The following is a 144,179-nucleotide window of genomic DNA, read 5'->3' on the forward strand; positions in this document are numbered from 1 at the left end:
TCAGCCCAACAAAGCTTGCCAGTCCTATCCACTTGTTTCCTCCAAGAAAACATCAAGTCGAGTTTTGAAAGTCCCTAATGTCTTACTGTCTACCACACTACTTGGTAGCTTATTCCAAGTGTCTATCGTTCTTTGTGTAAAGAAAAACTTCCTAATGTTTGTGTGAAATTTACCCTTAACAAGTTTCCAACTGTGTCCCCGTGTTCTTGAAGAACTCATTTTAAAATAACAGTCTCGATCCACTGTACTTACTCCCTTCATAATTTTAAACACTTCAATCATGTCACCTCTTAATCTTCTTTTGCTGAACTGTAAAGGCTCAGCTCTTTTAATCTTTCCTCATAATTCAACCCCTGTAGCCCTGGAATCAGCCTAGTCGCTCTTCTCTGGACCTTTTCTAGCGCTGCTATGTCCTTTTTGTAGCCTGGAGACCAAAACTGCACACAGTACTCAAGATGAGGCCTCACCAGTGCATTATAAAGGTTGAGCATAACCTCCTTGGACTTGTACTCCACAGATTGTGCTATATAACCTAACATTCTGTTAGCTTTCTTAATGGCTTCTGAACACTGTCTAGAAGTTGATAGCTTAGACTCCACTATGACTCCTAAATCCTTCTCATTTTCTGACCACCAATTGTGCATTCAAACCTAACATTTTTACTTCCTATGTGTAATACTTTACATTTGCTGACATTAAATTTCATTTGCCACAAATCTGCTCAAGCCTGTATGCTATCCAAGTCCTTCTGTAATGATATAACATATTCCTAATTATCTGCTAATCCACCTGTCTTGGTATCATCTGCAAACTAAACCAGCTTGTTACTTATATTCCTATCTAAATCATTTATATATATTAAAAATAGCAGCAGCCCTAGCACTGACCCCTGTGGAACACCACTCTTAACATCGGCCAGGTGTGATGAGGTTCCTCGTACCATCACCCTCTGCTTCCTATGTCTGAGCCAATTCTGCACCCATCTAAAAACCTCACCCTGAACTCCCACTTCTTTTAATTTGATGCCCAACCTCTCATATGGCACCTGATCAAAAGCTTTCTGAAAGTCCAGATAAATAATATCACATGCTCCACTTTGATCATATCCTTTTGTTGCCTCCTCATAGAATAGCAAAACACGACCTCCCTCTTCTGAGCCCATGCTGACTCTTCAGAATAACTCCTGTCCTTGCCATGTGTTGCTCAATCTTATCCTTAATAATTCCTTCCATTAATTTTCCTGTGATGCATGTTGAGCTTACTGGCCTATAGTTGCTTGGATCTGCCCTGTCATCCTTTTTATATAATGGGATGATATTTGTCATTTTCCAGTCCTTCGGAATCTCTCCAGTGTGCAGTGACTTTCTAAAAATATGTGTCAAGGGTTTATATATGTACTCACTAGCCTCACTAGAACTCAAGGGTAAATATTATCTGGTCCTGGTGAATTGTTTGATTCAGCCTATTTAATCTGAGCAGTACTTCTCCCTCTACAATTTCCAAATTACTCAGTACCTCCTTAGTAGTCCCATTTACCTCTGGGAGGTTATCCACTTGCTCACTTGCAAACACCTCAGAAAAATGTAAGTTTAGAGCATCCGCTATTTCATTGTGTGTATCTTTTAAATTTCCCTTTACTATTCCTGATTCACTTGACCTCTTTGTTGACTGTTCTTTTACTACTGAAATACTGAAAGAATCTCTTGGGGTCTTCTTTCGCCTTATCTGCTATATTCCTCTCCATTTGTCTTTTAGCCTCCCTGATATCCTTCTTAATGGTTGCCCTCATGTTCTCATACGCTCTACTTTACAGTCATTAGTCTTTGTTGGGCTGAACGATTGTTCTAATGTTCTAATATTCTAATAATAATATTAAAAACACTTTATGGAGAAAGACACAGAGAAACACAAAAGATTTAGTCATCATTGTTATGTATTTCAGACTTTGGATAAGCATGTTAGAAAAAGGATGGATGGGTATTTGCTGCCTTTTAATTGAAGTGAGAGTAAAAATGTTAAAAGTGACACCTTGTTTAAACCAAAAATGTAACAGAAAAAAATATAAAAACAAAATGTATCAATATAATCAAATGTGCTGAGGACACATATAATTGCTTGTCTGAGCATGGAAAAGGTGCTGTATAAATAAAATGTGTTATTATTATTATTTGTTGGTGAAAATGTTCAAGGTAATCACATATTGACAGATCCGATCACTTGAGGCTATTATGAATGCATCTTGTGTTAACCAATCTTAGTTCCTAATTTAGTTCAAATGACCTTAGCATGGGTGTTAAACATTTGTGGCAGAAGGGGGCGCTAGTGCTCCCTTGAACCCTCAGGGTCAACTCCAGACACCAGGTAAAAGTCCAAGACTCTTTATATCTATCTATCTATCTATCTATCTATCTATCTATCTATCTATCTATCTATCTATCTATTGTTTTCCCCAGTGCACCAAGCACCCTCCACACTACTCATATAATAAACCAATTCTTCTACTAACAAACTCTCACAAAAACCACTCCTCCTCGCCCAGACACTTTGCTCCTCTACCTCCCAGCACAGCTCAGTGTCTGGACTGAGGCACCATCCTTTTATAGCCCCTGACCCGGAGGTGTTCCTGTCCCAGCAGTCCACAGTTCCTTATTCCTTCCGGGTCAGGGCAATCAGTCTTTTACTTCACCCCGGAGCATGCCATTCCTTCCCGTCACATGACCGTGACGTACTCCCGGGTCATAAGGCACAACAGAGCCCACAAATTCTCCCACAGCGACTCCTGATGGTCCCCAAGGTATCCAGCAGGGCTGTGTATAAACACTACAGAGTCCATAAGGCCCTGCTGGACCTCGGGGCACGATCCTGCTGTCGGGAGAGCTCCTCCTGTCGGCCTGGGGGTGCGGACCGGCCTGGGAAGCCGGCAGTTCTCCACACATTACATTTCTTGGATTGCCTGCATGTGTGAATACTCTCAATGTTACTGACTCACTAAACAGCCTCTTATAGTCCATGTAAAATCATTGTCCGGCCCTCATCCTCCATTTCTGTCAAACTCAAATATCCATTAAAAGTAACACATACATTTTATCCATTCTCCAGTTGGTAATTGTTTACTTATTCCTTATAAATCTAAGAAAAAGACAAAACTGGTCAATATGAACAGTAATCACTATACCCTCTGCTCTCCACCTCCTCTAAAAAAACTCCCGGCCTTCCACCTAGGTCCCCAAATTGAAGCTTAATATTTCAATTGTAGGGTCTTTAGTGGATTAATTACCCACAAAAAAACAAAATATTCTTATGTAATTCCAACACATGAACCTTACCTGCTCTTTACATACATTATAATTAAAAGTCACCTTTCAGTTACCTTTTGTAAATTTTAATTAATTATACAAAGGTTTAGGGTGCAATTTGCATTGCTTTCTCAACTTTTAATCAAACATGGATGCCACCACAGTCCTTAAAGCCTTGACACACCCTGTGCCCTGTGCCCAGCACTCAAACTGTCCCCTGCTTTACAATCCCATATGAAAAAAGGAAAGATGGCAACTTAAATTTAAACAATTTTAGCAAATCAAATCAGCATAAAAATGCTTTGCAACACAAATCCTATTTACTGTTATTCATTTACACCATTCTGACATTAAAGGGTAAACTACTGCATTAATGTGGCAAGGTTGATTAATTGCCCAATGCCCAATAAACTGACTTGAAAGCAAAATGAACACTGGTCTTTCATATGAAACCTTTCTGGTGGTAGTCAGAGGACGCCAAGGTGTCAGTAAGCCCTGCATTTCTCATGAATCCCCAATTGTGAATTCTCTTTATGCATCACAAGAAGGCATAAATGTGTAAGAAAAATGAAAAAAAAAAAACAACAAAGGACTGAAGGGGTTCTGCTGGTCATAGAAAAGATCAAATTGTTCATAGGTCAGTGTGGTTTACTGACAATTTTGTTATGACTGTGACTCTATTCATACTGTATTTTAATGTGCTTATTTAAACCATTTTGTTTGATCTTTAACTTGTTTTGGGGATTTCTGAAATCATAGATTTCATTTCTGATATGAATTTTCCACTCTATCTTTTCTTTCACAAGTTGTTAAATTGGTGTGTTTTGCCTGCCGTCTTGTATTTTAATGATTGCTGCTGTTTTGGACACCTGCTATTAAAACAGAACCTTGTGTTTCCTCCTCAGAGGTCACAACTTGTGGGTAATTGATGCTATGGGTTACAAAATCAAATAAAAGTCACTACCTCATCCACATTTTGGAGTCAAAACTCTTTCAACATCTTTTACTTAAAACTTTTATCCTTTTAATTTTTTTGTAGTTCTGATCTTTTTGCAAATTTTTTACTACAGTACAGTTTTGGTCTCATGTCTCACTCGATAACCATGTTTTTGAGCTCCTTGTTTTAGCATTTTTTCTGTCCCAAGCCTATCTCCTGGAGCCTCATGTATAAACAGTGCATACGCACAAAAATGTTGCATACGAACGTTTCCACGTTCAAATCGCGATGTGTAAAACCTAAACTTGGCATAAAGCCACGCACATTTTCACGGTAGCTCCAACTCTGGCGTACGCAAGTTCTCCACTCGGTTTTTCAAACTGCCGCCATCCAGCGTCAAAGCAGTGCTATTTTTCCAGTGTGGTTTCCCTTTCTTTTTGAGATCCACATCCCTGACGCAGCTTTATAAATATACTGAAATTAACTGCATATTGTTTATTAGTTTAATGCATCTGATTGTAATTAACCTGTAACAATATAATGGTCCACAGAATGGTCAAACTATTCTAAATACCATAGCTGCTTTAGCGTTGTTACTCTCACTGCACCTTCTTCTTTCAGCTGCTCCCGTTAGGGGTTGCCACAGCAGATCATCTTTTTCCATATTACTCTCACTGCACCACTCGGAGTATTTATATCACTGTATCTGAGTGAGAGATCACAGCTCTACAGCAGCTGACTGGAAAGAGAATTATCAGTATACAGCTTCAACACACGCTGCCTCAGCCATGCTGTCTATTGAACTGCTCTCATATGGCAAACGCTTCAGAGCATTTTCTCGCAGTTCAGAAACAGTTTCATCCCAAGAACTATAAACACACTCAATCAGTCCATCAAGTGCTCCTTGTAGAACATTTTATACTTATAAGTACAATCATCTCACTGTAAACTTGCACTACATTTATAATATTGAACAACCTGAGCCACTTTATAAATCGCGTATTTACATACTACGAGGTGTGGCAGAAAAATAATGAGACTGGCAATACTGCAAGCGATCTTGCAACACTGCGCTGTTGTCCTTGATAGAGCACGTGTATCAGTACCCTCCCATAGCTCAGTGCGAGTTTCAACTCCTTCCGTTAACTACGTGATTTTTGTGACTGCTATTAGCGAAGTTGTGTTTTTGGTTGTGCGTCACGCAAAATGGAACAGCGGAATTTGGAGCAACGTTGTGCCATTAAACGGCAAGTGTGACGTTTAAAAAGTTAAAACAGGCCTATGGGGAACATTCTTTATCCCGAGCTCAAGTTTTTCGCTGGCACAAATCATTTTTAGAAGGCAGAAAACACGTTGAAGATGAACACCGTTCAGGGAGGACTTCAACTTCGAAAACCAATGAAAACATCAAACGTGTGAACACTCTTGTGAGATCAGACCGTCATTTAACATTAAGAATGTTGAGTGAACAATTAAATTTGAACAGATTTACCGTTCCTCAAATTTTGACTGAACATTTGCACATGCGAAAGGTCTGTGCCAAAATGGTGCAGAAAAACTGCCCTCTCCATAACAGAATTTTTGACCTCAAAAGGCATTCCTGTGGTTCCCCAGCCCTCTTATTCACCTGACCTCAGTCCATGTGACTTTTTCCTTTTTCCTAAACTGAAAAACGTCCTCAAAGGACGTCATTTCGGGACTTTAGAAAACATCCAAAAGAGTGTAACGGACATGCTGAAGACCATACCGGTTGAAGACTTCCAGCGCTGCTACCAACAGTGGGAACAACGTCTCCATCGGTGTGTAGCTGCCCAAGGGAACTACTTTGAAGGGGATAACATTGATGTTTGAAAAAAATAAAAACTTTGGTAAATTCTCATTACTTTTCTGCCACACCTCGTATGATGACGATATTGTTTTTAAGATGAAATACAGCAAAATATGTTTATTATATAATACAGATAAAACTTTAACTTCATTTAAATAATCTATGTTGTTAATAATTAAACATGTGAGGACACGGTGCCGCAGCGCTAGTGAGGAGATGGCGCTCCGTTCATGGATTGTTCCTGCCTTGCGCTGTATTCTTGCTGGGGCTGGAGCGACAAGGGAAGGACAGATGGATGGAATAAATTAAAACATGTACTACAAAGATTTTTCAATGTCCCTTAAAATATTTGAAGAATTGGCATTCTAAGCTTACAGATGGCTTAACATCTACTACAGAGCTGATTGTGTGGCGATTGGTTACTTGGAGAAAGAAAAGGAAGGATGGGAATTGGAGGTTAGTACGTTTGAAAGAGAGAGTACTTCTGCAATAAATTATTTCATCGAAGGTCTCGCACAACGCAGCAAGCATCTTGCGTGAGGCATGAACAATTACTGCGCCACCGTGTTCCCATGTTTAATAACATGCTTTAACTCCTATCATCATTAAAATGATATCAAGTATACATCTCAGTATTTTAATTATTCAGAGAGCTGTAATATCACAAATGTAATGGATTCTGTGTCCTGTCGGAGGAAGAGAAAGCCCATTTAAGAAACATGTAGTGATTCACACACATAGAGCACATAGAAGAACATGCAAAATGAAGCATTTAACATGCTACTTTAGTTAAAATGGGATTTGAGAAACTAGTAAATTAAACGATTTAAAGATGAAGTTTATGATGTTCTACTTTAATGACAAAATAAACTATGTGATTAAAGTGGAAATTCGAGATTAAAGTTGACATTTCAAGCTTTTTTCCCCACTGTGTGCCTATTTTTTTTTCTTTTCTCTGTACCCTAATAAGCTTTCATATGTCATTCAGATGGTGAGCTATGACTCGCCTTTTCACGATGACTTTGATCTGACTCTGACGATGACTCTGACAACTTCTTTTTTATTTCGGGCACTGTGCGACTGTGAACTTGAGCTTTCAAGTTTCTCCGACACTCTATGTCACTCGAACAACTTCCTTTTGTTGTTTATACCACTGTTTAAACTAACAAATAGTACATTTTTCATTGCTTCCACTTGGTATTTGCTGAAATTCTTCTATTTCCCCCATGCTTTTGCCATTGTCTTTTCACAGAACGCTGAGCTTAAGGGCTATTTATGTTGATTTGCATATTCATAGAGGCACAATTCTGGGAAGAGTTGGGGAGTGGCAGCATGCGCCACTAGCGGAAGAACATGGAAGTTGTCGTTCGCACAGATTTATGCATCTGGATTTTTTTGTGCGTAAGCACATTTCCACTTTTGAACGTATGCCATGTTATAGTGTGAATTCTACGGACAGCGTTATGCATGAGGTCCCTGGTGATCACAAAAATGATTTATTAGTTTGCTGATATGACAACTTTAAACATGAGAGGGTGCAAAAATGTCACTCATCTAGGGGCCACTAGGGCTCAGCTAGAAGCCAGGAAGCAGTATTTTCACATGTCTGAACAAAAGAGTAATCTTGAGGATGGACCCAGAAATGTACTCATCTGAGGTTTTACAGCATGCACTTATATTCTGTATGCAAGCATTAATGTACGATTTCACATTAGTCTTCTTCTGAAAAGATTATTACTGATGTTAAGATGCTACTCTGAGACTTTTGATGACTAACCTTTTGAGCATCTGCTCTTTTTTTGTTTTTTTTTGAGCATGTCTTTCATTTATGATCATTTGCGTGGCATGCAGGATTTCACTGGAACTTGCTTTTTTTATTTTCTGGACGCTTTCTCATTATAGTCAAGACACTCCCCCTGTCAGCTAAGGATTAATAACTATCAATCACATAAAAACATGTAGAGAAAACTTTTTTTTACTCTTTTCTACCAAACAAGTTATTCTTGTTTGGTGACTGAGGCAATAGACTTTACACATTGACCACGTTACTGGCAAAAACATTACAAAATACAAGACCGAGTATGTTAATAACGACTTTTGCAGCCAGGATACCAGGTTACACGGGTGGCTGCCCCAAACCTTTATCTGTCTGTCTCATTTTTGTGACAATATATATACATACATACATACACAGACATATAAACATATATACATATACATATATCCATATCTAATTTCTATATCTATATCTATATCTATATATATATATATATATAGTCACACACGTGCGCATGGGAGGCAGCTAAAGGGCTTGAGTGAAGGCAGTTCGAGGCATGCCGGGTGTGGCAGAGTGCACTGACTCTTTTCTCCCTTGCCTGTAGACCATCCCCGGGATTTCACCTGGATCTCCTGACATCACTTCGGGACTGAGCCAATGGAAGTCGGCCACACCAGCTCCAGTCCCTCTGATGTCACCTCCGCTACTGAGCCAATGGTGGAAGACCACGTGCCAGATCCATACGACCTCACTTCCTGTCTCCCCCTTTAAAACCTGCCCCTTTTCCTTTGTTTCCTCAGTCTTGTTTTGGACTCGGTTGTATGCACTTCAGTGCTCTGTATTTCTAAAGAAAACGACTTTGCAGCCAGGATACCACAATATACGGGTGGCTGCCCCAACTCTTTATCTGTCCATGTCTCGTTCTTGTGACAGTGGCGTAGTCGGCAGGATGGAGAAGTCCCAGAGAGAAGGGGACAGGACCTGCAATATACCCAGGTGGGAGCGTGCGGGCCAGTCTTCAGGCGGGAGGGTGCCCGTGGTCGGCGTGACCGGTGCGGGCTCCGCTCCCGCACTCATAACTAGGCCATCTGGAGGCCAGGGGTGTGCGGGTGGGGCTCACAGAATTGGGCTGCCCTGGAGGGTGGAGGCAAAAGGGACTCAGTATGCTCTCTTGGGGGAGAGTGCCTGCCTCCCTGCGAAACCAAAGCCCCATTTACCACCTAGGGGTGCCCCAGACTGGCAGGTGAATAAAATAAAAATGGAGGTTGGACCCTGAGCGCCGACCAACAACAAGCCTGGTCCTTATGGGCAATGGTAGGGCATTGGCTACGCCATTTGAAAACACGCCCTACCAAATAATAGAGCAGGTAGCTTGCTATCTGCTCCTGGAAGCGCTTCCCGTGGCTTCACCCAGCCGGTTTGGGGCGAGCGTTTAAGAACATGTCTGAGCTCATAGAGCTTATGGAGACGCAGAGGGCGGCCTCACACTCTGGGGAGCAGAACCGTCCTCATGTCAAACCCAGCCGGTGCGTTCCAAGACCTAGCCCCTCCCTGTACAATCCGGAGCTCAGACAGGCGTCCGCGTGCCGCGGGCCGCAAAACCGCTTGGGGCAAGGAGGAATGCAGGTGGAGGGCGAGGAGGGTTGGTGTGCTCTGCTAATCCGCTGGCGGTCCCACATACTGGCGTGGTGATCGCCAACGGACACAAGACCACAGGTTTGTTCGACTCCGCAGCAACATTTCCATTGTTGCCCGCCGCTTTGTGCAACCGCAACAGTGGCTAAAATTTAAGACCGGTATAACCTGTGTCCACGGAGACATCCGCTGGTACAGGTCCGCCGCTGTGTCATCAGTTACGGAGGGTCAGTTCAGAACTCACCGTAGCGTCCTACCTGATCCTCCACACCCGGTGATACTAGGGCGGACTGGTCTAAAATCAAAAGCGGTGAGACACATACCACTCCGGGGTTAATTTGGGCCTCGTTATGGACGGAGATAACCCGTCTCAAGCTGCCTCCACGCCGTGTAATCAGCCGGCAGAGAGAGACGGCGTCGCCCTGACTGACGTGGCAACTCCCGGCGTCGCTGGCTAACACGCCATCCACCAACGACGCGGGCGGAGCGGAGGAAACCACGCCCATTGAGGTCGACGCTGACCCTCTCTCCGTGTTGCGGTTCCAATTTAAAGAAACGCCGGCTTCTTTTAGAAGGGAGCAATGGAATGATGACTCCCTGAAGTTTGTAAAAAATGCAGTGGTCCTTGTCAATGGCCAGCGCACTAATCAGTCGATGCCACAGGGCCCCTACTTTGTGCTAGATAATGACCTCCTTTACCGTGTAGCAATGCATGACGGGCAGGAGACGAGGCTGCTGCTAGTGCCGCGTACCTTCCGCGGCAGGTCTGCGAGCTAGCACACGCCCACCTCCTAGGTGGCCACCTGGGCACCGAAAAACTCTGGAGCGGATCAAGCTCCGCTTCTACTGGCCAGGAATTAATGAGGAGGTTCGCCGCTTTGGCGCTTCCTGCCCGGAGTGTCAACTGCGACAAATTCCTAGGAGGGACCGTGCTCCTCTCGTTCCTATTCCACTGATTGACGTTCCTTCCACAGAATCGGGGTCGACCTGGTGGGACCCCTGGAGCCCTCAGCCCGAGGACACAAGTACATTTTAGTCCTCGTGGATTACGCTACACGATACCCGAAGCTGTTCCGTTGCGCCAGCTACCTCTAAAGCCATCGCACGGGAATTACTAGGGTATTGCGCGTGGGGATCCCCAAAGAAGTCTTGACAGACCAGGGGACCCCTTCACCTCGGAACGTTCAAGGAGACTGCCAGATTACTGAAAATAAAGCATTTAAAGACCTCGTGTATCATCCTCAAACCGACGGATTAGTAGAGAGGTTTAATCAAACTCTCAAGCAAATGCTGCGTAAGGTGGTCAGCGAGGATGGAAGGAACTGGGATCAGCTCCTCCCCCTCGTCCTTTTGCCTATCGGAAGTCCCACAAGCCTCCACGGGTTCTCCCCTTTGAACTACTGTACGGGCGACAACCTCGGGCATATTAGATATTTTGAAAGAAGGCTGGGAAGAAGAGGCTCTTCCCTCCACAAACATACTGGAGTATATCGCAGTTACGCGATAGATTTGGAAAGATTCGCCTGTCCTTAAAAGTCACATGGAGGAGGCTCAAGCAGCACAGGCCGGTACTACAACCGCGCACGCCTCTTCGGGAGTTCCCCCGGAGATCGGGTCATGGTCCTAGTGCCTACCTCCCACTCTAAATTGCTTGCCCACTGGCAGGGCCCCTACGGTTAAGGAGAGGAAGGGACTGGTCGACTATTTGGTGAGTCAACCCAATCGCCGGCCAAAGGAGCGGGTTTATCATGTGAACCTGCTGAAACCGTGGAAGGACAGGGACCCCGATCCCTCCTCCGCCAGCCCGCCACTCTTCGCCACACACACGACCTTAACTTCGGCACGGACTTAAGTCCCAGACAGCGGCAGGAGCTGGAAACAGTTATCCGGACCGTTCGGGAGGTAGTCAGTGAGAACCCCGGAAGGACCTCTCTGATTGAGCACAACATCGTGACAGAGCCCGGGGTTGTTGTCCGAGAACGCCCGTATCGTCTTCCCGAGGCAAAAAAGGCTGAAGTGGAGCTTGAGATCAAGCGCATGCTGGAGCTAGGTGTGATTGAGGAAAGTTATAGTCCCTGGTCCAGCCCCATTGTGCTCGTCGGTAAGCCTGACGGAAGTTGGAGGTTCTGCAATGACTTCCGTCGGCTTAATCAAGTCTCCCAATTTGATGCTTATCCAATGCCACGCGTGGGCGACCTCCTCGAGAGGCTTGGACAGGCTCAATACCTGACCACACTTGACATGACGAAAGGGTACTGGCAGGTTCCTTTAACGGACTCGCAAGGTAAAACGCGCTTAGTACCCCTAGCGGACACTGGCAGTATCGTGTCCTTCCATTTGGGTTACACGGGCTCCAGCAACCTTTCAGCGTCTGGTGGACAAAGTGCTTCGGCCTCATAACTCATACAGTGCTGCCTACCTGGATGACGTGGTCATCTATTCCAGCACATGGAAGGAACACCTACAGCATGTCCAAGCGGTATTACGGACACTTGGTGAGGCGGGCTCGGATTAATCCCAGGAAATGCTTCTTGGATTAAGCGAGGCCAAATATTTAGGCTACCTGGTGGGTCGGGTACCGTAAGGCCACAGTGCTCCAAAATTGATGCCATTCTGAAATGGCCCGTCCATGAACCAAGCGGCAGGTCCAAGCCTTTCGGTTAGCGGGTACTACCGCCGGTTTGTACCTCGGTTTTCGGAGAGAGCGCCCTTGACTGATTTAACAAAGAAGAGGGCCCCAAACATTGTGGCATGGACTGAAAAAACAGGCGCTGCATTTGGTGACTTAAAGCAGGCCCTTACGCCCACACCTGTTTTGATGGCACCTAACTTTTCTTTGCCTTTCATCCTCCAGACGGACGCTTCGGACACAGGCCTGGGCGCCGTGCTGAGCCAAAGCGTCGATGGTGTGGAGCACCCCATCATGTTCCTGAGCCGGAAACTGTTGGACCGGGAGACCAGGTATGCTGCGGTGGAGAGGGAGGCTCTGGCGATTAAATGGGCGATTACTCAGCTGAGGTACTACCTGTTGGGCCGGGAATTCACCCTTGTCACGGACCATGCACCCTACAGTGGATGGCCCTCCACAAGGAGTCGAATCCGCGGGTCACCCGGTGGTTTCTTGACCTGCAGCCGTACAAGTTTTCGCCTGTTCATGGTCGGGGCGCTCTCCACGCCAACGCTGATGCTCTTTCTCGGGTTCACGACCTCTCGGTTAGGTCGCCCGACCCGCCGGGTCTGGGCTAAGGGGGCCTTGTCACACACGCGCATGGGAGGCAGCTAAAGGGCTTGAGTGAAGGCAGTTCGAGGCATGCCGGGTGTGGCAGAGTGCACTGACTCTTTTCTCCCTTGCCTGTAGACCATCCCGGGGATTTCACCTGGATCTCCTGACATCACTTCCGGGACTGAGCCAATGGAAGTCGGCCACACCAGCTCCAGTCCCTCTGATGTCACCTCCGGCTACGAGCCAATGGTGGAAGACCACGTGCCAGATCCATACGACCTCACTTCCTGTCTCCCCCTTTAAAACCTGCCCCCTTTTCCTTTGTTTCCTCAGTCTTGTTTTGGACTCGGTTGTATGCACTTCAGTGCTCTGTATTTCTATAAAGAAAACGACTTTGCAGCCAGGATACCACAATATACGGGTGGCTGCCCCAACTCTTTATCTGTCCATGTCTCGTTCTTGTGACAATATATATATATATATATATATATATATATATATATATATATATATATATATATATATATATATATAGCAAAATACCCGCAAAATTTAGCCATAAGCTCTATAAACCACAGCTTACGGCTTTTCAAAATTTTACTTGCACATTTTTAAAGTTCTAATGGGGCAACCCTTGCTCCACTCCGATTATTATGAACTAGCAAAATACCCGCGCTTCGCAGCGGAGAAGTAGTGTGTTAAAGAAGTTAAGAAAAAGAAAATGAAACATTTTAAAAATAACGTAACATGATTGTCAATGTAATTTTTTTGTCACTGTTATGAGTGTTGCTGTCATATATATATATATATATATATATATATATATATATATATATATATATATATATATATACGTGCACATGGGAGGCAGCTAAAGGGCTTGAGTGAAGGCAGTTTGGAGGCATGCCGGGATGTGGCAGAGTACACTGACTATTTTTTTCCCTTCCCTGTAGACCATTCCCGGGGGAGTCCACCTGGCTCTATTGACATCACTTCCGGGACCAAGCCAATGGAAGTCAACCTCACCAGCTCCGGCCCCTCTGATTTCACGTCCTGCTGTGATCCAATGGTTGAAGACCACGTGCTCGATCCTTATGACCTCACTTCCTGTCTTCCCCTTTAAAAACCTGCCCCTTTTCTCTTTTTCCTCAGTCTTGTTTTGGACTCCGTTGTATGCACTTCAGTGCTGGTTATTTTAATAAAAACGACTTTTGCAGCCAGGATACCAGATTACATATATACATATCTATCTATATCTATATCTATATCTATATATATATATATATATATATATATATATATATATATATATATATATATATATACCATAATATTTAGCCATAAGCTCTATAAACCACAGGTTACGGCTTCTCAAAATTGCAGGTTTTGTTCATTTGTTAGAGTTTTACTTGCACATTTTTAAAGTTCTAATGGGGCAACCCTTGCTCCACTCTGATTATTATGAACTAGCAAAATACCCGCGCTTCGCAGCGGAGAAGTAGTGTGTTAAAGAAGTAATGAAAAGAAAAGGAAACATTTTAATAATAACGTAACATGACTGACATTGTCATTGTCATGAGTGTTGCTGTCATATATATATATACACATATATATATACACACACATAAACATATATATACATATACACACATATATCTATACTAATAAAAGGCAAAGCCCTCACTCACTCACTCACTCACTGACTCACTCACTGACTCATCACTAATTCTTTAACTTCCCGTGTGGGTGGAAGGCTGAAATTTGGCAGGTTAATTCCTTACAGCTTCCTTACAAAAGTTGGGCAGGTTTTATATCGAAATTCTACGCGTAATGGTCATAACTGGAAGCAGTTTTTCTCCATTTACTGTAATGGAGATGAGCTTCAACGCCGTGGGGGAGTTTCGTGTGACATCATCACGCCTCCCGCGTAATCCGCAGTACATAGAAAACCAGGAAGACCTCAAAAGCGCTCAAGAAAACATGCATTATATAATTAAGAAGGCAGCGAAACAATAAGAAGCGAGCGAGTGACATATACAACCATATTGATAAGTTCTGCTACTTCGGAAACAAAGCACGATGTAAACCTACACTTTAAATTAAGTTCATAGACAGGCTGCCGCTGGCGTTTGTAATTTAGTGCCTGCCCATATAAGGCCGTCCGTCAGCGGCAATCAATAGCAAACTGCCACGGGTAAATATTCACGGGTTAAGGACTGTGCTTATGGAGAGGAAGATGAGATGGTCAGGGTGGTGTTTGACACAAACTCAGCGAAACTGTGAGAGAAAGTTTTAAGTGCCAGGACTAAGGTAACATTAAATACAGCTATAGACATAGCACGAGATGGCACCAGCACAGCTGGGAACCTTCGATGCAAGTACACCGAGTGGCTCACGTGAACTGACGCAGTGCACAGATAAAAGCAACAGTTCCAAAAGCTGAACAAAAACCGAATTACACAATTGAAAAGGCAGCAAAAAATATGAAGCGTCTGATAGGCATATTCATAAATGCAGCTACTGTGGAAACAAAGCACACGGTGGAAAAAGTCAATGTCCCGCTAAAGGAAGACAGTGTTAAAAAAAAACCCGTGCATGCAGTGTGTCAGGTCTAAGATAAAGAAGAAGACGAGCTGTTTATTGATGCAGTAAGAAACGAATCGATGAAAGAAACCTGTCATCTTTACAACGATTGACAAACACGGAATGTAACTTGAACACAACACATCCTACAAATACGAACCTGATTGAAAGAAATAATGATAATCAAATCCTTGATGACAGCAACACTCAGTAACACTCACAAAACAAATACTGTATATTGACAGTCATGTTACGTTATTTTTAAAATGTTCCCTTTTCTTTTTCATAGCTTCTTTAACACACTACGTCTCCGCTGCGATACGCGGGTATATATATATATATATATATCCCGATCTAAATACTCGAATAATGGATACTTTATTCGCCATCAATGATTGTTTTGGTAAAGCCATACTCAGTGTATTCATTAGATGAACGGTAAAAAGTAAGAGCGAGGGGAGGATGACTCATTCAGGCATGCAGGCTGTAGTGCTTGGCGTCAACTCTATCTGAATTGCGCGATCACATTTGAAAAAATATATCTTTTCAAGTTCTATTTAGTCCATATGTGTCAAACTCAAGGGCATGGCCACATCCGCCCAGCGTGTAATTATATCCGGCCCGAGATCATTTTATATACTGTATTATTGTTATTAAAGCCCGGGTATATGAAGCGCTGGTAACACAATAAACTACAGATCCCATAATGCAGTGCTTCAGCTGCCTTGCCGAACACTAACCGTGTTAATTAAGTCTACCATATGATGCTGCAAGTTATTGCGAAGCTAGAGTTATTGCGCAATGAGTTTGCACGGCGCTTTGGTGACTTTGAAGAACAAAAAGTCCGTCTACATGCGGCTCGAACCTTGTGCATGTTTGGTAGCACATATCTGTGTGAGAAGCTCTTCTCAGTGATAAAGACTAACAAAACAGCACACAGGAGTCGCCTCACTGATGAGCACCTGCAATCCATCCTGAGAATCTCCACAACACAGAACCTCACACCAAACAGAAACGAACTTGTGGCCAAAAAAAGATGCCAGGCGTCCAGCTCTAAAATGACATATGAGCAAAGACAACTGAATGATTTGATTTGTTATTGCACGTAAGAGCGGGAGTCAACCGTTTTAACAAACAGCGTATTGCACTGATACGAAATAGCTGTGTGTGTATATATGTAGATATGTATGTATATGTATATATATGTTTATATATGTGTGTGTGTATGTATGTATATATATATATATATGTATTTGTGTGTATATATGTGTGTGTATGTATGTATATGTGTGTGTATATATGTAGATATATATGTATGTATATATGTGTATATGTATACATATGTATATATATATATATATGTTTATGTGTGTTTGTGTAAATATATATATATATATGACAACAACACTCATCACTCACAACAGTGACAAAACAATTCAGGTTACGTTATTTTCAAAATGTTTCCTTTTCTTTTCATTGCTTCTTTAACACACTACTTCTCCGCTGCGAAGCGCGGGTATTTTGCTAGTACAGTATATATACATATACATCCACATATACTGTATATACATATATATATATGTGCACAAAACCACGCTTTTATCAAGGCTTCTGTCGGGTAGTCTTTTGAAATGAAATTTTCCTCCAGTCAGTCGTAGCAACGCACTTTCTTCCGACTGTTACATTTTTGTAGCTCTGATGTGTGCATCAATGTAATCGGTGTACCATGAAATCATGCATTGACAGAAGTTCCCCTTTGCTTGGAATGCAAAGTGTGATTAAATGCGTTATTTTTAACGCGTTATGGAGCACATGCATCGAAGCTTCTCAGCTGTGCTTGTGCTAAGAAAAGGAAACATTTTAAAAATAACGTAACATGACTGTCAATGTAACCTTTTGTAAGTAGTGCCTGGAGGATTCAGAGTGTGGAGAAACTCTAGAGACAGCGTGTGTATTAACTTGTGGATTTTTCTGTGAGTATTTGGTGGCAGCCTGACAAAGTTGGTTCCGCAAGACTGTGTTAGCTGCGGAGCTCAACTCAGAGCGAAATGAGGTGAATGGGAGGGGAGATGATGACATGACTCCCCCTCCCGCCTTAACTGTCAATCCCCCCCACAAAGACAGTCTCTCAGAATTTACATAAGCACAGCCCTTCACCATCAATGTGAACTTAGTTACAAAGTGATCAAAACTCTCATTTATATCCTGCGTCCTCTCATTAAACTTGTATCCCGCATTAGCCGTGGGCATGACAAACGCCAGCGGCAGCCTTTCTATGAACTTAATTTAAACTTTAGGTTTACACCGTGCTTTGTTTTCGAAGTAGCTGCACTCATGAATATGCATGTAAGTGTTTGACCGATGTTGACTTACTAATTTTGGTCCTGAAGCCAGTCATTTCATCAGGTTTGGGCTGCCGACACCTTTTGTTGGTACTCGAACCGCTACTGCTAGTGCTAACAGCATACACAGTTTCTGTGTTCGCTGTAACATGTTTTGCATTTAGATGGTACCGTAAGGTTGAAGTGCTTGGCTGGTATTGAAACTCCTTTTTGCACAGTTTGCACAAAACCATGCTTTTATCAAGGCTTCCGTCGGGTAGTCTTTTGAAACAAAAATTTTCCTCAAATCAGTCCTAGCAACGCGCTTTCTTCCGACTCGAACATTTTTGTAGCTCTGATGTGTACATCAATGTAATCGGTGTACCAGGAAATCATGCATTGACAGAAGTTCCCCTTTGCTTGGAATGCAAAGTGTGATTAAATGCGTTTTTTTTTTTAAAGTTATGGAGCACATGCATCGAAGCTTCTCAGCTGTGCTTATGCTAAGAAAAGGAAACATTTTAAAACTAACGTAACACGATTGTCAATGTAACCTTTTGTAAGTAGTGCCTGGAGGATTCAGAGTGTGGAGAAACTCTAGAGACAGTGTGTGTATTAACTTGTGGATTTTTCTGTGAGTATTTGGTGGCAGCGTCACAAAGTTGGTTCCGCAAGACTGCGTTAGCTGCGGAGCTCAGCTCAGAGCGAAATGAGGTGAATGGGAGAGGAGATGATGACGTGACTCCCCCACCAGCCTTAACTGTCAATCCCCCCACAAACACAGTCTCTCGGAATTTACACAGCCCTTCACCTGCAATTTTAACTTAGTTACAAAGTGATCAAAACTCTAGTTTATATCCTGCGTCCTCTCATTAAACTTGTATCCTGCATTAGCCGTGGACATGACAAACACCAGCGGCAGCCTGTCTATGAACTTAATTTAAACTTTAAGTTTACACCGTGCTTTGTTTCCGAAGTAGCTGCACTCATGAATATGGTTGTATATGTCACTCACTCGCTTCTTATTGTTTCGCTGCCTTCTCAATTATATAATGCATGTTTTCTTCAGTGCTTTTTGGAGCTCTTCCTTGTATTCTGCGTTGACAGTCAGTTCACGTGATTACGTGGGAGGCGTGATGATGTCACACGAAACTCCGCCCCCCACGGCCATCTTGCCCAACTCCATTACAGTATATGGAGAAAAATAGCTTCCAGTTATGACCATTATGCGTAGAATTTTGAAATGAAACCTGCCCAACTTTTGTAAGTAAGCTGTAAGGAATGAGCCTGCCAAATTTCAGCCTTCTACCTACACGGGAAGTTGGAGAATTAGTGATGAGTGAGTCAGTCAGTGAGTGAGTGAGTGAAGGCTTTGCCTTTTATTAGTATAGAAGATTATTATGCATCTTGGTGACAGTCTTCTCAGATTCAGTTGTTGTAAAGCCTTATTCTTTTCTCACAGCAGTCAAATAGGATCTCTACAATGCCCAATGGCTTAGAGTCACACTATATCTAAATCAGCCCTGGTGTAAATATATTGGATTGGTCTGGGCACACTAGGTGCCTATGGACACATCAGGTCCACATGGATCATCAATGATAGAAATACTTTGGGTAACTGCTTACTACTTGTGTAGGTTATATTGCACAAGAGCAGCCATAATCAGAATTCATCACTGCTTATTTAGGTCCTTCAGGATCCCAAATGGACTTTCTTCTCACACACTTCCATCTTTTCAAACAGTCATGGTTGAAAGGCCATCAAAGCATTGAATTGTATAATCTATCAATGTGAAAGCTGTAAATACACATGACAATGACCTAAAAATGTATTGACTGCACTATATTTTCTAGATTGTAATTGGAAAAAGAAGTACTGGTTTAATCAAACTCATTATATTTTCCTTGGTCATGTCATTACTTCTGTTCTGATGGACCAGCTTCTCCCCATGCTCAGTTCATTCTCAGGTCTCACCTTGGTAAAATTTATGCCATCTCAGTCCTGTAGAGCAGGGAACATACTTGCATATCTCAGTGCAGACCATCCATTCATATGGACTAATGCCTTGTATGAAGATTTTATGAACATTAAGAAATTGCCAATAAATAGCCAAGTCTTTACTTTATTTCAGCCTGGTCCCCCTATAATACTTTCATCATCAGATAACAGCAATGTTGACTATCTTGAATCAAACTCATCATGCCATCCATACTCCTTAGTTGAATGGCCTGAGTAAAGGTAGCTGATATGAAATAAGAAATACTTTTCTTTTGAGCTATTTGCCCAAGCTTTAACATTTATGTTCGGCCTTATGAAGTTGGTTATTGTGCAATAGACATCTTGATTCCTATATTTTAATTATATACCAAACCAGTAACGGTGCACTACATGATAACATGCAGTGAATACACTTGACTTGAGCATTCATAGTTCTCATCCTCTTTCACTGTACGTTTAGCATTCATTTGCTCTGAGGATGATGTGCTTGCTGCTTCCTGAACAGATCTCCTTTTCTCCACCCTAGCAGCATGCTTCTTCTCTTCTTTCGTCTGCATCTTTCGTGTTAAAACTGATTAAGTCAGTGTTTGTCTTGCAATTACTTAGTACATTTCCCTTAATTTTTCACTTAAGCTGGCACTTAAGTCTTCAATCTGCCTCAAGAATGATTTAAGATATGAAGAGGTAGGGGAAGTGACGGTGAAGGTGGTAGGGATGAGAACGGCACCTGTACGCATGCGCCACATAGCTGCCCAGCTGCCCACAGCCGAGAGTTGCTTCTAAAATAAAATAAAATAGAAATAAAAAGTCTATAATAGATATAGAAATAGAAAAATCTTGGAGGCCAATCATCACCCCGAAATCAGATAGCAGACATCATGTAGTATATGTGTACCAAATTTCAGGTCAATAGTTCAAACGGTTTGCAAGTTACAGGTAATTTAAAATCCTAGACAGACAAATGGACAGCCACAGTAGCATATTATATAAGAAGACTGTACAGATGAAGGCATTAAAATTTAACTGTCTGCTTTTCATAATAACATACTGTAACACCACAAACACCAAAGGAGATGTTTGTTTTGCACTTCTCTGTGTGTGATACATTCTTTATGGGGTAATTACTACAAAGTACACTGATCACAAGGGAACAGTTTCTTTTCTGGTTTTTAGAGAAAATCTATACATACAGTTAGTAATAACTCAAAAGTAAATTAAACAGTAAAATTTTGAAGAGTATTGACCTAAGTAGATACTCTCTGCACAATGGATGAACCTGGAATACGTGTCACTCTTGTTAAGCGTCTTGAGACAGCTCTTGACATGAACAAAAATGACAGAGAAAGGAGAGAGAGATTGCATTGAAAAAGGAAGCTATGAAATTAAATAACAATAGGGAGACCAGGATAAAAAAACTTACATTTTGTTGTGAGTATTTTGCACATATTTAGGATTTATGTAAGTAGTAGAACTCATTTATTTATTTTTATGATTTAGTTCCTCATTTGAAAAGGTTGAAATTATTTTACCATTTTTAAATTGTACAACAATTTTACAGTTGTACAATACAATGTTGCCAGATCTGGACAACTTGAGGTGTGCAGTGCATGTCACCATTGATGCAATGGTATAAAGTTACTGCACCGTGCACTTACTTGTTGTCCAAGACTGCAGATAGAAAACAAAATGTTGACCATTCATTTGGTTCTTGCAGTTTCCAAGCTGTGTCCTAGTGCTTTTCTGATAACTGACCAGTTTGGTTCTTCAATCTATTGATTTCTGGATATTAATTTTGGCCTGTTTATTGATGACATATCATCTTCTGCTCCATTATCCTTTACCCTGCCTCATTTCTCCTATCAACAGAATAATAGGTCATGTTATAGGAGTAGTGTAGACAGCACATTATGCACATGAAACAACACAAAAGGAAGCAACCACCTTGCAAACCGCTAACCACTAACTCTTTCAATTTAAAACTAGTCAGCGATGTCACTGAGTTTAGCTATGCCTTCATTTACAAATAGCTAAATTAAAATGTTATTTTTGAGCTGGAAGTACTGACATGATTGTTCTGTATCTGAGGAAATGTACTTCTCTTTTTGATTTATACTTTGTTGGCTTTAGGCATTTCATAACAATTAGTAAATAAAAAATTGCTAAGATATATATTACTACACTTTCTCGTTATAAGATCAGGTGCTCCTCTCCTATCCATCTACAGAGGACAGTAAGAAAACATTGTAATAGGAAGTAATGACTCATAAAAACTGATATATCCAAAAGGGTTCAATATTTAATTAAATGAGGGCTGCGCTAATAAATGCCAGATAGATTTCACAGATCATTACAATTTATTTCAATAAGGACTGAAGAGAGGGAACCCCCAAGACATGTGATCCAGTGAACAGGCAACATCTGTGAACAGTAGAATCTTTAATGCAAATACATTTTAGAGAGTTTCGAGCAGAGTCAGGTCTTGTTTTGCATATATTAAGGAAGAGTGTATTTTATCGACGGTTAACTGAAATTCACTACTTGGTAGTCTAATTGGAAATGCCTGGTGCCATCTCACAGTTACACTCTTTTTATAGTCTGCTGATACGACAGCTAGAATGTATGATTTCTGGAGCAGATAGTGATGGGTTATTAGGGCAGCTGGCCAGGTTTCTTTTAGCAAAATTTCTGAGTGGCATTTATTAAACTACCTTTTTGAAAAAAGGTTATACTTGAAGCACAGTTGTTCAATATATGTGTAAATATATTGCTATTTTTTTAAATCCTTAAACATTCCAATATCAACTATATTCCATATTTTTACTATTGTGTAATTTAGGGGAGGTACGAATATATCATTTTCCGGTTAGGGTGCAACTGATACTAACATCTCCACATTCAAGTGTGTTTTGCAAAGGTTCCATATTCTAAGTAACTGTTCAGCTGTATTCCTAAATACAGGTCAAATCCCGTTATAGTGAATACCGAAGTAACAAAATTTTCAAAATAACAAATACTTTATCTTGGCTCAGACAAATGTTCATACAACATCATGTTTAACCGATTTCATTTTAACAAAATGTAAATTTCAGTATACCAAAGTTTTTTTGACCAAAAATGGCCACTGAAGATGAGAATGCAATACAAAAAAATTTAATACCACACCTACACATTCACTGAGACTCGTGAACCCTACAACAGTCTGTCTCTTTTTTGTTAGACCAAAAGAAAGTGACAGTCTGTTGTGAAATTTCCAGTCTTAGACAGTTTTGGCAAGAGTGTAGGTGCAAAATCATAAGGTATAGCAGAATTCTGAGTCAGTGCTCCACCAAGGGCCAATGTGAGTAGTTGTGTCATGTGCGGGTAGCTTAATGTTCAAGTTTCATAACGGTTCTCAAAGTCTTCTTTAAGATGATCAAAAAAGTGAGAAACTGTGTTAGTTTACTGAAAGAAAAATTAACAAACCTAGAAAAAGCTGATTCCGGAATGAAGAAAAATTACATGGTGAAAGCATTCATAATCACACCTTCATTTTCATCTAATGTTTTGTTTTCATTCTGTATTTTTATACCTGCATTTTTAATAAAAAAAAACAAGTTACATCTAACATCTCATTTTCAAATAAATTATTTTTTTCAATTTAAGAAGCGCTTTTTTTTTTTTATTTTAATAATGGTATAATCAAGCTTGAGTCACAGAGTTGCATGAGAGACATGAAGGTGAGTCCAGGTGTCCAGGGAAATTCACGTACTTTATTACTGTGTTCAAAATGAGAGCTGTTAATTCAACACTCAAGCTCACAAAACAATCATCCTGCTTTATCTCCTCTCTTCAGATTAGAAGAACACCAGCAGCTCAACATCACTGCTGTAGTAGACCAAGAGAGTGTGAGGAAGAGCAGATGAAAGCCTGGTGTTAAATGTTCTAAACATCGTGCAACAAACATGTTACACAGTAACCGTGGTCCTACAGAGGACAATCGAATGCTTTGCCCTAGGTTTACTCTTTACCAGATGGAGATGGCAAATCACTTGCAACCCTGGTCACAATAGTATACGTATTTTCTGCATATTTGTTGTATCAAAATTTCTTTTATAACAAAATATACTTATGGTTCCATGAATTTCATTACAATGGGAATCCACCCGTATCTGGTGGTAAATAATGGTATCTGGGACACAGAACTTTGCATACAGTACAAGCGTTGCAAGCAACATGGAAATGCTCATCCAAAAGCTTCTGAGCTAAATGAAAAAACAGTAAAACGTAAAGTGAGGGTCAAGACCAGGAAGTCAATGCAAAAAAACTGTTTATCATATTACAATTTGTGAGGGAAAAAGGAAACGGAGTGGTTAATAATTGGGAAATAAAATTCCTGGTTACCTAATACCCATTATTTAAATAGCTAGAGTGGAAATATAGTTTTAAGGAGGTCTAACCCAAAACTGGGACACAAATTGCACTGAACTGCCATCAAAAATAATACTCATATAATGCAAGTGCAAACAATAGTATGATCAAAAACAAGTGACCAGCAAAGAGCATTAAAGCCATGAAATAAACCCTAAACCTGAAATTATATTATAAGCACAATTATATTTAGTAATAACAAGAAAAAAAATGTTTAAATATAATGAAAATAAAACAAAAACGATTCCTTGTGGTGTATAACTAAGATTCCTAACCACAGGGAGGATCTGGTAAAAAATTTCCTCTTCAGGATTAATCATGGGGTTAAAAGTTCACTTCTGAACAATTTTTTTCCCAGTCTCACAGCAGATTAATTTGCAACCCATTTATAAAACTGAATATTAAGAAGTGACACTTTCTACACTTTTTTTAGGTTCACAAATTATTCATTTTTACTCCAAACTAACAACAAACATAATTTTATTTATATAGCACTTTTTTGAACAAATATTTCACAAATGCTAATAATTTCATCAGGCTTAATGTGGGATAGTACCCACAAGGTTAGAGGGGCATCCTCATATTTGTCCATTGAGCAGCGGCACCTATTCCTGTGCTTATCCCGTTAAATTAGGTGACAACATTTCCCACCCATAGGGTGTCAACGATGCTCAAAAGCAGACAATACAAAGTAGAGCTGAGAATTCAGAAGTATGCATGGGGCTTTGACCCTTTAAATTGGTTGATAAGGTTTTTACATTGCCAAAGTAAAGCATTTTAGTCAGATGATCACAATGATCTTGCTGTGATCTGCATATTGCCCCTTACTCCAGAAGTAACCCCAAATTTGCTTTTATCAACACTTTTAACCTGTGCTCTTAAAGATCAGCATTGCAAGAAAGAGATCCTAATGACTACACTTTCTATGTGTATTTTTCATTTACACTTTTGAGGGTTTTTTTTTGTTCCTTTTAGTAGTCTATTCGTCATACTGCATCTTTGGCATACAGCTACTTCCAAAGCAACATCTAAGGTGGTTGCACTTGATTTGCCACACTGTGCAGAGACAGTGAAGAGCCTACATGGTCCGTTGACTGTTCAGCAACTCACTTTGAGTTAATGAAGATCAATAGTGCTGGGTACATATCAGACTAAAATCAACGATTGTCATGAAGAAAGCCTTAACATTAGCCAAGTGTAGGAAAAACACTGTTGTTTAACATTCTTAGAAAATGACAACGAAATACAACCTAATCAGTCTTAGTGCTTAAAGTCCTTAGCATTTGAATGAAACGTAATCTTTCCTAATGAAACAAAGTGTTGTGAACTGTGTTCTGGGATTTTTCAGGTACAGGAGAAAGACGTTTTAAGGTTAGACTAATCATGGTGCCAGTGAGAGGCAATGTGGTGCATGTTGATTAGCACATGCAAGTAACAATTTCACTGTACTAATTACACTTGATAATAATGACCCTATAAATACTGGTCTGCAGTACCCAGATGTCTATATGTGCTATGATGGAGTTCAAACAACAGGAAGTACAGAGAACACTTAAGAAATTAAACACTAGGGACTGGTTCCTCATTCCAGGTTAGCTCCTACTGTTTGCCAGGATAGTTTCCAGCACCATGCAATTATGAATTGGACTAGGCAGATTTGAGGACAAGTACCTGAATAATGTAAATTAAGGTTATAAATGTGTTCAGTCATTGTGGTGAAGTGATTTCCAGCATATAAGATGACAAATATTTTAAAAGTTTTTATTTGTAAGCTAGATTAAACAAGTGCAATACTAAGTAGTGTTTCAGGTGGCCTGTTTTACTTCATTGATGAGAACAGAGGTGTTTTGATATTTACCTAACCAACACTCCCAGTCTTTAGGACTAACTCACAGTGAGGAATTTATGGTGGGGGGCATGGAGCATTGGACCAGCTTGGCAAGGGTGTGACTGTTTGGATTTAGAGTCTGTAAGCCAACCACCGCTTAAAAGCCATAAACTGCTTAAACAAAGCAGCTAGGGGATTAGTTGTACCTGAGTGCTTTCATTGATAGATGGTCCAGGAAGGGACAGGTAAATTAATTCTATTGGTCTGAAGTATGACTGCTTATGATCAGTTTTGAGTTCTGTACTATGATGCCCCATTGTTTTTTTTTTGTAGTAAGAATAGTATAAAATAGGTGACATTGCCTTTACATCTCTCTGTCTCTCTCACCACCTGGCCATGGAATGGAGACCATAATTCTATCTTGACAGCCATACTGAGACTTGCATGTGGCTTGTTTCAATACTCTATTTAAAAGCTATGTGGGAGTAGACTGAATGTCATGAAGAATTGTGTTGGTTCGGATTAAATTACAACCACTGCACACATCCGGTCAGGGATGGATGAAGATGTCCAAATTCTATTTATTAATTTCTTCCAAACTTATACAATGTGAAGATATGGTCTAAATAAATAATAATAAACATAAATTAGCTATCTCACTTTCTTTCTTTTCAGTTTGTCAATGTTAACATTAGTCATTTAACAGGTACTTCATTTATCCAGTAGATGGCGTACTACACCCCAGATAACATCAATATCGGAAATTACTAGAACGTTAAACAATAAACATTTACTCAACTTAAAAAAATAATTATTCTTAATAGATATACATATTATATACGAGGAAACGATAATACCGCAATTCCATAACAATGTGAGAAACTCCATATAGCGTCTGTTCAACTATACTTTAACTTCTTCAAGCGCCAATATTTAGAAACAGTACTAAATATATATATTACAAATGTAAACATATAAACAATATACTTTAAGGATAAACGAATTCCACTTACTTTATAATCAATTACGCAAACTTTCACATTTAAACGAAGCTCCTACTCTACTGCTCAGACGCCACCAAACCAATCTGAATGTTCAAAGTGAAGCCCCGTGATTGGCCAAGTTCCAACTCCCCGTACGGGCCAACCACAACAACCAATAAAACAAGGCGGAAGACAACTAATTAAGGGGATACAACACATAAATAATATATTGCCTTTTCAACACTGAAGATAGGCCGAAGGACACCAATAGGCACAAAATGCATTGCTACTTAGGTTGCAAGGGTATAGTTTGCCAATAGATAGATAGATAGTGTGGACTATGGCCGGCTGGTGGAGCTCTCCCTGCAGCATGGAGGGGGCCCAAATACCAGCAGGGAATCCTGGACCATGGAGTTTTCCTCTACAGCCCTGCTGGATACCACAGGGGCCAACAGAGGATGCTGCAGGGAGGCCCAGAGAGTCATATGTGCCCTATAACCCGGAGGTACGTCATAGGCAAAGCGACAGGGGAAGGGACGTACTTCCAGGATGAAGAAGAGGACTTTCTATCTGACCCGGAAGTGATAGAAAGTCACATGGACTGAAGGATTGGAAACACTTTCAGGTCAGGGAATATAAAGGACTATGGGAAATCCCCAGACGGCGAGCTGAGCTGGGTGGAAGGGTGGCAACGCGTCTGGGAGTGGTGGAGGATTATTGATAATTGTATTGTGGAGTATTTAATGTGTATTGTGGAGAGGAGGGTGCTTTGTGCACTATTTATTAATAAAAAGTCAAATTATTGGACTTTTACCTGGTGTCTTGCATATAGTCTTACGGTTGAAGAGGACGATAGAACCCTCTATCTGTCACAACAGATAGGTAGATAGATAGATAGATAGATAGATAGATAGATAGATAGATAGATAGATAGATAGATAGATAGATAGATAGATAGATAGATAGATCTTTGGGACTCAGTGGTGCTCCCTACTGTTTACAAAGGTTTTTTTAACATAAACCCTCGATTTCATTATTGGGAAAATACAAAACAGTGCCTTGACATAAATGCATAAGATCTACTATATGTTGTAAACTATTATTAGAGACGAAATTTGCAAAATATTTTTGAAATTGTAAGATGACTTTGGGTAGCAATATTCAGCTGTGGTCAGGTAAAATTATTTGATCTTCACTTCTGAGAAGCATGATGAAATGTGTCTGCATGTTGTATGGGGAAACTGTTATTTTGAAAAAAATTGTGTGTACAATTATTACTTTACTGCGGTGGGCTGGCACCCTGCCCAGGGTTTGTTTCCTGCCTTGTGTTGTCTGAGATTGGCTCCAGCAGACCCCTGTGACCCTGTAGTTAGGATATAGCAGGCTGGATAATGGATGGATGGATTATTACTTTAAGACGCTCTGTGTGTGTGTCCGAATGTGTTATATAAAGATCTGCATGTGCTGGTTAACTTGGCAGTTTGCACTGGGTTGGTAATTTAATTAGGAATAAAAACTTCCTTTGCATCCCCTGTGGTTGGTTGTGGTATTGATCCTGGATACTGTAATAGTATCATTCTTTTATACATGTTATGGTACCAGAATATAACCATTTCTAAGAGTGAATTCATTTTACAGAGGACTCAGAAACGGGGAAGGCTGCAGATGTGAGATTTTAAAGATATGATGGCTAGTTAGATGACTCCATAAATTCCTACAATATAATATTGTCACAATCCAGCGTTTTTTGCTTTACATTTTTTGCTGTGTATCACTAATGTTGCTTTTAAGTGGAAGAGTGTCTAGGTATTAGACAAAAGCAGAAGCTCATACTTATTGGTAACTGAATTTACACAACAGTGCTGATTAATGCTTACATATCATACTCTAATTTTTTAAAAGACGTAAGGTGTTTAGCATAGAGCACAACCAGCTTAAATAAAACTCTTTCTCCATTATGTCCTTGTCCCTAAATATCTCTTCCTTCAGATATTACCCTTGAAATCTTCGTGTTTGTTACAACTGTTCTGTTTATTGTTTACTGGACATCTGCTAATCTCTTAATCATACGTTTGGTGTGTTACATCAACTTGCTCCTGCTACATTCCTGTCTTTATTGTTCATTTGACCTTAATCTGGTTTCCTGATGTGCCTGAGCAGGTTTCTGACATTTATGAACCCTTTAATACTTCTAAGATGGATGCTATATTTTAATATGGAGGCATATCAAAACACTTTATCCTAAATGACTATGTGACCCCTAAGTCTAATTTTGCTTCCACAGAAACCATCAAACCTGGCTAGTAACAAAAACAAAATAATTAAAAATAAAACATTTATTGTTCAAAAAATGCTCTAAACAAAACATAAGCTCCGTGGAGTACTAAAAGCAAAATGGAGTTGCCAGCAAAGGTAATCCAAGGCAAACAAACCACAATAAATCACAGAAGTACAGAACTAATCATAAAGAAACACCAACTCCCAATGGCGTTCAAATGAGGGACTGTCTGTTGCCCCTGACTTTATATTTCTTGTGGTGATGGGTAGGTAGCCCACCTCTTTGGGAACCACCTACAAAACACAAGGAATTTAACTGAGACAGACAAACATAGACAAAAATCAAACACTTAAGAATACTAAATAAAATCAAAAAGACATAACACAAGGATATGAACCCCAGTGAGCAGAGGAACCCTAGCAGAAATATGACAGACACATGGCTCCTCACACTGGGCCAGTTGCCAATTACATCATCACACATCTTTGGACCATGAACAGGAAATCTGACTGCAGACAAAGGGAGAATGGGCAAACTCACAGATGCTGAATTGAACCCAGTCTAAGACCACCAAATCTTAAAACCAAAAACAGAAATAGTTTTGTTACTTACAGTAATTTAAGACTTAGATTTTTGCACAAGATTTTTGCACATGTGTGGTGCATACCCTGTTGACAGTTTTCCTCTTATCTCTGCAAAACCTGAGCAATTTGCCTGTACCCAAATATCAAACAGGAAGTTACAGCCACAAACTTTGTAATAAATACAGTCTTTGATAAAAAAATGTACACTGATCACTGTTGTTTCTTAGGGGAACTGATTCAGAATTAATAATCTTTTATTAAATTTGTTGTGATGCCTCTAGAGTTCAAATATCTGTAATCGATAGTTCTAATACGATACAAGCCAGTGACAGGAGTTCACAACTTGAGGATCTCCATAAGCTGGGTGAAGCTGTTAATGAAAAAGAAACAAGGTGTCTGCTGCGCGCAGGCCATGCCCACAAACCACACTGGCTGGCAGGCTCTGGGCCCATAACTTCCTGATTATTGATGTATTCATTTAAGGTGGCTGACATTTTGGAGTGCTACCATGGCGAAACAGGACATAAACAGTATATGGGACAGAAGGGGCCCATATTCTATACCTAGGGGGATAAAGTGAATACACACTCATTCTGCTGGCAAACAAGTGAAGTGGCCCATTTTGAAAGGCATAGAATTGAGAGGTGAACTCACAAATGTAAAACTCTGTGACTGCAGTACAAAAGCAGCAAACAAGCAAAATACAGAAAACTTATCATGAAGGCTATAAATCAGGCGTTATTTTCAATCTGGGATGGCTTAATGCCACCTGGCTGTGAGGACTGGTCTTGGGCCCCTCTTTAGCACCTTCTTTCATATGCGGTGTTCCAGTAATTTAGTTGCAGTCACATGAGAGAAAGGCAAAGAAAATAAAAATGGAAGCCTGGAAAGCCTTTAGAATTGTATTTCTAGTGTTTGACATGCCTGTGTTTTGAACTTTGCTTTTGGCTAGTGAGTTCTGATTTCCTTTTGTGTTTTCACCTACTATCTGCATCGGACGAATTTTAAAAATTTTATCTTTACCAACTTGTCGTGGCTCCTCTCTGGCCTGCACACTCTGATTATCAGTTATTACAACATAGCATGTGCAACCTACTATATGTAATGGAGCAATAGTCTACTCTCTCTCATGGCTATTATGAAAACCAAGAGTGGCATTTGGGGGTGGCAAGTGGTGGCAACTATCCCAGGCCCCCCACCTAAGGGGCCCCCACTTTTCAGGTCCACGTGTCCCGTTCAAGCAGATTTATCAAGTTATATTCTCCAGTTATATTTTGATAAAGTCTACGTGTTATCTTGCAAAAATTTAGCTAAATACAGTAATGAGAAAATCCAGTGTATGTTAACATCCATCCATCCATTTTCTAACCCGCTGAATCCAAATACAGGGTCACAGGGGTCTGCTGGAGCCAATCCCAGCCAACACAGGGCACGAACCAATCCTGGGCAGGGTGCCAACCCACCGCAGGACACACACAAACACACCAGGGCCAATTTAGAATCGCCAATCCACCTAACCTGCATGTCTTTGGATTGTGGGAGGAAACCTACGCAGACACGGGGAGAACATGCAAACTCCACGCAGGGAGGACCCGGGAAGCGAACCCGGGTCTCCTAACTGCGAGGCAGCAGCGCTACCACTGCGCCACCGTGCCGCCCTATGTTAACATTATTTTTATTAAATTTGTGCACAAGTTAATACAGTCCACACATACCGGTAACAGCGTTTAACGTAACCGGCCCCACATGGGGTTTGTCAGGCCTAGGCCCCGCACAGCCCTAAGGCCGCCTCTGATGAAAACATTAGAATTATGCTTGATTAATTGTGGATCATTTTTTACGCTTAATTATTTGTTATTTCTGTATATAATTTTTAGATTGTTTCAATGATATAATCACAGTGACCTTTTGTTTTCTTTTTTTTTGTGAGTACTGCCATTCAGTGTGCTGCTAGTTGCAATCTTCGTTGTTATGCATGTGGTGTCACAGCCCGTGACAGTGGTACACTTAACCTGGCATCTCAACTTTAACAATTAAAGGAAAGACTCAAATCCACTCAAGATCTTGTAGTGAAGGCATTTCAGGGACTTGGCAATTTGTACTCCTTTAGATACTGAGTTTTAATTTAAGTTTTGGGTTTAGAATTATGGTTTATAAAGGTGTTTGCGTGCTGTTCTAAGGCAAGATGTGTTATGCCCACTTCAGATCATTAGTGATAATCACACCACAATATGTTATGTTGCTCGTCCTTGTTATTAGCATCCCCCCTTATGTAGATGGCAGTGTGGTCTGCCGTCTGCTCTCTGAAGTCTAGATAAATAGATAGATAGATAAATACTTTATTAATCCCAAGGGGAAATTCACATAATCCAGCAGCAGTATACTGATACAAAAAAAAATATTAAATTAAAGAGTAATAAAAATGCATGTAAAAGCAGATAATAACTTTGAGTAATGTTAGCATTTACTCCCCCGGGTGGAATTGAAGAGTCGCATAGAGTGGGGGAGGAACAGGACACTGTCAGGACAGTGACAAAAGTCTGTCACTGAAGCTACTCCTCTGCCTGGAAATGACACTGTTCAGTGGATGCAGTGGATTCTTCATGATTGACAGGAGTTTGCTTAATGGCCGTCGCTCTGCCACAGATGTTAAACTGTCCAACTTTACTCCTACAATACTCCTACTCCTCCTGCCTTCTTAACAAGTTTGTCCAGGCGTGAGGCGTCTTTCATCTTTATGCTGCCTCCCCTCTCTGACCAGCTCCTTGGGTTTGCTGACATTTTGGATCAGATTGTTGTCGTGACACCACTAAATCTGCAGAAGTACTTCTCAGTAAGTTGTTTTCACCATTATTGGCGGTGTCATCAGTAAATTTAATGATGCAGATGTTTATCCACACTGTCAGACGTGAACATGGAGTTAAAAAGGTGCTTTCATTGAGGGTTAGAGTCATCTTAACAGCATTATAGGTCCCTGGCAGATAACAGTGCACTGGGGCCCCTTCCTACACAAATACTCAGCAAGTCACAACATACATAGATTAGCATGGGGCTCCTATGCTCGAGCAGCCCCCGGCTAACTGCCCAGCATGCCCATGCAATAAGACAGCCTTGTTGAGGGTCAGCGTGAAGGATGTCAAACAGAACACCTGAGGTCTACTGGTTAGGAATAAATAAACTGTTAAGTTATCCATCATCAGTAAGATGGGTGTAGTATGTTATTTGAAACAGCAGATCCAACATTGCACGAAAGTATAAGATGCTTCTTGATGAATGAAAACAAGTTATGGTAAATACTAATCAAAACATGCAAGTAGCAAATGTGTCAGAAGTGAAACATTTGCTTTAAGAGTCTAACTTGTGGACCATTTAATCAGATTTACAGGTCTTTAGTTATACTGTGTATAAAGCTGTATGTGTCCTGCCTCAGGAGGTGAACTCTTTCAGAGAAGAACTGGAAGATATGTATAAAAGCAAAACAAAACAAATAAAAATAGTGACCAAACCCCAGATGAGAGGCAAGAATCAAAAACAAAAAAACAAGCATGAATTCAAACCCAAGAAAGATGTTAAGAAAAGAGTTTCAATTAGAGCTTTTTTTTAAGGTATACGCAGATACGATAAAGAAATGAGCTCCTAGCTGTCCTTTTATCCCATTATGCTGATGACCTGGAGGTTGTGACCTCGTAAGCTATGCCTGTAGAAACGCGGGACGCAAGCCTAGCAACGGACCCAAAATTTGGCTGCTATGGTAAGATATCCATCAATCATCCAACCCGCTATATCCTAACTACAGGTCGCAAGGCAGGAAACAACCACTGGGCAGGGCGCCAACCCACCACAGTATAGTAAGATATATCAGCTTTAAATAGAAGTGAACACAACTCCAAAAACTGAACGTGATCATGACAGTATGTTTCTGACTGGCTCACTGACTGACTGGCTGACTGACAAGAAATTTATGGCTATTTGTAGTCAGCCTAAGAAAAACTGTTTTTCACCAATGAATCAATCACAGTTCACTGAAAACCTAGACATATTCAACCTCACCGAGCAGTTAATTATATTGTGAAAAAACTGGAGAGAACCATGATGATGTTTCACATTTCATAATCAGAAATCATAATGCCAATCTGTGGTTGTTGCAGAATAGCACAGATAGTAACACGTCTGGATAAAAGGCAACTGCACCACATTTTGAGTCCTGCCAGTATTCTTTTCTATCTTGATTTTATTTATGTTTTGCATACAAAATACAGGCAGAAAAATAATTACAGAATTTCAACATAGAAAAAATATTGCATCACAAATGTTTCTTTAAAAATGTAGATATTCAGAGTTGGGAGTTGATTTGATTAGAACCTTTTTTTTGTAAAGCTTGAGTTATTTGTATGGAATGTTATTTGATTTTAATAAAATCAAAAAATAAAATGCAGATATTCACTCTGTTCTGCTTTCTTCAATTTCTTGTGTATTATGATATGCATTCATTTCATATTTTATTATCTGGAAACACAATATCATCTTTTGATTTCCTTTGAATTTTACAATGCCAATGTCTTCTGTGTTATGTAATTTAAATGGTTCATTATTATGGTCCCTTTAGAAATCAAAAGTATCACCATCATTGTTTAGCTGAGAGTTTAAAATGATCCCTCCAGTTCATATATATGTCTTTAATATTCAATCAATTTCTGTGTTCCCATATTTACAATCATGATAACTGTGTTATTCCTTACACAAGAAAAAAACAGTTTGCAGAATAGAATACAAGCCTTAATTACTACTAGTATATAATAAAGTAATAGATATATTTGGCCCCCAGCAGTTAGATGGTGTGTGTTTTTTCAGTTGCTTTAATAGTAGCAGTTTTGTGAAATGTCTGTCTGAAAATTTCTTTGAACCTGACAATCATATCCTGTTTTTTCAAACTTACATACCACAATATATTCAGACAGAACCTTGCAGTATTAAGAGGTCACTGTTCTGCAAATAACAAGAACGTTTTTGCTATAACAACTTGCTTTTTTTCTTATGCTATAATAATTAAACTACTTTGCACATTTTCATTATTTAAGAATTTGATTCTTTGTATTACCAAGACCAAAAAAATTGTGTGACAAGTCAAAGGGTTTGATCTGATTGAATAGGTGCTCATACATGAATTTTCTGTCTGTTCCTATAAGACAGAGCTCATTTTTTCTTTGCATTTACAAAGAGTGAAATCTAGACATGTAGTTTTAGGGGGCATTTCCAGGGCTCTTCTGAAGCTCCCATGGGCATTCCAGACTGAGAGGGACACAACTTGCTAACTCCTTCTCTCTTTTTGACTGTAAACCTGAAGAAGAGTGGCCAGAAGATGTCTGACATCAATTCCCGCTTCTTCTAACAGTGCCAGTACTTAAGGACACACAATCCCAGTACTGACAAACACAGAGCTGCTCTGAAGAAGTAACATTGACCAACATTGGCTGTTGATCTAATGGTTCTTGCTTGATATTGTTGATTTTTTTTCAATACTTTTTTCATTATTTAATGGGGTTTTGCTGTGGAGGCATCCCAAAATTTTAGCCTGTTGTGTTCCTTGTCTTACAAAGCTTACTGCTAATAGCATTAATAGTGCTGAAGGCTGCTCACATTTTGTTCATGCGTCAAATGCATGTTATCTATGTGCTAATGACAGAAATAGATCAGGATGGATTGGTGGTAAAGTGCTATAATGCTCCTCATTAGTTCACAATACTAGGCTTGAAATGTGACTCACTTACTCCCTACATGTATATTCAATATACATAAGGGGTTTTTCCTCAGCTATTCCAGATTTCCTCCCATTTTCCATAGATATGCAGATCACAAATAATTGGTCTAATTTGAGCAAGTATGGCTTGTGATGGACTAGCACCCCACTCTGAGTTCATTCCAACCTTGTGTTCAATTCCTGTGGAAAAGGCTTAAGACACTGAAACCCCTGCATTGAAGTGTGGATTCAGAAAAGTTATCGTCACACACAGTAGGATGGTGAGTCCTTTAAAGGGAGTTATTTAAGGGCACATTGGAGAAAGAGAAGAGATTTGGGACAGCTTCTCATGAAGTCCCCATTTCCAACCATAGAGTGGAAGGTAACAGTCTGTATACAAAAGACTGACATGATTACCATCTCCTCCTCTCTCAGTCAGGAAGAATGAAAGAGCCCCAGTACAGGAAGTGGGCAACATTTGACTAACAGCACACTTTCAGGAAGGACCGTCCCCCCGTGACTGTTGTCCTTAAACAAGTACAATTTCCAACACACCTTTTTTTTCACTTTTGCTTCTGAATTTAGCAATTAAATGAAGTCTTCCTTGGAAATCAAACAGAGCTACTACGGTGGATCCCCAACTCTTCTCACAACATGTCCATTTAATTTATATTATACATGATTTTTAAAATCATGTAAAATATTGCTTGTCCTTCCCTAAATAAGCATATGAATGAAATGTAGAATTTTATTTAATGTAGTTGGATAAAACTTAGCCATCTTTTAGTGTGGAAGACAGACTACAAAAGAAGAAGCAACAGTTTTAATGTCGGGCCTTTTAACAGCTTTTTCAAAGTTAAAAGTCTTTATCAGCTGTTTCCACTAGCTACTTTTTTTAAACTTAAAAATATATACAGAGGCTACATTTGGTTATTTCATGTGTTGTCTTATTGTACATTTTCATTATCCATCCATCCATTATCCAACCCGCTATATCCTAACTACAGGGTCACGGGGGTCTGCCAGAACCAATCGCATCCAACACAGGACGCAAGGCAGGAAACAATCCCTGGGCAGGACGCACAAACACACAAGTGACAATTTAGAATCGCCAATGCACCTAACCTGCATGTCTTTGCTCTGTGGGAGGAAACCCATGCAGACACAGGGAGAACATGCAAACTCCATGCAGGGAGGACCCGGGAAGCGAACCCGAGTCTCCTAACTGTAAGACAGCAGCACTACCCACTGCTCCACCGTGCTGCCATATCTTAATTATACGCTATATAATATGTTGCAATAATTTTGCAAAGTTAATCAGTTACTCTCAAGGAAACTGGTCTTATGTTTCAGCCAAAAAATGATTCTATAATGCAAATGGAAATGCTGGTATCATAATTTTCAGTGCTCGGTCAGGATGATATTTTTCTAGATTATATTGGGTCAAGCAGGTTTGAAAATGTTAGGTAATGTTAGATTACGTTATGTTAAGTTATATTATGTTCTGTTCAGTTATGCTGTAATCTCAGAACAATAAAACAAAATCTTGCCTACCCAACTGTAGTTCCTGCTCAGCTAATGGCAGTGAAGCCACTTAACTGACTTAACGTTAGAAATCCTTGAAGAAGGGCAGGAATGCTTAACTGAACAACTACATTTAACAGAACAAGGCACACAGGTTAAGAGTGCAAACCATAGGCAGTTTTACAAAGGTGAGTTAGCATCTACTGTAGTCCAAAAATGGTCATTATAGGACATGTTAAAGTTTCCAAAAACAGTACTGCTCAGTCTACCTAATGTGTTTACAATATTTGAAATTCTTAAGCACCTTGAGCATGGGAAAAGTACTATATAAATAAAATGTGTTATTATTTTTACTTGCATCATCATTTATTACCTTTGTTACCTTGTAGCTACATTAAAATTCACCACTTACAATCATGATATCCTTAAAATTAACATTCATGACTAAAGTGTGGGCAGCAGTGCCTCGCAATAAGGAGACCTGGGTTTGCTTCCCGGGTCCTCCCTGCGTGGAGTTTGCATGTTCTCCCTGTGTCTGCGTGGGGTTCCTCCGGGTGCTCCAGTTTCCTCCCACAGTCCAAAGACATGCAGGTTAGGTTCTTTGGCGATCCTAAATTGTCTCTACTGTGTGCTTGGTGTGTGTGTGAGTGTGTACCCTGTGGTGGGCTGGCGTCCTGTCTGGGGATTTGTTCTTGCCTTGCACCCTGTGTTGGCTGCGACTGGCTCCGGCAGACCAAGGTGACCTTGTGTTAGGATATAGCGGGTTGGAAAATGGCTGAATGACTGACTGACTAAAGTGTTGCTCCATCATCACAACTGGAACCACTGGAATTCAGTTCTGAACTCAAATAAGCAGGCAGGCAGTATAATAAAATAATAATAATAATAATAAGTTACATTTATTGAGCCCCTTTCACAAATCCAAGGTCGCTTTACATACAAAGTAAAAAAAAAAAAATTACACAGATGACAAAAGTTTGTAGAAGAAGAAAGTTTTCAGTTGAGACTTAAAACTGCAAAAAGAGGAGCAATCTCGGAGAGACTGAGGAAGAGAGTTCCAGAGTTGAGGGGCCATAAAACTGAAGGACCTGCCTCCCAGCGTGGACAGTCTGGTGCATGGGACAGCAAGGAGAGTACTGCTCGAGGACCTGAGAGTGACAAGGAGTGTAAGGAGCCAGTAACTGAGTGAGGTAGAGGGGAGCAAGGTTATGTAGGGCTTTGAAGGTGAGAAGCAGAATCTTAAATTTAATCCTTGATGGAACAGGTAACAACAACAACAACAACAACATTTTTTTATATAGCACATTTTCATACAAAAAGTAGCTCAAAGTGCTTTACATAATGAAGAATAGAAAAATAAGAGACACAGTAAGAAAATAAAATAAGTCAACATTAATTAACATAGAATAAGAGTAAGGTCCAATGGCCAGGGGACAGAAAAAAAAAAACTCCAGACAGCCGGAGAAAAAATATAAAATCTGCAGGGATTCCAGGCCATGAGACCGCCCAGTCCCCTCTGGGCAATCTACCTAACATAAATGAAACAGTCCTCTTTGTATTTATGGTTTTCACGGAAGGATTTGATGATGATGATGATGATGATGATGATGATGATGATCACGTGGACTTCTGGCTTTTAGTCCATCAATGCTGGGGCATCATGGTGCTTTGAGTAGGTTGGTGGTGGCGCAGGCCGCCACCACAGAGAAACCGAAAAAAGAAACAGAAGAGAGAGTAGGGGTCAGTACGGATTTTAGAGCCACCATGAATAGTTATTATGATGAATTGAACATATAGAGTATCAGGATTAAGATAAAGTGAAAGTGAAGTGAAGTAACCAGTGAAGCTGGGAGAGAACAGGGGAGATGTGAGCAAAACGCTTTGTGTGGATGAGGACTCTAGCTGCCGAGTTCTGAATATACTGTACTGTAGCTTCTGTATAGATTTTGCAGGGATGCCAATGAAGAGAAATTACAGTAATCGATACAAGACATTATGAAACAACGAACCAGAGTTTGAATATCATTAAAGGACAGAAATGGACGGAGGGGGGCAATGTTACGGAGATGAGAGAATGAAATTTTGGAAAGAGACTAAATGTGTAACTCAAAGTTAAGTAATGAACCAAACAAAACACCAAGATTTCTGACAACAGGAGCAGGTTTGACAAGTGTACCATCAATACAAATGGAGAAATTGGATGCCTTAGAAAGTTGTGATTTTGGACCTACCAGTAGAGCTTCAGTTTTATTAGCATTAAGTTTGAGAAAGTTATTTTCCATCCATAGCTTAAGATCAGTGATGTAGTCAGTGATTGTGCTGGGAGCTGAATCTGTAGGGGAGTCTGTACTAAGATATAACTGTATATCGTCTGCATAACAGTGGAAGTTAAGGCCATGTCTGTGAATAATCTGACCCAAAGGAAGGATATAAAGTAATGGCTCAAGGACTGAACCCTGTGGGACACTACACGACACAGGTGAGGTGGAGGATTTATATCGGCCAAGTGTGACAAACTGTTGCCTATTAGAAAGATATGATGTGAGCCATTAAAGGGCTAAGCCAGAGATGCCTACAGCAGAGAGATGTTCATTAACTACATGGAGAAGAGCTTTCTCAGTGCTGTGCTGTGTACAAAAGTCAGACTGAAAAGGCTTATAGAATGTATTGTCTAGAAGAAAAGCATGGAGTTGTGTAGCAACCACACGTTCCATCACCTTGGCCAAAAAAGGGAGATTAGAGATAGGCCTGTAACTGGAAAGAAAGGAAGGATCCAGGTCACGTTTTTTAAAGATTGGGGTAACAACAACAACAACAACATTTATTTATATAGCACATTTTCAAACATCAAAACTGGAGAGATGTGGTTGGATTTTCTTTTCCTAGTTAAGATTCTAGCAGCTGCATTCTGCACTAGTTGCAAACAATTTATATCTTTTTTGGGAAGTCCTAAGTCTAGTAATCTAGTTGACTGAAAACAAAAGTGTGAACTAATTTCTCAGCATCTTGCAATGTTATAAGAGGTCTAACATTTGATATATTTCTTAAATGAAAAAATGCTGTCCTAGTAATCTGGTATGTGATCTAAAATACAGGTCAAAGTCAATAGTTACTCTTACATTCTTTACCTCTGTCTTGACTTTTAATCCTAATGCATCAAGACTATTTCTAATAACCTCATTATATCCATTATTGCCAATCACTAAAATTTCCGTTTTGTCTTCATTTAGTTTGACAAAATTACTACTCATCCATTCAGAAACACAAGTAAGACATTGTGTCAGTGAATCAAGAGAGTCGAGGTCGTCAGACACTATTGATAAGTACAGTTATGTGTCATCAGCATAGCTATGGTAGCTCATGATATGCCCTGAATTAATCTGACCTAACGGTAGCATGTGAATCGAAAAGAGCAGCGGACCCAGGATAAAGCCTTGTGGGACACCATATAGAATATCATGTGTCTTTGAAGTATAATTACCACAACTAACAACGAATTCTCTACCTGCCAGGTAGGATTCAAACCAATTTAAGACATCTAAGAAGATGAGAACAGATAAACGGCCTTTGTCTGCATTTACCCGCAAGTCATTTACTACTTTAATGAGCACAGTTTCTGTACTGTGATTTTTTCTGAAACCTGACTCAAACTTATCATGAATAGCATGTTTATTGAGGTGGTCATTAAGCTGCATAAAGACTGCCTTCTCTAGAATTTTACTTAAGAAAGGCAGGTTAGAAATTTTCCTTTTTATTACAATTTTGATCATTTTAAAAGTATTTTTCATATTTCTGCATCATTTACTTGTACTTATTTATCATGCATTTTTTGGTGTCTGTAACGTTTAATGTTTTTGGTGATTTGTCGGTGGAAACTCGAAAGTCTAACAACAACCATTGCACTACTGCAAGGTTTTCTGTGAACATCTGTCAAATTCTTCTTCTGGATTGTGTTTAGAGACTGGTTTTCCTTGGATTGCCTTATGGGCAACTGTTTTTCTTACCACTTTGAGCATTTCTGCAAATTTTTTTCCTTTCCTGTGAATGAAGTCCTCTTTTATGAAGATTCTTATCTTAATTTGTTTATGCAAGCTAGAGTTTTTATGACTTCTCCTTCTGGTGAGCCATTTTTTATGTTTTTCACACTTTCCTTTCATTTTGACCTTTAAAAGTTTGCTCCCCCTTTTTGTGGTATGGTAAAGCCTGAAGCATCTTAGTTGCATAGGGTCACTATATTGGGGTAGGCCAGTGAGGTTTCTGGCCTGTTTGGTGTGGGTCTTTTCAAAGAACTCACCCGTTTTGATATTTTGTTGTACCAGAATCATAACATTAAGTATGCAAAAAGTCACTGACCTAACTGGTTAAAAAAATAAAATAAAATGATGAATTCAAGCAAAATTCAAGCTGGTATGAATTGCACTTGCTTGTGCATATGTGAGAAGCTGGTAGTTGTCCTTCCAAACTGTAATGGTTCACCTGCAGCTGACTGGGCACCAATAAGAGTAATTTGCAAATGAGAGGTCTTTGTCCTTTTTGTTTTGTCTGAAAATATGGTAACACAATTGCCTGGCTGATCAATAAAAGCACTGTACAGACTTCCCGTGATCAGCAATTTTTATCATTTCTTTTTATTATTTTTTTTATTAAATTTGCCTTCAACTGGAAGAGTGAATGAGTAAGACTGAAAAGACAACCAAGTACACATTAAAATTTTGACCTTATGTTTTTATCTTACTGCTTTGACCTTCTATTTACTGTGCCTGTTCTTGCTCAAACTTCAGCATATTTCCCTCACTTTCTTTTGCATCAGTATGCACGCTTACCTTTTTTGTTTATTCCAACCATGTCTCCTCAACAATCCACACCGATATCTTGAGTATAATTATGTCTTTGTCTTCATACACACGGCTGATTTCTGTGTGTTGATATACAGAAAGCTCATTTCAGACATTTGTTCACACAAACGTATGGTTTTAGCTGTAACACATAACCTTTTTATTTAAGTAAGGGTAGGGATGTGGATTGACAATAAATTGACGGCATCATTCAGTGGCTTAGCTCATACTTCATAACTACAGATCCAGCCACCAGTTTATCTTTTGGGTCTGTTTTGTCCAGTTTGGCACAAGGCAAGAACAAACCCTTAACAGTACACCACTCACTTGCAGGGCGCCCTCACACACCCATGCTGAGTTACCTAACAAACATACCTTTAAGTAGAAGTAACTTGAGGGGGAAAAGGCATTAACTGTAGTAAGATCTGAACCTAATGCACCATCAGGCAGTTCCATTTTAGACAAATTTAACATTTTTATAGCTCCTAGCCTTAAAAAGAAAAATATTGTAAAGTATTGAATAAAAGCGCACTTGTTTTGCTATACTTGTACCTTTTGTGAAAGTGTTTATTTGATATTTTGACTTCAGGCTTTACACTTTATACACTTCATGTCTACATTTTGTCAATTATTACTAAAACATGAAAAATGTTTCTGTTTTAACGATGTGTTTATATAGATTTTTGTAGACATGTAACACAAGTGAAATGCATGTATTCCAAATAATGATATATTATTTACCCTCTACAACTCCAGGCAACTCACACACAGGTAAACAGACTTGAGCTGAGAGAACTTTGTGCCCTTTCTGCATTGGTGGGAGGATGGGATAGCAGGCTGCATGCTGCATGTGCTGATCGACACATTTACAACACAAAAGACGCTGATGGAGAGGTATGAATGGATTTAAGGTGGGCCAGGATTACAAGTTTTTTTCATAGGCTTTGGTAATTCTAGTGTTAATGTTATTGGAATAATAACAGTGTTTGAACATTCTGAGACCATTAAACCTTAGATGTGAGAACAGTTTACATCATCTTAAAATTAGGTACAACTTGTTTGTTGAATGATGCCAATACTATAAACTAAAATGTAAATTGAGAGCATCTGATTATATTAACTGTATAAAAAAATTCCTTTTTTCTAAAGTAATTCATTAAATATAGAAAGGGCCATTCATTTTTATTCATATAAACAGATAATCTAATTTTCAATAATAATTTTTATTAACACTACAAACAAGGATTTCAGAAATAAGTTAGAAGTCTGAACATTTAGGTCTGGTACATCATTCTGAAGCATTAGTAATATGAAGATGAGAAAGGAAGGACCATAGTGGTTAATCCTTTGTAAGCAGAACAAGTCATGACTTCATAACTGGTGCATTTAATGATCAAACACAAAGTAAAGATGAATGCAGGCCACAAAGTAACTAAAACAGAAGCCGATTTCTACTCCCACTCTTGACCTCCCAGAACAAATCTTCCTATTGTGCTTGTCTTGAAGCATATCTGACTCCTTTATTTTAACATTATTAAACATGGAGTTAACTTTTCCACATTTCTGAATCATTCTTTTTACTTCTTCTTTAATAGGAATGTAGGTAATAATATTTATTCTGTTCATTTGCTCATTTTCTCAGGATTTTTCAAGATTTGATTCAGGTGTATGCATCTCTTTGTTAGCGTTTATTTTGAGACTGGCAGAGATACAAACACATTTAAAGAACATCAGACAAGTGAGTAGTAAAACTCAGAACAAACAAAACTCCAAAAGATACACCAGAAATTGTGATCAAAAAGCAAAATTCTTGATTTCAGTTCTTTTAACATACAAAAGATTCTTATTTGTGAGAGTCGTTCCTTTAAGATCCAAAGTTTAGTTGCTTAGCAAAGCGCTCCAACTTCTTCATCAGCCAAACACAATGACTTCATGCAACATATAATGCCTGAACCATATGTGACAGGCAAGAGGCATTACTGTCCAAAAAAGAATGGCAGTGCCCACAAAAATAACCCATAAAATTATGCTTTGTAACGGAGCAGGCATCAGAATGAGAAACCTGCTTCAGTCTCCAAAAGCTCCACAAACCATCCAGTTTGAACACCAGCACAATGGAGCTGGAGCAGAGGCTCATGCATTCTTTAGTGACTCCTAAGTTAAACTCTAAGTTGCATCAAAGAGACAAAAAGGATGCTTGTACACTATAAACCCCATCATGCAATGTGACATGGCTTCTATGGTATCAGACAACAGTGCTATGGCTTGGTGCAGCTGGTGCTTTGTAGTGGCAACTGCTAACCCTAAAATTGTGTCCTACTATTTATTAAAATCAAATGTGGAAAGAACCTGTAGCATTAAAGATGTTCTCTCTAGCTTTAGATTTTTTAAGCAGGTTCAAAAGAAAGGTCTGGTTTGCATTACCAGAAATCCTCCATAATGATAAGGACTTGAGTACCTCATACTTAGGATTGTTTGTAGCTAAAGGAGTAATTAATCTCATTTGAAAATTAATGAGTAAACCGACCCACTCTGTATTTTAAATCAAACTTTATTTGGACTTTACCTGCAGCTCTGTCACAGAGAGACCAAGGTTTTCTTAATTAGATCACAAAAAAACACTGACGCTCTTATCTGGACAATTTGCATTTTATTTATTTGCTTGGCAGCCGCTTTTATCTGAAGCAATTTACAACAAAGGTAAACGTAACTGAGTAACTTTAGGCTAGGACCTGTTTGTTCACCAAGTGTAATATGACAGGTAACAAAATTTGATTGCCACAAGTGAAAATAGGTAGTAACTAATAATCTAAAATCTGATTATAATTGATAAGGCAATTAAAATTAAACAAATTAAGCAAGAATATAATACATCCCTCTCCCTTTAGACAGATGTTCACAGAACAGATGGGTCTTCAAGTGCTTCTTAATACAATGATAGAGTCAGCAGTACAGATGGAGCTGGGTAGCCTGTTCCGCCAACTAGGAACTACACAGGAAAAGTGTCTGGATTGAGACAGTGAGGTAGAATCACCAGATGCTGTTCCCTGACAGACCTGAATGGGCAAGAAGGAGTATAGAAAATCACATGCGCCACCATATACTCAGGTGCTGTCCCATTGACTACTCTTGTAGGGAAAACATAAGATATTTGACCTTTATGTGTGCTTCCATAGGGATCCAATGTAGTCACCTGAAGAGAAACGTGATATGTGCCCTTCTCAGCTGGTTAAATACAGGACAGGCTGCTGCATTGTGCATCATCTGCAGCGGCTTGATAGCACATGCAGGTACTCCTGCCAGACGTGAGTTGCAGTAGTCCAGATGCGACAAAAAGTTACTTGGTATACTCTGTCAGATAGGGTCTGATCTTACGGATGTTGTACAGCTTGAAAATGCATGAATGAGAAACAGTACAAATGTGGTCAGAAAAAAACAGCTGCTCATTAATCACTAAACCAGGTTTATATTCAGACTTGGCAGGTGTTACCAACAGTCAGTCAAGCTGTACAGAGATGGGGAGTTGAACAGACTTGCTGGCTGCGATAACAAAAAGCTTGTTGGTTTTTCCAAATTGAGCTGTAGGTGGTGATCATTCATACAGGTTGAGATATCAGTAAGAAAGGCAGAGTCTCTAGCTGATACCATATTGTCCTCCAGAGGGAACGACAGGTACATATGAGTATCATCTGCATAGCACTGATAAGAGAACCCATGGGATTGTATGATGGAGTGAGGTGGTGTACAGAGAGAAAAGCAGAGAACCCAGCACTGAACCTTGGGGCAATCCTATGCATGTCTGGTGTGCCTTTGACAACTTTCCTTGCCAGGACACACTGTACCATCTGCCCGAGATGTGTGATTCAAACCATCTGAAGCACTTCCAGTGATGCTAATGTCAGATAGTGTGATCATAAAAAGTGATTATATGCTTCAAAGGCAGAGGAGAGATCTACAAGGATTTATGTTGGTACCTCTAGGAAGTTGTAGCTGGTCGACCATCGTTAGTAGAGCCATCTCAGTCAAGTGGTTCATCTTGAAGCCAGACTGGTTTGTATCAAGCAATCCATTTTGTACAAGGAAGGAAGAGATCTGTTTAGAAACCGCACGTTCAAGTGCTTTGGAAGGAAAGGAAAGGAGAGAGAAAAGCCTGTAATTAATAGAGTTGTTTTTTTGAGAAGTTCAGAGCATGTTTGAAAATGGTAGGAAATATGCATGAGCTGAGTGAGGTGCTGATGATGAGTGTAATTGCAGGAATGAGTGAGTAGCAGATGGCTTGAAGGAGATGTGAGGAGGGTCAAGTGGACAGGTAGGGGGTGATTGGAGAGGAGGTCAGAAACATCAGTGGCACAGAGCAGAGAGAATGTGGAGGATGTTGGAAGGAGGCATAATAGGTTACAGTGAAGTGAGAACTGACTGCTGATAGCAGCCACCCTATCCTGAAAAAAGGTGGCAAAGTCATTAGCAGATAAGGAGACTGGGGCAGGAGGTGGAGGAGGATTAAGAAGGGGAGTGATTTCAGAGAAAAGAAAGCATGTGTCAATGGTGCTGTTAATTCTAGTTTGATTGGACTTTACCCTAGCGTTGATGGTGGCAGAAAAAAAGGATGCAAAAAGAGATTAATATTTAGCCAGGTCTGTCTGAGTCTTTGACTTCCTCCATTTCCTGATGTCCTGATGTGGGTCTGTTGATAGTGAAGTGCTTCTGAAAGCCAGGGACAGGAAGGTGTTTCTGATGCAGGCCTAGAAGAGAGAGGACAAACATTGTCAAGACAGGAGGACAGAGTTGGGCATAGGGTGTCTGTGGCAGTGTTGGTGTCAAGAGAGGAGGGAGAGCAAAGGCGATTATGGAAGAAAAATGGTTGGGAGCAAGGGAGCAGAGGTGATGACAGAAAGATACAGTTGTGGGGGGGGCGACTGAGAAGAGGGAAACAGCAGAGAGAAATAAATGAAGAAGTGGTCAGACATGTTAAGAGGAGTGATAGTTGCATTTGTGGGAGTGCAGTTTCGTTAGTTAATGAGGGCAATCAGATTGCCAGCCATGTGAGTCAGTGGTGTGTGGAACTGTGTGATGGTGAATGAGGAAAGAAGAGTGAGAAAGTCAACAGCAGGAGGGCTATCCAGGTGGATGTTTAGGTCCCCGAGGATTAGAAGTGGGCTGGCATCTGGGAAGGAAAAGAGCAGTGCATTCAGCTCATTAATGAAGATTCTCAGCAAACCAGGAGGGAGATAAACAACAACAAAGGCATGTTAATTGGAAAGGAGACAGTAATAGCATGGGATTCAAAAGGAGTGATATTGCATATAATACCCAGCGGGATGAATTTAGAAGACAAGTTCCAGTAAAATGTAATAATAATAACAACAACAACAATAATACTATTAAAAATGATAATAATAGGTCAATTCTGCAATATAAATATAAAATTATAATGTAGGATAAAGATTAGTGCAAATGGGGCACTTTGTAACTTTAATACCCATGCAATTTGAGTGCATAATCAAACTTGCTGTGTAATCAGTGAAATAATTTAAAGTAGGAAGGTGAATCAACCCTTAGTGCCAGTAATGGCAATGACAGCTATCCAGAGAATTGTACAACTCAATCAGAGATGCTGTTTGAGGCAGCGCTTTTCAAGAAGCTGAGTTGCAAGTCTAAATGCCACTTTTTGGGCAAACATGAACCCTTTTGACCATCTCAGTAATCAAAAACTAATAGAAAAATACAGGCTGACCAGGGGTGAAATAATGACTCTCCTTGGTCTGGTGCAGGATGAATTGGAAAGAGCAACACTGTGCAGTCTTGGGCAGATCTTCGTCTCTACTGCACTAGTGGATTCCTGCAGATGGTCGGTTATGTGCATAACTTCAGCAGAACTGCTGTGTCCTAATCTGTTTGTGCAGTAACAGATTACTATTGCTGCATGTGAGGTTGTGAGTTTAAATCCCACTACTTACACAATGTGAAAATGAGCAAGTCACTTCACTTGCTATGTAACTAACTCATTCTCAAATGTTATAAGTCATCTTGGATAAAGACATCAGCCAAAAAAGTAAATATTAACAATCATAAAATACTTTGCATGACACTAAAATTGGTTTTAATGTCATTGCAGGACTAACTGGTATTGTAGGTGTGGTAAATGAAATGCTCACCCATTTTCACCCTCCCAGCCTCTTACCACAGTGGTTCTCAACCTGTGGGGTGGGCCCCCCTAGGGGGGCACGAAGTAACAAAAAGGGGGGCGCGAAGATGTGAAAAAAAGAAAACAAGAATCAAAAATATGAAAAAAACATCTGTTGAAACCAAAACAAATTAACTTAAACTACATTCTGATACTAGAACAATAAATATAGAGTTAGATAAATGTCGATAAAAGTTAAGTAGGTATAATAAAATATGCATCTACATTTCAAAAAAATGTTTGGGGGGCCGCGATTAAAACTGTTATAAAAACTCGGGTCACAGATACTTAAAGGTTGAGAAACACTGTCTTACCGTATATACTCACATATAAGTCGGGTCTTGAAAGTGATCATAAAATCAGACCCCGACTTATATGCCTAGTTCAAAAATGTGACAATTTTTTTTTACATCTTCTTGCTTCCTCTAATCTCACACCAGTTTCTCAGATACATCAAATTTTTCTATAGCAGCACAGTTACCAATTTCTTTCACCACTTCAATGATTTTTAATTTAAAACCAACTTCTTATTTTCTTCTGATTGAACGCACAATCCAGATAAGGGATGCTCTAGCCATAAAAGTGTATGAGGGTGTGAGATACAAAAAACACAAAACAGTGCAAATGTCACTTTGGAGTAGTCTGGGTATTACCGTGTGGTCACGTAGGCACAATATACAGAAAAAAAAGGCAGTGTGCTCCGTGGTTACTCTCTGAGGTGGGCGTTAGCATATCATAATCCCTTGAATAGCGTGAGTTTTTGGCATTTGACTTATACGACTGACATTACAAAATACCGGAAATTATGCAGTAAAATCAAGCCCCGACTTATCCATGGGAGAACTTAAACATGAGTATATGCAGTAAATCTCATTCATGCCTGATAAAAAAGATTTTTAGCACTAAATGTCCAGATGACATACCAGAAAATATAAAGGACTTTTAACAGAAATTGTGGCAAGAAATACACATAATTCTTATATGTAGTCCAACTTTGGAGTGTATTTGCTGGTGGCTGGGTACTAGGAGACAGTGGGTACCCTATTCACAAATACTGACTGTGGAACAAGCCCCAGACACAGACAGACGGACAACGGTTTGTCACCCAACACACACATTTATTTACAATATTTACAAAGTTCGTCCGTGCACAACCCAGTGCCTCCAGCACCAATCCCCCAAAGTCCAGGCCTCACAGTCCAGTGACTGCCTTCTTCGGGACGCCTCCACTCTTCTCCAACACGACTTCGTCCACTCCTCGCCCGACACCAGTCATCGAATGAAGGGAGGTGGCCCCTTTTATACAAGCCCGGATGGGCTCCAGGTGTCCCTGTTCCTCATCCCCCTAGCACTTCTCGGTGAGGCAGAAGTGCTGAGGTCCAGGGCTCTTCAGGCACTGGGGCGCTCCCTGGCGGTTGAGCGTTGAGCTTCCAAGGTCCCCAGTGCAACCAGGACGGTCGCCCCCTCGTGGTCTGGAGGAGGCGCAAGCCCTCCTTCGGTCCTCCTGGGCGTCCCGGCTGGGTACCACCCCCAGCCGTCCGCCACACTGCTAAATCCAGCATTGAATCCCCAAACTGTGGCTAAGGAGAGGTAGAAACCTGCATGCCAAAGCACATGCACCATTGTAAAGCGCATTCAGTGCATGTGGAAGATGTGATTGTGATGTCTGCATAAGTCTTCATTATTCATTAAAACTGGTCACATTTGGGAAATACACCACTACTTAGCAGGGTGTTGAATCGATTGTCTCACAATGTTATCCACCAATCCCTTTTCTCCTTTAACTTCAATGGGTCCCTCAATGTGAACCACAAAATTGAATGTGAGGTGGGAATGAGGACCATTACACTGTCCCCTAGTTGGAATCACAGATTACAGCTCCACAATCACATAGCCATGTCTAGGTCTGCTGGGATTTTTTAATGTGTTTGTGAATGATGGGACACAGTTTTTCAAAACAGTTGCTGTATTATGCAACATATTACAAAATATTGGTTTGGCTGTCTACCTGTTCTACCCAGCCTACCATGATCCAGATGACGATCACACAGTGGCATCTCCTGTACTGTTACTCAAAGGATGAAAACCATTAGGCACTTAAAGGACTACATGATATGCAAAGAGAATGAGAGGAAGCAGTTAATCCCAGTTCAGACTGTCTGCTTGTACAACTTTCTTTAATACCTATTTCAACATCTTGTTAAAATGTTCAACTAGCCCATCAGTCTGGGTGTGATATACAGATGTTTTTGTGTGTATAATCTTTAACATCTTGGTCATCTGGAAGCATTGTAACCTCTTGTCTGTTGAAAAGCAATTGGAAAGTTGGAACAGGAGGAGAGGAAATGCAGTCACATTTCCTTATGTTTTCAGGTAAGCATGATGGTGGCATGGCTGCCCATGTAAACTAAGGTATTCACTTAGTGTAGGTCTAGCCTCATAGACTCACGCTAGGGTTGGAATGGTCACCAATAAATGGGAATACCATTTCCTGTAGTCTCATGTGCACATCATCAGCTCATGGAGCTTCAGACAGTTGGGCACAATATGGCCTGATTCTCCACAGCCATTAAAGTGGCTCTGAATCTCTGTGGCTGTAGGGAGGCCACTGTCTGATTTGGTGGACTCCATTTTGTTTCACTCTGTGAGCAGTCTATTGTGTTCTACAATCGTATTTGCACCAACCTATGGAGAACCTTGTAGTAGCTCATGTACAAGACTGTCTGCTTTCGTAATATTGACTTTTTTAATGTACTTTTCTGTGGATCAACGCCACTTTAAGATTTTGTTTACACATCAAAGGCCTGTACCCTGATTTTTACACAAGTCAAAGTGCAAAAAAAAAGAAAAATCTAGTCCTCCTGGGAATTTAGGGTGGAGTGGTTGCTCTGAGGCTAAGAATGTGTGATGGTATCCAGAAGGTTGTTGGTTCAAATCTCTGTTAGTGCCAAAAGATATCCTACTCTGCTGGGCCTTTGAGCAAGGCCCTTAACCTGCAATTGCTCCAGGGGTGCTCTACAATGGCTGACCCCAAGAGGTATGTGAAAACTAATAAAATCCTAATACAAGAAATTTTATAAGGCAAAAAAAAATCATAATGGATTTTTACAAAAAATTGTTTGTGATTCACTGAGAGACTCTATAATTCTTCACATGCTTAAAAAAGATAATATTTATTCTTGTGCAAAACAAAACAACAGTGGACTATAATTATTACAGAGTGGTGTTATGACATATATTCTGGATAGCCTGGTCCTTCCAAAGTTTCCTTCTTACCTAAAATGATCAACAGAGGATGCCATATTCCTTGCACTTCATACCATCTTGACACACTTGAATAATAAATAACTGCTGTTCCTGACTACTGTTAATATATTACAGTAATCCCACGCTATATCGCACTTCGACTTTCGTGGCTTCACTCTATCGTGGATTTTATATGTAAGCATATCTAAATATAAAATTTAAATTTTTCGCTGTTTCGCGGGTTCTGTGGACAATGGGTCTTTTTACTTCCTGTACATGCTTCCTCACTTGGTTTTTACCAGTTGATTTCATACAAGGGACACTATTGGTGGATGGCTGAGAAGCTAACCAATCAGAGCACGCAGTTAAGTTCCTGTGTACTGAATGGCTCAGCAACGGAGCGTCGAATTTGATTCCGTGGCGTTAACTAGGAAGTCTCGTCTCGCTCATTCAGCATCAACGTGCTTCGCTGTCTAAAGAGTTAACTTTTGTGTTTATCTTTGTGCATAGTCAAGCCCTTCATTATGGATCCAAAACGATCTGCTCCTGCTACTGCTTCAGGGGCTGTGCCCAAGCGCCAACAAAAGATGTTAACGATTGCCGAAAAGGTAAATGTTTTGGATATGTTGAAGGAAGGGAAAAGCTACACTGCTGTTGGACGCCATTACGGCATCGATGAGGCTATGATTCTTTTTATTTAAAATGTAGGAAAGGAATATAAGATCTACAGCCGCAGTGTCCTTTTAACCAGTGTGCAAAACGAGTTGTAAGTGGATGTAATAAGGCAGTAGTCTGGATGGAATTTGCTTTAGGGATTTGCATTGAAGACTGCCAGAAGAAGAACAACTGCGGTGCTACACAATTGCCTGAAGAGGCTCCTTTAGAAGAGCTGTAACACTCTCCTTTGTTGTGCAGTAAAATAAAACTCACTGTTATCGGACAAGTCATCGTGTCATTGTTGGTGAGTAACCATAATTAATTTTCTACTTACAGTACTTAGTACATGTACGTACGTTTAGTGTCACTGTACACGCATTTACCGTATACAATTTTTCTTGCATTGTATGTATTTATTGCTGGTGGCCTGTCTATCGTAATAGCTGTAACATAACATGTAACATCTGTGATAACGGAGACACTCAATATCTTTAAAATAATATTTAGGTTTTACTGTATATAAACAGTGTGTTTACATACATAATTTCAATGAATCTTACCTAATATCTAAGAGAATACAAAGGGTTTATGATGTATAACTGTGCGGGGAATATTTATAAACAGTGTAGGAGAGTTTATAAGGGCTTAAAATATATAAAAATAACCATACTAACATATGGTTTCTACTTCGCAGATTTTCACCTATCGCGGGGGGTTCTGGAACGCAACCCCGTTGATCGAGGAGGGATTACTGTACAGCTCTATATTAAATGCTGTTGTATCTTCAAAGAGGAGTCCAAACTATATGATTCAGTGCCAATCTCTTCCTTAACATTAGAAAATTAAGAAGTAAGTCAAAGTCTTCATGAAACAAAAGGCAGACAACACTCCCATCAGCATCACATGAGGTGCTATGGAGAAGGTCAGTTAATGACCTAAATTGAGCACAACACATCTTAGTTATCATCCAAAATACTAACCAAGCTTGGATGTCCCTATCTATGCTAGCCAATGTCTACAGGTGGGCAGTGGAATCCGTTCTTACTGGTTACATTCTGGTATCACACTTAATTAGCTCAGAACTGCAAAGCACTACATGAAGACTGGTGAGAATATTATCAGGAAACCAGGTCTGTTCTGTTCTGAACACATAAAGTATAACACACATTGCCTTAGAAAAGAAAACAGGATAATGAAATATCTCAGTCATCCTGCACAATCACTGCCCCCCTTTTTCCATTATGCCTTGCACTTGTGGTGCTCAGGGATAATGTAAAGAGTTCTTGAAATGCACTTGAGCACTTTGGTAAGGTCAGGCTAATTGCCACTGATGATAATAGAACAGGCAAATCTTCAATATGTACAAGACTATTACATAACACATAAGAAATTAGGAAAGTGTATATGAAGATGGTTTCCAGAAACGCAACCCTTTTAGGGTCCCTGGGTGCCGCAAGAAGGCTCAGTCAGGGGAGGACTGCCCTGGATTTTAAACTGGCTGGAAATGGTACACACAAGTCATGCTGGGTCAAGCTATTCCAGGTCCAGTATAGAAGGAGCCTTACCTTAGAGAGTGAAAGTCAAGAGGCAGCGGGCATCTGGAAGCAGAAGAAGTGGAAAGAATTTCATTGGTTTATATGATTACTGGCTGTGCTTCATTACATGCTTGGTGGATTAAAAATACATTATTTGAACCTGTGACTGTGTTAGGTATTATTGAGCCTGGAGTTTAGAGCTCCATGGCCCCCCTACTAGTTATAAATCTTATAAATAATATAATGTAATATTCTCTATATAATCTGGGATCCTGAGTTGATTTGTCATGTGATGGGTGCGGCAATGTGCTGTATCAGCGTGTGCTCCTAACCTCTCTCTCGAACCTCTCTCTCATATCTGGGCAGAAACTACCCCTGAACTTTGCACCAATTCACTTCAGTGACAGTTTAAAACTACCAAGTCACCAGAGAAAAGTTTACACAGACACAGGGTGAACATGCAGACTCTACACAGATGACAAGCAGGTACAGAATGTGCCCCCATGGTGCTATATCCATGAGGCAACAGCACTTACCACTTCACCATCCTGTAAAAAATATGTAGCAAATTATTTTGATTTAATGTTGTACATAATCTGGATATGATGCACAGAGTCCTTGCCTGAACCTTATGAAAAGTGGGCAAGTAAGGGATGCCATCTGAAGACTGGAAAAAGAAGGAGATTCTTTTAAGAGTAGCAGTACTCAATGTTGAAAGCTTGATAGGAAGAAGTCAGGAACTTGTTGAAGTGATGGATGGTAGAAAAACTAGCATTTCATCTTTATAAGAGACCATGGAAATGAAGAAAAGCAAAAAAGCCAGGCATAGAATATAAATATTTCTACCATGGCTTTAACACTAAAATACATGGGTTAGCCATTAGGTTTGCAGTGATAAGGTGAAGAAAGAGGTCTGAGAAAAGTTAAACGTAATGATGTGGGGTGTGCATAAGAAAAAAATGAGTTATTTTGTTGAGAGACATGAAAGAAACGGTTATGTTGAAAACAGGAATAAAGACTGGGAAGAAGTGCAGACATGGGTTTTAAGACATAAATGAAGAAAGTAGAAACATCCTAGGGATTGCAAGGAGGCATGGGTTTAAACACTCAGTTTTAAAGGAGAGAAAACCACTTGCCAACATTTAAGAGTGGAAAAGGGAGAATATAGACTTGCTTATGATGAAAAAAAGTCTAAAGGCGAGCCGAGAAACTGTAAAACCCTGCCTTTCAAAGGAGCAGTAACGCAACCGTATTAGTAACAGTGTCAAGGAGAAATGCACAATGAGTAATAATAAGAGAAACGCAACATCTATGATGCAATCTATACATATAAAAGGCAACGCCCTCACTGACTCATCAATAATTCTCCGACTTTTCATATAGGTGGGAAGCTGAAATTTTGCATGTTCATTCCTTGCAGTGTACTTACAAAACTTAGGTATGTTTCATGTCCTATTATGTGGAAGACGAATGTTCTCTTCATTCCCTTGTACTAATTCATGTCTGAGAAGTAAGCTTTACTAAACCATGTAAACGCATGCTTTGTTTTAGCAAACAGAAAAATGTTTGTGCAAAGGACTCAAGGTCTAAGCATTCCACACATGAGTCTGCCTTATCACGTTTTCCCTTAGCTTACATCTGAACGCCATAACAAAAGGAGCCAAGAAATCAAGTTTTACAAGGGACATTAAAGGGGCTCAAGGTTTGTGTATAATAAATGTGTTGACTGTTGCATTTTATAATGATATTAAATCACGCATTCTAGGGGTATAAAACTGGACCCCACCCAACAGATAGGGTTCAGAAGAGCCCTGACACTGTCATGTATATTTGATTGTCTGCTTTTCTGAAACTCTTCTCACCGTGACTCTGAAAATAAAGCTGCTTTATAACCGCACCTGCTGTCGGGTCTGAGTTTTCGTCCACTGTTTACAACACCCAAGAGGAGGAAACGGGTGTACCCCCTCCACTGTATATATAAATGGGGAAACCCCTCCTCACTATTTCTGTGACTTCCAATACACGTAGAAAGCCCAACAATTCCCATGCTCATCCTTTACACTATACTTACAAACATTAAGTATGTTTCATTTCATGCCATGGCCTGTAACAAACTCTTGAAAATAAAGTTTTTGGTGGTCCTCACCATTATGCCGTAAAGAACTTTCAGAACTGACCTCTCCTTTTTGGCGGTTTCATTCCTTATTTCCATTAACAGAGGATTTATTTCACGACAGATGGATCTTGTATGGTCCACTGGTCCGCAGAATGCCTGTACATCTGGTACTGTTATTGGTATCTCTGATAACAAGCTGATTGAATTTAGCTTCACCCATCCATCCATCCATTTTCCAACCCACTGAATCCAAACACAGAGTCCAATCCCAACCAACACAGGGCAGGAACCAATCCTGGGCAGGGTGCCAACCCACCGCAGGAGCTTCACTTATCCCCTCCCTAAAATAAGTCTAAAATCTAAAATAACCTATCATAATATTAAGAACATTGATTAGTTATCCTTCTCTATGTCTGTTGGTGCTTCCTGTCTCCATGATAATTCTGGGTTGTCTTGCCCTATACAGATTTTATCTCTATATAATTCCACATTTTCACAAATTGTGGATCATTATGCACCTATTAAATCCTTGGTTGTTCCTAATACCCGAACATCTCCATGGTTTACAGCAGAATTGCGTACCATGAAACAAACTGGTCACATCTTGGAAAGGCTCTGGAAGAAGACTGGTCTGGCTGTTCACACCCTGGCTTATACTGAACACCAAAAGGAATACAGCCTTATCGGCTGTACGTACTATTCCACTCTTATTGGCTTTGGTACTTGTCACCCTAGATCTCTTTTTAATACAGTTAACAGACTTTGTCAACCTGCTGTTAAAAATCCTTATTTCTCTGTTGAGCACTGTAATCTATTTTTGAACTATTTTCAGTCAAAAATTATGACCACATATCAAAGTTTCTCTACTAACCATTCCTCATCTCTGTCGACTGATTATACTTCTAAATCTATAGTTTATTTGTCTAAATTTAACCCCAATACATCAACTTATAATGCTGATAAATCAATCCACTTGCCACTTAGACCCTACTCCTACTTTACTGATTAAGGCTTGCACTGATAAACTTCCCACTCCTATTTCTCACTTTATCAACTGTAGTTTCCGCACCTGTGCTGTTCCAAGTGATTTAAAAACTACTGCTGTAACCCCTGTTTAAAAAAAAACCTGGCTTTGATCCGTTACAGCTAAAATTTTATCACTCAATTTCTAATCTTCCATTTATGACTAAGATCTTAGAAAAGGTTGTTGCTGCTCAACTTAATGATTATTTAAACTTGCATGTCTTGCTTGAGTCTTTTCAATCTGAATTCAGAGCCCTACATAGCACTGAAGCTGCTTCACTTAAAGTAACCAATGACTTACTTATAACCGCAGATTCTGGGGTGGCTGCTATTCTAGTTCTCCTTGATTTAAGCGCAGCATCTGATACAGTTAACCATGATATTTTACTGTCCCGACTTTCAGCTATTGGTATCTCTGGTGCGGCTCTTTCTTGGTTCACATCATACCTCAGTGATCGCCAGTATTACGTCTTCATTAGGGAATACAAATCTGCCACTGCTTCACTCACACAAGGTATCCCTCAAGGGTCAGTTCTAGGTCCAATTCTCTTTAACATCTATATGTTCCCATTAGGTGAGATTATTCGTCGATATGGTCTAAGCTTCCACTGCTATGCCAATGACACACAACTTTATGCAAGTGTTGATGCAACTGCAAAATCTTCACCTGTTGCGCTGACTGACTGCATTCGGGAAATCAATCATTGGATGACAGATAATTTTTTACAACTCAATCCTGATTAAACAGAAATCTTATTAGTTGGTACCAAATCTTTCCTCTCTACCCTCCGTGGGATAAAAATTGACATTAATGGGATCCTGGTTCAACCCTCAGCATCAGTCCGTAATTTCGGTGTTATCTTTGATCAGCTTCTTACTTTTTAACCACACATTAGCTCAATAGTACAGACAGCCTTTTTCATCTTCACACCATTGCTTATCTGCATTCTTTCTTCAGTGTGAAAGATACTGAAATACTCATTCATGCTTTCATCACTACCCATCTGGACTATTTCAATACTTTGTTTTATGGCCTCCCGACTAAATATATCAACAGATTTACAATATGTTCAGAATTCTGCTGCTTGTTTGCTTACACACACTAAAAATTCTGCTCACATTACTCAAGTCCTCTATGATTTACATTGGTTACCAGTCTTTTCAAGAATCAAATATAAAATTATTCTTCTCATCTTTAAAGCCCTTTATGGTTTATTATCTGTCGGAGCTGCTGCTTCCTTACACTCCTGCCCGTGCATTACGACCACCGGACGCTAAATTACTCACTGTACCTAAATACAGGTTAGTAACTATGGGTGGCAGAGTTTTCAGTATGATAGCCGATAAAATTTGGAATTCTCCCCCTCTCAGTCTTTGCAAGGAAAAATCTATTATTAATTTCAAACTTCTGTTAAAAACATATCTTTTCAATGAGCATTATTCTTTTTCTTGTATGTAATTTCTACTGTCTTGTTAATGTGTGTATTGAATTGTAAAGTGTCCTTGAGTGTATGAAAGGCGCTACATAAATAAAACGTATTATTATCATTATTATTACTAACAAGGTGAAAAGGATATGGTGGGAGGTCCTGGAAAGAAGACTCCTGTGGGCTGGAAACACATAGAAAGAAGAGGAAACAGTATGCTATGAAGGGAATTAGAAACCTTTTATTTGCATTTAAGGTCTTATTATAGAACACCAATCATAATTAAAGACGATTAAAGACATAGGATGCATGCCAGGTGCAGACAAAACAGAAAATGTTGCCCCACTTTCACAGCCCATATTCATTTTCTTGTGGGTTTTCTCAGCTCTGTCTATGCCTGACAACTGAGCACACAACAAAAGAATCGGAGGCCCCAGGTGATACTGTGGTAAAGACGACTAATTTTAGATTGTGCTGAAAAACAAAACTGCTCTACATTACAGAGAAAGAATTCTTCAAGTAATTGACAAATGTTACAGTCAAGCTTTGTCTGGCTTCCTTTGAGTGAGAGTGTTACCAGGTTTGCACAGGACGTGATCTCTTTCTAGTCTTATGAAGTAAGGTAGTCAGCTAAGCTACCTTTGGATTTTAAACAGTTGTTTCTTACCAGTATTGCAGCTCTCCCTAAAACACATTTAAAGGAGTGAAGCCTCATTAATGAAACTGTTTTATCATTAGGCTTACCTTATCTGACATAACATTTTAGAGGATTCTTTTTTAATGATTTTGAAGAAATAATACTTATTATTTCTTTATTTGTAAAATGGACACAGGCTACAAATAGAAATGTACCTCACATTGTATCTTATCTTTGTTAAAATAATCTATGCTTCTTTAATGTGTGGGATTTTCTATATGATTGAAAAATCAGTTTTGTTATGTATGGTGCCTTCAATCTTTAACAATATCAGTCTATCACCTAACAACATATATCATATACTTGTGCATAATTATGAAGGAGTGGGTATGAAATCACCCTCACCATTTTTATACCCATGAAAAGCTGGCCTGATCTTTCATAGTTGGATAAAGCAGATGCTTACAGTGTGGGAGATCAAATACAGGACCTCGGATCAATTTCAAGTCAAGGTAAGAAGAACAGAGAACTTTGATTATAGTGCACCTAATAAAGATTTGAAAATTAGATGAATTAGTGGCTTTAAACTGACACCGTATGAATGAGAATATGCTGTGCACCTCATCCAATGCTGGTTCCTGCCTTGTACTTTCAAATCTCGTAGCAGTTGTACAATGAGGGGCATATGCAGGTTCAAAGGTACACTCCATTTAAAGAACAAGCATAAATAATACAAAAAACAAAATCCTGGCCACTGCAGTTAACAATATTATGGTTGTTCAGTAAAGTGTGTATCTGAAGTACTCTTGTTCTCTGGCTTGTCCCCTGTTTGGTCCAAAACAAAAGACACTGACTTCTGTTGGGCAGCTCCTCTTATATCCAGGAAGGATTGTGAGATGTAGTCCCATGTCCTTTGACTGCAGTCCTCGGGAACTGTGAAGGGAAACACAATGTGGTTAGCTGCAGCACCACCTCTCTTCCCTTAGTGGTATTGTTTACTGTATCAGAGCCATGAGGGTGTCCCCATCTGCATGTATGTAACACAGTGCATCACATTGTGTTACCCCTTCCACCTTAGTAAATTTGAACTTATGGAGGCAAAGCGGATCTTACTGCTGATTTTGAAATATGAAAATTGCTATCTGTGTTTTAAACCAAATTCCAAATAGTTAATTGAAAAAACTTGCATGCAGTAGCATGTCAACCAATAGTGGGCATAATTAATAAGCCATTATTAAAAGGGATTGTCCTTGATTCCTTTAAAGTTACAACTTCCTTAAATAATGCAAATGCAAATCATAATTTTCTTAAGAATTACAGAATCATTTTTCATTTAAAGGACTTTAATTTTAGTTCTAGCATATTAGTGAAACTCATTCTGACTATTCACTAATAAATATCCATTCTTGCCATGTCTGTTCTTAATTTTCTTCTTTAATAATTTCTTCTGCTAAGCTACCTTACACTTACTGGAGGCCAGTTACTGGAATTGCCCCAAACACATTTTTATATAACAGGACAACATAGCTTACAAACTATAGGAAATACCCCTTGTGTCCAGTGATTTTTTAAAAATTTGCATTAAGGATTTCTATATGTGTTCATGTATCATCTTAACTACTGTAGGGTAAATGTTATTTATTAGGTTTCAGCCTATTTAATCTAAGTTACACATCTCTCTCTACAATCTCCAAATCATCAAATACCCACCTTGATAGATCTTGATAGTAACTGTTGGGAAGTTAATCACTTATTCACATATTTCCCAACTGTGGTTGAGAGGAGACTGGAAAATCTATGTGGACATCTGGGCAAAGCTGACTGGATCACAAAGAGAATGCCTTTAAGTGTAATCTGTACACAACCTGATTCATCTTACTCCAAGCTACAAGCCTGTTACTAGATGGCAACCTGTTACCATCAGAATAGTGAGGAAGTGGAGCCTGGAGAATGAAATGGCTCTGAATGACTGCTTCCAAATGACAGACTGGGAAATGATGATATTGTCACATGGGGACAATATTGAGGGACTTTGTTATTGTGGGTACAACTGTGTCGACACAGAAGTTAATATAGTTTGTGATGCAGTGACAGTGTGTTGCTTTCCAAACAACAAGCCTTCTTCCAATGACCAGTCTCCACACACCCTCCCTACTACAACTCCTACCAAGTCAACTGGAATGGTCAGTGAGGAGTCCACCTCTGATCATCAATGTGGGCTGTCCATAACTGAAGACCAAGTAAGAAGACAACTGAGAATGCTACACACAGGAAAAGCTGTACGACCAGATGGATTCAGCCTTCGAGTTCTTAAGGCCTGTGCTTACCAACTTTGTGGTGTCACCTACTCAGTCTGCCCCTAAGGCTACAGAAAGTGTCACTGCTGAGGAAAACAACCTGCATTGTTCCTGTACAAAGAAGGCAGACGCCTCCTTACCTAATAACTACAAACCAGTGGCACTTACGTCTTACATTATGTAGACCTTTGAGAGACTGGTCCTGGACTTTATGAGTCCTCTTGTGGTAGATGGACCACAAGACGCACTGCAGTTTGTCTATCGGATAAACTGGATGCAATTATTTATCTGTTATGGGACTGCCTGAAGGTAGTAACAAAGGAGAGAATAAAACAAAACTGAGTGTCATTCTGAAAAAAGCTGCATGTCCTCTCTCTGACACATTATATTAAGAAATGTTACTGGGCTCCTTTATATCAACAGCAATACATCTGCATAATGCCTCACTGTAACTGCCAAGTCAAACATTTTCTTTTTTAATTTTCTTGCTTTATAGTAATTCCATTGTGTGTTCAAACCAAAGTACGTGTGTATATTTGAGGGCCTTGCACAAACGTGATACAACATTTAATACAGATAATATCAAACCAGCCTACAGTTATAGTTTTATTCACAAATGCAGTAATAATTGGTTAACAACAAAGGATATACAATTGAAATTATATTCCAACTCAAAAGTAATAATTATATACAGATATGGATCAAAAGATTAAGATTTGTTGTTACATTATTACTTTTACAATGCCAGTAACAATCCTATTTATCAACTCATCAAGTTGTTGAATCAATCAAACCATGCATGAAACAAAATCACAAAGAACTCTTCTACAATCCCTCAAACGGAACTACACTACATTTCATTCTAGTTTTACATGTTTAATGTAAAAACATAAACTTGACAGACATCATGCTAATACTGACACCTCTCTGAGTGACAATATGTGAATGCCTGTCAACAAGACTTGACCCATCCTTGGATAGGATGCTAGCCTACTACAGTGGACAACACTCATTGTCTTGCTTAAGGAAAACTGTTATTCCTACTCCAGTCCTTGCTGGTCTTTTTGGCATTCTATTGGTGCTTTCTATCAGAGTGAATCTGCATGATCCTCAGTGGCTACAAAAGTTGATCCTGCCAGGTTAAGGTAATGAGAGCAAATATATACGTTTTGTTCTTGCTTTGTCACATCTGTAATTCTCTTCAAACACTTTGATTAAATCCTTAAGTTCTACCCTTGGCTATCTTAGTGTTCTTCCTCCTTCACCTTTCTATTTGAATCAATCTTTCCATTTTCTTTACACAGAAATTCCCAAGATCTATCGATATATACTGTAATTCCTTGCCTCATTATTTCTCTGAAATCCTTGCTGTGCTGTGAATTTTTGGCTGAAAAGACGCTTAATGTCCAAATGCAAGAACCACTAGGGTGTCGCAGCCTCACTTCAGGTTAGTTACAGAAGTGATGGTATGTAGAGATGTGCAGATGGATGAATCTTGAAGCACCATGGCTAACAGGCTAAATTTTCCCTCATGTGGAGTAGCCTGGGATACAATGAAATTTAGGTGGCCATATGTAGGAATGGGGATACTAGGTACCTTATATTTTCAAGGATGTTTTTGTTGCAATTTGTTTTTAGTATTTTTAAGTAATCCCTTTGATGACCCATCTTCTGCTAATACTAACCTATATAGTAAACAGGCTAAATAAGTATTAATTCATGTTGCTGCTTGAGACCACAAAATAGGTAGTATTGTCTGCATGTATGTATGTAGGTTCCCAATGCAATTCTACACTCTCTGATCGATTTAGACCAGAATTCAATGCATATAGTGTATCAATAACTATGTAATGGTATCAAATCAAACTGTTAAATTCAAATCTGATTGTAGATCAGGTCACTTTCACAGGATCTGCTACAGAGTGAAATTATATTTATACAGAAATTCCACTGTTCCTACTAATTTCCAGTGCTGATTCAAAACAATACAATTTCCTGTAAAATTTGTGCTTTTCGATGACCATCAACATAAGCCAAAGTCGCTTACTAGGAAAAGCAGGAATTGATCTGTAGCATAGGTGCTTTACTCATGGCAAATTGTATCTAGCATATTTCAGAGCAACACCGCTAGTATTAGTTAAATCAAGAGAGTCACAAAAAGAAAGTAAAAAACTAAAGACCAGTTATTTATTAAGTTTTTAAGACTAAAAATGAGAAAGGAAATGTCTGGCGCTATATCCAGATTGGCCAGTTAGAAGAAGGAGAGGAAAAGAAAAACTCCAGCTCAGGACGATGCTGTGGAAAATAAACCTCTAGTGGTCACAAGGATTAATGACCACCCTTCTAGGCATTTTAATATATATAATGTTGTCGATGATTATTAATTACAACAGGAAATACAAACCTTTATGCTTCATGGAGTTGCAACAGATCTTGAATGACAAACAAATGAAATTTCAAACAACACAATGTCAGATAATTGAGTAAAACTGTCTATGCACAGTATAATGGACATTTATATGGTGATTACAGGGCCATTACTGCATGTGTATAGTGAAATTCTTATTTGCACATGCTAATCAACATGTCACCATTCTGCAGAGCCATGATTGATGTATATAACAACCTTACCTCAAAACTTCAGTCTTCCTTTACTTGAAAAATCATTAAAACCTATTAACATGATAACTTAAACTGGGTTAATAAATCAGAGAATGAATTGTTGCTATATACTATATATTTGTAAAAGAATATTTCACATCATGTAGAGTATGTTACAGCAGGAACATCTCACGTCATTCAAGCATCATATCAGCAGTATTTTACTAGAGCCTAACACTAATCTGCTGTTTCAGTTTTCTGTATCCTGAAAACTAAAATTGTAATAGACAGCTGTACATCCAAGAATGGCTGTCAGTATTAATTTAAGGACATGAATTTTTATGATAGCCCTTTGAACTAAGTAGTCCCGTAGAAATAAAGGTTGTGGCATAAGTGTGCCCCGTGGTGGGCTCGGGCCCACTTTAGAGTCACACCCCAAAGCCTTCATGTTTCCACAGCCCTACTTGGATTAGGCTTACTCAGATTTCTTACTGTATAAATGAATGGACAGGTGGTTAATATAACAATTTGCATTTTTGGAAGAAGAACTCAACAAAGTAAATCATATTATGATACTGCTTTCTGATTTCCAATCTTTCTAAAATTAACTGAAAAAAACATTCTTATAAAATCAGAAAATCTGCAATCTACTCTGCAGAGACAGAAAAAAGTTCTTTAAATAATATTTTTAATTAATAGAAAAACAAAAAAGTCACTGTTCTGCTTTTCAAGTGCAGATTAGAAGATAAAAAGAAGAAACCACATATGCATATCATTCATTATCTGTGTGAAACCAGGTTGTCATAGTCATTGCTCTAGTGCCAGTAGAGCAGAAAGGAGTTTGTACAACAGGATCTACCACACTTAAATGTAAGTCATATGGGGGGATTGTAGTCTGTCTGACATTATCACGCTATAGTCACAACTTTTAGATATTTTTATTCTTAAAGGTTAATGGACATTACTCTCATAAAATAAGGCTTATTTATACTGTTAATTATTGTTACAGTTCTAAATTCAAAATAGTTATTATGTAAGTGCATGAAGAGTAGAATGGACAGTATAGAGAACAAAGGGTAGTGTTTTGCTGCACAGTACTAGGACCCTCATCAACTGAGCACAGTCTTAGTGTTCTTCATGTGTCTTCAAGGGTCTCCTCTGGGTGCTCTGGCTTACTCTTCTCTTTCCAGGTTTCATGTATCTGCGTGAGTGAAAGTGCTCTTCAATAGACTGGCATCCATTATTGCCAGTCTATGACTCTAAAACATGCACTAAATGTACAGTACTTACCAAACAGACAGATGAGGTGTCTTATAAGAGGAAACTTTTATGTGTATCTTACAAGACAGATTTGCTTATCATTACCTGTGCTTTGTTGTTTTATATTTAATTGTAAACCATTATCTGACAATGTTTTCCAAAAGAAAGAAAATAAATACCTTCCTATATGCTACACCTTGAATTTATTTTCAGGTAAATTGCTAAGCACAGATTGCATTATAGTAGTGAAACAACATCTAGCTTGTGCAATCATTGAGAAAGAGTGGCAGCATGCATAAGCTTTTCAACATACACAAGTCATTTGACTTATTCTTGTTGGGGGTCTCGCTGTCTTTTCGTTCAACTCTCTTAGCCCTTAAACTTTGCTGTATTCTTTTTGGTGCCCCCTCTGTCCCCAGCCTCTCCTTTAACCTCATGCTGCTTTTGCCAGCCTCATGTATCGGACGCTGTTACACATAATGGTTGAGGCTGGGGAATAAAAACTGAACACTGGCTGTGATCAGTGCTCTAGCATTGTGCCTCAACAGCCCTTTGAAAAGCCATCTAGATCATGATTTTAAAATCTATTGTCCAGTGTTTTTGACTTCTTGTCTGTTCTTTTGGAATTTGCTTAATTGTAGTGATTTAGATATCTCTGCTTGTGTTCTACCTATGAACACTTGCTGTTGACCCCATGCTGCTGTTTGCTTGTTTTGGCTTCCCTTTTGAATTGTTATTGTAATATATTGTTTTGTGTCTCTGACTTTGTAGATCACATCCTTTGTACTGATTTGGTATTTGATTCATCATTATTAGTCCCAAAAGGGAAATTTGGCTTTTTATAGTAGCTCCATAAATAAATAAATGTACAAATAGATAGATACATATACACTGGTCTGAACACACATCAGAATGACTAAAAAGAATTTAAAGAAAAAGAAAACTTCTAACTTGACCATCACAGTTACAGTGAGATATTGTGCAGATATATTGCCGATGGTATAAGGGACCCTCCACTAGCATTTCTTCACACACTTCTGAATAAGTATGCTGAATAATTCATTGGCTGAAAGTCCTCAGTGTTAGTGTATCAGAAAAAGGATGTACAGCATTGCTCATAATGGCACTCAGTTTGATTTAATTGTCTCCATTGTTACTACGTCCAGGGGGTCCAGAGGGCATCCCACAGCTCAGCCTGCCCTATTAATTACTTTGTTCATTCAGTGGGCCTCTCTTGAAGTGATGGGTAAGTGAAGGGGAAAATATCATGACAACGTCTCTCTTGCCACTTGATTGGTCCATGATTGGCATTGCCAGGCAACAGAAGTAGATTGGTGGGGCACGTAAAAGGAGGAGCCGCTGCACAGCAGGCATCAGGGCACTCTGGGAGCTCTTATGTATTTCTAAAACATTTTGTGTATTTTTTATCAATTTTTGTGTGTATACTTTCTGATACAATATGCCTCTTGACTGGGTTACCACTGAATGATATTATGTTATACTATATTGATATTATATCTGGTGAAACAAAAGTTTAATTATATATTAGCTAACACTGGTTTTCTTCATTTGTAGGTTCCTTGCCAACTGTAAAGCAAGAATGAATCCTGAAGACATGCATGCACACTCGGAAAATCTATCAGTCTTTAAAAATGACTCCTGCGATATCTTCATTTTCCCTAAGACTGCCAAAGTCCTATTTCCAATTTTTTACCTAGCCATCTTAATAATTGGCTTGATGGGAAATCTTCTTGTCCTTTATATCATCTTTCATAATCAACTTAAAGTCAACTCAACAAGAATCTACCTGGTCAACCTTGCTCTGTCAGACACTTTGTTTGTTTTGGCATTACCAGGGAGAATTGTTTACAACATAAGAGGGTTTGACTGGCCATTTGGGGACTTTCTTTGTCGGATTAACGCTGTCATTATTTACACAAATACATATGTTGGCATTGGCCTTATGACCTGCTTAAGCATTGATCGCTATTTGGCAATGGTTCATCCTCGTCACTTCAGAAAACTTAGGAGTGTGGGAGTTGTAAAGGGTATCTGTGTTTTAACATGGTTTCTTGTCTTTTGCCAGACAGGTCCTATGCTTTTCCATAACATGGTGAAAAACATCAATGGAAAGAGGTTGTGTATGGAGTTCTTTGGCATGGATGGGCATAAAAATCTGCCCTACCTACTTCTTCTCGCGTGTGCTTTTAGCTATGGATTCCCTTTAGTGATCATCATTTCATGCTATGTAAAAATCAACCATAAACTGCACAAAGTTGCACAGCAGAACACAATGAGTGGCAAATATGGACAAAATAAAAGAGCCTCTGGGATTATCTTCTCTATTCTGCTGGCTTTTATTTTATGCTTCAGTCCATACCACATAAACCTTATGCAGTTTATGATTAAGAAGCTTTATTACCAACCCTCCTGCGAAGAACTGAAGAACTTCAAAATGTCTCTTCAAGTTACTTTATCGATTATGAACCTTAATTCCACATTGGACCCTGTCATCTACTTCTTTGCAGTTAAAAGCTACAAGCAAAAAGTTATGAGCATCTTAAAGAGTCGCCTTTCTGCACCTGGTATTTCTCTTAAAACGGGCTCAGAGAGCATCAGCAACAGTTAGAGAGAAGCAGAAGGAGGATCTGGAAGAAATCCCCTATCAAAGAAAGCCCAGCAGAAGAATGTAGATTTCTAACCTGTGTGGTGACCTGTACCTCATTGGACTTTGCAGCTTTAATGACATTTCTATAAATATTGTGGTGCAAAAAGGCCATCTGACATGTCATGGAATGGTGAAGCAAATACTAAATGAGTGTAAATTATAAGATCTATCTATCTATCTATCACCCTGCTTTAAGTTTTTTCATCATGTGGAAATTTTGGTCTTTAGAAACACTTTGATCTTCCTTATACTGATTTTAAAGATTGATATATATAGAGTTTGTCAAGAAAGAAAAATGCTTGCTCTTTGTTTTTTTAATGGAAGTGACTTTATTGGAATCTGTTTTAGTGTTTAAATCAATGTGAACATTTTACTATTTCTGCTTTTTTAAAGGAAAAGATCTTATGAAACTCATAGAATTAATTCTAGACCTAGGTTTCAGGAGATGGTAGACTTGACTTATAAGCATCTCATAAGGTTGACAGAACTTCTCTTCTAAAGTATGCTATTTTGAACGGAACAAAGAAAGACTTTTAATACTAAAAATTGTTCCAGGTCACCTTAGAAGGACAGGATGGTCATAGTCAATGAAAGTGTGCCAGCTTGGAGGCAATAACGAGTAATGAAAAGAGAGTGATTTACAGTGCAGAATTTGACCTGGCATTACTGTTGTAAAACTGCTGTTTATAAATAATAAAACAAGCAGATGATGACAAATGTATTCTTTCAAAGGTAAAATGAAACAATACTTACTATTTATGCTGAAACACATTGAGAGGTTTCTCTAAGCTTGTCTGAAACATATCTATCAACTTCACGATAAACATCAATTTTTTTGTTTTTGATGACAAAAAAATTAAGAAACAAACATTTCAAAAATTCAGTTACTGAACTTTCTGTTTGGTCATATGAAAAAAGCAGTGATATCAAAGAGTCGTAATAATAAGCATTGTGGTAAATTTTGGAATTTGCTTATGACAATAAAGTGCATTAGAGTGAAGACTTTGAAAGTGTGTGGGTGTTGAAACAAGTTGTGTGTTCTAACAGGAGAGAGTGAGATCGTTTTTCTTTAATTTTCTGGTGGATTTTGTTTATAAATGTGGAATAATAAGAGTTTGTACAGTGCTTATATAAAATAGGAGAAAATTAATATAGTGTAAATATTATAAGCTTACCAAACTCCTGTTTGAATCTGTATGTGGAATGGAGTAAGTATTGTATAGTGGTTAAGGTGTACCAATATTTTTGGTTTTTAATTTCAAATTTGTTCAATATCCATTAAAATGTTTGTGTTTTTCTGTGAAATGTGTTTTTTTTAAATAAAAGATCCATTTTATAGTGCATTTCATGTCTATCTATCTGTCTATCTTGATATTGTATTTTTGTGATGAGGTCATCTTTGGGACTCACATCAAATGGTTGCAGGCCACAGTATACAAATCAAAAACTTTTTGTTTATTACAGACACACAGTGGTTATATCGATTGGAGGGCAAATCAAATAATGATTCACCATTCAAAAGCTGTAAACTGTACAGGACCATAGTTGTTACGGTCTAACTTAGCCCCTGAGCCTGACTTCCTGTGCTCTCTTTCTTCTCTCTCGTTCTCGCGTTCTTCTTCATTCTCTCTAACCTTCATCCTCTTCATTTTCTGGTCACTAGTTCTCCCTCTTCTTTAGCTACTGATCTTCTCAATGTGCAACTGAGGCAGCTTAACTTCTGGGGAGCAGTACCTTTAAATACATCTGCTCTTTATGAAGAATTAGCTGAATGGTATGAGTGCAATTCAGGTCAGGTTTCTCCTTCAGACACCAAATCTAACAAATAAAACTTAATATTTGCCTTGAATGGAAATCCACACTTTTCACAGGATCTTCTATTTGTATCCAGTGTTCCATGGCACACCATGACGCTAGAATTGAATTGGAGTGGGTTTAGTAAATGGGTGGTTCAGAAAACATATAAAAACTCAAAAGTATTTTCTGTACACTGTACAAAGCTGTTCATTTTACTTAGAACTTATAATTACAGTTAACAATAACTGAACCTTTAAGACCAAAACAAGAAAAATAATATTTCAGTAGCCTGAACAGGAAAACTCAGGTTCACAAAATGGATGAACGGATTCTTTAAATATAATTCAATAAGAAATTAGCTGCTGGACTACTGCTTAAAGCATTTCTGCTGGTTGGTCATCCTGCTGTGCCAATCATCCCATTCTGGCAAATGATAAAATAATCATGAGGCAGTTAACCCCCCCCCAGTAACTCTGTTAAAAATAAATGAGCGCATGCATATTTTCGATTGCCACTCTACCTATGGAAATGCTTCATTAAGCCTAAGCACATTAAGGAAGAAAAAAAATACAAGCCATTACAAAAACACACTTTAACAAAAGAAAATCATTCATTTACCAAAGTAAAATTGTTGATGCACGCCAGATGTTTTATCTATGATAAGTCTAGGGCAGCATTCTAGCTTTAAAATGAAAAGTTAGTTACAACCCCACCCTAAACCAGTGGCATGGACAACTACTGCTTATTAACTACTAAAAATAAAACAGCACTCCTCAATATAATTAAGGGCAGAGTGTTGTATGAATCTGTATATGTTAACTTTAATATATTATTGAAGCAGTATGAGATAGATAGATAGATAGATAGATAGATAGATAGATAGATAGATAGATAGATAGATAGATAGATAGATAGATAGATAGATAGATAGATAGATAGATAGATAGATAGATAGATAGTCACAGCGACACAAGGAATGATATACTTTCGGGATGGAAAAAAAGAGTTTTCATCTGACCTGGAAGTGCTAGGAAGTCACATGGGCAAGGGTTCAGAAGCACTTCCAGGTCACGGACTATATAAAGGACTGTGGGAGATCCCAGAGTTGAGCTGAGCTGGGTGGAAGGGTGGCAATGCGTCTTGGAGTGGAGGATTGGTTTATTGTTTGAGTATTGTGGAGTGTAGGGTGCTTTGTGCACATTATTGTGTTAATAAATTCAATTATTGGACTTTTACCTGGTGTCTGGCATCTAGTCTGAGGGTTCAAGGGGACGACAGCGCCCTCAATCTGTCACAATAGATAGATAGATTCTTTATTGATTGTAAGGGGAAATCAAAGCATTTCAAATATATACAAAACTATTGCTAGGTCTAAATAAATAATACAAACTATATAATAAATGTGATTCTACTCAGTTGATATGCTAAAAATAATATAAAATATTATCTAACCAGATAATGTATAGTAACATTTGATGGCAGCTGGAATCTAATATGTATACAGTTAGTTGTATGGCTACTTCCACTTCAGGTAAAAAATTTCAATTATTCAGTGTATAACACAAAGGCTCAAAGATTTGAGGCCCAAGAAGGGAACAACACTGTTAAATGCAGAATGACTTGGGTAGGTGTGCCAAGACCCCGGTAACATTACCAAAGGCATCGCATATGAAGAAAAGCCAAGGCACGCTTGTGGTCTCTCTTGAGTCCAGTAGTCATTTTACCGAGGAGCTGTAGTAAGCTGAGTGAGCCGTGGTCACAAATTGTCTTCAGCATCTGAAAATTTGGGGATTTGGTGGTAGCAGATGAATACATAGGCTCCCTGGCATCTTCTATTGCCCTTTTATTCCCTTTGTGTTTTTCCAGTTGGGCACAATTAAACTATGATGCCTGCAGCACTAGCTGTTAAGAAATGAACTGTTCAGTTATTATTAGTAATAACACGTGATGCAATGAACATAATTGCAGAAAATATAACTTTACATCTTTATATTATGGATAACACTCCTCCCTCCACGCAGGAGCTGATCTAAGACACCTCAGGGTAGGAACCTTGGATTCTTCATTGAATGGATGTGAGTCCATCAGAACTCACAATAACATACAGAGCCACACTGGGCTGGACGTTTCCGAGGGTGGAGTAAAATCTATGAAGTATATTATGTTGTGTGCATTGATAACTGGAATTCCTGGAGTAAAATTAAACATTCCTAATTATATTGTGCCAGGAGAGAGGGAAAATTAGTGGTGTTAGAGATTTGGACCAGAGTGAAACTAGAGGGAGAAGTTTGTAGAATGCTTTACAGAGTAAAGCAGGGTCTCCAACTCTGGTCCTGGAGCACTACTGTGGCTGCAGGTTTCATTCTAACCATTTTCCTAATTAACATATTTCCTATTCATTTTAATTGACTTATCTGTAAAACTCATTTTAACAGTTAAGGTAGCATGGTGGCTCTGAGGCTAGGGATCTGTGCCAGCAATCGGAAGGTTGCCTGTTCAAATCCTGTAAATGCCAGAAGCCTTTAACCTCCAATTGCCCTGTCCTGGGTATGATGTTAACCTGCATCCAATATTCCATTCCATTTAAAATGGAGTTACATAGAGATAACAAAATTAAAACAATGACAATATGCATTTAGTAATTAAAAAATTTAAAAGGAAAAGGGAGCTTAGACCAATTATTTATAAAGACAGCTGCATCAATACAATACAATACAGTTTATTTTTGTATAGCCCAAAATCACACAGGAAGTGCCGCAATGGGCTTTAACAGGCCCTGCCTTTTGACAGCCCCCCAGCCTTGACTCTCTGAGAAGACAAGGAAAAACTCCCAATAAAAACCTTGTAGGGAAAAATGGAAGAAACCTCGGGAAAGGCAGTTCAAAGAGAGACCCCTTTCCAGGTAGGTTGGGCGTGCAGTGGGTGTCAAAAGTAGGGGGTCAATACAATACAATACACAGAACAGAACAATTACTTAATACAGCATAATAATAAAAATTTTAGAAGTACGGTTTAACAGTAGATGATATGACATAATTAGGTTTGGATATTTTTAGAGTCCTGGAGACCTCATCCATCTAGCTGCCTCCCCATTTGGCCATGCCACGGCTGAAACGTTGCTCCGATGAAAGGACCCCTCTTTCCCATGATTCCTGTGATCCTCCATCAGGGATGACTTTACCATAGGCAGGCAAACAACTTGGCAGGTGGGCCGTGGCACCAATGGCCACATTTGGGTACCGAGAAAAGAAACAGAATAGGTGAGGGTTAGTATTCAAATATAATTATCATGTTACTTATGTTATAGTGCTAATGACTAACAACAGAGATGCAGTATGTACAGTTAATCAGCAGCTCTAGTCAGGATATGCTAAACTGAAGTAGTGAGTCTTCAGCCGAGATTTAAAGGCTGAGACCGAGGGGGCATCTCTTATGGAAGCAGGAAGACCTTTCCACAGTTTAGGGGCCCTGTAACTAAAAGCTCGACCTCCCACTGTTATTTTATTAATCCTTGGAATAATAAGCAGACCAGCATCTTGAGATCTTAATGTGCGCTCAGGTTTGTAAGTCATGATAAGTTCAGACAAGTAAGCCGGACCTTGGCCATTTAATGCTTTGTATGTTAAAAGGAGGATTTTGAAATCTGCCCTAAACTTAACTGGGAGCCAGTGTAAAGATTTAAGAACTGGGGTTATGTGTTCATATTTTCTTGTTCTTGTAATAATTCTTGCAGCTGCAGTTTGGATTAACTGGAGGCTGAATAAAGAACAGTTTGAACAGCCAGTGAACACCGCATTGCAGTAGTCAATCCTACTAGAGATAAATGCATGAATTAATTTCTCACAATCCTGTTTATTTAGAAAGCGCCTTAATTTCCTAACATTTTTAAGATGGAAAAAACATGTTTTGGACGACTTTGTAATATGTGCTTTAAATGACATGCTAGAGTCAAAGATAACACCTAGATTGCGGGCTGATTCAGTAAAATTAATTGGGATTCCAACTGAGTTAAATGACGACAAAATATTGCTGTGATCAGCGTCATTCCCTCCAACAATTAACATCTCTGTTTTATCTGTATTTAAAGACAAGTAGTTCTCATTCATCCATTCCTTTAATTCACTAACACAACTAATTAAAGACAACATCGGAGAAACTTCATTTGATTTAAATGAAAGGTATAACTGGGTGTCATCTGCATATGAGTGAAAATTAACATTATGTTTCCTAATGAGAGATCCCAGTGGAAGCATGTAAAGTGAAAACAGTAAAGGTCCCAGTACTGAGCCCTGCGAGACACCATATTGAACTTCTGTGTATAATGATGGAGTACTGTCTGCACATTTCTGTACATACTGGAATCGATTTGATAAATAAGAACTGAACCAAGCGAGCACGGAGCCTGTAAGCCCAACATCGTTTTCTAGCCTGTGCAGTAAAATAGAATGGTCAATGGTGTCAAATGCTGCACTTAAGTCCAACAACATAATTACAGTGGAGTTTCCTTCATCAGAGGATATCAGAATGTCATTTACAACAGTACATGGCAGTAGTTATGGAAAGCTGTGTCCATGAGTGAAGAAGAGGTATTAATTCCTAAATATCTGAGCTTCATGAATATAAAGATGAAAGACAGAAAAGAGGCACGACGGCAGATATTATTGAAAGGTAAAATGTAGGATTTTCGTCAGTTCATTTTATAGTATGATAAGGATTCAGAGAGCTTAAATAAAAGCAAAACATACAGCATATCAGGAGGGGCATCATCAAGATAAACAAGAATGTCATGTGCATATGTAGAGATTAAGTGATGAGTATCATGCACAGTCACAGTCATAGCTAATGGCTCAAAATATAAATTGAAAACAAGACAGAAAACAGGCATCACTGCCTGGCCCCTGTATTGATTCTGAAAGAATGGGAAGTCTTTCAGTTAGTCAGCATAACTAAACAGGGAGATGAGTATAGGTTATTAAATAGTTTGATATAGACTCAGCCAAACCCATTCATAACAATTGCCAGTACATGTAATTGAAGGCTTTTTCAGCATTGAGAGAGGATGGATGAGAAAGTGGTAGGGTCAGCACTGACAATATATAAGAGTTTTCTCACATTATCAGAGGCTAAACAAGAGTGAATAAAACCAACCTGATTCGGATGAATTAGACTACAGATGACTTTCTGTTATTGCCATGTTAAGACCTTGGCATCATTTTACATCAGTGTACATGACAGACAAGGGTCTATAGCTATGACGTAAGGAGGGGTCTTCACCCTGCTTTAAAAAGTGAGTGATAACAGTCATATTGATGGCTGGGTTCAAATGACCCACAGAGGTGGCTTCCCTTAACATGCCAAAAAGCAGGAGGGCCAGGTAGTTCCAAAATGTAGAAAGCATTTCTGGAGGCAAACCACCCAAACCAAGTGCTTTGCTAACATTCATGGAGAGCAGGGTCCTCCTAACCTCAGGAAGGGAGATAAAAACACCTAAGATTCTCCGACAGTTGGAGAAAAGGAAGGCTATTGAGAAATTACATCAGAGTGGAAGGTCAGATTCTGGAAGAATTAGAGAACAATTTGGAGTAGAATTCAAGAAATTAGTCATTGATTACAGGGGGATCTTTAGCGACAGCATGTGAAGGTTAATGGTATTTTGCTTGATTTTCAGTGCCAGCAATCTGTTTGGTCTGGCCCAAAACACATGAAAACGAGCCTGAGGCATTTACACTTCTTACTCTCATTACATGTTCACAAACCCGCTGTTATTCTCTACACACTTAAACCTGCTGGGGTTCCATGGCAGTTTTTCAGCATCTGGGATTGTGGTCATGTTTCCTGAAAATCCAAACAGACTCCAATGGTAATGTACTCGCTACCAGCCCTACAAAAAACTTATATCCATTAAATAAAACATATTGTTTATTTGCTTACATTCACTTTATCTTAAATTAATTGAAAAAGCTTTTGGGGTGGTATGGTGATGGACTGCTTTGCTCAGTTGTGGTGTTTTTAACTGTGCGTTTCATGGAAGCATTTGCAACAAGATATTGTTACAAGAATCCCTCACATGTCAACTCAAAGGACTCTGTACAAATATACAACTTGACAATCAAAATACACTGTTCAGAATAACAAGAAAAGTGGTCTCTCCAGCAAACACACACATTCTGTAACAGAGCTAAAAAAATAACATATGCCACCCTGTAGTAAGCTTAGCCCTAAAATATTTTATTTATTTCCAGCATTATTGTTGTAGCGGTCCAGTGCCACTAAGATTCACACTGTCAAAGAGACAGAGATTTATTTATTTTTTTGGTGGAGATTCCAGGGACGCACCCAGCCTTGGTCTGACCCGCACGCACTCACAAGCAGAGACAAAAAAGCCACTTGTAATAAAATAGCAAATAAAGAATGTATTAAACAATAACAAATGAAACAACGATCCCACCCCATCCATTTACAGCGATGTACAATAAACAAAAAAACAACAATAAACACTCACTGTAAAGTCAGTGGAAAACAACAACAGATGAAATGCAATGATGGAGGTACATAGTCCAGAGATCAGCACGTTGAATGGGAATGTAAAGATTCTAAAGTCCTACCGGTATTTCCTGATGAAATGAAGACGGATGAATGGGATCAGGAGCGCTCCTTTCTTCACAGGATGGCAACAAATCCTCGGACAGTCCTCACGTGCAGGAAGACTCCAGACAGACCATAGCCCAAAACAAGAGACAATCAGGACAAAACAGGAATCCACAGGTATTAGAACGGAAGGTAGACAGACAGGAACTTCAGACACAGAATACTTCTCCTTTTTGGTATCACTGGCCTCCTTGTACACATCAGCCCCAGAACCCTAAGTAGATGACGAATAAGAGCCACTGCAGGGACTGCTGGGAGTTGAAGTTTTAATCACCAGTAGCACCGCTACATTGTAATTTGAATAGGCTGAGAGTTAAATATTAAAATATGGTATAAACCTTTTTTTCTTGCTCACACCTGACCAAGCGACAAAAAGTTAACTTAGAATGAAGGAATTACTACTTTCTAATACTGAGCTAAACAGGGCTTTTTAATTTTAATTTTGAAAGTCCTCTGATGACACCTTTGCAGGTATGATAATATAATTAATCAAAACCCTTTTTCTGTGTGATGTGGAACATTTCTTTGGATGAACTATGTACCTCTGCCAAGTCCGATTGACTGTTTTTGGCATTTTACTATGTACTAAATGAACATGCAACTGTCAACATGTGGTGAACCATTGGTAGCACATTTGTCAGGCCCACCAATGTGGGTCAGCATATGAGGCACAACACCTCCATTTCATTCATCAAACCCATTTATTAGTTGTAAATCTGTAGTACAGATGCAGTAACAATTACAAATTTGAGAAGAAGACAGCCTGGAGACTTAACCAATTAATAATGCTGGCCTATATTTGGACCTGCTTAATTTGATGTAACTTTCCTAACATGTCACAGACAAATGACACAAATAATTCCTTCACTGAATGAACCAGGAATTGTGTGACAGGCTTTTAACATAAATGAATAGTACTTTCTCATTAGAGAATCCAGTGGCAGAAAATCAGAAATGCTTAGAAAGGCAGAAGTTCAGCAAGCAAACTTTTTTTGGCAAAGCAAAACTCACTCAACCTGGAGTTTCAGCACCCTTTAAACTTAAGCAACCATGTTCAATTCTTTGATACTTCTCATTCTTTTAACATTTTAACCTCTTTTTTCATTTTGAATGATTATTGTTAAGCTGGTGTATGTGTGCAATAGTTGCATTTCTGGCATAAAAATTATGGAGAGGCCATACGAGAATTTCCCTGTGGGTGTGTAGACTTCCCTAACTAATCATTAACTAAACCTAACTAATAGTGTCTGTCCCCTTCCTGCTAATGATGGGTAAAACCTATAATTTCACACACCTTTCAGTCACAAAAAAATTCAAATATACAATTGAATGCTGCTGCCTTGTCTCCCTCGACTGGCATCAGACCATTGAGATAACCTCTGACATTTTTCTCAACAACTAAAATACTTCCATACAGATTTAAACATTAAGTAAACTGAGAGCCTCACAACCAACATATAATTGACTAAACTAAAACAGCAACACCTCAAGATTAGAACTGAACCTGGCAGGAAAACAGATAAATGGTTTCCTGAGTTAAACCTGAGGTAAAAATGAATGTTAAAGGCAACACAAGCAAAATTAAAAAAAGCAACCGAAATCCAGGCAAGAGGTAAAAATCACAGTTAATAATCAGGCAAGAAGTTGAAAACCACCCAAGATATGAAAAATAAGCACAAAGAGAATTAGAAGGTTTTTTCCACTGATTCGATAAGATCAGTTAATTTGAGGTCACAACCCCAGAGGCCATGCCCCTAGAAAAGCAGAACACGACCTTGACAATAGTTCACAAAAATGCCTTCCACAACAGGAAAAGGCTATAAGTGCTCAAATTTCAGCCCTAATCATGAGAGACATGGATACTACATGCAAAAACACTTTTGGATAAACCTGGGGTCCCATGTACAATTTGTACAGCGTGAAATGTAACACACATGCATGTGCCTGCCATTCCACCTCGACTCCTCACAGAATTATGCCCCTTTGAATATGCAAATCAATATAAATAGCCTCTTAGGTTTAGTGTTTTGTGAAAAGAAAATGGCAAAAGCATGGGAAAAAAAAACTTTAGTGAATGCGAAGTGGAGGTCTTACTCAGTGAAGTGAAATGAGCAACAAAAGGAAATTGATGGAGTGGTACTCAAAAATTCACAGCCAAGTTCAGAAAGTCACACAGAGCCCAGAAAGAAAAAGAAGTGGTCAGATGTCAAAGTCAAGGTGAAAAGACGAGTCATAGTCCACTGTCTGAGTGTCATAAGAAAGAGTATTAGGGTACAGAGAAAAGAAAAATGAATTAGGGACACAGTGAAGAAAAAAAAAGTCGAAATGTTGAATTTATTCTAAAATATTATTGATTAGATCCTGCCAGGTTTTGAAAAAAATTCTGTACAGATCCTCTAACTGAATAATTGATTTTTCCAATTTCAAATAGTATAAAACATCAGTTTCCCACTGACTTAAAAGAGGAGAGTTAGGATTCTTCCACTTTATCAGAATAAGTCTGCGTGCCAACAGTGTAGTGAATGCAATCACAATTTGTTTGTCCTTCTCCACTTTAAGCCCCTCTGGAAGAATCCCAAACACAGCTGTTAATGGGTTAGAAGGGATTGTGAGTCCAAGGCTGTCTGAAAGGCACTTAAACATTTTGGTCCAAAATTATGTTAATTTGGTGCAGGCCCAAAACATGTGACTCAGTGAGGCTGGGACTTGATTGCAGCGTTTGTAGGTTGGATCTTGCCCTGGAAACATTTTGGACAGTTTTAGTCGAGACAGATGTGCTCGATATATAATTTTAAGTTGAATAATTGTATGCTTTGTGCATATGGACCTTGAGTGAATTCTCTGCATTTCTACTTTCCACTCCTTTTCTGATATATTTATTAAGAGATCTTTTTCCCAGTGTCCTCTTGGATCTTTGAAAGGGAGGAACTGTAAAATAATTGTATATATTGCAGAGATGGTGTCTAAGTCCTTGAAATTGAGCAATATTTTTTCCGGCATGGAGGAGGGTGCAAGGTGAGGAAAATCGGGCAGGTTCTGTTTAACAAAGTTCCAAATTTAAAGATAGTGAAAGAAATGTGTAGCTGGAAGGTTAAATTTGGAATGTAATTTTTCACAGGATGCAAAGATGTTGTCTATATAAAGATCTTTAAGCAATTTAATCCCAAATATTTTCCAGATATTAAAAACTGCATATGTTTGAAAGAAATGGTTCTCCTGCAGAGGTGCCACAGATAAAAGATTCTCCATATTAAAATGCTTTCTACATTGGTTTCATATTTTGAGTGAGTGAAGCAGAATTGGGTTGTTAGTTATTGACGATAACTTGCTTTTATTGGGGCACAAAGCAGGGAATATAAAGAAGTACTGCAGGATTGTATTTCTATTGCTGACCAAGCCTGTGTATGTCCATCTATTTGTGTCCAGGTTTTTATAGCTTGTATGTTTGCTGCCCAGTAATAAAATTGGAAGTTGGGTAGAGCCATCACACCTTCTGCCTTTGGTCTTTGTAGGGTCGATCATTGGATACATAGATGTTTTGAGTTCCAAATAAATTAGGTTATTGTTGAATCTAATTGCTTAAAAAAATATTTATTGATGTATATTGGAATGTTTTGAAATAAAAAAGAAGTTTAGGAAGAATATTCATCTTAACAACGCTAATTCTTCCAGCTAGAGTGAGATAAAGGGTTGACCATCTATGCAAGTCTTGCTTAATTTTTTCCATACAGACAGCGAAATTTTGCTGATATAGAGCTTTATGTTTACTTGTGATGTTTACCCCATGGTATTTAAACTGATCTGCAATGATAACAGGTAGGGTGTCCAATTTATTATTATATGTTTGAGAATTCACTGGAAAGAGTACTCTTTTATTCAAATTAATTCTGAGACCAGAGATTTTTTGAAATTCTGTAAGTGCTATTAAGACTGCAGGCACAGAATTTTGTGGGTGTGATATATACAGTACCACATCATCTGCATATAGAGAAATTTTCTGCTCCAGTCCTTCTCTGATAATCCCCTTTTTATCTAATAAGAATTTCAACAGTGAACCACCAGTGGTTCAATTGTTTTGTTTAGGAAAGACGATGATTAATGCTTGGTGAAAAGTTTGAGGTAGAATTTGATTGTCTCTAGCTTCTGTAAATGTTGCTAATAGGAGGAGAGCTAGCTGAGCGGAGAATTTCTTATAAAATTCTGCAGGATAACCATCAGGGCCTGCTGCTTTCCCACCTTGAAGTGACTTTATAGCATCTAGTTATTCTGATAGCGCCAGAGGTTTATCCAGTTCTTTCTCACTAAAAGTATCTATTGTGGTATTTGTAATGTATCCAGAAATGCATTAGATTGTGTGTTGTCTTCTTTAAACTCAGTAGAGTATAAGGATTTATAGTAGTCTCTAAAGGTGCACATTATATTTTTTTGGTCAATGATTTTATTTCTGTTTGTTTTGGTGATTACTGGGATTGCATTGCAAACTTCTTGCTTGTGGATTTGTTGAGCTAAAAGCTTATTAGCTTTCTCTCCATGTTCATAGTAATGATGTCTGGATTTATAAATTAGTTGTCTAGTTTCTTTAGTTGTCAAGAGGTTGAGTTTTGAATGCAAAGCCTGCTTTTTCCTATGTAGAGCCTCGCTTGGAAGCCTGGCATGTTCTTCATCTATTCTAGTAATTTAGTTTTTTAGCTCTGATACTTTCTTGGTTTCTAATTTATTCCTGTAGGAAAGATATGAAATAATCTGTCCTCTTAAGAAGGCCTTTAAAGTTTCCCAGAGTATTCCTGCAGAAACCTCTGAGGATGTATTTGTCCCAAGGAAGAAACTGATTTGTTTGGATATAAATTCAGTACAGTTCTCGTCTGCTAATAGAAGCGGGTTAAGATGCCACCTGTGAGGTGAGTGTGTGGGGCATAGTGACTTTAGCTCCAAGATCAGAGGTGCATGGTCAGAAATAACAATAGCATCGTACTTGCAAGATTTAATCATGGGCAAGAAATTATTATCTATAAAGAAATAATTAATTATTGAGTAGCAATGATGTACTGGTGAGTCAGAAGAATATGTTCTTGAGTTTGGGTTTAGAAACCTCCAGGGGTCTGATAAGTTGTGGTCAGTTACAAACTGTGTAATTGTCTTTGCAGTGTTAGATGTCATCCCCTCTATGACAAGAGTCCTATCTAAGAGTGGATTTAAAACACAATTAAAGTCCCCAGCCATTATAATTTTATGAGTGTTCACATTGGGAATGGATGCAAATACATTTTGCATGAATTCCTTATCATCGACATTAGGTGCATAAACATTTATCAAAATCATTTTACAGTTAAATAAGTTGCCCATGACCATCACATATCTCCCTTCAGGATCACATACGACATTGATGTTACAAATGAGACTGTTCTATGTATGAGAATTCACACACCTCTAGTTTTCTTTGTAAAGCTAGAATGGGACATTTGGCCAGTCCAGTCCTTTTGCAGCCGGAAGTGGTCCTTGCTTAGTAAGTGGGCCTCCGGTAAAAATACTATTTTAGCGTTTAAACCTGTTAGGTGAGAGAATACTTTCTTTCTCTTTAATTCGTGATTCAGGCCTTTAACATTCCAGCTCACAAACTTAACTGTCCCATCATGGAGACATTGATTCTGAATTTTTGATGTCATTTTATAGTCTTAAATGGAAGTGAGACAGCTTTAACCTTAATTTCCTATTTCCCCAAGAGTTATTGCCATGCAGCCTATTGTTACGTTGGTAGTTATAATTATAAGGATTAAAAGGATAGATTAGATATAGCCTGCTCTCTTTCTCTCTCTCCCTTATCCCCTCACCCCACCCATTTTGCCTCCCCATGTGAGGCTGGACCCGACTTCACAAAGTCCTGGTCCTCTGACATACCAAGAGATAGACCACATCCAAATCAAAATAAGCCCCCATACAGCGGCGTTTGAGGATTAAAAAGTAGAGATATCTATTACCGATAAAGTCTAAATAATATATGCCTAAAATATAATCAGTAACAAACTATAAGCATAAAATATAATCTTCAGCAGTCTTAAAGTATTAAGATAATACTTCCCAGGGAATGGTGTTAGAAAGTGGTCCAGGATATGCACAGTAAATCCTACTGCAATAATAACTATAACAATAAACCAAGGGTATGATGTTAAATAGTCCCCTTTAGGGTAGTTAAAAAAAAAAAAAGAAAAACTTATTTCTTCCACACACACACACACACACGTCTATAACTGTAATTAAGACATAAACAGAAAGTGTCCGAGTAATGAAAAGGATGTATAATTATAATACCCATATCATCACAAGTGGATCAGACAGCAGGTTATATCTCCTTGCCATACCATGACAGGATGCGACTCACTATTGTGTTTCAGAATAGGGTCAGGATCAGCTTTCTTAATTCATTTTCTGCTTCCTCCTTGCTGGAGAAGACGTAGTATTGGCCTTGAACATCCACTTTCAGTTTGGCAGGGTACAAGAGGCTGTATTTGATATTGGCTTTCCGTAACCGCTGTTTAATGTTGTACAAGGCTGCACGTTTAGCAGCTGTTGCGGGAGAGAAATCAGGGAAAATACGAATGCGGTTATTTTCAAATATAATCTCTTGCTTGTGTCTGAGGAGTGCCATCACATCTAGCTTCATAATAATCTCTCGAAAGCGGACAATAAAAGACCGAGGTCTAAAGGTATTTGATCCATGTATGCGATAAGCTGCTGCTATCTCGGTATCGGATTTAAAGTCCTCTCCAATTATTTTAGAGAATAGTTCAACTGCAAATTTCACTGGGTTTGGACTTTCACGATTCTCAGGTAGACCTTCGATTCTAATATTATTCCTTCTGCTTCCATCTTCCAGAGCAGCAAGTCTGTCTTCAAGTTTTTTGCATTCGAAATTGGCAGCTGTTGCTTTTCCATCAGCGGTGGATGCTAGATTTTCGGCTGTTTCAACTCGAGTCATGAATGTCTGCTTAACATCCTCCAGCTGATCGGCAAGTGTGCTCAGTTTAGACGCATTTTCCTGAATATCCTCTCATTTGTCTTGACCATACTATTTATTTCTTTCTTTATATCATTCTTTATATCTTGCTTGAGCTCAGCAATCATCACCTTCAGTTCGGACAGATCATTTCTGATTTCGTGCACCGTAGGCGAAGTGGCGGCCTCTATTACAGCCTATGTTCCCGGCTTGCATGGTGTAGGTAAAAGCGAAGACTGCATGGCCTTTTCCAGTTTCAAATGATCTTCTCCAATTGGCGAGCTATCGTGACCTGTGTCACTTGCACATTCGCTCCCCATTTCGCTCTCAATTGGAGACGATGCAGTGGACCATGGTCCCGAGGAGTCTGGGCTTTTGCCCATCTGTTCCAGGTCAATCTCTGAAAGGCCATACCTTGAGCTTGAACTTGGACTTGTCGATCTGGGCTTGGATGTAGTTTTAGTTTTCTTTTCCATTTCTTTCTGAGCCCCTTTCTTGCCGACCATGTTTATATATGCTTGCATATACTGCAGTAGAACCTCGGGTTGGATAAATACAGGATATCTCAGGATAATAAAGAAATAATATAAAAAAATAACACCGCTGCTAACGGAGCTCCACTTCAGATGTCCATCTCTCACAACGGACGAGACCAAACTTGACCAAATGTCGACTTTAATCTTGAAATTTCCATTTAATCTCTTAGTTTTTGTCATTAAAGTAGAATGTCATAAACTTCATCTTAAAATCAATAATTTACTTACTAGTTTCTCAAATCCCATAGTAACTAAAGTAGCGCATGAAATGTTTCCTATTCTGTTTTCTATGTGTGTGAATCATTGCTTGTTTCTTAAATGTGCTTTCTCTTTCAAAAACCAGGAGGTAGTGATCGCCACCATGGAATACATTACATTCACGATATTACAGCTCTCTGAACATTTTAGAATAATAAGATGTATACTTGATATCATTTTCATGATGAAATGCATTAAAGCATGTATTAAACATGTTGGGCAGTGGTAGTGATGAGCCCACCCCAGGGATTGTTCTTGCCTCCCTCATCCAGCGTTTGTTTCTGCCTCCCGCAAGATGCTTGTTGGTACACGTGTTACCCTGAATAGAATAATTTAATGCAGCAGTACCATGTCTGTCAAATGTACCAACCTCCAAGTCCAGTACTTGCGTTTCCCTTCTCTACATAGCCAATTACCACGCAATGAGCTCTGTAATAAATGTAAAAGCAGCTATAAAATTAGAATTCTTCAAAACTTTTATGAAAAATTGAAAAGCCTTCGTTATACATATTTAATTATTCCATCCATCCAAGGTCAAGCCAGTCCCAGCAAGCATCAAGCATGCAGCAGGAAAAATCCCTGGATAGGACGCCATCTCATCACTACTGCTACACCACTGCACCCACACGTGTTTATTTATTAACAGCATATATTACTTAAACGAAGTTAACAATTTATCTGTAAAAATGTAATATGCATATTTTAATAGATTTCATCATAGAAATGATATCAAGTATACATCTTAGTTTTCTAACAATGCACAGCTCCAAGAGGACATCTCTTGGAAATTTAAATCCACTTAGAAGCCAGTCATCATCATCTGTAAATATGCGCTCCCTACTATTGAACTGAACTGAGTTCCTTTATTGTCATTTTATGGTACAATGAGATTTAATATGCAATTCCTCCATACACGTATTTTCCTAAAAAAAAAATATAAAATAACAATAATACAATAGAAAATAATGAAAAATATACAACAAAATTTATTTATATAGCACATTTTCATACAAATAATGTAGCTCAAAGTGCCTTTACATGATGAAGAAAAGATAAATAAAAGAGAAAGTAAGAATTAAAATAAGACAACACTAATTAACATAGAATAAGAGTAAGGTCCGATGGCCAGGGAGGACAGAAAAAGCAAAGAAAAAAACTCCAGATGGCTGGAGAGAAAAAATAAAATCTGCAGGGGTTCTAGACCATGAGACCGCCCAGCTCCCTCTGGGCATTCTACCTAACATAAATGAAACAGTGCTCTTTATATTTAGGGTTCTCATGGAAGGACTTGATGATGATGGTAATGTAGACTTCTGGCTTTTAATCCATCAATGTAGGAACATCATGGTGCTTTGATTAGGTGGTTGTGGTGCAGGTCACCAACACAGAGAACCGGGAAAAGAAACAGAAGAGAGAGTAGGGGTTAGTACGGATTTTAGAGCCACCATGAATAGTTATTATAATGAATTGAATATACAGAGCATCAGGATTAAATTAAGGTGAAGTTATGAGAAAGCCATGTTAAAGTAATGTGTTTTCAGCAGTTTTTTTAAGGTGCTCCACTGTATTAGCCTGGTGAATTCCTATTGGCAGGCTATTCCACATTTTAGGTGCATAACAGCAGAATACCGACTCACCACTTCTTTTAAGTTTTGCTCTTGGAATTCTAAGCAGACACTCATTTGAGGATCTAAGGTTACGATTTGGAATATAAGGTGTCAGACATTCCAATATGTAAGATGGAGTGAGATTATTTAAGGCTTTGTAAACCATAAGCAGTATTTTAAAGTCAATTCTGAATGACACAGTTAACCAGTGTAGTGACATCAAAACTGAAGAAATGTGCTTGGATTTTCTTTTCCTAGTTAGGATTCTAGCAGCTGCATTCTGCACTAGTTGCAAACGATTTATGTCTTTTTTGGGTAGTCCTGAGGAGTGCGTTACAGTAATCTAGTCGACTGAAAACAAAAGCATGAACTAATTTCTCAACATCTTTCAATGATATAAGAGGTCTTACTTTTGCTATGTTTCTTAAGTGAAAAAATGCTGTCCTAGTGGTCTGATTAATATGCGATTTAAAATTCAGGTTACAGTCAACAGTTACCCCTAAGTTCTTTGCCTCCGTCTTGACTTTTTAATTCTAATGCATCAAGTTTATTTCTAATAATCTCATTGTATCCATTATTGAGAATCACTAAAATTTCTGTTTTCTCTTTATTTAGCTTGGGAAAATTACTATACATCCAATTAGAAACACAAGTAAGACATTGTGTCAGTGAAATAACAGCGTCTGGGTCATCAGGTGCAATTCATAAATACAGCTGCATGTCATCAGCATAGCTATGGTAACTCACATTATGGCCTGAGATGATCTGACCTAATGGAAGCATGTAGATCGAAAAGAGCAGCGGACCCAGGATAGAGCCTTGTGGAACACCATATAGAATATTATGTGTCTTTGAGTTGTAATTACCACAACTAACAAAGAATTATCTACCTGCCATGTAGGATTCAAACCAATTTAAGATACTGCCAGAAAGGCCCACCCATTGACTAAGGTGATTTCAAAGAATGTTGTGATCAATGATGTCAAATGCGGCACTCAGATCTAAGAGGATGAGAACAGATAAATGGCCTCTGTCTGCATTTACCCGCAAGTCATTTACTACTTTAACAAGTGCAGTTTCTGTACTGTGATTTGTTCTGAAGCCTGACTGAAATGTATCAAGAATAGCATGTTTATTGAGGTGGTCATTTAACTGCAAAATGACTGCCTTCTCCAGAACTTTACTTAAGAAAGGCAGGTTAGAAATGGGTGTAAAATTTTCAAAAGCAGAGGGGTCAAGATTATTTTTCTTGAGTAGGGGTTTAACTACAGCAGTCTTAAGACAGTCTGGGAAGACCCCCGTATCTAATGGTCAGTTTACTATGTCAAGAATATTATCAATTAACACACCCAATACTTCTTTGAAAAAACTTGTTGGTATTAGGTCAAGTGGAGGGTCTCAGTTGAGAAATTATTTTATGTAAATCAGGTAAATCTATCCTGGTGAAAGAATTTAATTTGTAACAGAGTACTGGGTCTTAGGAGGATCCGCAGTGTTGAGGAGATATACTATATTATTTCTAATATCATTAATTTTTTGATTGAAAAATACAGCAATACCCTCACAGGTTTCACTGGAAGTATTTTGGAGGCATTCCTTTGTGTTACCTGGATTTAACAGACGAAAGCATAAGTACGATAAAAACATACATGCAGTGCAGATAGTGTAAATGGTTCATAAAGTGTCTCAGGTTGTGCAACATTAACAATTGTAGAGCAAGTTTACAGTAAGGTAATTGTATTTGTAAGAACAAACAGTCTAACTGGAAGCACTTGATGGACTGATTGAGTGCATTTATAGGTCTTGGTATGAAACTGTTTCTGATCCATGAAGGCTCAAGCATTTGCCGAATGGGAGAGGTTTAAATACACTGTAGCTTGGCTTAGTGGAATCCATGTAGATGCTGGTGGCCTTCCTTAGTCAGTGTGTGCTATAAATGTCCTCTATGTCTGTATGTATCCCAATAATCTTCTGTGCTCTCAACACAACCCACTGTAGAGCTTTCCGATTAGCTACAGTGCACCTATGATACCACACACACATACTACAGGTTAAAATACTCTGAGTGGTGCACTGAGAGTAACAACACAAAAAGTAGGTATGGTTTTTGGAATTAGTCTGTTCATTCCGTGCACCATTATATTGTTACAGAATAACTACAATCAAGTGAATTAAATTTGTAAACAATATGCAATTAATTTTGGTATATTTGATAAATCCTGTGTCACTGATGTCAATCTAAAAAAAAAGGGAGACCACACAGAAACAGTAGCACTGCTTTAATGCTGGGTGCTGCCCATTTCCAAAACCGAGGAAAAAAGTGTGCACGCAAGAATGTGCATGGCTATACGCCAAGTTTAGTGTTTATACATCGCAATGTGAGCTTAGAAATGAGCGTATGCAACATTTTTGTGCGTATGCACCATTTATACATGAGGCCCTTGGTCTTTCTACACCACAGCTCTGTCCTTCTTTGACCTAGGAGTGTTATACTCCTTGATTGTTTTTACAGAACAGAAGGAGCACATGTAAGTAGCTTTTTCAAATGTGGTGCCCTCAAGCAATTCTACTCAACAGTAGCTGTAGATCAAGATGTCACTGTGCTCTGTTCTGATCTGTATGATGTCTTATGCATTTTGCATTCCTTTCACTAATCTGCTTTCTTATCTTTTTCAAATTACTGTGGCAACCTTCTAGGAAGTACATGGCACTGGGCCAATGGATACATTTTTGCTGGATTGTGCTGCTAAGCCTTGACTGGGCATAAAAGAGTTGTAACCTTCAAGTCCCACTGGAAAGTTCTGGCTTCACATACATGCACAACACCATAGTGTAGCCCTGGAATACTGCAGGGCCAATTATTGCAGCCCCTTAGCAGGAAACAAGCTTAAAGCACCCAGCACAAAGACAATTTCACATTCTACAAAATGCAATATTTTTCTGATAAGAAATTACACTAAGTATATGGAAAACATTTCAAAAAAGTGCTTAAAAAGATAAAGTTGAGGATTGGTATATACATTTTAACAAAAAGTAAAATTAATGAGTTTAATAAGTTAAATAACTGGGATCAAGAATATAAGGATAATGTAACTGTTTATTCATTAAAATATAGTATTGAGAGTTAAGTGTATTTTTGGAGTAAAATATGAGAAAAAAAGGTGGGTCAGCAATTTTTGAGAATATGTAGGTACTACAATATTATCATATTACATACAGTAGTCTGGCAGACATTGAGTATTTTAGTACAGCATCTACTATATATGGTGGTCCAGATCTAATTATGCAGATCCAGATCATCTGGATGACTCTGGTATATTCTGGGACAATTCCAGTTCGGCACGAAGACGATTCTTCATGTCGTCAGTTTGCACACTTCGCGATGGTCTTGGATTTTTCGGGTGATTTTCTATGTAATAAACTTAATAAGGTATAACGTAATGAAAATTGCATAATTAGATCTGGACCACCCTATACAATATTTAAGTGTAAATTATTGCTGCACATTTAATTAATTGAAATTGTCTGCTAAAACATTACTTCAATATAAATACACTGTACATATATGTCTCTATTTAAAACAATTTTGTCAACACTAATTGTGTCTTAAAGCTTAATAAGAAATAGATACTGCTATTTAACAAGAATTCAGCTAGCTAATTTAAACACCACACCAACAGAAAATGGAAATTAAGTGATACTTTGCATTTGTTAATAAGGAATAATGATAATAAACTTGCTAATTAGCAAAACAAAAAGAGGAGAAAAAAATTAAACTGAACATCGGTTAACTAAAAGATCAAAACTCCAATACTATTTATAAATATATCACATAATGTTAAAGAAATGAAACAAAACAGGGAAGAGGATAAAAAAAAGAAGTTGAAACTGAATGGAGAGACAAGACAATAAATAAGAAATCACAAATCCCCAAAATAGAACTAAAACAGTAATACAGTAAAAACTCTAATTATCCATCCAAAAATTATACAAACACTACAAAAAAAATAACAAAAAACTGACATTAAAGGGCAAGCTGCTCCAAAGTGTTACACAATTGAATGTCTTTTTAAATAAAGCGTAGGGTGGCTGCAGTGTTTAGAAGAGCACCTAAGGAACAAATAACAGATAAAAGCTTTGTCTTAGGGCTTGATCGTATAGGAAAGAAAGGAAAAAATAAGTACAAAAATGAATGAAAAAAATAGTGAAAGAAAGGAATAACATAAAGCTAAGAGTAATTCTTACCGCTGGTAATGTGTTTTAGGAGGCCCTGCACAAAATGTGACACAGTGACGTTTTTCCTATGTTAGTTTTTGTTCTTTGCCTGGCTCTAACTTGGAATTCTGTGAAATGTTAATGTTTATTTTCATATTAATCTTTCATTTCTTGTGTTTGTTGTATTTTTCATAAAATTCCTCATGTGGCATTAAACTATCCCACTGTTTGATCCCTAATTATTTGGAAAGTGATATAATATTTGATATGAAACAATCAAGATGTGATTGAAGTGTAGACTTGCAATTGTTTTGCCATAAATTAAAACTGCATGAGCCATTTAGAAAAGACAGACATTTTTATACATGGTTCCCCCATTTTTAGGGGCGCAAAAGTACTTCGGCAAACTAACATAATCATGAATATAGCAATCATTTTCAATACTTGGTTGAAAATCCTTTCCAGTCAACGACTGCATATGGTCTGGAGCCCATGGTCTTCTCCAAGTACTGGGTTTCCACCCTATGGATGTTTTGTCAGGCCTTTACTGCAGCTGTCTTCAGGTGCTGCTTGTTCATTGGACTTTCTGTCTTCAGTTTTGTCTTCAGCAAGTGACATGCATGCCCAATTGGGTTGAGGTCAGTTGATTGACTTGGTCATTGAAGAATATTCCACGTCTTTGCTATGAAAAGCACTTGGCTTGTTTTGGCTCATTGTCCATCTGGACTTCTTCAGAGTTGTCAGTTTTAAACCATTTGTCTGAATCTGAGCAGACCAAATAGAAATCATCCTGCAACTACTGCACCAGTCACATCATCAATAAACATCAGTGGCCCACTTCCATTGGCTGTTACACGTGCCTATGCCATAACACTCCCTCCACCATAATTCACAGATGACGTAGTTTGCTACAGATCATGAGCCGTTCTTTCTCTACTCCATACTTTTCTCTATCCATCATTCTGAGACATATTGATCATAATTTTATTTGTCCAAAGGAAATGGTTCCAATACTGGACTGTTTTTTTTTATATTTTTTGACAAAGTCTAATCAGTCCTTCCAATGCTTGAAGATTACCAATGGTTTACACCTTGTGGTAAATCCTGTCTTGGCAGACTTTGGCAATGAGAGGCCTACATCCCAGAGAGTGCTCTTGGTTTGACTAAATATCGTGAATTGGTTTGTCTTCATCAAGGAAAGAATTCTTTGATCACCTAGCACAGTTGTCTTCCATTGTTTTCCAGACCTTCTGATGTTGCTGAACTCATCAGTGTGCTCCTTCTCTTTAAGAAGGTAACAGACCACTGCTGGTTGTTCCTGCTTCCTCTTGGATGGGTTTGTTTTGTTTTCTCTGCCTAATGATGGCCTGTTTTTACTTGCATGGACAGCTCATTGGACCTCATATTTAGAGTTAACACCGACAGCTTTCAAATGCTTAATAGCTAATCAAATAATCAGGGACCTGCTCACATCAGGCTATGAAACAGCTTGTCATTCAATTTTCCAAATACTATTAAGACCCTAAAAATGGCTCATGCTGTATTTCTTTTAAGCCCTTTGAATTATTTCTGAAAGTCTACATTTCTATCGTGTAATTATTTCTTCATTTCAAATCCATTGGGGTGGCGTATAGAGCCAAAATTATTAAAAATTGCAACACTGTTCAAATATTTATGTACCTAACTGTATGTATTAACACTTCATTAATAAATATGTCACTTACAGTGCATCAGGAAAGTATTCACATCGCACCACTTTTTCAACATTTTGTTATGTTACAGCCTTATTCCAAAAATCTATTAAATTCATTTTTTTCCTCAGAATTCTACACACAACACCCCATAATGACAATGTGAAAAATGTTTACTTGAGGTTTTTGCAAATTTATTAAAAATAAAAAAACTGAGAAATCACATGTACATAAGTATTCACAACCTTTGCTCAATACTTTGTCGATTCACCTTTGGCAGCAATTACAGCCTCAAGTCTTTTTGAATATGATGCCACAAGCTTGGCACACCTATCCTTGGCCAGTTTCTCCCATTCTTCTTTGCAGCACCTCTCAAGCTCCATCAGGTCTCTCCAAAGATGTTCAATCGGATTCAAGTCTGGGCTCTGGCTGGACCACTCAAGGACAATCACAGAGTTGTCCTGAAGCCACTCCTTTGATATCTTGGCTGTGTGCTCAGGGTCGTTGTCCTGCTGAAAGATGAACCATCGCCCCAATCTGAGGTCAAGAGCGCTCTGGAGCAGGTTTTCATCCAGGATGTCTCTGTACATTGCTGCGGTCATCTTTCCCTTTATCCTGACTAGTCTCCCAGTTCCTGCACTGAAAAACATCCCCGCAGCATGATGCTGCCACCACCATGCCTCACTGTAGGGATGGTATTGGCCTGGTGATGAGCGGTGCCTGGTTTCCTCCAAACGTGACATGTGGCATTCACACCAAAGAGTTCAATCTTTGTCTCATCAGACCAGAGAATTGTGTTTCTCATGGTCTGAGAGTCCTTCAGGTGCCTTTTGGCAAACTCCAGGTGGGCTGCATTGTGCCTTTTACTAAGGAGTGGTTTCCGTCTGGCCACTCTACCATACAGACCTGATTGGTGGATTGCTGCAGAGATGGTTGTCCTTCTGGAAGGTTCTCCTCTCTCCACAGGGGACCTCTGGAGCTCTAACAGAGTGACTATCGGGTTCTTGGTCACCTCCCTGACTAAGGCCCTTCTTCCCCAATCGCTCAGTTTAGATGGCTGGCCAGCTCTAGGAAGAGACCTGGTGGTTTCGAACCTCTTCCAATTACGGATGATGGAGGCCACTGTGCTCATTGGGACCTTCAAAGCAGCAGAAATTTTTCTGTAACCTACCCCAGATTTGTGCCTCGAGACAATCCTGTCTCGGAGATCTACAGACAATTCCTTTGACTTCATACTTGGTTTGTGTTCTGACATGAACTGTCAACTGTGGGACCTTATATAGACAGGTGTGTGCCTTTCCAAATCATGTCCAATCAACTGAATTTACCACAGGTGGACTCCAATTAAGCTGCAGAAACATCTCAAAGATGATCAGGGGAAACAGGATGCACCTGAGCTCAATTTTGAGCTTCATGGCAAAGGCTGTGAATACTTATGTACATGTGCTTTCTCAATTTTTTTATTTTTAATAAATTTGCAAAAACCTCAAGTAAACCTTTTTCATATTGTCATTATGGGGTGTTGTGTGTAGAATTCTGAGGAAAAAAATGAATTTAATCCATTTTGGAATAAGGCTGTAACATAAATTGTGGAAAAAGTGATGCGCTGTGAATACTTTCCTGATGCACTGTATTTAATGCCATATTTCTGCAGTGTTGTATTGAAATGTTCAGCTCTATATACACAAATCTATGACCTGCATTTCCCGATACAGTTGCATTAGTCCATTAAGTCTTAACTTACCAATCTAAATTTAATTTTTCCATCAGTTCTGTTCCCAAGCAGAAAAATCATGTGGACTAAAGTTTGTTATCAATTACCAGTGGATGTTGAGCAGCTAAAAGAAAGTCCACTTTTCATTTTCAATTTGTTATTTTCTAATGTGCTTAATCAAGAGCAGGGACACAGTGGGCAGCTGGAGCCAATCCCACCTAGTGTAGGACCAAAGGCAGGAACAAACCCTTGTTCAACTTCGGCTGTACTTCTCTGCACAACTTCTACTAAGTACTAGCATTTTGTTCTGATTTGTGCTTTCCCTAAGGTGTTTTTTTTACAACATATGCATATCATTAGTGGGCTTGTGACTCTAAATTTGACATTAGTTTGCATCCAGAAAGTGCTTTTAAAAAATGTTTAATTATTTTATTGTCTTTTCCATGACACCATTTTGTTTACAATTATTTTCTGACAAATCTTGTCAGCACGTTGCTAGGTGATAGCACATTATCATTGATATAAAGGTCACAACAAACTCTTCCTATTTATCTAAGTTCAAGAAAAAAAACAAAAAGGTTATCAAGTGTGTATTTTGTGGGAGCTTTCTTGGTTAATGATTCTAGTAAAGGTACTGACTGAAGACGATTTAGGGTCATCTCTTTGGTTTCCCTGTTTATGAATCCTGCTTGTTCCTCATTCCTCATCAAATCTCCTGGTTCTTTTCCAAAACTGTTGCTGCCTTACTTGTTTAGGACAATACGACATTCTTCTTATTAATGCATCTTTTGGGAGATTATATGGGAGAAGAACTTACTTTACTGTTATTAATCCAAGCCCATTATTAATACTATCTATCACTGACAATATCCATCCATCCATCCATCCATCCTCTTCCGCTTATCCGAGATCGGGTCACAGGGGCAACAGCTTGAGCAGAGATGCCCAGACTTCCCTCTCCCGGGCCACTTCTTCAAGTTCTTTCAGGGGAATCCCAAGGCATTCCCTGGCCTGCCAAGAGACATAGTCCCTGCAGTGTGTCCTGGGTCTTCCCCGGGGCCTCCTACTGGTTAGACGGGCCTGGAACACCTCACCAGGAAGGCGTCCAGGAGGCATCCTGATCAGATACCCGAGCCACCTCATCTGACTCCTCTCGATGCAGAGGAGCAGTGGCTCTACTCTGAGCCCCTCCCGGATGACCGAACTTCTCACCCTATCTTTAAGGGAAAGCTCAGACACCCTGAGGAGGAAACTCATTTCAGCCGCTTGTATTCGCAATCTCGTTCTTTCAGTCACTACCCACAGCTCATGACCATAGGTGAGGGTAGGAATGTAGATCAACTGGTAAATTGAGAGCTTTGCCTTACGGCTCAGCTCCTTTTTCACCACAACAGACCCATGCAGAGCCAGCATCACTGCGGACGCTGCACCGATCCACCTGTCGATCTCCTGCTCCATTCTTCCCTCACTCGTGAACAAGACCCCAAGATACTTGAACTCCTCCACTTGGGGAAGGATCTCGCTCCCAACCCTGACAGGGCACTCCACCCTTTTCCAGCTGAGGACCATGGTCTCTGATTTGGAGGTGCCGATTCCCATCCCAGCCACTTCACACTCGGCTGTGAACTGATCCACAGAGAGCTGAAGATCAAGGCCTGATGAAGCAAACAGGACAACATCATCTGCAAAAAAGCAGTGACCCAATCCTGAGCTCACCAGACCGGACCCCCTCAACGCCCTGGCTACGCCTAGAAATTCTCTCCATAAAAGTTATGAACAGAATCGGTAACAAGGGAGAGCCCTGGCAGAGTCCAACTCTCACTGGAAACGGGTTCAACTTACTGCCGGCAATGCGAACCAAGCTCTGACACCGGTTGTACAGGGATCAAACAGCCCTTATCAGGGGGTCCGGTAACTCATACTCTCGGAACACCCTGCACAGGATTCCCCAACGGACACGGTCGAACACCTTTTCCAAGTCCACAAAACACATGTAGACTGGTTGGGCAAACTCCCATGCACCCTCCAGGACCCTGTTAAGGGTGTAGAGTTGGTCCACTGTTCCGTAACTAGGATGAAAACCACACTGTTCCTCCTGAATCCGAGGTTAAATTATCTGACGGACCCTTCTCTCCAGGACCCCCAAATAGTCTTTTCCAGGGAGGCTGAGGAGTGTGATCCCTCTGTAGTTGGAACACATCCTTCTGTCCCTTTTCTTAAAGAGGGGGACCACCACCCCAGTCTGCCAATCCAGAGGCACTGTCCCTGATGTCCATGCGATGTTGCAGAGGTGTGTTAACCAAGACAGTCCTACAAAATCCAGAGCCTTGAGGAACTCTAGGCGTATTTCATCCACCCCTGGGGCCCTGCCACCAAGGAGTTTTTTGACCACCTTGGTGACCTCAGTCCCAGAGATGGGAGAGCCCACCTCAGAGTCCCCAGGCTCTGCTTCCTCATTGGAAGGCATGTTAGTGGGATTGAGAATGTCTTCAAAGTACTCCCCCCACCGACCCACAACATCCCGAGTCGAGGTCAGCAGCGCACCATCCCCACCATATACAGTGTTGACACTGCACTGCTTCCCCCTCTTGAGACGTCGGATGGTGGACCAGAATCCCCTCAAAGTCATCTGAAAGTCGTTCTCCATGGCCTCCCCAAACTCCTCCCACGCCCGAGTTTTTGCCTCAGCAACCACCGAAGCCGCACTCTGCTTGGCCTGCTGGTACCTATTAGCTGCTTCCAGAGTCCCACAGGACAAAAGGGTCCTCCTATAGGACTTCTTCAGCTTGACGGCATCCCTCACCGCCAGTGTCCACCAACGGGTTTGGGGATTGCTGCCATGACAGGCACCGACCACCTTATGGCTACAACTCCGGTCAGCCACCTCAAAAACAGAGGCACAGAACATGGGCCATTCGGACTCAATGTCCCCCACCTCCCTCGGGACGAGATCAAAGTTCTGCTGGAGGTGGGAGTTGAAGCTACTTCTGACAGGGGATTCTGCCAGACGTTCCCAGCAGACCCTCACAATATGTTTGGGCCTACCAGGCTTGGCCGGCATCCTCCCCCACCATCAAAGCCAACTCACCACCAGATGGTGATCAGTTGACAGCTCCGCCCCTCTCTTCACCCGAGTGTCCAAGACATGTGGCCGCAAGTCCGACGACATGACGATCATCGAACTGAGGCCTAGGGTGCACATATGAACACCCCTATGCTTGAACATGGTGTTCATTATGGACAATCAATGACGAGCAAAGAAGTCCAATAACAAAACACCGGTCAGGTTCAGATCAGGGAGGCCATTCCTCCCAATCACGCCCTTCTAGGTCTCGCTGTCATTGCCCATGTGAGCATTGAAGTCTCCCAGCAGAACGAGGGAGTCCCCAGAAGGTATGCCGTCTAGCACCCCCTCCAGGGACTCCAAAAAGGGTGGGTACTCCAGTCTGCTGTTCAATGCATATGCACAAACAACAGTTAGGACCCGTCCCCCCACCTGAAGGCGGAGGGAGGCTACCCTCTTGTCTACTGGAGTAAACCCCAATGAACACGCTCCAAGTTGGGGGGCAATATGTATGCCACCACCCATTAGGCGCCTCTCGCCGTGGACAACTCCAGAATAGGAGATTGGTTCCAGAGTCTAAGCTGTGCGTCGAGGTGAGCCTGACTATATCCAGCCAGAACCTCTCGACCTCACGCACTACTTCAGGCTCCTTCCTCTTCAGAGAGGTGACATTCCACATCCCAAGAGCCAACTTCTGTAGCCAAAAAACGGACTGCCAAGGTCCCCGCCTTCGGCCACCACCCAACTCACACTGCACCCAAACTTCTTGGCCCCTCCTACAGGTGGTGAGCCCATGGGAAGGGGGACCCACGTTGCCTCTTCGGGTCTTCGGGCTGTGCCCGGCCGAGCCCCATGGGTGCAGGCCTAGCAACCAGGTGCTCGCAAGTGCATGGACCACTCTTTGTCTCATCCCTCAGCTAGGACCAGATTCCTTGGGTGACCCTTTCCAGGGGCATAAAGCCCCAGACAACAGAACTCCTAGGATCACTGGGACATGCAAACCCCTCCACCACAATAAGGTGGTGGATTGAGGAGGAGTCACTGAAAATTTTTGGAAATTTTTGATTAGTTATTAAATTTATTTTTTATGCTATCTACTCGATTTAATACAGGTGAGACGATAAGGTGCACTGCATGTATTCATGATCAACAACGACAACATTCTAATCCAAAGTGGGGTCTTTTAAAGCACCCTGAGGTGGAGGTGGCAGTGGGTGAAGAAGGATGTGGTGATCACCTGAGCTCATAGATCCTCTTCTAGGGCTGGACACCTCAGTAATGCAAAGGAAGCAGACAGGTACCTGAATCCTCTGATCTCTCCAGAGAACTTCCCCTTTTATTGTATTACAGTAGATTACTCTTGTTGGGCTCATGTGAAAAATTATACAACTTGACAATATGCAAAATATATTTGAAAATGTTCTTTTGTGTTATGTGTGTTTAAAGCAGAAATATTGATTTATTCATTTATTTTATAATACTTTTAATTACAGTAGTGGAACTTTAGGCTGAAGGCTTTCTCAATGTCATCAGGGGGAAAGGCAGGAATCTAGCACAGGACAGGAAGGCCAGTCTATTAGGCTAGTTTAACGTCATAATCAGCCAAAACCGTCATGTCTGTGGAGTGCGTGCAAACACAAGAAACACAAGCAAACTTCACAAGTGACTGGACCCAGATTTAGATGTTATGTTCTTTTTCCTGGATTGTGACCACCACAAAAGGTGATGTAGTCAATGGAGGAACGACAGGTTGCCCATCTGCATTAAAAATAGAATGCTTCATTTTAAATGTCTCACAAATTGTTTTAGGCAGACACATCAAGGAAGGGGCATGTGTAATAATGACTGGCGCTCTGAGAAGAAAGTGCCTGCATGCTGTGTGAACTGCATCAGTTGGGGCAGAAGAGCTCTCAAGATACTGACCCTCCTTCAGAAACATTTAATAATCTACTTCATGGAACAAATAGGAGCAAAGCAAGTTGGGTTTATCTGAAAAAAGAAAAGGAGTCTCCCCAAATGGGAATGCCATTGAATGTAGTCATCCACCTACAGGAGACTAATTAGAAACTGACCATTCAAACATAGCGGGTGGACTGAATAGCCCTCATTTCAACTGTAAACTTCCCTATGAGCCCACACTACCACAAGTTAATGCTCCAGGCAGATTGAACCACTGCTGTAGTTCTTGTAAAGGTTACACTAATTTTATTGGCATTCCTGTGAACAGATGGCCTGCAGCAAAAAAGTAAGGGCAGAGCATGTGCAAATTGCTTGTGTTTGGTCACGGAAGAAAGCGCTATAGAAAAAGAAGAGGAAGAAGAAGAAAGACTTTGTCATTGTAACATAATCACAATGAAATTATGAGAGCCACTCTAACTGGGTACAAAAAAACAAAAACGACACTACTTTTTGTGAAACACAACCAGTGCTACAATACATAATACATGCCCAGTATAAGCGGAAAAGGCTAACCACTAATAATTATGAGGGTCTGACCCACACCCACATATGAAACTATTTATTTCATTCTGTACGTATTTTTCTTATTTATTTTGTACCTTTCATTATTGTATATTGTACTGTGGGGGTTTACTGAAAAACCTTCCACACTCATTTCTGATTATATCATGACTTCAGATATAAAGCATACTGAGTATTAAAATAATTTATATACTTTACTAGCTGTGTTACCCAGTTTTTCCAAAGACATTTCCTAAGACAATGGGCTTCAGTTACTGTGAGTTACTGGAGCCCAACCGAGCAAGCATAGGGTGCAAGGGAACAATTCCTGGACAGGGTGCCAGCTCATTGCAGGGTGAACAACACAACCCTTTTAGCATCGCCAATCCACCTGCATGCCATTTAGGTTGGGGAGAGGAAACCAAAGCACCTGGAAAGAACATGTGAACTCCACGAAGGAAGGACCCAGGATGTGAACCCTGGTGTCCTAACTGTGAGGCAGCAGTGTAACCACTATGCCATTGCGCTGCCCACTTTTGAACATGCTACATACTTTACACATTAGAAAAACATTCCTGCTGTAGATCAATTGTTGCTTTTCCTAGCGATTTCGCTTTTTTGATGGTCATTGCAAAAGACAGTTTTATAGGAAACTGTATTCTTCTGAATTCAAACAGGTAATTAATAGGAATATTGGGAATTTTGAGTATAAATATAACTTCACCTTATAGCATACCCTTTTAAAATGGTAGCTTCAGTCAGATTTGAATGTAACATTTTATTCTGTAATCGTGTACTGTTTCAAAGATTTGTAGGGTTTTAGATCAAAAGCAGTACACACTGTATCATGGTTTCCTGATTACATACAGCATTGAGGCTTGCAGGCTGGACATTTACGTGGCCCATGTAATGAACTAGACATTTTCAGCACTGTACAGATAAGAAGAGGTGAAAAGAAATTATATAGTGAACTATGAGCAGTGTCCTCCTCCTCCTCTATCATCTGTCCATGGAAGACCCCTTTACTGAGCTGTGCCAGCGTTTAAACTGACCAAGGCATGTCGTCGTTCCTGGCTTGTATTGTACCCGTGGCTTGAAGTGGGCATACCAGCAATTCTCTTGCTTTCTTTTCCTTTGTACATTGTCCATTTTCTTCACTCTTTTGCTCACATATTTATTTAACATTATGCAACATTTACAGTCAAAAAAGGATCACAATGATGCTAAAACCAAAGGTCACTAGATGAGGGAATCACACAGGAAACTGCTAACAAGAATCCTGGATGTTGTGCCAAGCATGTGGTGCCAGCTTTAAAGTATTGTGATGATGATGTTACATCATGACAAGGGTTTAGCAAGGTTAGGATTGTAGCCTAGCAACTGAGACCCACTAAAAATGGCAGCGCTGATACATAAACAAAAATAGTGTTGTGGTAAAACAAACACAATAATTATTAATGTTTCCTGAAGACAAAAACTTCTGATGTCTAAAACCTTCCAAAATGTCAAAATGAACTTGAAAGAACATTTTAAAAGAGCAACTCACAATTATTTGTCTGAATTATAACAAACATGACATCTGCACATTTGAATTTAGAGTTCAAAATCCTGGTTGTTCAGTTGAGCAAAGAGAGCTCCCATTTGCTCAACTGGGTGAGATAGCACCATCAGTATCAGACCCCTTGTTCTCGCAGTGTGAGGAGGTGAACTAGGAGGTGGTTTCGGCCCCGAGTGATTTCTTGCTGGTCACAAGTGGGTGTGTGAGCTAGCCATCCCACTCAGTAGCACATCTTTAAAAAAGTTATTTGGAGTAAAAATACTAAATTTTGATCATTTGGCTTCCTTGTCATTGTCCTGGATCCAGACACACTATGACAGTAAGCTCTATTGTTTACGCCATGTGCTGGAAGATGCAGGCGCAGTGTGTAGAAGGTTGAATGAATAAGTGGATGAATAGCAGCAAAAAACCCATCCTGCTTCTCCAAACATCTTTAAAAACCCACAAAGCAAGATTCCTATCAAGTCCTATCATATCTTCAAGAAGACTATGAACACCATTTAATTTGATTTCACATGCTGCCTTATCAAGAAAAAAGGGTATAGTGTGGGAAAAAGCAGTCTATATCTAGATGCCATCACTGCATGAAATTCTGAAAAGCTGCGTTTCACTTGTTTACATATTATGAGACATCACAGGGGAAAGTTTTAAACGCTTATCTACAAACTAAACCACTGCTACTATATTTTTGCACTGTGAGAGAGGAGGAAGCCACTCTCATTCTGCATTGTTTTACTTCATGCTGTCCTCTCTGTGGGAGTTTGGAGCTGGTAACAACAGTAAACCAAGATGATATTTTACGTGGAAAATAGGAAGCCTCAACGTATCTTATCTTCTCTCCTCTCTACCCAATCATAAAAGACTTTGGTGACAGTACTACTTACAGCTTGTGACATTTTTAAGCAGAGAAACAAGCAGAAAGAAAAAAAATCCAATGAGCTTCAAAACGTATAACATTTATGAAGTCTGTATGTGTCTAAATTTAGTTTTTCAAAGCACTGATAACGGAGTATATACAGTAAAAAGCTGCCTCAGGAAGCTCTCTGTAAGTGCTGCTTAAATCCTAAAGTCTGGCCATGTTCAAGACATGAGGGGTGCAATAACCTCCTGGGGTGTCTGTCATACGGAGATATAGAATTTGAGGAGAGACAGCTCTTTAGACCAGTGTGTTACACACAAAACTCCATAGGACCTGAACAGTGAGAACTGTTGCAGATATAACTGGGTGGGGGGCCAGTTTTACTCATTATATGTCCATCATCAGTGCTGTACAGTCAAGCCCATACAAATGGAACAAGTCACCTGCAGCTGGACTGCACAAATATCTTCTGCCCTAATAACTGCAAAGTCTGTTTCTACCCTGACAGATTGGAATTGCAAATGAGTTTTTTGCCTACAATTATGGAAGTTTAGAAGCATACTAAATTAAAAGACTATTTGTTCCCACCTTGTGCCTAGTGCTGTTGTGAATGATTGCTTTAAAAAACAAAGTATCATTCTGACTGAGTTTCATTGTAGTTTTATTAAAAGTAAGCAAATTCAAAAGAACAGTGAGATGAATAAAAAAATCTCATTCAACTAATTTTGAATTAAGAATGACCACTTTTTAGCATTGATTAAACAAAATAAGTCCAGCTGTTTACAAATTCAGCAGCATTGGACACAAGGCTCACTCTCTGTCATCTTGAAAATAAATAAATACACATCACAGCACTTTAACATTCTCAAAAACAGCTGCAGGTGAAGTCTATCAAGGCAGACATATAGCTTGAGTATGTTGTCAGTCTAATTTTTTAACTCTATTATTTCAACACTCTTAAGGACAAAAAAGATGACGGGATTAAAAAAAAAATAAAAAATAGATAATGCGCAAATCCATAAACATGATCGGGGCAAGCCAACAATAACACAAACAATCAAGCAATCACTACCAAGGGGCAAAACTCAGAGCCAGCAATACAATATGCTAAGCCAATATCGGTAACATGAGGCCCAGGGCAGGGATCACACCTTCAAGGGACAGTCACACACTCACTTATAGCAATCTACCGATGCAGGCAAAAAAAGAAAAAATTTGTTCCAGTTGGACATTAAATCTGTCCCTATATCAAAATATTCAGAGTAAACGTAAATAAATGCCTTATACGTAGATTTTTATTTCTATCTTGGGCACAATACCTTTGTCATATCACTTCATAGTTGTTCTTGGAAGAGACAAGCAAACATATGTGAGCAACATTACAGGTTACAAGGACGCAACACATTTGCAAATATAAATGTTCAAGTGGCAGGATAAGATTCCATAGTATAAAGTGTAAAAATCAACCTCTTATAAAGGAGTAAGTATGTGCAAATTATCATACTATGGTATCACATTCATCTAATGATTGCTCTTAGGAAAAAGACAGTGAAAAAGCACACTTACAAAGTCAGATTGTGATGATGTGGTAGGGGAGCTGTGGCAATGAGTGAGGAGATAATAAGAGTAATTGAATTACCGTGGGTAGGCATGACAATCCTACGAGCCCTACTGTAGATAATAATAATCTGTATTCTTAGACCATTAAACCTGTACACAGGGTGAAATGGGCAGGCAGTCTGAAGTCTGTTTTGTCAACTGCAGACACTTTTTATCTACAATGTATGCAGTAACTACACCTAAATGTTACAAGGACTCATCTGCCCATTTTCATTTACATATCTGGCTACCCTTTGTCCAATGCAATTTACAACATATTTAGATATATTTGGTTAACTTTCATTTTTGGTTTTATTGTAATTGGAGCTCAGGCAGGTGAAGTGACTTGCTTATGGTCACACAGTGTCCGTAGCAGGATTTGAACTCACAACCTCAAGTTTTGAAGTCCAAAGCCTTAACAAGGCCCAAGGACCACCAGTTTCTTTGTTTGTCACAATCCTTTTCTGCTTGTTGTGCTCTGTGCCTGTCTGTCTGCATGGTGGCCTATCCATTTATTTTATGTTAAAACATACAGGTTAACAAACTCAATCTTTGTCTAAGTTCTCAAAAGTGGACCTGTGCAGGGGTATAAAACACCATTTATAAAGTGACTAGTTGGCTAGAATTTAGGAAAGACAAAAAGTCTGTAGTCGATAATCACCCCAGCAGTAGAAGGGAAAAATGAAAACCATCAAGGTTTTGAATGTGATTTTACAGAGAGCTGCTGTCACGTGCCGTTGCCTAGAGAAGATTTTTCCTTTATCTTTACCATTTTTGTAATGCTGTGGTTGTCGAGTTTAGTCTTGGGGCCCCACATGTCTGCAAGATTTTATTTTAACCAGTTTCACAATCAGTGCATAAACTTACTTTCAGCAGATCTCATTATTTAGTTATCTGGTCTACAAATATTTCCATTGCATGCATGAATATTTGTATTCTCTGCTATAGCTTTAAATGTTTACATTGCTTTCGTAGTATTCTTTTAATTTAGAGCTTTCTATACAGTTTGCTTCTTTAATTCTATAAAAATGTGGATAATCAGCAATGATCAGTGCAAACATAGGTGCAGACAACATTGAGTGCATTTACCTACCGTCACACACTTGTGCATGGGAGGCTGCTAAATGGCTCAAAAGATGGTAATTCCTCGTGAAACCAGGGGACAACAGAGTTCACTAATCCTTGTTTTTTTGCTATTGACAGACAGATCATGGCAAATTCCACTTGGGCCCGATGACACCACTTGCAGTTCTGGTTCCAAGACGTCACTTCCAAGTTCAGTCCTGAGGACATCACTTTCGGTTCCTGTCTGATGACATAATTTCCCGTTTCCCTCAATATAACCACCATGTTTGCCTGTTTGCTTTGTTCTTGTTCTGGACTGAAACCTGCGACATTGAACCACAACCTTTGCTATTTTGGCAGCCAAATTCAAGTATACGGGCGGCTGCCCTCAAACCTCTTTCTGTGAAGCATGGAATCTATTAAATTACACTTTCTAACTCGATTATTCAAAGAAGCCCAGTTTCTAAAATGCCATGTAATAGACTAAACCGCTCGTTCACACAGCAATGGGGGTTCAAATAATATGCAATATTTTAGTCTGCCACCTTTGCCAATACCCCAAAATAATTTCATTTCAAGCATGTTAATTTTCATCACATTCTCAACCCATTATATTTTGGCCTAATTAACAATTGGCAAAAATAGCTGTAAATAACAATGCAAAACAGAATATACAGGGTCAACAGGTCTGAATAAAAGAAGTGTAAAAAGAAGAAAAGAATAAAGCTTTGCCATGCCAGGTAAAATTAATAAAACTGTCTCATGCATTTCCAACAAAAACAGTTAATGAGTAGTAAAGTAACTTGAAAGACATGTAAAAAAATAATTTAAAAACTGTAGAAAACAAAGTGAGCTCAATAAATAAACTCCACAGCTGGCATTCGGTGCCAACAGGAAAGTTTAAATTTAACTGTTGACTTTTGATAAGCAGTTCATCCCAGCACTGTAAGTAATCAATCTTTTATTTTTTTATGAATGTACTATATTTGCACTCCAGATCAGGTTGTAGAGGTTGTGAGGATGCTAAGATTCAAATAGCCTGAAGACAGCCATTTGAGTAGTTTTTTACATCAACCTGAGGAACATGCCCAGCCGTAACTGTGCATGCATACATTCACACACAGAGACATTGATAAGTGGCTCAATGAATTGATATATATTAAATATATAATAAAGATAATAAAGTATAGATTCAACAAATAAAGAAGGAAAAAACAATTATTGAATAAACAACATATATTGAGAGAAGGATACTAAGGATAGAGCTACCAGGTAAGCGGAAAAGAGGAAGGCCTAAGAGAAGGTTTATGGATGTGGTGAGAGAGGACATGCAGGTGATGGGTGTGACAGAGCAAGATGTAGAGGACAGGAAGATATGGAACAAGACGATCCACTGTGATAACCCCTAACAGGAGCAGCCAAAAGAAGAAGAATATGTAAAAGCCCTCCCCAATTCCAAGATGATGATAATTATTTACATACATTATATACATGAAACCAAACCAAAACAACAGACACTACTCAGAAAACAAGCAACACTTATGATAAAGTCCATCACAGTCAAATACAGCAGGTATAGATGACAATGGTGCATGGAATAAATTCCCTTGTGGAACAGCCCTCACAATGAAATATAAAGCTTTGTCCTACCAGGGCCCAGTTGTTGTGTTAGGTCTTAGCATGATTGGGAGTGTTCCCCAGATGAAGATGTATCCATCCATGATGAAATTGCTTGAATAGTGAGGTTGACTGGTGATTGGGTGAATGTCCAGGTGCAAGTGAGTGCAGATGTGTGCATGAATATGCCACAAGATTGAAGGGCTCTGAACTGAGTTCTGCTTGTATCAGCTCCGAACTGTGCAGGGTAAAGTGGGCTCAAAAAATATTCATGGGTGTCTAACAGGGAACCTCAGTGAAAAAGTGACTTGCAACACATTCAGGAAATGAAAGCATGAAGGACTGCCAAGCACCAAACTCTTGTTAAACCATTCACTTTATAAGGTATCAAAATGTAGTGGATTTGAAAAGTATGCTAACTCAGATCAACTGGTTACAAATGTAGTACGACTGAAACTCATTACAGATCTTTCATTCGATCCTCTTTACTTTCTGTGGAGTATAGGGCCTTGACAGTTGTCTTCTATTTCTTGTGGACTCTGGTGATCTTTTTTGCTCCATCCCAGGCTGATGGCTTTGAGATCTTCATTTAGACTACTTATCCTGGTCTGCTTTGGGTGCCCCCATCATCATTTTCCATCACCAGTCTCTGCTCCTGATCTACATGTGCACTAACTCCTGGTTTGCCCTTGTCCACAGTGTTTGGCACTCTATCGACCCACTGAATGTGGAGATTTTGATTGGAGACATTTGTTGATAAAGGATTGGATCTTTTAAGAACTATTGGTGGTGACATAGCAGATCACCCATTTATTATGTTAAAACAAACCGTCTACAAACCTTTTTAAAGACTCTTTTAGATGTTTGTCAAAGACACTGTAAAATGTTTTTCTGCCCTACAATGTTTGCACATTTAGCTAGAATTACTCAAGACAAGTTAATATGTCTTTGAGTTGTTTGCCTATTAGCTGTGCAAAGAACAGTTCAGCTTTCAGACTGGTTGGCAAGACTGTGGCATCTGACATAGCAAGTGTGTCAATAAAAACCATCTGTTGTATACGCACATAAGATAAACCCAGAGACCTGAGAAGTGTGTTAAAGGAGGACTCCTGTATATGCAGTAGCCTGTGCAATGCTATCAAAGAGCAAAGGATGGGTGGCAAGAATACTAAAACCCAATCAGAGCTCTGACTCAAAGGGATTAAAGTAAGACTGTTATGCAGAAATTGTTTGCCCAGGAAATGGCCAGATTTAAGATCATTAATGTAATCTAACATGGATAAACAGAAAAGTTAAGAATACAAGTTGGGGACGCTGTAAGTTCTTTAGACTATGTTCCCATTACCAGGCTAAAGTGACACAAATCCAATTTTTTGCCTTAATGTGACACAAATCTGATGTTTCCAGGTCTGTGTAGACACAGAAATGCAATCTTTATAAATCTGATTTGAGTCACTTTAATATTTGGTCCTAGATACGTACCCAATTTGTGGCTTTGTGACATAAATGAGAATGCTCGGATTAGAATTCATGTGTTTTTTTGTCTATACACATGGGCCAAATGCTGTCATCATCAGCCAGCACCAGGAGTATGGCAAAACAACAATGGAGGAGACCTACAGCTGTGACAACAGTTCCACCATTGTTGGCTCCTTTCTCATACCCAAACATCTCTTGGTGCAGTGGTGTCCGCAATAGCTCAGAAAGCAGCACACAGTAGCCGTCTGCCTTTTTTTCATCTTCTCAATCTGATCATGTACAGCTGAAGAATTGTTTACTATTCTACAGAGCAATGCAATACATACACTGACCACTGACCGACCACTTATCTCAGTTTTAATACCACAAGTCGTCTTGCAAAAATGAAGTTTTTTGTTATTGGCGATGCAGATGACAATTGTATCAATGTGCACATGCATGCCATTTTGGAGGACAGCTATGTTCACATTATAGTAGATGGAGATCACTTGTACTTATGAATTTGAACTGTCAAGATAGGCAAATACGCTCTGACCAAAAAATCAGAACTGAGCAATGAGGTTTCTAATGTGAACGTAGCATTAGAAAGCTACAGCAAATAATACAATTAGACCATCAAGACCAGAGCTTCAAGGACTTCAAAGTAGGAAGTTAAATACGCCATGGTCAGAAGGTGATAGAATTGGAAGGTATTGAGTTAGATGGTGAAAATTACCAGAACAAAATAAATGCAGACTGGCTAGGAATCACAAATGATGTGCTGTGGTTGTGGACAAAAATGGTAGTTCATGATACTAAGGACTCTAGATTATTAAAATTTTACCATATATACTCACGTTTAAGTTCTCCATCGTACAATTCGGGGCTTGATTTTACCATATAATTTCCGGTATTTTATAATGTCGGTCATAGATCTTGAATGCGGAAAACTCACGCTATTGGTCCAAGAGATTATGATATTCTAACGCAGAGAGTAAGCACGGAGCACCCTGCCTTTTTTTTTCCTATGTATTGTGCCTATGTGACCACACAGTAATACCCGAACTATTCTGAGCGATGCTTGCACTGTTTTGTGTATCTCATGCCCTCATACACCTTTATTGTAAGAGCATCCCTTATCTACGATGGAGTGTTCAATCAGAAGAAAATATTAAGCTGGTTTTAAATCAAACGTCATAGAAGTAGAGAAAGAAATTGGAAACTGCGCTGCTGCAACAAAATTTGATGTGTCTGAGAAACTGGTGCGAGATTGGAGGAAGCAAGAAGATTTAGCAAGAAGATTGCATTTTTGAATGGGTTTATAAGTCGGGGTACCGATAAAATTTGTCCTGTTGAAAGGCTGTGAAAGGTGTAGCGGTCAGAAGCCGCTAAATTTCACACCGTCGTGTGTGACGGAGATTTATTTATTTTACTCGAGGATTACCAGGGACAACCCCAGCCTTGGCACGACACACACACACTACAGAGACAACAAAGAAAAACACGCTGGGAATTTAAACGATAAAAAAGTATAATGAAATTAAATTAACTAAATGAAAACAATAATACCAGACCCTGATCCCTTCGGCGATATTACATTTAACAGACAAACACGCAGTAAAGTCCATGGATGAAATGAGCAACGGTGAAGTTAAAGTCCAGCGATTTGCATGAAGAGAGGGAAATGGAAAAACACAGTCCTACCGGTAATTGTTGAAGTATGATGACAGATGAATGGTTCAGAAGCGCTCCTTCTTCTGGGTAAGCCAATGAATCCAGACACCGTCCTCAGTAAATAGTAGACAGGTAGACAAATGATTCCAGTCCCCAACAAACAATACAATCCAGGACACGAAGATGTATGGCAGAACAACGCCAGGGAATTCAACAGATAAATACAAGCACCAAACAAACAAAACAAACTTTTTTTTTTCTTCGACCCCTGCCCTCCTTTTAAACCCCTTTGGCCACCTTTGACCCCCAACAGCCCCTGAAAGGACTGCTGGGAGATGCAGTTCTAACTAATGGTAACACTGCCACAAAGGAAACACAACACCCAATGCCCTGTGAGAATAAAATGTAGGTAAAAAGCAACAGCCATCACCAGTTATCCAATCTCCAAGAGGTTGCCTCATAACACACCATTCTGTATTACATGAACCTGATGATCTATTGATCACCACCACTGTTATATCAGATTTTCAGTGAGAGTCTAGAGAGACCTTTACAGCAGTTATTCCTAAACAAAACAGCCTCTTCTGTATGGAAAATGAAATAGAGATGAGAGGTGCTGCAAAAGAAAACTTTGGAGAAGGAAAGAGTTGTTAGTCTTAAAGATAATTGGGAGAAAATTAGCAATAGGCATCAAGGAAGCATAGACTGGGTGGGTATCCCCAAAACATATTGAAAAAAGGACGTGGGATCCTTGAATGACAGAATGGACAACAAAGACCAATGGATAGACTCAAGACAAAAAATTAACAAGAAGTAAATTAAGTGTAATGTCAGTAATTTTTTTAACCCATTTAGTCCTGAACAAGTTCTCGGGGGGTGCCACAGCCGGTCCCAGCTATCATAGGGCACAAGGCAAGAGCAAATCCTGGACAGGGCACCAATCCATCACAGAGCAAACACACGCACACCCACAAACCACACACTAGGGAAATTCTTTGGACAGTTGGAGGAAACCGAAGCACCTGGAGGAAATCCATGCAGAGATGAGGAGAACAAGCAAACTTCACGCAGGGAGAACCAGGGATGCGAAACCTTATCTACTTACTGCAAGGCAACAGCGCTACCACTGTGCCACCCTAAGTGTAATTTAAAATCCTAAATTGAATATTTTAGATATTTAGGTTATTAAACAAATATGTGATACTGGTGAAAATAGATTTTCAGGAGATTTGGGGTGTAGAAGGAAGGTTACACTGCCAAACAGAGACAATGGATAAAGAGCGATTTGTAGCCCTGCTCTGACAAACATACAGAGGTGTCATGATATAGTGGCAGCCACCAAGAAAACGTTCAAAAAAATGATGCCATAAAAATAAGATCAAAATAAACAAGCAAAACAATGTTTCTAAAATAAGAAGAACAAGGACAATAAGCACCAAATTTGTTACAGTGAATTGGATGAGTACAAAAGTGAAAGATAATGTGCTGATTGCTATATGTTGTATATTTACATAAAAAGATGGATCATAAAGTGCTGCTACACAATAGGCAGCTTGATATGCATTAATTATACTGCCTAAAATACCTGAACCCACAGCTTAATCCTAGGCAGTGTCGCGGGGGCTGGAGCATAACCCAGCAAGCATAGGGTGCAAGACAGGAACAGTCCCTGGACAGGGCGCCAGTCCATCACAGGGGAGCACACACACACAGATAGGTACACCCATTAGGACCAATCTAGTCTCACCAGTCCACCTAACCTACATATTTTTGGACTGTGGGAGGAAACCAGAGCACCCAGAGGAAACCCAAGTTCTACATGGGTAGAACATGCAAACGCCATGCAGGAAGGATCTGACAGTGACCCTGGTCTACTTACTGTGAGGCACCATGCCGCCCTTTTATATGAATGTGGTACAAAAATGCATTCATTCCTTTCACTCTCTGATTGTGGTTTTACAAGTCAGGAGTCATGGGGAGCCAGGGTTCATCTTCACAGCAATGGACATGAGAAAGGAAAGAGTTCTGAACACGCCAACATAAATTTACATTTAGATCTGACAAACCACATCTTTTTGCACTATATAGGAAATGAAAAATTAAACATTCATACTCCAAAACAGAATGTTAACATTTACCTGAGATTCTAATCTTTCACTTTGTGAACTCCTGATAGCATCTGGTTTTTGTATGTTTGCAGCTGCATGATTTTTACATTTTGCAAAGCAAATGATACTAGGAAAAACAAACCTATTCAAATGTGTTCCTCCCTTTATTTTTACAAAAAATAAACCAAAGGCTTTTATGGTGTAAGGGCTGACTGCTGGTAATGTGAAGCAACTGTCTTTTTTTTTTTGTACAAATGATGATATGATCACTAATGCACCACAAAGGGCTTGTGCTGTGGTGTGGTTTACACTGTTTACCCTTTGCCACCCTTTAAGATCAGGCTCCTAGCTAACCTGACAAGATATTTTGTAAAAAATTAGTGAAGAGTTGGCATACCATAAAGCTTAATACACCATATATTTTATTTTGATGCAGCACACTGGAGCAGAATGTACAGGTGCTGTCTGCCATTTCTAAATACAGTATGTGGCTTGAGCTCAAGGCCCAGTCACATCCTGTGTGGGGTTTGAACGTTCTTCTGTGTGCCCAGGCATTTTGGTTTCCTCCCTCATAACAAAAAAGCACATATTCATTGAAGCTCGCTTGGTTTGTGGGCACCTAGGCCAGGGTCCTACCCTGCAATGAAGGGTTGATTGATGCATGTTTTGTGTTGAATACTTTAACAAAATGTATCTAACACTAGAAAATAACTGCAATATTCATGTTATTGCCATTCAAGAATAATGCGCAATGAGCAAAATAATAGCAACCATCTGGTTACCCATTTATAGCTGTAGCCCCTAGACAACATTGACAGCTATAATGGCTAACTTCAATCTGTTGTGAATTGGTGTTATTCTTCATCTCCCTGTCCCCCTCTCATGTAGCAATGAGTTTTGCATGAAATGTAAATAAAATTTCTGGATATCTATGAGTCCTAGAGCTTTCATACTGAAATTATGTAGCAGATTTTCATGAATTTAGAGAAATTGTGGAGAATGGCAGAGCTATAATAATAATAATACATTTTACTTAATAGGCGTCTTTCTTAGCACTCAAGGTCACCTTACAATAAAATTAAACAACGTTAGTAAAATGAAAACAAGAGAATGATAACAGGCAGTTAACTTCTATAGTGCTATAAGAGGATGTTGTGATGTGGGATTTTGCCTATAACTTGATAAATGTTTTGTATGTCTTTATTTATAATTTAGGCAAACCAATGTAATTTAGTTTTACTTTGGTGAGAGGTATTCGTGTTTGCACCCCCAGGATTTGGGGGGATGTGTCTTAAACCAGTTTGATATTTCGCTGCTAAAGTCTTTGTCTCATTCCCCACACAAAGCCAGGTTAGCTTAACATATGGTCTTGGGGGGGTCAGGTGTTAAGATGTTCTATTTCACCCATTGGCCTGAGATATGGCTGTTTGGAATTGGCTTGTCTCAGAGGCCTTTAAGTACCATGATGTCCTATTGGTTCTAGGAATTGGAGAGAACCTATAAATTTGCTTGCTCAACCACATTCTCTCTCTCTAACCAACATATGATGAAGAAGCATCTCTCTTGCTAACCTGTGATGATGAAGACAACACAATGAAGAGCACAGCTCAGCAGCCATATTGAACAGACATGTGGCTGAAAGCTGAGCACCAAAGATGATTTAACTAGAGACATTTTAAGTAACTACAAGTCTGTGTGCCACCTGAATTACACATCAACATCAAGTTGTATGGTTGCCAATATTCAAATGTAGTTTGCTTTTTTTCCTATTATTTATGAATATTATCAGTAATACATTATTTTATGTGTAACTTAACTCCTGCTTGTCGTTTTACTACATCTAATTGCCTGAGGTTATAGATATAGAAGGGAAGGTAGGGAGAAGTTATATACAGTGGTAAGTCTGTGAGATTAGGCATTCTAAGGCTACATATTAATAATACAATAGGGGAAAGTACTAAAGAGCAATATATATATTACTCTACCAAGATAAAACAGAGGACAAGCTGCCTGATGTTAAGAGTCTCTCTACCAGATAAACAAATTTTTGGAGCTGCATGGGATGGCAGTTGTTTTAAGGAGTTAGAATCAGGAGACTGATCAGTGTCAGATAAAACATGCCCAGGTTGTCACCAGCAGACAAAGAATTTAATAGCCACAGGTCCAGGAAATTAAACAATAATCACGGTGAAGAAACAGAGCAAGAGCAGCAGTAGCTAAAGTTCATGAAACTATAACTAAGATGTAAGAAGACTAAAACCACAGTCAGACCCAAAAAGAATTTGTAACTAGAGAGGCCTTTATCAAAAAATAATAACATTCAAGTTTTAGGTTGAATTCATAAACTTGGACAAACCAAGCACTCCAAAAGGCTGACCTTTATATCCTTGACAATCCAGCTGAGACTCCTGGTGTCACCACTAAAAACTACATCACAACTATCAGCAATGAAGTTCCAAAATGACAGTGCCCATAGACAAAACAAAATGTGACCATTAGAACCCTAGTTCTCAAACCCCCCAAAATGAGGCCTAAATTATGTTTTAGAGCTACAGGAAGCACATAGAAAAATTAAAAATCATACATTCAGCGGAAGCTGGCAGTCAATGAGGTTCTTTCATGAAGTAAAAAAAAAAATTCTCATATTGAAAAAGCTTCTTCAGTAAATATAAAGAGAAAAATGATAAATATATCTAGTACAGATAAAAACAAAAGACATGCAATACTCACCACATTTTCTAAACTAATTAAAAGCATTACATTGTTATAACATGATCACTCTGCCACCAAAATCACCCTGTTAATTTCTGTCTTCATATGTTTACATTTATAGATTTGGAAGACCATCTTGCACTGCTCTACCCACAAGATGCAGTTAGAAGTCAGAGGGCTCAGTATAGGACAGTGTATGGCTCAAGTGTGTTGTTCCTTTTGTTGGTTCTTAATAAGTTAGGTATTAACTTATGTTAAAAACATACTTTGCTGTTTGTTGTAATTGGCGTTGTTAATAATGCAGCAGGGAGTTTTTTTAATGAAATGGATAATGGTATAATTAGTAATTATAAAAAAAGTTTAAAATATTAATTTGCAGTTTCATATTTAATTGATGCTTTATACTGATGGGTCTTCTGGTTTAAGACAAAATTATTATTTATATGGTTGTGTGACTAACTTGTTAAATGTACAAAGGGACATACTGTAAACATATTACTTTTAACTTTAATATATTCCGTTTAAAATGATTCCAGTAACAATAACAATAGTAATACAATAATATGTTTTAGTTATATACCACCATTCCCCTGCTCAAAATGCTTTTTACTAAAAACTTGTACAAATCAAAGCAATTAATACATTCTAATATAAATGCGTTGTTACTGTATTGTATGATGAATGAGAGAATTATCAGTGACAGAGGGTTTCGTTCACTGATATTGGTATAGTTTAAACTCTAGAACAAAAGAATCGTAAGCGTAGCGAGTCGAGTTTCATGACTCAGGTGGCGCACATCTACTAGTATCAGCAATATGAAACAAGACACTCTGCAGGATATGCATGTATTTTAGCAATTAGTACAATTCACTGAAAAGAGCTGTTCATAAAGAATGAATCATTTGCAAGACAACCATCACTAACTCTGAAAAGAATGCAAATTCTAGTAAAACTTGAACATCTTGCCATGACTGGAATCACTCATTCATTGCTATTATTATCAACAAAAATAGGCAATATACCGTATTTACTCGTGTACCACGCGCCCTTGTGTAAGACACGCACCCTAATTTTTACAAAGAAAATCAGGGAAATCGTTTTGCCCCGTGTACAATGCGCATTGTGATTGTATAGGAAGCGTTTAGAGAGAGAGCATGAGAGTGCAAGCAAGTGAGAGAGAGAGACAGAGCGCGAGAGCGCAAGCAACCAAGCGAGAGATATCGCGAGTGCATGAGAAAGAGAGAGAGAGAGCACGAGCAACCGAGTGAGAGAGAAAGAGAGCGCGAGCAACCGAGCGAGAGAGAGAGCGCGAGCAACCTAGCGAGAGAGAGAGAGTGCGAGTAAGTGAGAGAGACAGCACGAGTGCGATAGCAAGCAAGCGAGAGAGAGAGAGAGAGAGCCCGATTCTGCGAGCAAGAGAGAGAGCGAGTGAGCGAGCCCAAGCAAATGAAGTAAACATTACAGAATGACATTTCCTCGTGTATGACACGCACCTGATTTTCTAATGCTAATTTTCAGGAAAAAATGTGCACGTGGTACACGCGTAAATATGGTACTCGTTACAAAAGCTCAGCTTTTCTCTTTTTTCTCCTGAATTTATTTACTAGTTACTAGTCTTATTTAAAATTACAATTAATCTGCCTTGTCACTGATAGTTGTCTCTAGAAATCAGATAAATGGATTTCAAATTGATTTTATATTTACTGATAAACTGCAATACATGCTAGCCTAAGTGCTGGCTTGTCTTGACTGCACTTCAAACATGCTGCAGAGTTGGATGGAATCACGAATAGAACCCGAAGGCTGCCTTATGTCTGCAATACCTAAAACAGTAAAAAAAAAAAAATGAGAAAATGTGGGTGCATTAAATAAATAATAATAAACAAGCGCCTAAGCAGTTCAGTTTTATTTTACCGCAGGTGACATTTTTTCCACAGATGGTGAGGGTGACATGCCAGCGTGAGAGTAAAAGCAAGGCAAAAAGTTTTTAGAACTGCTCTACCATCTATTGTATTGATAAAGGGAATGAGACAGAGTATAGCAATAAGGTGGGGAACTTTGTTTATTGATACAAAGAGAATTGTCTGCATCTTAACATCAGCAAAACCAAAGAACTGATTATTGACTGCAGCACCAACGAGCCTCTATGTCACTATTCAACGAGTAGATATAGAGGTGGCCCACTACTCCATGTACTTTAAGGTCCACATTAATTACAGGTTGGACTGGTCTCAGAACACCAAGAAACTATATTCGTAAGGAGATTGCATTCCTTTAATGTAGGAAGTGACTTCCTTCACAAATTCTATAACTCTCTGAGGGTCAGTGCAATTTTCAACATTACGGTGTGCTATGCTGGTAACATCAATTCAAAAAAGGCCCACCAAATCAACCAGCTAATCAAAATGGCAGGCTTGGTTATGGAACTCACTCTGGACCCCCTGGAGGTAGTACCAAAGGAGATAATTAAAACAAAATTGAGTGCCATTATGAACAATGCTACACATAATTTTCTGACACACTCACACAGCTTACTTTGAGCCAATAAATAATTCAACAGAAGTGTGTCAAGAAATGCTATTGGGGCTCATTTATACCAACAGCAATATGTCTGCATGATGCCTCACTGTGGCTGTGACTGGTAAATCAGAAGTTTTCTTTCTTTTCAGTTTCCTTGCTTTATAGTTTGTGAACACCAGGGGTCTCTTTTGCCCCATTAGACTCAATAGACAGATTCTGACACAGGGTAAAAGCACCATTTTAAAAGCACCATTAAAAGTATTCTTTTAATCCTTTTTCCCTCAGTAGTGCTTTCAAAGCACCCCAGCCACAGCAAACAGGCAATACAATAATAAATAAACACAATATTTTCTCTACTACACCTCCCAGCAAGCTCTGTCACACTCCGCCCAACTCCGGCTCGCTTCCTGGGTCTCCACCAGTCCTTTATATAGTTCTTGACCCGGAAGTGCTCCTGCTCTTCTTTCCACATGACTTGCCAGCACTTCCAGGTCAGATCGAGAATCTCAAGTCTTTAATCAGCGCAGAAGTACTGTGGGGCTTCCATCCTCATGACTTCCAAGCACTTCTGGGCTGCAAGGGAAGCATGACTCACCAGGTCCTTTCATAGCTCCCCCTGGCAGCACCCACAATACCCAACAGGGCTGAGAAACCGGACTTCAAGTCCCAGGATGCCCTGTGGGAAGGCAGTGTCCTGAAATAGCTACCTTCACCCATCCTTTCACTTCAGGGGCGTCCCGGCTGGGATAAGCTGCCAGCTGTCCTCCACAAGTTATTGTGGTGTGCATTAAGACCAAAGTGTCTGTGTATATTTTTTCATTTATTTACTTACTTATCTACCTATTTATGTATTTATTAATTTAAAGAGTTTTTGTAAAAATCAAACTTTCCCCCCTTGGGACATCAGCTCTCTATTGCAATGGATGGCCAGGGCACTTTCCCAGCCAGGATGCACCCTTAATGGAAGGAGCAGGGGAGCGGATATGCACAACCTCTTCCGGAGTGCTAGATGTCACCCCCTGAGGTGCAGCAGTGCCTCAGATTCCCACAGGGCTAAAAAAGAGTTGGGTACTGTTGGTGCCGGCAAAGGGGTGCTGTAGGAGTGGCAGAGCCCCACTACATCAGCCTTCCACCACACCTGGGAGTACTTCTTGATAATGCTGATGAGCTACCTGCCTTTATGTGAAAACAGCAGTGTCAAATGCGAGGGGGGGAATCGTGAATGCAACTGAGAGAATAAAACTGAATTAAAAAAAAAAACAAAGCTAACCTTTATTAACCGGCTGTTACAGACTGGAATCAAATGTATGTTTTGATTCTAAAATAGTAAGAATACGAGCAGCTCACTTCTCAAAACGTACTGAAGCTTTGATTACCAGTCAACAGTTGATACCGTTGCACCACTGAAGCAGTCGTCGCAAATGCATGTGAATGTCGCACCCTAACGTGGGTTCTTTTTCTTCGGTTAAATTCTTGAATAAAAGCACATTTGTTCTGTTATATTTGTACCTTTTGTGAAAGTGAATATTCGATATTTGGACTTCAGGCTTCACATCTTATACACATGTCGTAAATATAAGAAGGACGGTCCTTGGGTGTGTGTGGGAACTGTTAACATTTGAATCTGATGATTGTATATAGCGCAGAACTGACCTGTCTGTACTATTCTGTCCTCTGTATCTCCTGGAGTTGAAAAGAGATACCAACATGCAGCAACATGTTGACACTGGCCAAGATCGGAAAAAAAAGAAAAACAAAAAACAAACGCAGTCACGTCATGACTACAACCACATGAAGGTATGTAAATGAATATAATGTTGCATTAAGGCAACAACGTTTTCCGAAATGTACAATACAGGTCATAAAATGAATTATTCTAAATGTCATATAAATCTTTTTTTCTCAGAGTGGCTTTGAAATCATGGATCACAAGGCGCATACTAATTCAGCGTGAGCAGGAGCACTCAAGAATAAAACTTAATAAAAACAATTCACGTCCACAGCCATTCTCAGTCACGTACACCATTCATACCCACGTCCACAGTTTTCCCAGTCTCGTTCGCGCACAAGATCTGACACGGTTTTCAAATAAAGAAGGGGTATAACAAAACAAGTTTGTACCTACCACGTCTTTATCTGAAAAAGGCGTCACATGGTGGGGGGTGTGGAAGCTTGAATGTGAGTGAGAGAATAAAACTGAAAATAAAAATCGACAAGTACTATAAATTTACAGACGCAAATCAAATGTATGTTTTTATTGTATGATATTAACAATAAGAGTAGCTCACTACTCAAAATGGTAAATCTGGGAAGCAGCTGATATCTAAACTGCGACCTCTTGATTGAAAGGCAGCAGTTCTTAGCATTGCACCACACAAGCTGTTGTATCAACCACCTACCGTAATCTGCTTTCTTTTTTCTTTGGTTAAATTCTTGAATAAAAGCACACTTGTTTTGTTATATTTGTACCTTTTATGAAAGTGTTTCTTTGATATTTGGACTTCAGGCTTCACACCTTATAATCTTCATGTCTACATCCATCCATCTTCCAACCTGCTGAATCTGAACACAGGGTCACGGGGGTCTGCTGGAGCCAATTCATGTCTACATTTTGTCAATTATTACTAAAACATGAAAAAGCTTCTGTTTTAATGATGTGTTTACATAGATCGTTGTAGACACGGAACACACATGAAATGCATATGTTCCAGATAACGATATAGTATTTATAAAAGGTGTGATTTTTGCTTGACTTCTCACTCTATACAATTCTAAGCAACTGACATGCAGGTAAACAGACTTGAGCTGAGAAAACTATGCGGCGGTGGGGGATGTGATAGCAGACTGCTTGCTGCTTATCAACACATTTATAGGACAAAAGACGCTGTTGGAGAGGTGCAAAGCAATTTAAGGTGGGGCGGATCTATACGTTTTTTCATAGGCTCTGGTAATTCTAGTGTTAATTAAATGATGCAGTGTACTCCAACAAAAGAATGTGTTAATCAAACAAAATAAAGGCCTCTGTCATCTTGCTAGCATTCCCTAATCCATCCTAAACGCCATTTAAATTCAGTTGGAGGAATACAACGTCTATAAGGTGTGGTCTATGGCCGGCTTGTCATCCCGGTCAATACTCCCAGGCCGCCAGATGGACGCCTCCCTGCAGTATGGAGGTGCCCCGAAGAATAGCAGGGAATCAAGGACAATGGAGTTTTCATCCACAGCCCTGCTGGATACCACAGGGGCAGCTAGAGGGAGCTGCAGGGAGGAGCAAAGAGTCATATGTTCCCTATAACCCGTAAGCGTGTCAAAGGTAGAGTGATGTACTTCCGGGATGAAGAAAAGGACTTTTTATCTGACCTGGAAGTGATAAAGATCACATGAACTGGGGATTGGAACACTTCCGGGTCAGGGACTATAAAAAGACAGCGAGCTGAGCTGGGTGGAAGGATGGCAACACGTCTGGGAGTGGTGGATTGTTTATTATTGTGTTTTTGTGTGATTGGATGAGTATAGTGGAGAGGAAGGTGCTTTGTGCACTGTGCTGTGTTAATAAAGTCAACATTTGGACTTTTACTTGGTGTCTGGAGTCTTGGACAGGGGTTCAAGGGAGCGATACTGCCCACTATCTGTCACAAATGGTAGTCCCCTATATTTTTCCATTTTGTCGCCCACACTTTTCAAACTAAGTTAAACACTATGGTACCTTTACACCGCACATACAAACATATCTGCATTGTTTTTTTCTTAACCTTTTACAGTTAACACCATCACTAAGCACTACAAGATATATCGGGGCTCTGAATGTACTTAACAGTAGACGGTCAATGAAATGAAAATATGTTGAAAGGAAAAAATGAAGTACTTTTCATTAAAATTAAAAAAGGGTGTTAGAGTATCAAAGAAAAATACAGTTTTGAACCTGAATATGTCAACAACTAGAATTATTTAAAAAAGGAAAGAGTACTGAAGCACAAGCATGGTGTGTCTTTAGAGAAATGAGGAAGCTGGCTTCGATGTGTCTTTGGAGAAATGAGGAAGCTGGCTTCAGAGCTTCTCATTTATTTTTAAGCTTCATCTGCCTGAGGCCGACTTGTACCAGATGTGGCTGGGAGCTGCATTGCACTGCACTCTGGCCTAATGCCTTTAAGTGAACCTAACTTTGTGCGACACTCATATGAGAAACCAGCCAGCCTTGCAGATCCTTAAAGCAAGACTGATAAGAGTACCCTAGGAAAACAACCGCCATAATGGTTTGGACAAAAACCAAGAGAACTTCCAAAACAACAGTGAGGCCTTTCAATAAGATATACTGTATGCACAAGCTTGTTCGTGTATTTACCTGGATGGGCAATGCCAGAAATTGAATGGAGCTACTACAGTTTCCTGCCAAAGATTTGACACCCTTGCTTAAAATGTCAGTTACTGTGAATAGTTAAGTGAGCAGAAGATGAACTGAACACTGTAAAGTTAAAGTTAAAGATGACACATTTCTTTTCAGCATTTTATGCATGATTAGTTTATTGTTTTTGTTTTGCACAATTGTTCAGTGAAAAAAGAAAAGGAGCACCTTGTAAAAGTTTGGGCATCCCAAGATATTTGAGGTTACAGATGACTTTCACCAAGGTCTCCAACCTTCATTAGCTCATTAGGGATGTGGTTTGTTCATAGTCATTATTAGGAAACCCCAGGTGATGCAAATTTCAAAGCTGTATAAATTCTCTGACTCCTCAAACCTTCTCCCAAATATCAGCAGCCATGGGCTCCTCTAAGCAGCTGCCTAGCTCTCTAAAAAATAAAATAATTGATGCTCACAAAGCAGAAGGCTGCAAGAAGACAGCAAAGCATTTTCAAGTAGCTATTTCCTTAGTTCGTAATGATATTAGGGTGGAGGTCAAGTTGAGGTCTGGAATTTTCTGAAAAAGCTGCTTGTTGGATTGCTAGAATGACAAATAAAATCCCTGTTTGACTGCAGTAGACCTAAAGGTAGATTTGGAAGACTCTGGAGTGGTGGTGCATTGTTCTACTGTGCAGCAACACCTGAATTATGACCTTCATGGTAGAGTGAGCAGAAGAAAACCTCTTCTATATCCTAGCCACAAAATTTAGCACCTTAAGTTTTCAAAATTTAACATCTAAACAAACCTGATGCATTTTAGAAACAAGTTCTTTGGACTGATGAAGTCAAAATAGAACTTTTAAGCCTCAATGTGCAAAGGTATGTTTGGAGAAAAAGGATACTAAATTCCAGTAAAAGAACACCTCTCTGACTGTTAAGCATAGGGGTTGATAGATCATACTTTGGGTTTGTGTTGCAGCCTGGGTGTGTGCATTACCAAATTCAAGTTGAAGCAGCTTTGAAATCAAAGCAGTGGCATTTATATGGTTGTAAGGAAGAGCGCTTAACGTTTATGTGTTGAGGGCGCTGTAGCGGGAACGTGGGGGCGTCTAGCGGGTGAGCGCTGTGAGGCGCGATGTGTCTGGACACACGTGGAGCCGGTATAATGGCCAGTACGGGTTCCACCGCACGTGTTCATTTTTACACGCCGGTGTCCTCGCAGCCTGCCCAGTGCAGGCGGTTTAAAGTGCGGCGAGCCTAAAAGAGAAAGCCGGCATTAGTTTGAATTAGAGATGGGGATCCCATAACATTAAAGAAATGATTTTACTTACTGGTGAGTCGGCAACGGGTGTGCTTCAGCTCAGCATAGCCGTTGGCCACCCCGGAGGGTTTATATGCGTGCGACCCACAGGAGTTCGGTTTTAAGTTGCTCAGGGCATGTTGCGGTGCGTGGCGTGAATGCGCTAGCGTCTATCTGGATAGGTGCATGAGGTAGATGTGTTGGCAGATTGGCTGGACAATCTTGCTGGTTATTTTTAAGGAGTCACCAGCCAACAGGGGTCGTCAGTGGACTTAAAGGCGAGGTATGTGTAAGCGCTGCTGAGCTATTTGGAGGAGCAGTTGAGATTTTGGCGGCTTTTGTATATAGAGTTACCAGTAAACCCCCAATTCTCTAAAGAATCGCAGATCCAACAATGGCAATCACTTTCTGTTCCCTCCGTTCTTTGGATGGATGAAAAATCAATAGAATGGTCCAATCACAACCCCTGCTGCCAGATTACAAACAGAGAATGAAATATAAGGAAATGAAAAGTAAAAACTAAAGAGGCAGAGGAAAAAAAACAGGACTGTTTTGATTATGTGAACTGGGACATGTTTAGGAACTTCTGACCTGATCTGGATGGCTATGCAAGATTTGTAACAGAATTAATCACAAAATGTGTTGACGAATGTATGCCATTGAAAATAATCCCAATAAAACAACATGGATCACTAGTGACTTATTAATGGCATTTAACAATGCATTTTGGAATGGTAATATGGAAGCATTAAAGAAATGTGGATACTGGCTCACAAAGCCAATTAAAATGCCTAAAAATTATGAAGATATACTGGAGACTGTGTATAATGGCACTAATGATTAATACACACTTTGGTAAAGTTTAGACATGCTTATTGATTACAAAGTAAACTTAATCCAATCTCATCCACATCTTCCGATGCACTTAATGCCTTCTGTACCCACCATGATTGAATGTGATAGCAAATAGCTCGCCATTTCCTTACCCGCAGCACCTTATTATTAATTTTTCTCCATTTCAGTGGTTGATGTAAGGGCTTGTTTATACTTCATGATCAGAACATATACGCATGTATCATAGCTGCCACGCATTCCCAACATTCATTTGACACGTCCTCTGAGCACGTCTTCAGAAATTAGCATGACGTGTGCGAGAGTTGCAGTCCCAGCAAAACGTTGCGGGGCACAGTGTGATAAAAGTCATAATGTGACGTCAGAGTCTCTGTTTACTATCTACATGTGACAGCAAACCGCTTTGAGGATTGATGTGTGTTCTTCAATGTATGATGAATAGTTCAATGTGGTGAAACAAAATGCCAACATACAAATTCAATCGTGGTGCTTTTATATTCAAGCTTTGCTTATTTCCCATCGTAATGACACGATACATTTTAAAAGTCTCACATACCATCTTCTGTACCGTCTTTTTTTTTGCACCTTCACAACAGCAACAGAATGTACAGCGCTGTATTTGAGCCACAGAGAAAAAAATTAATGACATAGTGAAAAGGTGTATTTTGTGATTAAAGTGAAAATTTCTGCTCTAATCTCATAGTTTACTTTATCATTAAAGTAGACCATCATAAACGTCATCTTAAAACTGACCCAGTTGTTAATCGTTATGCACTTCTGGGGCTTCCTCCTGACATGACAGTAGCGGCAAGCAACAATAGATCACCACACAGAACACATTAAATGTATGATATTCCAACTCTCTGCACATTTAGAATCCTTAGATTTACACTTGATACCACTTTCATGATGAAATGCATTAAAGTATGAATCTTACATTTTACAAATAAATTGTTAATTTCATTTAAATAATGAATACTGTTAATAATTACACACATGGAGGTGACATGGTGGCAGAGCGGAACAGAGTCACGTTGCTGGTGTTCCCTGGCTGGAGTTTGCATGTTTTGCAGCTTGGTTTCCACACTGTGTACTTATTTCCTTCCAAAGACATGCAGATTTGGTGATGCTAAAATAACGCCAGTGTATGTGAGTGCTTGTATTCACTTTGCGATGGGCTGAAGCCCCATCCAGAGATTGTTTCTGCATCATGCCCAATGCTAGCTGGAAAGGGTGCATCCCTGGATTGATGGATTTAATCATTAAACATCTTTTTCAGAGAAAATAAGGTGTCCTCAGAATTTAATGGATGTTTCAGGCAATTCACAACACAGCGAAGCCGAACAATATTCTCACTGTGATGATATTTCGCATTGCCACCTGGTGGAATCTTCCAGATTTACGTAAAGTATGCCCGCAAGTATAAACAGTAAAATGCTTGTGTAGCAGTAGTGTCCGCTGGATCATGCATCGTGTTGCGTGAAGTATAAACCTGGTCTAAGGAGGATTTTTCAAATGAGTTAATGTTCATAAATCACCCAACACATCCATAAGGATGTAATTTCAGGGTATGCTTTAAAAACCTGTAATGACCAATTAGCTGATATCTTCAGTGAGACAATTAATATTTTGTTGAATCTGTGTTGCCCACCTGCTTCAAAAGGGACACTATTATCCCTATGCCTAGAAAAGCAAAAGTGGGCTGTCTGAATAACTACAAACTGGTGGCACTCACTCACTCTAGCCATGGTGAAGTGCTTCAAGAGATTATTCACTGGACACATTAAACAGAATATTTGAGACAGTCATGATCACCTCTAGTTTGCATGTCTTTACAAACATTCCACAGAAGATGCTGTATCACTAACGTTTCATATCATCCTGGCACATTTAGATAATAAAAACTGTAAGTCCTGTTCATAGACATTTAAGAGTATTAAACAGTCAAAGTGGACCATCAAACTCTTCCATTTAGGACTTAAGTTCTGCGACTGGATTTTATATTTCCTAACCAACAGACATGTGTAGATTGCAGTTTGCTGACCCTCAACAAGGTATTGTGCTTTGCCCCCTACTATACTTCTTGTTTACCTCTAACTGTATGGTCATTAAATTTACTGCTGTCACTACAATCATAGTCTTGATCATTTGGTCAAGCGTGAGTCAAAGTTTATTTAACAGAGGAATGTCCAGATGCACAAGTCTAACAGTCAAATACTTTTCCAGCAGTCAATTTGTTTTTGATATCCTTTAACTTTCTTTGACTTTTTATTGTGACAGCACTTGTAATTCAAAATAATTTGTTAGGACTTTCAGCCAGGCAGAGAGTATTAAACACAGCTTTGTCACCTAATTAAAAATTGTACTTGTTGTTCTTCAGCTTGATAAGAAACACAGTAAGTACACTTAAAAGACTCACCAAAGAAGTGAGCTTGTTAGCAGTTCTGTAAGATAAATCTGCATAAAATCACATCCTGACATTTCCTGATCTCCATTCATTTATAAGCTGCTTCCTGGCTTTGTTGGTGGCCAGTATACTTGAATAAGCAGAAGACAACAAATGAATCACGACGGCAAGCCCTTGTGACTTCTGCTGAAGCAGTGCATGACAAATGGAGACGACGACAAAGCTTCCATGAATAACATTTGAATGGTTCAGTAGCCTTAGGCTTCATAAGAGGCCAGTCATACGGAGAACACAGCAACAAACTCAACCGTCCAGGTCCAAAATCATACCAAGCAGATAATTGTGCTTGGATTTAATAAAGGGAACAGCCTTGTTGTGCTGCTCTACGATGTCTTGTTAAAGTATAAAACATTCATTTAAACACACCACCTACTGAAATTGGATCCAGCTGATGTCCTTACAAGGCTACATTAATGAACTTGTTACAGTAGCCCTGAAGAGCAAGCTTGCCAGTTAGCTGCTTTTTTGGCTCTATAATAAAAAAGGACTGCACTGCGTTTTGAGCTTTTTGAAGGAAATGCTAAACTAGCCTAATAATAAATATGAAAAAAGGACAAAATAACAAAAACGTAATATCAAACAAAAGTCAAAAAGAAGCAAAATGACATTTCAAAAGTGATCAAAAATAATCAAGTGTGCCCAAAATAATCAAGGCAAAAAGTATCAAAATCAAAAAAACAAACATACAAAATTCCAAAGAGGGTAGCAAAGACATGGAGACCTGACTATTAACTCCATTTAAAGAGTGTCAAACCGAAGGATTTCTAGTTTTAAGATGTTCTAGCAGGACCTAAGGAGAGCACCCGAGGGCCATCACCTAATCAGGGGTATCATTACTATGAGTTCTGTTCCTGTGCTAAGTGAACATAAATAAACTGAACTCAATTGAACAGAATTACAATTACAGTGCTTAAAGGAAAAACAATAATAAAAATTAAGTAATACACTAAACTAATATAAATCATTGAACGAAAGCAATAAACCCAAATTACATTAAAACTAGAAATTGCAAAATACAAAAGAGAAACAAAATACAAAGTAAAGAAAAAACAAAAAGCAAAATTCACTAATGAATAGATATCAGAAGGAAGTGTTTGAACGACTATTAGATTAGTAATAAAATGTTGATTTCAGAATCGATAAGAGCTTTCAGACATCAGTACTGGTATCAAAATGGTCCTGAAACAAATAATAAAATCAAAACCCTCCAGCCTCCCTCATAAGCAGCATTACACATTGCTTCCTTCTTTGTAGCTGTAAAGTCCCGATTGCGTTGAAGTGATGAAGGACGGGGTTACTGTGAAACTCTGTTTTAAAGGGTGTTTTTTAACTTAAAGAAATCTATGAAACATGTTTTTCCACAACACAAGAGGGTTTCGGGAGATTTAGAGAAAAGCTGACATGTACAGTACTCTCACTGAAAATTCCAAAATGCTGGTACCATATTGTTTAATATTTGAGTTTTTCAGTACCCTTCCGGTTAAGACTATTTTATGAATCACTCTGTGAAACAAGAAATGACTCTTGTGGCTTTGAGGCTCAAAATGTTTTGAAATGTTTGGTTAATGTTTTGGTTCTAGATAAAATATCTCAGAGAACCCAGTCACAGGATGCACAAACCAGAGTGTTTCTTTGTGCCAGTCCCAAGCCCGGATAAATGAGGAGGGTTACATCAGGAAGGGCATCCAGTGTAAAATTTTGCCAAATCAATATGCAGACAACAATACAAATTTCCATACCGGATCGGTTGAGCCGCAGGTTAATAATGACTGCCACCAGTACTGTTAGTCAACAGGGTGCTGGCGGAAATTGGGCTACTGTTGGCCGAAGAAAAAGAAGGAGAAGAAGAGGGTAGAAACGTGTCCGGAAGCAGGAGGAGAGGAGGAAGGTAAAGAGAGTAGAACTGAGGGTAGGAACTTTGAATGTTGGCAGTATGACTGGTAAGGGGAGAGAGTTAGCTGATATGATGGAGAGAAGGAAGGTTGATATTTTGTGAGTGCAAGAGACTAAATGGAGGGGGAGTACGGCCAGGTGGATCGGAGGTGGATTCAAATTGTTCTATCATAATGTGGATGGGAGGAGAAATGGAGTAGGGGTTATTCTGAAGGAACAGTATGTCAAGAGTATTTTGGAGGTGAAAAGAGTGTCAGACAGAGTAATGATTTGAGGTGTGATGATGAATGTTGTTAGTGCAGGGCAAAGTTGGGTGTGCAATGGGTGAGGAAGATGATTTTTGTAGTGAGTTGGATGAAGTGATGAACAGTGCACCCAAGGGAAATAAAGTGGTGATTGGAGTGGATTTCAATGAACATGTTGGTGAAGGGAACAGAGGAGACGAGGAGGTGATGGGTAGGTATGGTGTCAAGGAGAGGAATGAAGAAGGTCAGAGGATAGTGGATTTTGCCAAAAGGATGGACATGGCTGTGGTGAATATGTATTTTATGAAGAGGGAGGAACATACGGTGACATACAAGAGTGGATGAAGATGCACACAGGTAGATTACATCTTATGCAAAAGAGTCATATCTGAAGGAGACGGAAGACTGCAAAGTGACGGCAGGGGAAAGTGTAGTTAAGCAGCATAGGATGGTGGTCTGTAGGATGACCAGAAGAGGAGAGTGAGGGCAGAGCCAAGGATCAAATGGTGGAAGTTGAAAAAGGAAGACTGCAAGTTTGAGTTTAGGGAGGAGGTGAGACAGGCACTAGGTGGCAGTGAAGAGTTACCAGACAGTTGGGAAACTACAGCAGATGTAGTAAGGGTGACAACAAGAAGGGTAATTGGCGTGACATCTGGAAAGAGGAAGGAGGAAAAGGAAACCTGGTGGTGGAATGAAGAAATACAGGAGAGTATTCAGAGGAAGAGGATGGCAAAGAAGAAGTGGGATAGTCAGACAGATGCAAAAAGTAGACAAGAGTACAAGGAGATAAGGCACAAGGTGAAGAGAGAGGTGGCAAAGGCTAAAAGAAAAGCGTCTGATGAATTGTATGAGAGGTTGGACAATAAGGAGGGAGAAAAGGACCTGTACCGATTGGCTACACAGAGGAACCAAGCTGGGAAAGATGTGCAGCAGGTTAGGGTAATAAAGGGTAAAGATGATACTCACAAGCGAGGAGAGTGTGTTGAGCAGATGGAAAGAGTACTTTGAGAGGCTTATGAATGAAGAGAATGAGAGAGAGAAGTGGTTGGATGATGTGGAGATAGTGAATCAGGAAGTGCAATGGATTACCAAAGAGGAAGTAAGGACAGCTATAAACAGGATGAAGAATGGAAAAGCCGTTGGTCCAGATGACATACCTTTGGAAGCATGGAGGTGTTTAGGAGAGGTGGCAGTGGAGTTTTTAACCAGATTGTTTAATGGAATCTTGGAAAGTGAGAGAATGCCTGAGGAGTGGAGAAGAAGTATACTGGTGCCGATATTTAAGAATGAATGGGATGTGCAGTAGTAACTACAGGGGGATAAAACTGATGAGCCACAGCATGAAGTTATGGAAAAGAGTCGTGGAAGCTAGGTTAAGAAGGGACGTGATGATTAGTGAGCAGCAGTATGGTTTCATGCCAAGAAAGAGCACCACAGATGCAATGTTTGCTCTGAGGATGTTGATGTAGAAGTTTAGAGAAGGGCAGAAGGAGTTGCATTGCGTCTTTGCGGACCTGGAGAAAGCAAATGACAGGGTGCCTCAAGAGGAGTTGTGGTATTGTACGAGAAAATCGGGAGTGGCAGAGAAGTATGTAAGAGTTGTACAGGATATGTATGAGGGCAATGTGACAGTGGTGAGTTCTGCGGTAGGAGCGATGAATGCATTCAACGTGGAGGTGGGATTACATCAGGGATCAGCTCTAAGTCCTTTCTTATTTGCAATGGTGAAGGACCGGTTGACAGACGAGATTAGACAGAAGTCCCTGTGGACTATGATGTTTGCTGATGATATTATGATCTGTAGCGATAGTAGGGAGCAGGTTGAGGAGACCCTGGAGAGGTGGAGATATGCCCTAGAGAGGAGAGGAATGAACGTCAGTAGGAACAAGACAGAATACATGTGTGTAAATGAGAGGGAGGTCAGTGGAATGGTGAGGATGGAGGGAGTAGAGTTGGTGAAGGTGGATGAGTTTAAATACTTGGGATCAACAGTACAGAGTAATGGGAATTGTAGAAGAGAGGGTGAAAAGAAGAGTGCAGGAAGGGTGGAATGGGTGAAGAGTGTCAGGAGTGATTTGTGACAGATGGATTTTAGCAAGAGTGAAAGGGAAGGTCTACAGGATGGTAGTGAGACAAGCTATGTTATATGGGTTGGAGACGGTGGCAGTGACCAGAAAGCAGGAGACAGAGCTGGAGGTAGCAGAGTTAAAGATGCTAAGATATGCGTTGGGTGTGAGAAGGATGGACAGGATTAGAAATGAGTACATTAGAGGGTCAGCTCAAGTTGGAGGGTTAGGAGACAAAGGCAGAGAGGCGAGATTGTGTTGGTTTGGACATGTGCAGAGGAGAGATGCTGAGTATATTGGGAGAAGGATGCTAAGGATAGAGCTGTCAGGGAAGAGGAAAAGAGGAAGGCCTAAGAGAAGGTTTATGGATGTGCTGAGAGAGGACATGCAGGTGATGGGTGTAACAGAACAAGATGCAGAGGACAGAAAGGTATGGAAGAAGATGATCCGCTGTGGCAACCCCTAACAGAAGCAGCTGAAAGAAGAAGAAGAAGAATCACATGTTACTGACCCTTTTTTGCTGAGCCTTTGCTGATTGATGATCCTTTGCTAAGACCTTTCAGGTATAATATAATTTTGGTTGTTTTAAGAGGTCAAGGAAGGAATTTAATGGTCAGGTTGGTATCTTTGTTTTTTTTATGGACACTGTCATTGTTTGTTTACTGTTTGTAATGCAGGGTTGCCAGACTATTTATAACAAAAATTACTGGGAATGTGCAAAGAGTGATATCATTACTAAGACCTATAAATGTCAGAATCATACACTTCATGACTCTCCAAGTTTGTGGATAACTCAAAACTAAATACAAAAGCAAAACCCTCCCACTATTAATGTATAGGGCTCTCTTTGATTAATTTTTCTTGTTTGACTTTGCTTTACATCTTGCATTTTGACTGTGTTAAATATTCGCTTGGTTTTATTTTTTTACTTTTCACTATGCTTCTCAATCTGTGTTTGAAAACTGGTATTTTCGAGGCTTATCTGATACTTAGTTGTCGGTTTCACTTTCGATTTTTATGTTAATTCTGTTTGTTTCTGTGTGTGTTTTTTTGCAACACCATTATGGATGCTGCCTTTCTGAGAACCTGTTGTAAAAATACATCCAAGTTATTATCATGCTGTCAGCAGCAGTGTGGCTATAACATCATCAGTCCTTCTTGTTTGAAATTGTGATGTCAGACGCTACTAGACAACCCACTGTTAAAAGTAAAATGCTAAAAAAAGTCACAGAGTTACCTACAAAGAAAAGTATTTTACTTTTTTGACTGCCTTGTCCAACACTGCATTTTTTGCATTTTTTCCATTTGGATCTCTGACTTTTGTTTTTATTGTCTTCCTGGTTGTATTATTGTGGGATGAGCAGAGTTCATCAAGTTCGGATCGTACAATCTTCACAACGAAAGGCACCCACACAGACTCTGTCCACACAAACACTGATTATGAGTGATGCTTGCACAGTCTACCACTCGTCAGCACCCCACGTAAGGATTAAACTGTGTCGTGTGTCCCTGGATATAACCCACTGTACACCTAAAGGCTGACACTCCTTGATCCCCTAATAAAAGATTTACCAACTACTTCTATTTTACTCTAACCATGATATTCACCCTATTGGGACTTCCCTTTCAGCCACCTAACCCTGTAGGGAAAAATAAAGCATCAATCTCCCCTACACCATGTGCCCGCTATTCCCTTTGTTATTTCAGTAACACTGAATATAAAGACAAAGTATACAAATTTCATTTTACTTCAAAACCGTACATCATATAGTATACATCTATATCTCATTTTTTAGTCTTCATTAGGAGAATACAACAATGATACTCTCGTGTCAATACAACCAATTTAATGTGAATGTGTTAAAACAAAACATACATCATATACTTCAGCTCTGCTACGAGCAGTAGTGGTTGAGTTGTGAGTTAGCAGTTGAGAAGCCATGCAGGTGGCACAATGGTAGTGCAGCTGTCTCACAGTAAGAAGATTGTGTGTTTGTGTCCTCCCTGTTTCAAATATTGTAAAATGGTTATTTTTTTTATTAATTTAACGAAAAATTCTAACGTATGCCGATAGCAAGCAAAGCAAGTGGAGTTGGGCTGTGGTAGGCACACCCCTAGTAATACCATAAACAGATGACAAAGTCTGGATGTATATATTTAGTCTTAGAAAACATACTGAAAATTAGCAGCAGTATCAAAAGAGAATATGTACTTGGGCAGCTTTTAGATTTCGGGCTGATGCATGAGTTGTGTTCGTCTGATATCCAGATAACTTTTCTATCTCTGATGTATCTCTGTCTTTGATGTCGATCTCTGTTCTCTGAGTAGGGCCGTTATTAATGTCAAAATTTCACGTGGGGTTCCAGACCTCATGATATCACACACACACATACGATGAACTTGCTATCTCGGTGATGGATGGCTCTGCCTAAAAGGGTTGATTCTTATACTTTACCTGTGCAATCTCTTGATGTCCCCAGTTCTTTTAGAATAAAGTTGTAAATTATTTTAGACTAAGACTACTATAAATTATTTAGATAACAACACAAAAAGAATGTGCAGAGGAAGTTAGATAAACAAGAAAGAAAGAATGCAGGTACATTGTCTTCACGAGTCCTTTGCACACAAATGTGTAACTGACACAGATTGCAACTTATTTTAATATAGCATTAACACAATGTCTGTAGTTCCATACATTATGGTATTTATCCATTGAGGACACTGGTTCTGAGCTTTGTTTGTATCTGACTACTCTTTTTGTATTCCTTTGACTTCTTCTTCTGGTTTTGCACTCACAATTATCTTTTGGGCTTGTTACTACACAGCCTTTAATAGCTGGGAGTTCATGTTTCCTGGGCTTCTTCACTTTAGCAGACTATCAGTACATTCAGAGACTACTGAACATTTACCTTCCTATACCATTTCTGCCATTTTTGTGAAGTTGTCTATTATCAAAAGAAAATACAATAGAATTAAAAATCAAAACGGTACCAGCATTGTCCACCAATCATACTGTATATCTGTGTTGGCAGTACGCACTCTAGAGCTGTAAGGCTTTTGCTGGCAAAATTTTAATGTTGGGGTAATAATATCTATAATAAAAATAAATCAGAAAACTATTGTATAGATCTGATTGTGTCTTAAATGGCTCAGACATGTATGGCTTTGTCCACATTACGGTGAAACTATACATGCAGTATGTAGCATGGTGCCAGAACATGAACGCTTGATTTATAAGTTTTTAATAATGTATCTGGTTACATCCTTGAAGAAGAGCATAAATGTAATGTAAACTTCTGTGTTTGTGTTTTTGAAGTTGTAAAGACCCTTTAAGGAGTGGCGATTACAATACTGCCCCCCACTGGCAAGAGAAGCTTTTAGAATTATTTGGCTTAACACCGTCATGACTTCTTGTCTGTCTGAGATAAATGACTGGTCTCATTATAGGCTTCACACATTCTATAATTTATGCCAACATTTTGTCATTTACTACTAAAATATGAAAAATGTTTCTGTTTTAGCAATGTGTTTACACAGATTATTGTAGAAACGGAACACACATGAAATGCATGTGTTCCAAATAACAATCTTTTATTTCCATTCTAAAACTCCAGCACTTCATTCCCAGATAATCAAATAAGGCATGAGCTGGGAGAACTTAGTGAATGTTCTGCGACGGTGATGGGGATGGAATAGTAGGCTGCTTGCTGCTTGTCTTAATCAGCACATTTACAGGACAAAAGACGCTGATGGAGAGGTACGATGGGATTTAAGGTGGGCCGGATCTACAAGTTTTTTTGTAGGCTCTGGTAATTCTAGTGTTAACAGTGGACATTTGAATTGTTGTGCCTTTTGAGGGGGTCTTAAACCATTGGCTCACTGCTCTTGCCTGTTTTATCTGTTGTAAACTCCATGCCTTCAGTGAAGAGTTTTTGTATTTCACATTTTCTTTTTTTTTTTTTTGGAACCTGCTTTATGTACACCACTTATTGCTTAATTCAACCATTTTTATTGCCTTGATTTATTTCAAATTGTTTTCACTCTGGGACTTCTACAGAGTAAAACAGCATGGTAGTACAGGTCTGTGGTAGAGGTGCAGCCTCACCGCTCCAGATTGTGACCTTCAAATTCTGTGGCAAGTTTGCCATCCTCCCCATGTCTTAAGGGTTTTCACTGTAAACTTTGATTTTTGTGTTGCAACCTATATTTGTTAACTGGAGGCCCTGACTTACCTGGTGAAGGTTACTTAGTCTTTAGGACCTCGGAATGACCAGAGGTGGACTTACTTCAGACACCGTGGATGTCCACAAGCCTCATCTTCAGTCGGACATTTGCTAGCATAAATTAGATTACATTTAAACAAAAGAGACTGGATTATTGTTTTTTTAAAGGTAGGACATGGGGAGAGAGCAGGCACAGGGCATTATCTCCCCTGGAGTGCTGGATGGCAGCCTCCCTAGGTTACAGTGGTGCCTAGGATTCCCTCAGTGCTTCATGGGAGTTGGAGTTCAGGACAGCATTATTGGGTGTGTGTGGGGGCTGACAGGGGGTGCTGCAGAAACTGTGGAGCCCTATCTCTTTGGGCTTCTGCCTCATCCAGAAGTGCTTCCAGACCATGCTAACAGACCACTGGGAGTGCTATCGGGTGCAGAATAAAAGGAGCCAGCTGCCATTGCCCCAGGAGCCAAAGTCGGGAGGGAGAGGGACAGCACTTGTTGAAGGAGGAGTGGAGAAGGAAGACAAAGAGAGACACAGAGACAGAGAGGAGAAGAAATGAAAGTGTTGTGTACTTTGTTATTGTTGGCTGTGCAGGTGGGAAACCATTGGGAAGAGTTTCCCATGGTTAAATAAAACCCTGTGTTGTGCTGGACTTGTGTCTCGTGTCTGTCTGTGTCTGGTTCGGGGAACTGTTGCGGCCCCTGTAGGCTACAAGATAAATTGTGTGGTTATATGCTTCACTGATGGCATGTTGCTATAAATATGTCAAAGTGCTCTCAGGGTGGACTCAGTGAAAAGTGTGATACTAGAAAAAGCTGAAGTGAATTCAGTTTTACAAGTCCGGTAAGGACAAATTTTGTCGGTGGTTGAGGATTAACCTTGAGATGCTGAAATATCATGTCTAATAGGAAACTGTTTTATTATAGAATTACTTTTCATGCCATTTGAGGAATATATCGTTGCACAATCTCTTATTGCTTATTTAATTTTATTAAACATTCTTTTAATCCATCAGCAATATCATTTACAATAGTAAGATTAGATTCTTCCCATCAGTGTATTTAGTGTGCTTCTCTACTTTCTCTGCATAATAAAAATGTGAATGGCAAAATTTAAGTAAGAGTCATTCAGTAGAATAAAGAGCAAAAATTATTTCCGGATTGTCAAGATCAGCGGCGGGCATTGCTGCACATGCCACATCAATCTTAGCCATGAAGTCTGTCAGTTTTAACAGTCTCCTTGTGTGATGCTTCCTGTTACAGGAGGAGGCAGAAATCAGTTGACTTTTCATGGATGCCTTGACAGATTCCCACAGAGATGTGCTTCAGGTCCTGAGTGTAGTTAATAAAGTTGTTGACTGTGGGTAGAAAAGGATTAAAGCATCAAGGCTCAGGTTGAAAAGACGGGCTTGTAACTGCCAGCTCCCATACAAAGTGGAAATTATAGCAGCTGCAAAACTGTGTAACTGCACATGTTAGGGCATTGTAGTTTTCAAAAAAATGAAACTGTTTCATTGTGAATAAAGATGAGGTAAGCTTTTTAGGTTAGACACTTGTTATCCAAGAAGGAAATTTATTTGCAGCAGAGACATAGAGGGCTTTAGACTTTGTTATGCAGATACATGAAGATAATCCAAGAGACTTCATCCAGTATGACAACTATTGTGACAATCAGTAGAGACACTCATAAAATATGGAGGAATATTTCTGACAAAATTGAATGAAAGTTAATTAATAAAACATAAAGCTAGAGAGGCGAGATGGTGTTGGTTTGAACATGTGCAGAGGAGAGATGCTGGGTATATTGGGAGAAGGATGCTAAGGATAGAGCTGCCAGGCAAGAGGAAAAGAGGAAAGCCTAACAGAAAGTTTATGGATGTGGTGAGAGAACACATGCAGGTGATGGGTGTAACAGAGCAAGATGTAGAGGACAGGAAGATATGGAAGAAGATGATCCGCTGTGGTGACCCTTCACTGGAGCAGCTGAAAGAAGAAAACAATAAATAAAGAAAAACAGCAGGAAATGTGAGTATAAATAAATCAATGTGTAATAAAATATGTCTTTGCTTTTTATTTATTGTATTTTGTCTATAATATCATCCCAAATGCAACATGAAATACAGTTTGAACTTTTCACTTGTCAAAGCTGAGAGGGGAGATCCAGCGACTGCTGTTTTTTGATTTGGATGATTCAGAAAAACAGATTCTTTGACTAGCCCAGTGTTTTACCAGGCTGACAACATTGTTCGATTTCTATTCTGCACTTCATGTTTCAAAATATAGCAGCAAACGTAACAACTACAAGGGGAACGTTTGTCCACATAAGGGCAAACTTTTAGCAATCTGAGTTTTGTTTTCTTTTTTGTTCATTGCCAATTCATTTTATATTTTCATTTACCATTTTAAGAGTAATTAATCTTAGAAGTATACATATACTCTTCTGAGAAGGTCTCATCCATTACGGGAGATGGAAGTCTGAAGTGGAGCTCCGTTGCAGTGGCTTTATTTTTTTTCTTATTTCTTATTATCCTGAGGTATCCTGTATTTACCTAACCTAGGGAGTTTCTACTACAGTATATAAACATGAGTAACAATAAAGGGGTCAGAAAGAAACGGAAAAGAAACCTAAAACTACACCCAAGTCTAGACAGGCATCAGGCGCAAGTGCAAGGTACGGCCTTTCAGAGACTGACCTGGAACAGGCAGGTGAAAGCACAGACTTCCCAGGACCAACTGCATCATCTCCATTCAAGAGCGAAAATGGGAGCAAAGGTGCAAGTGATGCAGGTCATGATAGCTTGCCGATTCCAGAAGATCACTTGAAACTAGAGATGGCCTTGCAGTCCATGCATTCATCTACTCCTTGTGAGCTGGAAGCATCGGCTGTAACTGGGGTTGCCACTTCACCCGCGGAGCAAGAAAGCCGAACTGATTTGTCTGAACTGAAGGAAATGATCGTAACATTGGCCACGGCCATGGCCATGAGTGAACTCAAGAAAGACAAATATGAAGAATGAAATAAATGGCTTGCTCAAGACAATCGAAAAGACAAATGAGAAGCTGCGGCTGGAGCTGCAAGAAATGCGGCAGGAATATAAAGACTTGGAAAAACGTGTATATGATCGTTTTGATGCAGTCTTTAAAGATATGTTGAGAAAAATTGAGGAACACATTCAGGTAAATACATCTAAACTGAGAGAACTTGCCGATCAACAGGCAGGCATTAAGCAGACATTCACGGCTCGAATTGAAACAGCGGAAGAATTGGTATCTAAAGCCGATGGAAAAGCTACAGCTGCGAATTCTGAATACAAAAACCTCTGAGGCAGACTTGCGGCTCTGGAAGATGTAGGCAGAAGGAATAATATTAGAATCGAAGGTCTACCTGAGAACCGTGAAAGTCCAAACCCAGTGAAATTTGTAGCTGAACTATTCTCAAAAATAACTGGAGGGGACTTTAAATCAGATACCGAGATAGTGGCAGCTTACCACATACGTAGATCAAATACCTCTGAACCTAGGTTTTTAATTGTCCGCTTCAAGAGATTACAATTTAAACTTAATGTAATGGCACTTCTCAGACACAAACAAGAGATTATATTTGAAAATAACCACATTCATATTTTCCCTGATTTCTCACCCTCAGCAGTTGCTAAACATGCAGCTTTTTACAACATTATAAAACCGATATCAGATACAGCCTCTTGTATCCTGCCAGAGTAAAAGTGGATATTCAAGACAAATATCACTTCTTCTCCTCCACGGAGGAAGTAGAAAAGGTATTAAGAAAGCTGATCCTGATGCTTTTTTGAAATAGGAAAGTCAGTCGCATCCTGTCATGGTATGGCAAAAAGATATTACCTACTGTCTGATCTGCTTACAATGATACTGGTACCATAATTATACTTCCTTTTTTTTTCTCGGTCACTTTTTGTTTATGTTTTAATTACAATTACACAAGTAGGTGTGGAAGAAATGAAAGTAGTTCTTTCTTTCTTTTTTTTAATTTTTGTTTTTTAACTATTCTAAAGGAGACTGTTTAACATCATACCCTTGGTTTATTGTTATTGTTATTATTGCATTAGGGTTTACTATGCTTATCCTGGGCCACTTTTTAACACCATTCCCTGGGTTTACTGTCTTAATATTTCAAGACTGTTGATGATTATATTTTATGCTTGTAGTATTTAGACTTTATCGGCAGTAGATATCTCTACTTTTTAATCCTCAAATGCCGCTGCGTGGGGTCTTGCTTTGTTTTGAATGTGCTTTGTCTCTAGGTATGTCAGAGGACTGGGACTTTGTGAAGTGGGGTCCAGCTTCACGTGGGGAGGCAAAATGGGGGAGTTAGAGGAATAAGGTGGGGGAGAGAGCAAGCTAGATCTAATCTATCCTTTTAATCCTTATACAGTGGTACCTCGGTATATGTCTGCTTTGGAATAAGTCCAACTTGGTATACATCCTGTTTCGACACGAAAAATTTTGCTTGGTATATGACCTTTGTTTGAAATACGACTCTCGTGCTACCCTTGTTTACCTCTCTCGAGACAAAGCCACAACTGATCTCGAGCGTCAGTGAGCCAGTTGCTAGCATTTAGTGAACAACCTGCGCTATAACTCTCTGTGAATTTTCATGTGTGTGATATAGCGGGTGCACAGCTCCTGTCAAAGGCCAGCTTTAAAATAAATAATCGCTGTGCTCGCGGCTTGGTGAGGGGGCATGGTGGTTGTGTGGCTGAAGGTTCTCAAGGCGATTCACGATGAGGGCGTTTCTCACCAAAGTACACAGGTGAGAGACCATCCGCATTCTTGATTGTTCCTGGGGCTGCATATCTAGATAAATACAAGCGCGAGTCAGCTAGAAGGGGAGGAAAAAGAAAGAACGGACGGGAGGTTGAGAGCGTGCGCGCATGCATATGAAGTAGCTGAAGCAGGCAGAGTTAAGGTCAGCTGCAAGTAGGGCGACTCTCCTGTTGGGAAGCAGGGGAGCTGCCAGGTTAAAAAGCACCGGGCTTCTTTTTGGGTTTTTTTGTTTGTTTTTAAAGAATGCTTTCTGCTGTATTTTAACCTTGTTGTTTTTAAGAAGACTTTTTTCTATTGTTTTTAACCTCCACGTTTTACTTCTGATTTTATGGATTATTTATTGGAACTTTGGAGACTGCACTTTAATTTGAGCACCTTGTTTTGTTGTTTGTTTTAATAAAAGCACTTTGCACTTTTTCACCATCCCCTTGCTTTGTTGTTACTGATGAGGTTAGCAGTGAGGCACATTACCGACGGTGTAGGATTCAAGGGCGCCCCGGCAGCAGATGGGAGCATACAGCAAATCTGCATCGTCACAACGTGATTTTGTGTTTTTTCACGTAAATTTGAATTGATTGTTGAAAAGTATGAAGGTGGCATGTGTATCCGGGACATGGCTGTTGCATACCGTTTGCCAAGAATGACGGTATCTACAATTGTGAAAAACAAAGATGTTATTAAAAAGTAAAGTGAGGTAAAATTTGCATTTATTTCATCTAATTGCTTTCGTTTTTATGTATTTTAGTATTAAGCAGTGTTTAAATTATTTTATACAACCCCATCAATGTATAATATGCCAACAGCAATAGGATATTTTTTCATGGGAACGGATTAATCATTTTCCCATTATTTCTTATGGGAAAAATTTGTTTGGTATACGTCCTGTGTGGTATAAGTCCAAGGACCTGGAACGGATTAAGGACGTATACCGAGGTTCCACTGTAATTATAACTTCCAACGTAACAATAGGCTGTATGGCAATAACTCGTGGGAAAATTGGAAATTAAGGTCAAAGCTGCCTCACTTCCAGTTAAGACTACAAAATGACATCAAAAATTCATATACTCTTCTGTAAAATTTAGAAGTATGCATATACTATTCAATATGTATTTATTATATACAGTACATAAGTATGTGTATTGCATGGTGATTCAAATTTTATTTTGAAATAGTTTTAAAAAACCATACAGTGGACAGTCTAGATCTATTCCTTGCCTTGCACCCAATGCTCCCAGGATAATCTCTTACCCCCATGATCCTGAATTGCATTAAGTTGATTTAGAATATTACATTTTGGTATTTCAAATAATTGAATATATCCAATATTCTGAGCAGGTCCAGTGGGAAATGTGCTCTACAAAAGTAAATCAGATTAATTTGAAGTTAAGTTCTGAAAGAAATTCAGCTATAAAGAAATAGTAAACCTTAAATAGCAAAGCCAGCTTTGCAAGTTGGCAGAATTGAAGTTAACCTTTACGACAGCTTCATTCACACTTGCTGGGCCTGATTGAAATGGGAATGGAATAGAGATTGAAAACATGTTATTTGTTACAATAGTGTTTCAGTTTTTTAAAAGATTTCAAATGAGTGACAATAATGCTCAAACACATCTTCTCGAAGAAGTCACAGATCACAGAATTCAATGTATACCATAAAAAGACACCTTTCCCCATTAATACAGCTTGTTTTGTTCATTGTATGCCTTCCATTGTTTCCATTGTCACACGGGCCATCATTCTCTCTTTAGACAAAATACAATAAACAACAAAAACATCTTTTATTACACATTTATATTGTCTTCTTCTTCCTTTGGTCACTCCCATTAAGAGTCATCACAGCAGATCATGTTTCCATATTTTCTTTTCCTCTGCTTACTTTAAGCAGTCAAACTCCTTCTCTCTTTTGTTGATAGACATTGGCTTGCACTATTAGTAATATTGAGACTCTTTATGTATGTTACGACTGTGATGAAGCCCTGCCAGTTGGGTTTGGTCTCAGCTTTCCTCCTGATTTTAAGCTCAATGTGCCATTGGCAGCAGCAGCCTTTAAACCCCAAACTGAAATTACTATCCAGGCCTTCCTCTTGGATCGTGTGTGGGGTAAGCATTGCCCTCTGAAAGTCCTGGAGCTGCCCCACTGGATCTCCTTCTGGTAGCCCCACTAACACACACATAAGCAGTCAGACATCCCTGGAGACATCAAAACCCCAAACTGGAAGGTCAAAGAAGCCAGAAATTCTTGTTCGTCTGATATTTTTATTTTGTTCAATACTTTGTTAAACAAATGGTTAAATATAAGTGATTAATTTGGAAAAATACAAAAGTTCAAAAGTCTTAACTAGAAATAAATAACACAAGTACAGAAAAATTAAATACATCAAAAGGGCATATGAAAAATTACCTAAATACCTATAAAGCTAATCATAAAACCAAAGATCCGGAAAAAAAAACCCTGATAATCCAAAAATAAAGTAAAAAATAAATAAAAACAGAAAAGCACAAGCAACACTGAAGACCACAAACCAAACAGTGAAGAACAGTGGCGAAACTAGGGGCGAGCAGAGGAGGTGGTCTGCCCCAGGTGGCACATTTTTGGGGGCAGCATTATTGGCCAAAAGGCTCAGTACAATTTGTGTGTAAGCAGCAGGTTTCGGAAAAGTATCACTCATGAATGAATAAAGTAAAATTCTCTGTGATTTTTATCTACAAATGCTTCAAAAATAATTTTCAGATTGTCCTTCTGTGACGCCATCAGACACAGCAGTTGAAATTTATGAGGCAATAACATAAACAAACATAAACATTGCACCGGTAATAATTTCTAGGAAGATAAACAACTAATTTACAATTTATAATTTCACTAGCAAAATACCCGAGCTTAGCAGCTGGCGAAGTACTGCATTAAAATTTTTTATTAAGAAGAAAATTAAACCTTTTTAAACTGAGGGAAAATATGCCAATAATTATTTGTTAAGGATCTCTTTGTATACCACATTGTGAGTTCGGCCCTCCGATTGTAATATGACCAAACTGTGCGCTGAGCTTACTCTTAAGCATGCAACGTACAGTTGGCTATGTGAACAGTAATCTTGTCTCAAATCTCACAGCTTGGATTGCTGCTGTCATAATCGGTTTGAGTTTCATGGTTTGTTTCAATTATGTTAGTATTTGCAGGACTTGTTGTGTTGAAGTGACATTTGACATCTGTCAAGCGTTGTAAGCACACAACCGGTTTCATCGATAAAATCACATCCAGCTTTTGAGAGTTTAAACATTCATAAACATCAAAGTGTCCACTACTGAAATTGTCACCTGTCAATCTAAGATGTTTAAGAGGCATTAGCGGTTGTCCAAAGGTGTAAAATATTTGGCCATTTTGGTACACTTGAAAGCGACAACCGAACAATTCACCGGCAGATATCAACTCGCAGCAGATGCATAGGTGAAGGGCTTAAGCATTTCACTCTTCTAGTGCTCCTGTGTAGTATAATTATCTCCTGTACCGTCATCAGTCCACACCTTGAACCTGTCCCAGTCATTCAATACATAAGACACAATGTTCCTCCGGATATCAAGAGTGAGCCTGATATGGCCGTGCAATATGTAACAAAGAGAATGGAAAAGGTAGGTGCCATCTCCGGGCATGGAAACCACTCGGTAAGTGACAGTTCTTTGATCAATAGTGATCACCTCAATAGACATGGTAATGGGGGTTGGAATGATAAAGGAAATGGGTACCTGAGAAATGTAAAGTAAGTCTAAAATACCTACACAATAACTATAATTGTAATAAACGAACAATAAAACAGCGGAGAAGCCGTGGATTAAACAAAAAGGTTGTAGTTATCAGTAGGGAGACGTGAATCTTGTGGCGAAGCAAAGAAGGGAATGTAGAGACCGGAGCGATGGACGGTCTTATATAGGCAGGCAGCCAACAACGTGGGAGGCGTTGGGATGGGGGACCCAACGCCACCTCACACGGTGACCGAGCTGCAGGCTATGGACGTATATATGTATGTAAGTAGGATTCAGTTAGTGTTGGCAACCCGTGTACCAAATTTCTTGAAGATGGGCCCATAAGTAACAAAGACTGTTGAAAAGTTCAATATGGCAGCCGACAGTGGCATCATACCACCGAAATAAGTACGTACATTGGTTTCAGTTAGTGCAGGGAAGTCGCCTATCAAATTTCGAGAAGATCGGGCCATAAATAAGAAAGTTCAACATGGCGGACGTTGTTAACCGTTATGACCGTTACACGTAGAATTTCGAAATGAAACCTGCTAAACTTTTGTAAGTAAGCTGTAAGGAATGAGCCTGCCAAATTTCAGCCTTCTACCTACACGGGAAGTTGGAGAATTAGTGATGTTGGAAAGTTCAATATGGCGGCCGACAGTGGTGTCATACCACTGAAATAAGTACGTACAGTGGCTTTGGTTAGCGCAGGGAAGCCACCTACCAAATTTCGTGAAGATGGGGCCATAAATAAGAAAGTTCAACATGGCGGACGTTGTTGATCGTTATCAACCGTTATGACCGTTACGTGTAGAATTTCGAAATGAAACCTGCTTAACTTTTGTAAGTAATCTGTAAGGAATACACCTGCCAAATTTCAGCTTTCTACCTGCATGGGAAGTTGGAGAATTAGTGATGAGTCAGTCAGTCAGTCAGTCAGTGAGGGTTTTGCCTTTTATTAGTATAGATTTCGTTAACAATCCAAATGCATTCCTGCTCTGCTCAGAAAACATCCCCACCTATCACTTGTACACTACACTGGTTCTGGTTTCCACAGCGTAATTACATTAAACTAATAATTAGAACAGGGCTAATCAGTGCGTCCTTACTACATTCTTGTCTAGTAGATGCTTATTAATAATTATATGTGAAAAATTATTGCCGTTTTTCTATATATATATATATTCTAAATCTATGTAAAATTTATCTTCATTTTTCTCTATACGTGATTTTAATTTAAAATAGGTTAACATATTCATGACCAATCTCTTTTTTTATTGGCCACAAAATAATTATTTCTGTGGTAATGCTTAAAACAATCATACTTAAACACTTGTAGCCTATACCAACACTAAGATTTGCTGAGAGTTTCCTGTTAAAGTGTGGGCTCTTCTTTCAAAACAACTCCAGTAAACCCTGTCAGCTAGGTAACCTAAATGGTTAGCTACTGCTGCTGAATCAGTTGAGTTATCATGGACCCTTGATTTCATTGCTGTGGAACACAGTGAAACATTTTGGTTGTCCACAATGAATCAGGAATAGATTTACATATTTGAGCATATGTTTGTTAGACACAACACGTCTAAAACATATGACCTGTGTGTTCTTTGCCTAATTTGGGATTAATTTACCTCAATAAACATTTTCCTGATTTTATCTTTTTTAATTGGCAATGTGATTTTATTTGTGGATGATGGATTTTCAGTCCATCTTCTTTATATTACCTTAAAAGATTTCTAACAGCCAAGGGTTTAGTGAACTTTTTAGACTCTATTTAAACTCCATCAAAAACAACAACATTTACTTCAATGGTACATCTTCATACACAAAGAAATAGTTACAAGTAAAGAAACATTAGGCAGGAATGATAGTAAATAAATAGCATAAAAAATAAATAATACACACTTACATAAGATAAATATTTAATTAAGAGAATTAAAGTCCCTAAATGCAGAATTGTTTTCTTAAGTCTGTAAATGACAACCCAATGATAAGGTCAGTTGTCCACGATGGACAGAAAAAAAAAAAATCTATGGGGTGTCACACACGTGTGCATGGGAGGCAGCTAAAGGGTTTGAGTAAGGGCAGTTCCAAGGCATACCGGGATGTGGCAGTGTGCACTGACTCTTTTTCTCCCTTGCCTGCAGACCATTCACAGGAGATTCCACCTGGCTCTCTTGACGTCACTTCCAGGAGTGAGCCTATGGAAGGAGACCTTGTCGGCTCCGGCCTCTATGATGTCACGTCCGGGCCTGAACCAATGGCTGAAGACCTTAATGTGCCCGACCGCTATAATCTCACTTCCTGTCTCCCTCTTTAAAAGCCTGCACCTTTTCCCCATTCCCTCAGTTCTGTTCTGAACTCAGTTTTGTGCGCATCAGAGCTGTATTCATTTGTTTGACTTTTCAGCCAGGAAACCAGTTATACGGGTCACTGCCCCAAATCTTTCCATGACTCTGTGTCGAGTTTCTGACATTGGCGTAGTCGACAGGATGGAGAATTCCCGAAAGAGAAAGGGACAGGAAATGCAATGTACTTAGGTGGGAGCGTACCAGGGCCGAGTTTTCAGGAGGGGAGGGTGTCCCGTGGTTGGTGTGACCTGGTACGGGCTCCGCTCCCGGCACGTGTAACTGGGCCACCTAGAGAGGCCAGGAAGTGTGAAGGAGGGGCTCACAAAATGGGGCTG

The 144,179-nt window shown here is 39.4% G+C and overlaps 1 protein-coding gene and 1 long non-coding RNA gene across 2 annotated transcripts; one reads left to right on the plus strand and one right to left on the minus strand.

Moving 5' to 3' along the window:
- Positions 1–44,416: 44,416 nt before the first annotated feature.
- LOC120523476 lies at positions 44,417–108,484 on the minus strand. The gene is made up of 3 exons (XR_005632637.1): positions 108,268–108,484; positions 46,353–46,517; positions 44,417–45,893 (listed from the first exon to the last, which is right to left on the minus strand). It is a non-coding gene; the product is annotated as an uncharacterized LOC120523476 (long non-coding RNA).
- On the plus strand, positions 64,289–68,694 carry LOC120523475 (G-protein coupled receptor 183-like). Its single transcript, XM_039744816.1, has 2 exons — positions 64,289–64,368; positions 66,334–68,694. Coding segments are annotated over exons 1-2 (1,056 nt in total). The 5' UTR covers positions 64,289–64,366; the 3' UTR covers positions 67,388–68,694.
- Positions 108,485–144,179: the final 35,695 nt, after the last annotated feature.

This window comes from Polypterus senegalus, chromosome 2 (genome assembly GCF_016835505.1).
Source record: "Polypterus senegalus isolate Bchr_013 chromosome 2, ASM1683550v1, whole genome shotgun sequence".
Lineage (NCBI taxonomy): Eukaryota > Metazoa > Chordata > Cladistia > Polypteriformes > Polypteridae > Polypterus > Polypterus senegalus.